This window comes from Sciurus vulgaris, assembly GCF_902686455.1.
Source record: "Sciurus vulgaris genome assembly, chromosome: 18".
Classification (NCBI taxonomy): Eukaryota; Metazoa; Chordata; class Mammalia; order Rodentia; family Sciuridae; genus Sciurus; species Sciurus vulgaris.
In genome coordinates, this window is record NC_136479.1 from 32,671,661 (window position 1) to 32,801,101 (window position 129,441).

At 47.6% G+C, this 129,441-nt stretch overlaps 10 protein-coding genes across 28 annotated transcripts; 5 read left to right on the forward strand and 5 right to left on the reverse strand.

Annotated features, from left to right (window-relative positions):
• The first annotated feature begins 453 nt into the window (after window positions 1-453).
• On the forward strand, window positions 454-3,764 carry LAMTOR4 (late endosomal/lysosomal adaptor, MAPK and MTOR activator 4). The gene is made up of 4 exons (XM_079121764.1): window positions 454-548; window positions 1,026-1,106; window positions 3,018-3,135; window positions 3,432-3,764. Exons 1-4 carry the CDS (start codon window positions 546-548, stop codon window positions 3,527-3,529), a joined length of 300 nt encoding a protein of 99 aa, XP_078977890.1. The 5' UTR covers window positions 454-545; the 3' UTR covers window positions 3,530-3,764.
• A 136-nt stretch (window positions 3,765-3,900) lies between these two features.
• On the reverse strand, window positions 3,901-8,603 carry TRAPPC14 (trafficking protein particle complex subunit 14). Its single transcript, XM_079121762.1, has 11 exons — window positions 7,872-8,603; window positions 7,565-7,660; window positions 7,332-7,461; window positions 7,075-7,161; window positions 6,809-6,929; window positions 6,557-6,704; window positions 6,350-6,432; window positions 6,099-6,262; window positions 5,223-5,377; window positions 4,845-5,038; window positions 3,901-4,738 (listed from the first exon to the last, which is right to left on the reverse strand). Exons 1-11 carry the CDS (start codon window positions 8,280-8,282, stop codon window positions 4,585-4,587), a joined length of 1,743 nt encoding a protein of 580 aa, XP_078977888.1. The 5' UTR covers window positions 8,283-8,603; the 3' UTR covers window positions 3,901-4,584.
• Window positions 8,604-8,745: 142 nt separating this feature from the next.
• On the reverse strand, window positions 8,746-14,669 carry GAL3ST4 (galactose-3-O-sulfotransferase 4). Its single transcript, XM_079121763.1, has 4 exons — window positions 14,559-14,669; window positions 13,069-13,381; window positions 12,580-12,883; window positions 8,746-10,134 (listed from the first exon to the last, which is right to left on the reverse strand). Exons 2-4 carry the CDS (start codon window positions 13,191-13,193, stop codon window positions 9,112-9,114), a joined length of 1,452 nt encoding a protein of 483 aa, XP_078977889.1. The 5' UTR covers window positions 13,194-13,381; window positions 14,559-14,669; the 3' UTR covers window positions 8,746-9,111.
• Window positions 14,670-15,318: 649 nt separating this feature from the next.
• GPC2 (glypican 2) lies at window positions 15,319-21,405 on the reverse strand. Its single transcript, XM_079121968.1, has 10 exons — window positions 21,083-21,405; window positions 20,287-20,445; window positions 19,647-19,969; window positions 18,868-18,948; window positions 18,004-18,166; window positions 17,638-17,768; window positions 17,353-17,505; window positions 17,131-17,270; window positions 16,867-17,042; window positions 15,319-16,213 (listed from the first exon to the last, which is right to left on the reverse strand). Exons 1-10 carry the CDS (start codon window positions 21,246-21,248, stop codon window positions 15,954-15,956), a joined length of 1,752 nt encoding a protein of 583 aa, XP_078978094.1. The 5' UTR covers window positions 21,249-21,405; the 3' UTR covers window positions 15,319-15,953.
• Window positions 21,406-22,332: 927 nt separating this feature from the next.
• Window positions 22,333-49,158, forward strand: STAG3 (STAG3 cohesin complex component). Its single transcript, XM_079121967.1, has 34 exons — window positions 22,333-22,441; window positions 22,932-23,108; window positions 24,094-24,196; window positions 24,760-24,876; window positions 27,929-28,025; window positions 28,731-28,807; window positions 29,121-29,325; window positions 29,939-30,090; window positions 33,388-33,461; window positions 34,465-34,588; window positions 35,088-35,186; window positions 35,397-35,476; window positions 35,980-36,087; window positions 36,331-36,445; window positions 36,597-36,702; window positions 36,867-36,970; window positions 37,234-37,326; window positions 37,443-37,532; window positions 37,742-37,942; window positions 38,062-38,132; window positions 38,232-38,319; window positions 38,793-38,873; window positions 38,950-39,042; window positions 39,180-39,348; window positions 39,458-39,594; window positions 40,360-40,461; window positions 40,970-41,118; window positions 41,338-41,466; window positions 41,564-41,721; window positions 46,062-46,242; window positions 46,618-46,719; window positions 47,025-47,106; window positions 48,514-48,585; window positions 48,795-49,158. Exons 1-34 carry the CDS (start codon window positions 22,356-22,358, stop codon window positions 48,801-48,803), a joined length of 3,831 nt encoding a protein of 1,276 aa, XP_078978093.1. The 5' UTR covers window positions 22,333-22,355; the 3' UTR covers window positions 48,804-49,158.
• A 6,364-nt stretch (window positions 49,159-55,522) lies between these two features.
• Window positions 55,523-57,442, forward strand: PVRIG (PVR related immunoglobulin domain containing). 3 transcript variants are annotated; one of them, XM_079120188.1, is made up of 6 exons: window positions 55,529-55,764; window positions 55,850-55,953; window positions 56,047-56,182; window positions 56,262-56,385; window positions 56,463-56,520; window positions 56,595-57,195. In XM_079120188.1, exons 1-6 carry the CDS (start codon window positions 55,704-55,706, stop codon window positions 56,907-56,909), a joined length of 798 nt encoding a protein of 265 aa, XP_078976314.1. In that variant the 5' UTR covers window positions 55,529-55,703; the 3' UTR covers window positions 56,910-57,195. The 3 variants fall into 3 exon arrangements, with proteins under 3 accessions (XP_078976313.1, XP_078976314.1, XP_078976312.1); XM_079120187.1 differs by having other exon boundaries at window positions 55,523-55,764; window positions 55,850-56,182; window positions 57,006-57,442; XM_079120186.1 differs by having other exon boundaries at window positions 55,530-55,764; window positions 55,850-56,182.
• Window positions 57,443-63,017: 5,575 nt separating this feature from the next.
• On the forward strand, window positions 63,018-77,602 carry LOC306649323 (paired immunoglobulin-like type 2 receptor alpha). Of its 2 annotated transcripts, none has more exons than XM_079120184.1 (7): window positions 63,018-63,312; window positions 63,639-64,028; window positions 73,757-73,957; window positions 75,789-75,819; window positions 76,726-76,775; window positions 76,998-77,059; window positions 77,200-77,602. In XM_079120184.1, the coding sequence occupies exons 1-7, from the start codon at window positions 63,153-63,155 to the stop codon at window positions 77,320-77,322; spliced, it is 1,017 nt and encodes a 338-aa protein (XP_078976310.1). In that variant the 5' UTR covers window positions 63,018-63,152; the 3' UTR covers window positions 77,323-77,602. The 2 variants fall into 2 exon arrangements, with proteins under 2 accessions (XP_078976310.1, XP_078976311.1); XM_079120185.1 differs by having other exon boundaries at window positions 76,998-77,029.
• A 448-nt stretch (window positions 77,603-78,050) lies between these two features.
• Window positions 78,051-99,441, reverse strand: ZCWPW1 (zinc finger CW-type and PWWP domain containing 1). Of its 13 annotated transcripts, none has more exons than XM_079120180.1 (17): window positions 99,231-99,441; window positions 94,395-94,451; window positions 93,444-93,694; window positions 92,919-92,997; window positions 91,407-91,494; window positions 90,758-90,915; window positions 90,436-90,558; window positions 84,760-84,876; window positions 83,937-84,057; window positions 83,035-83,110; window positions 82,531-82,635; window positions 81,459-81,542; window positions 80,823-80,889; window positions 80,389-80,480; window positions 79,651-79,711; window positions 79,045-79,179; window positions 78,051-78,497 (listed from the first exon to the last, which is right to left on the reverse strand). In XM_079120180.1, the coding sequence occupies exons 2-17, from the start codon at window positions 94,417-94,419 to the stop codon at window positions 78,199-78,201; spliced, it is 1,881 nt and encodes a 626-aa protein (XP_078976306.1). In that variant the 5' UTR covers window positions 94,420-94,451; window positions 99,231-99,441; the 3' UTR covers window positions 78,051-78,198. The 13 variants fall into 13 exon arrangements, with proteins under 13 accessions (XP_078976306.1, XP_078976304.1, XP_078976305.1 ...); XM_079120178.1 differs by having other exon boundaries at window positions 91,407-91,521; XM_079120179.1 differs by having other exon boundaries at window positions 92,907-92,997.
• Window positions 99,442-100,520: 1,079 nt separating this feature from the next.
• Window positions 100,521-104,888, forward strand: MEPCE (methylphosphate capping enzyme). Its single transcript, XM_079122037.1, has 4 exons — window positions 100,521-102,290; window positions 103,668-103,886; window positions 104,053-104,179; window positions 104,296-104,888. Exons 1-4 carry the CDS (start codon window positions 100,647-100,649, stop codon window positions 104,346-104,348), a joined length of 2,043 nt encoding a protein of 680 aa, XP_078978163.1. The 5' UTR covers window positions 100,521-100,646; the 3' UTR covers window positions 104,349-104,888.
• An 848-nt stretch (window positions 104,889-105,736) lies between these two features.
• On the reverse strand, window positions 105,737-119,603 carry PPP1R35 (protein phosphatase 1 regulatory subunit 35). Of its 4 annotated transcripts, XM_079122053.1 has the most exons (7): window positions 119,492-119,603; window positions 114,794-114,877; window positions 111,272-111,659; window positions 107,389-107,826; window positions 106,382-106,634; window positions 106,164-106,300; window positions 105,737-106,065 (listed from the first exon to the last, which is right to left on the reverse strand). In XM_079122053.1, exons 4-7 carry the CDS (start codon window positions 107,479-107,481, stop codon window positions 105,892-105,894), a joined length of 657 nt encoding a protein of 218 aa, XP_078978179.1. In that variant the 5' UTR covers window positions 107,482-107,826; window positions 111,272-111,659; window positions 114,794-114,877; window positions 119,492-119,603; the 3' UTR covers window positions 105,737-105,891. The 4 variants fall into 4 exon arrangements, with proteins under 4 accessions (XP_078978179.1, XP_078978178.1, XP_078978176.1 ...); XM_079122052.1 differs by lacking the exons at window positions 111,272-111,659; window positions 114,794-114,877; window positions 119,492-119,603 and having other exon boundaries at window positions 107,389-107,510; window positions 107,650-108,060; XM_079122050.1 differs by lacking the exons at window positions 107,389-107,826; window positions 111,272-111,659; window positions 114,794-114,877; window positions 119,492-119,603 and adding an exon at window positions 106,714-107,042 and having other exon boundaries at window positions 105,745-106,065.
• Window positions 119,604-129,441: the final 9,838 nt, after the last annotated feature.

The following is a 129,441-nucleotide window of genomic DNA, read 5'->3' on the forward strand; positions in this document are numbered from 1 at the left end:
ATACGTTCCTCATTAAATCTAGGGACAAAATTACTTTGGGAACAAATTGCTGTTTTAAACACAGAGCAGCCTGGGTTAAGCATAAGAATAGACTTTGAAGAGCTTTCTACATGCACCTCACATTATTTCACTTCAAGCTCTCGCTTTTAGGGTGTGGAAGTCAAATCCAGGAAATAACCCTGGTCACTACTGATGTTACACTAGCGGGCAACCTAATTCAGTTGACACCCGGGGCAGGACTGCTGGAGCAGGCGCACATACACAGCCCCGCCCACCGACGCCCTCCCCCTCTGTCGACACCCACACCCTGACGCCGAGAGGACGGGAATATTCCACCAATCCGCGCGTGTTTCTGAGATGGAGCGCTCTGATTGGCTGATTAAATCTGATGACTTAGAAGTGCTCCAATCCACACGTTAGAGGCGTGGCTAAAGCCCAGCGGCGTAGGACTGAAGGAGGAGACCGCGGAATGGAAAACACGTGACCCGAGCCTGGCGCCGGAAGCTACCTATCTGGTAGGGAGCTCCTCCAGTACCTAAGCTGCGATGGTGAGTGAGGACGCATGCGCGGCAGTACGCGCCTCGGGTTCCGTGTCCCTCTTCTACAATCTTTGGTTGCCCCCTCCTGGGCCAGCATTCCACCCTGGCCTCCAGTCTGCCCTGGGACAGAGAGAGAATGGAGATGGGAGGAGCAGCGACGGAGAGGGCTGAGGAGGAACCTGTGGGAGGGTGTGCGGGGGCTGGGAGTAGTCTGCGGGTTAGGGGCGGGACACCTGCGACTGGAGAGAGGGGCGGCGCGGAGGGGCGGGTGGAGCTGTAAAGGCCTTCCGGGGCAGCCTAGCCGGGGATTGGAAGGCCAGGGGATCTTGGGGGCAGAGAGAGGGCAGATGAAGACTGAGGAATATTAGCAGAGAAGGTCACAGGGGGAAGAGAGGTCTGGAAGGGGCCATCGTCAAGAGAAAGACTTGTGTTTGCAGCTGAAGAGTATCCTACATGCTCCTCACTGCTCGCATCTTTACCCACTAGACTTCTGCACTGACCCAGGGACTGGAGCGAATCCCAGACCAGCTCGGCTACCTGGTGCTGAGTGAAGGTGCAGTGCTGGCGGTGCGTTCTGGGAAAGGGAGGTGGTCCCCCTACTGCACATGGCTGGGTAACCCTTTTTAATATTGCCCAGTTTCACCTAATTTGTCTTTGTTTTTGTCCTTTGACCTGGTAGCCCCCCTGGCATATAGTAAGCTTTCATTAATTAATCTCTGGAATCTTAGTCTCCTCTACCAACGTTACTAAAGTCATACAGCTCGTTAAAGGTTTGTTGATAAAAATCGACAATGCCTAGATGTTTTCTCCAGTGCATCTTTATTCGGTATTTCTTGAAGACACTTTTGTGTTTTGTTCTGTAGTATTATGTAGTGTAGCTCTCTACAAGTTTTTGCTCTTTCTGGAGAGACAAGGCTTAAAGTTAAAGGTTGAAAGCAGTTGGAGTGGTAAAGTTTGCTGAAGGAGTCACAAAATGAAAGATTCAGCCCATGGCGTTATAAATTGTGTTATGGCAGGACTTTCTTGGATGCAGAAATTCAGCTCAGCTTAGAGGATGAATGATTGTGAATGGATGGAAAAAAAGGAAAGTACTCAGGGCTGGGAGCTGGACATATTTGCAGGAGTATGACATGCCTATCTGAACTGATTGTGTATTTATGTTGAAAAGATTTGGGGGAAGGAAAGGATCTAACTGAGGAGGAATTCCAAGGCCAGGTTGACACATTTGGAGTTAATCTTGAGGGTAACAGAAACTTTGAAGGTTTTTTGAACAGAAACACGACCCAATGAAATGGGTGAGCAAGACTATTACTAGTATGGAGATGGACTAGAAGGGAAGTGATCTAGGTATGAGACTAGACCGAAGGCAGTACAGTGTAAGGAGAGAATTTTTTGGAGAAATCAATATGTCCTGGTAATGACTTGATATAGGTACTTCTGTGGGAACTACTTCTCTAATCACTAAGACTTTGCACCAAGAAGCCGAGAAGAATGACAGGGTACCTTAACAAAAGAAATCAAGAAAGGAAGTTGACTAGGGCGGGAGGTGGATAAGGGAAATTTTTGATGGTTCAATTGTAGACAGTTTAATTCAAGGCAGAATAATAGCAGTTAGTAAATACTGCAAGGGATTGTTCTAAGGATCTCCCCAGTGTTGTGTCTTGTAACCCTTACAAGTCCACAAGATAGGTACTGTTTTCCCTAATGTACAGATGAAGGAACTGAGGTACAGAATGTCTGAAACCAAAGGGAACTAAACTAAATGTAGGGTACAAGTCCATATCAGAGGTAAGAGAGGAAGCTGAGACAGTCATCAGAAAAGAAGTTCAAACTACTGTCACTGTCACTTATCCAAGAGTAAATAGAGGGAGAAGTTTAAGAACAAAGAGGATGTTTACAATTCAGATTCTACAGACAAGGCAACAGTGGGAAGACAAAGATGAAGCCTTTGACAAGTCACTGATGGGCAGGCACCAAGCTTAGAGAATGTGATTTTACCACATAGGTGGGGACAAGGAAGGGCATCCAGTTTCAAGGAGTTATAAGATAGTCAGGCCAGGTGCCCTTGTGCATGCCTGCAATCCCAGTGGCTTGGGAGGTTGCGGGGCAGGAGGATTGCATCTTCAAAACCAGGCTCAGCAAACTAGTGAGACCCTGTGTCAAAATAAAATATAAGAAAGTGCTGGGAGATGTGGCTCAGTGGTTAAGCACCCTTGTGTTCAATACTGGGTACAACGGAAATAAAAAGTATTGGATGCTTGGGCCTGCTGCTCAATGGAGGAAGCGTGGTATCGTAAGGATGAGGAACAGAATGGCATAGGGAGGAGACTCATAAGGTTTTAAGTCAAGTTTTCCAAACTGGATGACCCCAGGGTATTGGAAAGCAGAGAGATGTGAGAGCCAGTCGGCCTGTGCTTAGGAGTCCTTCCCAATTCTGTAACTTCATTTCTGCACCCTCCCCTCCCGATTCACTTGCAGTCATCTGGGGATCTTGAGAATGATGAGCAGGCAGCCAGCGCCATCTCTGAGCTCGTCAGTACAGCCTGTGGCTTCCGGCTGCACCATGGCATGAATATCCCCTTCAAGCGTCTGTCAGGTGAGCCTCAGCCTGCGGGGGTGGGAGGTACTTCCAGATATTTTAGGGAAATGACACCTGTCTTCTTCCCACTACCTTCCACTAATTCCTGGGTCTGTGGTTCAGCCACTTCTCTCTGGGATTCCCTAGTGTCAGGACTAAGAAAGAGGAAGATCTCAGCAGCTTCTCTTCCAGTCTCTCCACCTTGAACTGTAGAATTGCTTTGCCTTTCAATCCCAGCCAACTTGAGGTTGTTGTACCCACTAATTCTGTGCTCCCTTCCCTCTCCTGGGTGGGGGAAGGTGTTTCCCCTCCAGTGGTCTTTGGAGAACACACGCTGCTGGTGACTGTGTCAGGACAGAGGGTGTTTGTGGTGAAGAGGCAGAACCGAGGCCGGGAGCCCATTGATGTCTGAGTTTGCCAGAGGGCCAGGGTCGGAGAAATGGACTGGATCCTTGGTCCTCTGTGATGAGGAGACACATTGACGTCCACCTCTTGCTTGGCATGCTGCTGGAACTAGGGTCTTCTGTTTACTCCCCTCCCCACCCCCACCTGAAGAACAGAGGTTTGGGTACTTTATGTGCTGTATTAAGGAGAACTTGGGCAAGGGTTCCCTTCTTTTCCTTCCTAATAAACATGAGTCTGATGTTCCTAGGCTCAGGATGTGTGTATGGGGGAAGGGCTGTATTCAGGTGATTTATACCTTGTGTCTTCCACCTCCTGGACAGTTGTGTACCTCAGCCCAGGGCTGGGACAGGGCCAGTGCTGGGCATTCTAAAACTGGGGATTGGAAAAAGGAGGACAGGAAGGGAGCTCAGAGGAGCTACTTGTGTGCATGCTGGTCTGCTCTTTCCACCAACACACAAACAACAGTCATTCTTCTCCCTCCTGAATGGGCATTTAATAGTCTTATTTCAGTTGGAAGCTGTAGTTCGAGAATAAGTTACAGGAACAGACAAAAAAAAAAAAAAAAAAAAGATACAACTTAAAGTGCTTCAGGCTGCCAACGTAAACATGAGGGGCAGAGGAGGCCACTAGTATCTCCCCAACCCTTGAGACAGGAGGGTCATCGTCGGAGTCCCTGTACCATCACCACCTTCTAATCTCAGCCCTGCGGGTGGGTGGGAGGGAATGTCGGAGGCAGAAAGGACATAATAGGAATGAGGAAAATACTCTGTAAACTTGGAACAAGGATGAAGGGCAGGGGAAGGGAGCTCTCGGAGCCCTGCCCTGCCTGGGGTGGGGCCAGCCCCCCCACAGGAACTCAGGGAAACACTGTTGGCCTAGCGTTGCAGCCACACCATCCACTTCACAGCTTCTGCCCTCATCCATCAGCAGTCAAGACAGGTGGCCTTGCTGGGCTTCTTCACCCATGGTGGGAGGTGTCCCAGGGGAGGCACAGTCTGGGAGCGAGGAGCCCTCCAGGGGCTTCGGGTTTCTGTAGTATGGGGGGAGCAGAGCCACATGGTGCTACTTGACGGGCTCCACCACCAGGACTTTGCACTCGCGCTTGGCAATCTTGTCCAGAGAGAGCACAGCCTTGTCCGGGGGCAGGTAGAGAGGGCGGCCGACAGGGGAAGCCACAGGGGGTGTGATGGCCCTGCGCTCCATCACACTTCCTGACCTGGGAGAAGGCAGGGGCTGTGGGCTCTGCTCAGACTTGGCACTGCTCCCTGCTCCCTAGTTCCAGCCTCTACCCAGGCAAGTGCCACAACTGCCCCGGTTCCTACCTCATGAGGTGGCTTCGGGAAGGCTGTTGGTGGGAGAAAGACTGAGAGCGGCCCAGGCTCGCCTGGTGCCTCTCCACCAAGTCCCGGACAGCAGGGCTGCTGGGGCTGCTCTTGCGAGAGAGGGGCCGGGCCTCAGGAGGAGGGTGGGACACACTGGCAGTGAACTGCAGCTTCAGTTTCATGTGCTGGCTCAGCTGGGTAGGGAGAGACACCTCAGCATTCCAGCTGGCTTTGGGTCCAGACCTTCCCACTCAACAGAGCCAGGTCAGATCTCAGTTCTACTTTCCCCCTGCCCAGCCTTCCAGTGCCACCCTTTATCCTCCATAGACGCTAGGGGCTGTGACTGTTCCACCCCAATGTCCTGTAGCACTGTCCCACCTCAAAGAGCCCGGTCCTCAGAGCTTGGAAGGCCACACTGAAGGTGAGCGCACTGCCTTTCCGGGAAAAGCCAAGATTGTTGAGGGGGGTGTGGCAGACGATGGAGTCCAGGGCTGCTTGCATGGCCCGGCGCTCCTCCTCACAGAGCTGCTTTCCTGAGGGCAGAAACAGGCACCAGTGAACACTGGACAGTGTTCCTCAGTTCCCAGAGACCTTCCTCAGCATGGTCACATTTGATCTGCAAAGCATTCTGTGGAACAAACTGAGGAAATGTTATCTTTTGCTAGGGGTTAAGGGTAACAGTAGCTATCCAGTGTGCTGGGGTCTCCTCCAGTTAACTCACTGATCTGCATAACAACCCCAAACATTAGGGCTGGGTGTGGAGGTGCATGCCTATAATCCCAGTGACTTGGGAGGCTGAGGTAGGAGGATGGCAAGTTCAAGGCCACTCAGCAATTTAGCAAGAACCTGTCTCAAAACAACAAAAAAAAGGATGAGGGAGTGTAGCTGTGGTAGAGCGCCCCTGGGTTCAATCCCCAGTGCCAAAATATAAAATAAAATAAATATAAGACCAAGGTCCAGAGAGTTAGATAACAGACCCAAGGTCACACTGCTAGTCAATGAGAGAGGTAGCACTCATACCATAGGACGTAGCCCCATTGTCCATGCCCTTCAAATAAATGTCCCACTGCCTCTCAAAACTCTCCATCTGTGATCCTGAGGAAACCACCAGGTACACAGCAAGAGCCACTCACAAGTCACATATTGTGGTGGGACTGGCACCAGATTTGAGCTGTTCTCACTGATCTACCTCCTTGACTTCTTCCTTTTCCTGCCCCTCCCATGGGACAAGTCCCAGTCAGGGAGCTGACCCACCAGCCTGTGCGTGCTCCGGGGTCCATACAAGCCTCACAGCAAGGAAGTCTTGGAGATTGTTGAGCAGTGTGTAGGTGACAGTGAAACGCTCATAGGTCCGAACAGGGGACTCACAAGAAGCAGTCATCACAAAGCACGGGCGGTCTAGGCGGACACTGGGCAGGCTAGGAGCAGTGAGAGAGGGAAGCTAGATGTGGGTCAGGTAGCAGAGGTGAGCAGGATAGTGCCTGGTAGGGGCCCCACACACTGACCGGTAGTGGGTGTAGATGCTTTGGGTGAAGGGCAGCTTTGGGGTAGACCACTGAACCACAGCAATCAAGGGAACTTCGAGGCCCTGCAAGTGAAACAGACCACTTGTACCAAGAGTGCCCCTCCAGTCTAGACAAGCCCCCCAGCCTTTGCCTCCCAATGCCTTTTCTTATCCTTTTTCCTTGAATGCACCAGCTCTTTATGCTTACCTCCTTGGCTCCTGGAGGGGGCTGCTCACCCCCTCTCAGCTGAAACAGGAAGTTGTGTTCCTCCAGGGCACTAAGAGGACAGGGAAAGCAGCCAGAGGTACCAGGGAGCCGGCAGAAGGAGCCCATGGAGACTTCCCCAGACTGATGACTAGTTGAGAAGAGAGGACAAGACATGAACAACTCCCCATGCAAGAGCTCAGTTCCTGCTCCCACCCCTGCCACCTCACAGCCCTGCCCTCCTCAGGACCTCACCAGACATTGTCCACCAGCAGCACAGAGCCATCAGGCATGACAGGTAGATAACTGGCATTGAAGTTGGGAAGGATTCGGATATCCCAGATGGAGATTTCCTCCTGGGAGGAGCTGTTCAGCACTGTTGGAGGTAACCAGCCAACCTCAGCATAGTCAGATTCCTCAGGCCCCACCTTTATCCCATCCCAGTCAGCCTGCCCTGAGTGACTACCATCTAATCAATTCTCTTGCTATTACCCAAGACTTGAGCCAGCACATTTGCTCACCCTTGAGCACGGTCAAGTGTTTTCCAGCCACAGTGAACTGCCGGCATTTCAGAACTGGAGGGGGCAGAAGTGTCAGCAGGGTGCTCACTGCAGGAGAGGGAGAGGCAAGAAATGAGGGACTGGGCCCAGACCTTCCCTCCAACTCACAGTTCTCCCCTTCCTCTTCTACCCAGTCAGGCACTTTCCAATATCATCCCTCCACTCTGCACCCCCAAATACCACACTCTAGTCTTTCCCCTCCTGTAGTCTCCTCCCACCTTGGGCCTTGAAAGCACTCTGCTCGCCCCGGAATGTCTCCCCAGGAGATCGAGTCTGCAGCAAGCGCAAGTAGCCTTGATCTCTGACTTCTGGTGCCTCAACCTCCCGTTTCCACACGGTCACTACAATCTGGGTACAGGAGACATTGGACCATAGTCAAGAGGAGAGACATGGCAGGGCTTTGAAAGGGTGTCTTGAATTAGGACAACAGCTCCACCCTGGCTCAACCTACCTTGGCCTTAGGTGTCCCTGGGGGCAGTCTATCCAGTGAAACAGTGAGTGGGAAGATGACCTCATCTGTGGACACGATGGGTTCCTCCACAGGCAGCTGGGGTTGTGAAAGGAGTGAAGAGGTCAGGAGTCAGAGGCGGCCTGCAGCCATTTCCTTTTTCCTTTAATGTCCGCAGTAACGGTCCTTCAGGTCGTCCCCTCTTGTCATCTGCCTTCTGCCTTACGTACCCAGCATCCACCTCCCAAACTGCCTTTGACACCCAGCAAACCGCCCTCAGCCCTGTGCCATGTCACCCCAAGTTCCTCACCGTGGTCGCTCCCCCTGAGGTAGCAGGGCCCGGGCCGTGGGTGAGAAGAGGGCTGCAGCCTCGGAACACGCCCCCACCGCCAGGGTCCCCTCCCCCTGGGGGTTCTGGGTCCTGGTCGCTGGCGCCACTGGCCCCTGGTAGCCCGCCTCCGGCGCTGACCGAAGCCAGTGCGGCCAGGGCAGTTGCCAGTTCTGCCCAGGCCCCTCGGGAGCTTAAGCCCGGGCCGCCCCCCGCACCGGACCCCGCGCCGCCCCGGCAGCGCAGCACCAGCAGGAAGCGGACAGTCTCCCCGAGGTACAGATGGTTACGCCGGGGCAGCGCCCGGTACCGGCCCGGGTCCCCCGCCAGCTCCGCGCGCGGTGGCAGCGGCACGGCCGGGAAGTACATCGAGTAGTCGCACTGGGACTCCATGGGGCGGCGAAGACGGCGCGGACCGGGGCCGGCCGGGGACCGAGGGGCCGGGACCCAGACCAGCCCCGGGGGGGAGCGAGGTGGCCCGCGGGGCTGGGTCCGGCGAGTCCCGACGCCCGAGTGGTGCTGCGCGCGGCCGGCCGGCCCCAGACGCCAGCCCGGCCCGGAAACCCGGGCAACGAACCCCGGAACCCAGACCCCGCGGCGCCGCAATCGTGGTGGGGGCTGAATGACTGGTGAGAAACCGGAAGCGGAAGAGGAGGGGCGTGGCCTCGGAGGCCCCAAGATCTGTGTGCGCTGCGACCTTGGAGAAGGGGGCGTGGTCGGGGTGCGGTTAGGTTGCTGTGAGACTGATGGGAGAAGGCAGGCAGGCTTCGTCCGGGAAAAAAATATTTGAAAATCTCCTCCGACCCCGCTTCTCACGGAACGATTCTCCGTACTGCCCTTTTCCGTCCTACATATATCAGTTGGAAGTTTCGTATCATTTATTCATTGAACAAATATTTCATAATGAAGTGAACATAACCCAATAACATTATGTAGAGAAACGGACATATTCCAACTCATCATTCCAACTCACTTTCTATGGCTCGCTCCATCTTTTACTCCTCCAGGGGACTTTGGAGAGTGCTCCGTAGAGCTGTCTTGGGACTGAAAAGGGGAAGGGACTGAAAAGTGGAGAGGGGAGGGAGGCACTGCTGGGTTTCCCAGGCATAGGTCAGGAAACGTGGGGTCTGCGTCAAGGCGAAGTTCCATCCTTTCTGAGGGATGCAGAGATGGCTTCTGGCAGCCCCACTCTCATCAAGTGTCCTAATCTGTAGCCTGATGCCTAGGGGGAGAGTAGCCTTGAAGTCTTCATGGACATTGAGACTGTAGGGGGAAACTGCTTGGCATCCAGCTTGTCCTTGTACTGTAGCTCAGGGGTAGCCAAGCGTTCACACTCCTCCCGATCTTGGGGGCTCAGACTATTCCGAAGTACATAGCCCAAAACTTTAGCTGAGCCATACTGGAAGGGGCGGAACTGACTGTTGGTGATGTATTTGGGGTCTACAGCCTTACCCCCCAGTAGGCAGTGTTTAGCCATAGCCTCTCTGCGAGCCCGAAGCTCAGCCACTGCCTGCTTCAGTCGTCTCTGGCCATATTGTTCTATCCGTGCCCAGAGGCTGCGGTTGAAGTGAACATAGAGAGCCCAGTCCAGGTTGTTCCATGCTCGGGCCCGTGCTGTCAACTGCTGCTCCTCAGCAGTCAGTCCACCATTGCTGACTGTCCTGAGGCCCTGCTCACCTCCAGCCTGGGCATTGTGCATGAAACCCACCACATCATCCAGACCCCAGCACAAGGCATCTGCCAGCAGAACCAATGACTCATCAAAGTACTCAGCCACCATGACCAGATCAAAAACAGAGTCCAACCAGGCCAGACCCCACTGAATGAAGGATGAGGACCCCAGATTGAAAGAGGTAGGGCTGGCTGCCTGGCTATGACCATCTGCAACAGTGGAAATAGGCTGCAAGAGAGCATTGGGATCTAGGATTTGGGCTTGAGGGCCAGTGCCAGAAGGCAGAACATGCAGCTGGCGAGAGTTGGGGTCTTTGGGATTCCCTCTCTTTGTCCTCTTCTCTGGAGGGAAGGGTAGGCCAAAGTCAAACCATAGTAAATTGCGAGCATAGTAGTCTCCACGACCCCCAGGCCGGTAGAAGGCTCGAGGATTGGCCAGGAAGGCAGCCAAAGATGGTGCCTTGCGGAAGGCTGATGAGGTGGATTTATAATAGGAGAAGGCAGAGCGGGCCAGAGCTGCTGGGTCTCGAACAATGGAAAAGAAGAAGCTATCAGAAGGCATTACCTGAAGTACCTGTAGAGGAGAGAAGACACACATAGGGGAAGAACTGAGCCTGGTGAAAATAAGCACCAGCCAAAGCCCCACTGATCCCCCAGCCTCCCCACAGCTCTGCTGGGGACCAGCAGCTTCCCTCACTAGCTGCATGACCTTTAACAAGTTACTTCACATCTCTAAGTCTCAATTTGCTCATCTGCAGAATGGGGATAATCATAGGTTCCCAGGTGATTATAGAGGATACAGGATATAAAAGATATGAAGAAACCTGGAGCCAGGCGGGCATCACACACCTGTAATCCCAGCCACTTGGGAGGTTAAGGCAGAGGATCACAAGTTCCAGGTCAACTCAGCAACTTAGTGAAACCCTAAATAAACTTTTTAAAAATTTAAAGAGCTGGGAATGTAGCTCAATAGTAAAGTGCCCTTGGGTTCAACACTCAGTACCACAAAGAAAGAGAGAGAGAGAGAGAGAGAGAGAGAGAGAGAGAGAGAGAGAGAGAGAGAGAGAGAGCAAGCGAGAGAGAGAACAAGAAAAAACTAGAGTATGCAAAGCTCATGGAACATTAATTTCCTCAGGGCTTTCCTTTCAGGCCCTGGTCAGTAAAGCCTCTAGGAAACAAACTTTGTGCTCACTTCTCCAACAAAAATCTATTGAGTGCCTCTTCTAGGACTCTAGGTCAAGGCTCCAAGGAAGGAAGTGGTCATAGGCCTCCCCAGGAGGGAGGTGGGAGGTGTCTGACAGCAGGGAGTGAGAAGGGGCAACAGAGATGCTGCTGTAGGGTAGCTACACTTCACGGGCTCCTGGACATCTTGGAGAGCAAAACACAGACCTGGACTAGGGCACTGGGGAGCCCTGGCTACTTAATTGGGTGTTGCCCTGAGAGCCAGAACACATGATTCCACGTCTCGACAAGGACAGTGGGAATCAGGCTGAATCATACCCTTACATAGCTCTTCAGGCTGATCCACATCAGAATCTAGCTCCTCGACCCTCTGAGGATTTTCTGTCTCTGAAAAGGACTTTTCATCCTTGTCACGATGTTCTCTGACCTGCTCCAGAGGCATGCCTTAAGGGCAGAGCCTTTGAACTGTCTCTTTGAAGGTAGAATGGAACAGTGAAGAGAACACTCTGGCATCAGATGGACCTGGAATAAAATCCCAGTTCTGCTGTTTACTAATTGTATGACTTTGGGGTAGATGAATGAGCTTCTCAACAGCCTGTATTTCTCCACCTATAAATCTGGGCTAAACAACTGCCTGGGTGGATGTGGATATGCCTGTAACACGGCAGGTTTTGGATGAATGGTGGTGACAAGGAAGGTCACCACCCTAACCACTGAAGAAACTTACCTCAGAGTTCACTGTCCTTGCTTCACACCCAACAGTGGCCCCTCACTGCCTACCAGATCACCCTCACACTCCTCAGCTGCGTCCAGCTCCAGCTTCAGCAAGGGGACTTTGTAATCCCCACTGAAGTTCTCCCAGCCACACACACTCCACTCCCCTCTGGCACAGCTGGGCACCTGTAGGCACATCAACTGCCATGTGTTTGCTCCAAGAGTGCTGGATGCCCTGGCTCTTGCCTCAAAGCCACATCCACTCCATCCTTTAATCCCACTTCTCTAACAAGCCCCACCCCTTTGATGAACAGTCTCCCCACAATTCCAAATACAAAAGCACATACACATGTCACAGAAAGAGTCTTGACTTCAGAGTAAAAAGTCCTGAGTTCAAATTCTAGTTCTTCCAATTTCTGTTAATGGAGGTCACTTAACCTCCTGAGACTCCACCTCCATTTCTGTATAATAGAGACTCTTTGTACTGCCTTCATGGCAAGGCGATGGTAAGGTCAATATCCCACACTCAGTAAGTATTCTCTAAGGGTTAGTTCCTTCCCTGTAAGCTTTCATTTGCATGTTGACTGTCTTTCTATAAGAGTTCTTGGATGCTCGTGTGTGTCCATTCGTGTTGAGCATGAGAGTCCATGTACTGGTCTCCCCCATAAGGACTGAAGTCCCAAGGGTCAGCACTGAGCACTTGTCCAACTATTCTGCCATGCTCAGCCAAGAGCTTGACATAGAGCTGACATAAAAATCTCAAAATATGGTGGCCATTGTGAGAGGAGTGAAAGAAAGATGAGTCAGAAGGCCCTAGTGGCAGAGCAGGGACCCTGGTGATAACAGCCTGGAGGGAGAGTTTGGGTGCATCCAAGTTGACACTGACACCAGGGAACTAAGTTGGTCAAAGAAGGAGACTGGAGAGGGGAAAACTGTTACCCAGAAAACTGCAGGGGAAATGACACCTGCAGAGAACAACAGGAAATTCCACCTTTATGGCCTCCATGTCCACTTGTGGGCAAGGTGATGCCTGGGGACCTCCAGACCCTCCCATGGAGATCTTGGCCACAATCCTAAATCCATCTCCTCAGCCCCATTCCCCACACCCCCCTGCACCCCTCACCTCTTTCAGGTTGAATCTCATGTGGTGACAGAGGATATGGAAGGAGGGCTGGGTGCCCCCACCCTGGGGATGGTAGCCTTTGACCTGAGAGGCCCGGAAAAGCCTTGGGTAGCCGAACTGGTAGCGGGCGGGGAGGGCGAAGCGCAGCCCATGCCGGTCCCCGTAGCGATGAAGCAGGCTCAGCACAGAGCTGCTCCCGGATTTATGTGTCTTCAGGAACACAAGTCGCTGGCGGGGTAGGCAGGATGGAACCGCTGGTCCCAGGGAGGTGGCCCAGGACTGTCTGAGCTGCAGCCTGGGTAACCTGGGAAGAGATGGGTGGGGAAGTGTCCTGTCCTTCAGCAACAGATGAAGCAACTCTCTTCTTGTGAAGAAAAAGCGGAGGGCATGGAGGCTCCCCTAAGTCCCCAGGAGTCACAGCCCCAGGTTAGAGGAGGAAGAGCAAGTAGGAGGGCATCTACTGGGAGATGGGACAAGATGGGGACTCACCTCCTCTGGAAGGCCCCCCCCCAGAGCTGGAGGCCAAATCCGATGGTCATGAAGACTCCCAGAGCCACCCCCAGGCTCCGAGGCCCCCAAAGTCGCATGGTCCTGGCAGGAGACGGAGGACCCATGTGGCACAGGGAAAGGGGACGCTAGACAGGGACAAAGCCAGGGCCAGGAGCAGAAGCAGAGACAGCTTGAGATAGCCGTGCAGCCGCGGAAGGTGCCGTTTGGAGATCGGGGGGTCATTCCCCAGGCCTGCTCCCAGCCCTGGTTGAGTCTGCCCCCTGAGTTAGCAGATTTTTGCCTCTGTCAGCGTCTAGAAGGGAAATGAGGGGGAAGGAGGGGAGTCTAAGAAGATGGCTAAAAACTTCTCTCCTGCTGCTGCTACTGAGACCTGGTTTAGGAAGGGGGAGCAGTAGGGGTACTCTATACACCAGACCCTTATAGGTGGCCCCTCAAATATACCTCCTGATACCAGCCCGTTGCTTGTCTCCAGTCCCCCCAAACCCCCACACTCATTCTCCCTGAACCTCAGGGATTTCAAACCGAAAGAGAAAGGCAGAGCCCTTATCATGAATGAAGCAGTCAGTGAGAGAGATCAGATCAATCTGCTCATTGTGACAGGTCAGGGCATTGCCAGGTCCCTGACTTCCTCCTGAGTCCCTCTGTTGGTCAAAAATGGGGATCAAGAGCTCCTTTCAGTGGCTAGGAGGGGAAGCCATAAGCAGGGATGGAGGAAGGGAGCCTGGACTTCAGGAGTGACTGTGTAACTAGGATGGGCCATTGTTTCCTAAAAGCAAGCAACTCTTCCCCCTGCTCCCAGCACAAGGCAGACCCCTGTGTAGGACAGGGGCTGGGGAAGACGTGGCATTATGCATGAAGCCCACAAGCCCCCTGGGCACACACTCCCATCCCACTTTCCAACCATGATGGTGTACCGGAGAGGGCACTGAGAGGGTGGAGCTAGAGAGAGACAGAGAGACACAGGGACAGACAGACTCTGACTCTAGGAAACAGAGAGATGGAGAAAGACAGACTGAGCTGCTGCCGTCCTTCCCAGGCCCAGTGTCCTAATTAACTGGGAGCCTGGCTCCACCCAATTCAGATTACAACTGATAATCACAGCCCCTCTAACAAGCCTAGACAGCCCCCTTCCCAGAGGGGACAGGGGTGACCCCAGGCAGAGAGAACCCACACTTGCTACCCAGAGGCCCACCCCCTCTGGCATCACTCCCAACTCCCTGCTCCGGCACAGCCCCGAAGATCCAGCTTTGACTCCCCTATCCCGAGTTCTCCACTTCCATCCATCAGTATCTCTTCCCTTTACCCTTGATCCCAGCCGTCCTTTCCCTCCAGCTTTGGAGACTGCTTGGTCCGAGACCAGCCCTTTGTTGGTGTTCTCTGAGGTTGTCTCTGTGAACTCCTCCAGGGCTGTCCCATAAATTCAAGGGTCCCTCTACTGGCCCCAGCCTCAGTTTCATTCGCCCACTCACCAAGGCCCGAAGGGGAGCTGCAGGGAAACCGGGTCTGGCCCTCCCGCCTGCCCCAGCCACCGCCCGGCTCCTCACTCCGCTCAACTTTCCTCACAAACTTTCTCAGTGCCCAGGCTCCTCCCCTCCCCTCCCTTTGTCCCGCCAGTCCAAGCAGCTGCTCCAGCTTTGATCGCTGATCGCGTCTCTGGCCTCTCCCTCCCGGCACATTTCCCTCTAGTTAGGGCACCCAGACTGCCCTTGGAAGAGATTTTAACCCTCCTTTCATTTATATCAATTATATCTTTATCTCTCAGCTTTCTACAGAACAAAAGATTCATTCAGGTGAAAGAAAGAAAAGAAGGATGAAAGAAAGGGAGAAGAATTGAAAGCAAACATTGTCAAGGATGTGACAAGGTAGCCAGAGGCTGACACCCAGAGAACAAGGGTCCCCACCCTGAAGGCAGTGGCCAGTGGTGTAATGATATTAATAATGCCCGGTGTTCAGTGAGAATTGCACAGGTGACAAGGTGTTTGTTTCCTTCAAGTGCTTTGATCTCCACAATTCTCCCAGTTTTACAGAGGAAGATGCTCTGACTTACAGCACTGGTAACCTGGAAATGGGGGGGTCATTCCCCAAGCCTGCTCCCAGGAGACAGATTCCAAGAGGGGTAAGGAACAGGCAGAAACTGAGCCAGTCATGATGCCCTGGGGCCTTTGCTTGGAGCCAGGGCTCTGGGAGGAATGCTCAAGGCCCAGAAAGGCACACAAAGGGTCCAGTAAATTACCATTTATTTGCAGATAAAACAGAGCCAAACACTGAAACGTGAAATGGGATCTTGTGAAGGATGTGGATGGTAGAGATCAAGCAATGAGCACCCCCCCACCACCTTTTTGTATTTTACTTTTAAAAAATTACCTTTAAAAAGCTCAACAGAACTCAGGCCCGTTAAGCCCCATAGCCTACTCACACACACTCCCCCCCAGCCCTATGTCCCATCAGCACCCAGCTTTGTCCATGTCTGAGACCAGGTGTTCCCACCCTCTTAGAATTCCACCCCTCCCCACTTTCAACTTCCTCCAACTCCACCCTCCAATGGCAACTCTAAAACTCCCCCCTTTCACCCTTGTCATCCTGTTGCAGGGGAGAAGGACAGCTGATCACCAGCCCCAGCCTTAGACGGAGGAGACCACACTTCCTTCCTAAATAAATACCCCCATTACCAAATGAAAAAATAAATATTGTGAACAACTACCCGCCCCCAACCCACCAATGGGAATCTCCTGGATTTGGGGCCCCAGCCATTCACCTGCAAAGTTCCTTTTCTACCTTCTCAATAGCCCCCTTCAACTCCTCCCCAGGCCCAGCTGAGGGGAAAGGGCCATGAACCCTCCTGATGCTAGGGCACCCCTCCCCTGTTATCGAGGTCCAAGCATGGCCAGGACTGAGGGGAAGAGAATGAGGACGGGTGGGGTGTGAAGACCAGCAGACATCCCTCCATTCCTGCTCCTGTCCTGGTTGTAGCGGGCACCACCACCTCTTCCTCTGCCCCCAGGGCTGTCCCTTCGAGGAGGGTGATGTGGCCTTGGAGGCCAGGCAGCAGGGGCCACAGGTGCAGCTCCAGCCTTCCAGTCATCTGCATACTGGTGTCCCCCTCCAGAGCCGCTGGCATCCTCTTCTGCAAGGAGTGTGAGGGACAGAGACAGATGGGGCAGGAAAAAGAGGCGGGGGAGATAGAGAGAGATCAAGATCAAGGAGGAAGAGAAATCAAGATTAGAACAGTGACACGGGGAAAACAGTGAGTGATAGGAAGGCAGGAGGAGAAAAAGCAGGATCAGCAGACATGGGGATGAGAGAAGATAATGGAAGACGGGAAGAGACAATGCAACAGAGACAGAAAAAAGCGACAGATGGGGAGAGAGGATAAACAGGAAAGAGAAAATAGCAGTACACAAAAGCAGGGAGCAGACGGGAAGAGGGGTGGGGAGGAGCAACAGAGACAGGAGAGAAATAAAAATGATTGTCTGTGCCTTGCTTCTACATCCGGAGAATTCCAACTGGAGGTGCCCACCCACTGTCACCTCCACTCCGCTTCCTTTCCCCACGTTCTCCAGCAACCCTTTGCCCTTTACTAAAAGCATCCCCACTATTCTGTTTCTGGGTCTCCCACTGCACCATGAACTCAAGGATGAAGACCCACTCACTCACTGGACTTTTGCCCCTCCCTATCTTTAATGTGAGCGCCCAATAAAGAAATGAATGAGAACTAAGAGAAGCGCTGCGGACAGCGGGCAGTGGGCGGAGCTCGCGGACCGAGGCGCCGGGCCTCACCGGCGTCTTGCATGTCCAGGTCCTGTCCGAGCGCCGCCGCCCTCATCCTGGCGGTGGCAGAGCGCAGCAGCAGCCGCCGACGCCGCGTCGGGACATCGGGGCCAGAGGTATCCATCCCCAGCTCTGGGTTGTGGGTCTGCTCGGTCCGGGAGCCCACCACCACCGGCAACTGGTACCTGAGAGCACAGCAGCCGAGAAGGCTCCCTCGCGTCCATCTGCAGCCCCCAGCCCGCAGCCCACCCGACGCCGTCACCCGGTTCTCACCGGCCTCGCCCAGTCCCGGTCCAGCAGGGCGCCGCCTCCTGCGAGATGTCCGCGGCCATGCGCGAGTCCCCGCACACCGTCAGGGGCAGCCCGACCCAGAAGCCCCGCACCCGGCTCAGCCGCTCTCGGAGCTCCCACACCTGCGCGAGCGAGAGGCCGCGTGCCAAGCTACAGCGCGCCCCAGGGGCCGCCCCGGCCGCCCCCACCGCGGTCGCCACTCACCAGCCGGTGCAGGTTGGTGCCCGCCGCCGTCGTGGGCCGCTCCTCCTCGGGTGCCGCTCTCCACGGCCACTGTCGACCAGTCTCTTCCAGGGGCGCAGGCGCTCGGCGGTTGCGGGCTGACACTAGGTGGGGGGTCCCGCATTCCTTAAACACCTGCGCACAAGAGAGCTCTACACAGTCATCCCGATGTGAACCCACACCGTCGCCATTCCAACCCAAAGCCTCCCCAGATGCCCTATAATCTGTCCCCAACCGAGGCCTCACTTTCACCCTTCCCTCCCCTACCTTGGCTGACACCCTCACGCTGTTTTCCTGCAGATACATCAAACCCTCTGAGATCTTCACCCCAATGGACTCCGCAGCCAGCTCAAAAGAAAAGGGCCCCTGGAGCTTATCAGCCAGGAACAGGAGACCATCTTGAAGGAAGGGGAGAAAGAGAAAGAGGGGGAGCGAGGGGGTGTGTAGTGAACTAGGTTAGGATGTTCCCACAAATCATTATGGGAGCCTTAGAGGGAAGCAGAAAAGTGTGGGGGCACTCACATGAGAAGAGCCCCCTCACTTTCCTTCCTCAGTAGGGCTTCAGTTCTCCCTCCCGTTCCTCCCACCCACCCTGACCCAGCCTCCAGCCCAGGCTTTCTTGAAACCCCTCACCCAGATAGCTGCCCCAGTCTGGCTCCAGTCCCCTGTTGCTGAGACAGCCATTGGCCACGTTGAGGCAGAAGCCCCGGCAGGGCATGAGTGAGGGGACTCCCCGACAAAGGGGGCAGCCGAGTAGACGCATCAGAGCTTTCCTGCAGTCTCCAGACACCTGCACCTTGGGGCAGAGAACGGGCTGGGTCACCCACAAACACCCTGGCTGCTCTCAGTCAAATCTGGCACTGGGCACAAAGAAGCCAATACTTTGCCCCACCTCCCCAAGTTCGTGTAAGTTGCTGCATGTGAGGGTACAGGGCTGTTGACCCCCTGTGGTAACGGTCAACAAAAAGATTGCCAAGCTGGGGAGGGAGATTCCTAGGGGCCAGCTCACAGATCCTCCTCCATGGGAGGGGTGTTACCATTGGGTGGGTGGGTGGGGTCTGAGGAAAGACTCAAGGACTGGAGTAAGTCCATGGAGCTGGGGCCAGGGGAGGGAAGAGGCAGCAGGTAAGGTTGGGAGGTCCGGAGAGGATGGGTGGTGGAGAGAGGGCTTCAGCAGGGAAAGGGGAGTCAGTGTGGAGGAGCCCTGGGAGACCCAGTGGGGCAGTACTCCAATCTTTGACTGCTAATGAGATGAACAGACAAGCGGGTGGCAGGTTTGAGTCGTATGAGTCATCTGGGGGCAGGAAAGAGTCAGAGGTCAGGACCCAGTGACCATCTGACTCCCTCTTTCTTCCTGATTTACCCAGGGATGTCTGGAGGCTGATATGGGAAGGCCTCAGGCCTCTACTGCCAGTTGATGCCTGTCTTCCTCACGGGGTCTCTCCCACTTCTGCCTCCCCCTCCCTAGGCTCTGCCCACACCTGAACCCCTTCTAACCTTAAGTGCTTCATCAACCACGTTTTTTCCAGTCTCCAGGCCCTGGACAAAGGCCCGGGCAGCCACCAGGGCTCGGGTTATCTGAGGGAAGGGAAAGGTGAGAAAAACCCACAAAGTTGTCACAAGTCAGTTGAGATTGGGGCAAGGAGAGGGGTGGGTAGGGTGTCAGGTGGTACCAAGAGGCAGGTTCAAGAGACCCAAAGGAATTATAGTCTAAAGGGATCAAGGGAAGTGGATCTAGCTGTTGCACAGACTGTGTATCACAACACTGAACTTGAAGCCAGAAGACCAGGATGTGAGACACAGTTCCACCACTTACTACAACTGGCTGTGAGACCTGAACCCCAGTTTTCTCACTTGTAAAACAGGGTATATACTATTTTGTATATCAAAGAATTAATTAAATGAAACACTATAATGTGAAAATGCTTCTTAATTATTGGGTGCCTTGTACAGCTTTAGTTGAACCAGAGGAAATCAGAAGGAATCAGAGGTAATAGTTGGCAGAAAGGTGGCTGGAGGCTGAGGACAGATGAGTGTAACAAAACCAGGGTAAAGGATGGGAGTGGGGATCCAATTAAAGGAGACTCAGGAGCACTGAATCAGGCACATCAGGTGACTGAGGCCTGAAGGTCAGAGCTGACTGAGACACAAAATGGGGAATCATGAAGTCAGGGGTCACCTCTTTTGAGAGGATCCTTTGTTTGGAGGTGAGTGGCACACTGTTCAGAGGTCACTAGGTCAGTGGTGGCTGAAGGTCGGGCCTCCAGACCCCTCACCTGTAGGCGGAGGCGGCGGGGTGAGTCCCCAAAGGGCTGCAGAGAGCTATCAGTAGTCGAGGTGAGGCGCGTGAGGCAGAGCAGGAAGTCAGGGGGGAAGCTGTACTGTGGGTGCAGCAGAGGGAATGCTCTCTCCAGAAGCTGTGCCCAGAAATCCGCCAAGGTGTCATCTAACCCCTCACCGGACTTCTCATAGTAGTCCCACAGGCGAGAGAACAGGCTGTTGAAGATGAGGGCGTGCTGGGAATACAGGCGGCCATAGGAGTGCGAGAAGAACTGGGCCAAGGATTGGTGGGACACAGAGAGCATCTCCCGAAAAAACTCTGGCAAAGGCAGGGAGCAAGGGCAGGGTGTGGGGCCAGAGGAAGGAAGAACAGTGAAAGGGCAAAGGTAGGACAGGAGCGGGGTGGGGAGAGAAGAGAAAAGTGAATTAGAAACTGAGCAACTCTCAGAGACCTGGGTAGACTGGGGATGAGGGAAAGCAGGTCCTGGAAAGAGTCTGGGATGGGAACTGGGGATAAGCAGGGCTGGGCTGGGGTGGAATGTCTTAGTGTTGAAGTAGAGAGGGGACAGGAAGTTTGCTGGGGTCACAAGTATAAAGGGGATGTGTGAAGTGCATTTGGGGACCCCACATCCTCACCATTAAACTTTCTATGCCGGGCAGCCAGTGTGTGAACCAGGAAGGAGCCACTATCTTCCACTAGGCCTTGGAAGGTGGCCTCGGTATCACTGATGAGCTTCTGCTCTGTCTCACTGGAACAGCAGGTGTACTCCTGGGGACAGATCTGGAGGTGCTCACCTAGACAGAGGAAACAGGGAGGAATAGCAAGGGATACTATGAAATTCCTTCCATCTCTCACCTAACTCTGGTGCTATCCTTTCTCTCCCACCTGTCTGGTCTCTATTGTCTGCCTACTCGTCCCCACCTGACCCCTCTTTATTGTCCCAGCACCCATTCCAAATCCACTCACATTAGCAAGGGGTCTTTTCTTTGCTGACTCAGGACTTGATTAGTGATCAGTGTCCTTAGGTGACCCTCCCCAACAGGCACACCCAGACCTCAAGAGACTTGCAGGGTAGCTTCCATGAGATGAAGAATGGGATGTGCAAGGGTGTTGTTACTTGGTAAGCAAAGGAGTCTCATCACAGAAAGGGCTTAAAGAAATAGCGAGGGGAACCTCACTGCGAAGAAAGACACTTGGGGAGGGGTGCTAATTATTAGAGAGGGATTCCTGTGGTGGGGGTGGAGTAAGAGCTATTATGTGAGCAGGAGGGTATTGTGATCGTGGAAAGGAACTTATAGGACTTAAAGAGATTATATGGGATGAAAAGATCATTATAAAGGTCACTCTGAAAAGGGGGAGTTATTGTTGAGATGGGGAGTGTCCGCCCCCGCCCCTCACCCCCAGTTTTCTGGTCTTCCTCTTTCTCCTCACCTGAGATCATGGAGGGAGGGATTAGGTTTAAGCTATATCCCCGAGCCCCCAGCACCTGCCGGGTCTCTGCACAACTCCGGGCGACCTTTGCCTCGCTCCCGGGTCCTGGTCCCGGACCGGGACACAGAGGCAGCAGCAGAAGCAGGAGAGGTCGCAGCACGGACATAGCCGTAGCCTCCCTGGGATGTCAAAGGTGGTCCTAAGAAGGAAAGAAGAGCCGCCCCAACTCCAGAATCCAGTTCTCGGCTGCAGGACCGCTCCGCCAGCCAGAGAAAGAGCGCGACCCCACAAAACTGAAAACCGGGCACGATAGCTGGACCAGGCAGCATCTGCCGAGACAATGGGAGCCCGGAGCCGGACAGGGGGCGGGGCCCTAGGCGGGGCCCCGCCAATGATAATAAGAAGCTGGCCTCGGGGGCGGGGTCAAGGGATAAATTAAACCAATGTAGTAGGGAAGCTCGGCAGGGGGCGGGACGCGGCCACGCGAAGGATGTCGGCGAGGTGGGGGCGTGGTTCCCCTTGGGGGTGTGGCGATTCGGTTCGGAAGGCGGGGTCTGGGTGGAACCCAGCGTTTTGCACTCCAGAAGCCGGATGGAAGGGGTTGCTTCGTCAACCACGTTCGGACTAATAACATAGTCCCGAAACTCGACCAATGAAGGGGAAAACTGGGCGCAGAGGGGGCGGGGCCAGGGTGGAGCCCAGTTAAAGCGGGCGGCTAGAGCGCGGGAGTCCACGTGACAGAACAGCAGGCCAGGCGGCCGCACGAGGTCCCTACAGCGGCTTGACTGAAACGTGGTGAGCACGAGCTCCAAACTCTCGCGACAATTCTTAGCCCACGGCGGGGGAGGGTGGCGAGCGTTGATCTCGCGCCTGCGCACAGTATACCTCGTGCCTTCCCGCGTTTTTCTAGAGTCTTCGGCCTCTGGAAGCGGAGACGGCGGTCCTCTGTGGTGGCGGCGGAGTGACACACAGAGACCCGAAGGAGCCCAGGCGGTGACCTTTCTTCAGTCGTACTCTGCCAGAAGTCACTTGCCGAATCAGTGAGGTTCCCCTTTGACCCAGGAATAGCCCGCCCCCACCCTCCGGCCCTGAGAAGACGGGCCCCCTCCCGGTCCGTGCCTCAGTGGCGTCCGCCGAGAATCCCATCCCCAGCCCCCAAGAGGGTGGGCTCCTAAGAAGTTCGAAGGCTCCTCAGCCCGAATGAGCCCAAATAAACACGGGTCCGACGCAGACACCGCCTTGCTGCCTCCTGGAGCGTTTCCGTCTGGTTCTAATGGCGCTTCCACCCCACGACGTTAAGAGCAGCCCTTCCCGTCCCATGTGGAATCAAGAAACGAATTCCAGAAATCAGAGTCCAGGGTGCTTTATTTAGTTATTGTTTTTTTTTTTTTTTTTCGTCTTTCCTTTCCCTTGTTCGTTTTTATTTTATTTTTTAACGTGTGAGTCTCATTCTCCTACACCAACCGATTTATACTTCCAAAGTCCCTAAGAAGGGCGAGTCCCTGAAGTGCGTTGTGCCTTGCCAGGTGCTTGGGGAGCAACTCCCACTTCCTCTGGCCAGTTTCTGGGGTGGTGGGGCACTTTTTTTTTTTTTTTTTTCCCCCAGACCCAGGGCATTGCACATGCTAAGCTAGCTGACTTGCAGCCACTGAGCTACACCCCCAGCCGGTGGGGTGATCATGCCCTTAATCCGTTGATACACTTAGGTCATTCCTTGTCTTTCTTTTGGTGGGTCCCATCCCTACCCCAAGTTCCAAAGCAGTTTCCTTGGAAAGAAAGGGACCGGCCAGGACTGGGGATGGAGAAGTGGCAGGATTGGAGCCCTTTGCCTGTCTTTTTTTCCCCTCAGGCAGATCACCATGCCTACCCTGCGGTCATCCTCCCGTCTTCATAGCTCTTCCTCACCAAGCAGTGTGTCCTCCCCACTGCAAAGAGCTGTAGGAAGTGCACAGAGGGCCTTGTCTACTTCTTCTAGTTCCTCTATCCATCTGCCCTGTGATGACAGGGACTCGGACCCTTCAGAGGGGTGAGTGGTGTGGGTGAGAAGCTGTTGCATTTTGCTGCTGCCTCCTGTGTTTTCGGTAGCTTTCCTTACTATTATTTTCTTGCACTGGTTGTAATACATGTGGGAATGTGTGAAAACATCAGAAATGCTATATGGGTTCAGAACAGTGATCCCCTTAAGCTCCGCTAGCTGTTTCTTGGCCACTCTCAACCATGTAAATACCAAGAAGAACACATTTTTAATCTGTCACTCAATTTGCAGTCTAGACTTCTCTGGAACACATTTTTGTGTTCAGCCAGTATAAATGCTGATGGGGCCTGTGGAGTGAAAATTTTTACAAATAAAGAGTGCTTTATTTGTTTTCTGACAATTTTTTTTTATGAATTTTTTTAGTTGGTGTCCTATAGTTCTCATATTTGGAACTTTTTAAACAGGTCCATCAGTCCTCATCTGTTATGGTTTATGAGTTTAAATTCTGTTATAGTAGTATAAGTTATAGTAGACTAGTTTTTCATCTTTATAGGAAAAGAAACTTTATCCCCTAATTATTTTAATTAGTCTTCTCTCAATCATTTGTTTCTGTTAGTGCTACTGTTGGGGACCAGATTATATCAATGTTTTATACTTTTAACTCCAGGTACATATTATTCTTCTACTTACATTTGAATGATACATAACTTATGAGCTATACTGATTTCTCTCTACACACAGCAATAGTTCCTCTGCCTGTGAATATCATTTGATGCTTTATTTGTAGAGAATATTAGGAAGGGATTGTCTTTCACCCTTCTCAGTTGCTCATTCTTCAGCTTTATTGCTTTCAAGTGAAAATTTTCCTTTAAGACTTTGTCCCTATTTACTTGTAACACTAAGCCATCTCTTACAATCTGACTCTCTTTTAATTATGAAGGTAGAATATAGTTAGAGACCAAGAAAATTTATAATTAACCCTTAATATAGGGGAAATGGAATGGTTTTATTTAAGGAGAACCATACTTCCTTGTAGAGATAGTCCCTCTCCATCAGCTGATGAAGGCAGTGACTTTGAAGATAACCTGAGACGCAGTGTGAAGAAGAGATCAGCAAAACGACCACTCAGAACAACACCAGTGAGTCTTTTATTTTGGAGCCTGTTTGGGAAGCAGCAAAAGAAAACCTAGAAGAGGCTCAGGTGATATGGTTAATGAAGGACACAATTTAAAAGAATCTTAAAGGACAGAAGTAGGAAGAAAAACTTTGAAGAGAAAAGAATAAAAGAGTATTAGGATATAGAGGTACAGGAATGGTGCTCACAGACTTTAAAAGGAAAAAAGCTTAGGAATAATAAAGCATAGTGTAAAAAAATGAGTTATTTCAGATCTGAGACAGTAAATGCATACTCAGCTGTGAAATTGGCAACTTAAGCCTACTTCCCACCCCCACCACTGGGGATTGAACCCAGGGACACTTTACCACTGGGTTGTGTCTCTAGCCTGTTTTACTTTTTATTTTGAGATAGTGTCTCAATAAGTTGCCCGTACTGGCCTTGAACTTGGCAGTCCTGCCTCAGCCTCCCAAGTAGCTGGGATTAAAGGCACCTAGCTGGCTTAAGCCTACTTATGTGATAATGATGAGACCAAGTGCTAATAACACTCTCACTTCTTAGTATGCCTGTTATTTTTTCACTTTCTAGGTGGCAAAACATCCAAAGAAGGGGTCCCAAATGGTAGAAGGTAAAATCCAGAAAAAGTTAGAATCACCAACCAACAATCTCTTTGATGCTGTGAAAGCTGCCAAAAGTGACATGCAGGTAAAGTAGAGAATCTATTTCTTGATACCACCTCAGTATTTGTAAGGTGGGAAGATAAGGACAGGTATCTGTAGATTTGATTTGATAAGGACTTTTTAGCGAGCATACCTGTATCAAGAAAGATAATACCATGAAGTGAATTCTTGGAGTGATACGAGAGATCTTAGATGAGAGAGCATGTTCTTTTTGGAAAGGTTTCACAGAACAGGAGGCGAGGAGAAGCACTCGATGAACTAGGAGGGAACCCTGGATATGGATAGGATAGCAGATTATTCACCCTTGTTAATTTTTTACCTCCACCTTGACAATTATATCTAGTTACTTTCCCTTCGCACGTTCCTTTTATCTATGGCATCTCTATTATGTAAAAGTGAGTAAGGCATATATGTGGATTAAAAACAGGATGATCACCCAGGTCTTTAGCACCCAGCTCAAAAAAAAAGAAACATTAATAGATCTGTAGAAGCCCATTGCATATCTTCTCTCCATCCGACCCTTCAGTCCTCTTACCAACCAGAGACAACCCTATACTGAATTTTGTATTAATCTCATATCTTTCATTATAGTGTTAACCACTAGTGAATGTGTTCCTTAATTTATATAAATGAATCATTTTAGCCTTCTGTGACTTGTTTCAGTTAACATTTTTTTAAAAAATTCATTCATATGGATGTATAATATAGGTTTTTGTCATTTCTAGGAAAGTATTTTAAATATTCAAATAGTTACTAGTTAGTTTTTGTTACTTGATTTCTAACTTTATTGCATTGCAATCAGAGAATGTGGTCTTTGAAATTTTTGGAGACTTAGCCCTGTGATCTAACATTTAACTCCCAAAACTCTTGTACAGGTTCTTGAAGAGGATGAGTGTTCTTCGGTTGTTGGGTACACTGTTCTCTTGAGTGACATTGGAAGTGTTAAATGTGCTACTGTTTTGATATTTCTATTGTTTCCTTTTGGGTTTAGTTCTGTTCTGGGTTTTTTTGAGGTTTCTGTGATAAGTCAGTTACAGGGAGAAGTGCTTTAAAATCAGTGAAGGTAACTTTTTCAGTTGCTCCTTTTGTATTTATCCCTGTGTTTGCATTAAATATTTTGATGCTTTATTTGCATACAGCTTTAGAATTGTTATAGCTTTCCAATAAGTCAAATCTTCTGTTGTTACATACTGACACTCTTTGAAAAAATGTTTTAATATTAATATATCTTAACACGCCTTTATTTTTGGTGTTTGTCTAGTATCTTTTTCTATCCTTTCACTTTTAATTTTCCTGTGTGTATTTGGGATCTTTTACATACAGCATCCATTTGAATTTTGTTCTTTGTCCATTTTGCTAATCTGTACTTTAACCTAAGAATTTAGTCCACTAATGTTTATTGTTTTTGTTGATATGTTTAAATTTATTTCTACCAGTTTGTTGACCTCCTCTTTATCTTACCTTTTTGGGTTTTTGTTGTTGTTGTTTGGTTTGGTTTGGTTTTTGTTGTTTTTCATTTTGCTGGCTTTATTTTGGATGTCTGTCTTTTACCAGGACCTGGATACATTTTAACTCTAATTGTCCCTTCTAGTTTATATGCTATTGTATATTCACAACAGTGTTGTGCTTTTCAAATATTACCTCTTCCTCACTTCATCATTTTCAGGAACTCGGTTAGACATCTTTAGAGTTTCTGTGTTTCCTAACATCTCTTTTACTATTTTCACCTTAAAGCGCTCTGATTTGCATTTTGGGTACTTTATTTAACTCAGTCTTCATTCACTCATCTTCTGTTCTGCTGTGACCAGTCCACTTTTACTTCATCTGATGAAGATTTATTTTTTTCCAGGATTGGGAGTTGGAACCAGGGCCTCAATGTGTGCTCGGCAAGCACTCTTCTACCGAGCTAAATCCCAGCCCTTTTTATTTATTTTTTTTATTTTGAGATAGGCTCTCACTAAGCTGCCCAGGCTGATCTTGAACTTGCAATCCTCTTGCCTCAGCCCCCTAAGTAGCTGGGATTACAGGAATGTGTTTTGAAGTGCTAAATGTAATATTTTTCACTTATACCAAGTTTGTTTGGATAATTTTCAAATTCTATCTTTCCTTCTACTTTCAGGCTTTTTAAAATTTTTCAAATCATAGTAATCATAATCTGTGGTAACTTCAGTTTCTAAAGTCTTTGTTAATATAATCTCATGTCTGTTTTTTCCTAATTCCTTCTTTCAGTTTCTTTATATGTTTTACTAGGTTTTGTGAAAATGAACCACTCATTTCCCTGGAGCTTTATGTGTTGGAATTCTTTGGGGCGTGGGTCAAAGGTGGGTTTTTAAGGGAGGAACTTGCATTTGCCTCTGGTAGTTGCCTGGAGACACTCCAGTATCGCTTTCTTTTTAAAAAACATTTTTAAATTGTAGATGGACATGATACTTTTATTTTATTTATTTATTTTTATGTGGTGCTGAGGATCGAACCCAGTGCCTCACACATGCTAGGCAAGTGCTCTATCACTGAGCCCATAACCCCAGTCCCTAGTATCATTTTCAATTAAGTTTTCTGATTGATATTTTTCTGATCATATAGGTAGAGTACATCTGGACTGCAAATCCAGATATGAATTCTTAAAAGAAAGTTCATTTTTTATCTCCACACCACACCAAGTTCATAACAAGCTAGTTTTCTTAGTGTCCCTGTCTGACCTGTAGATTTATTTTCATTTATTTTCATTTTTGCTTTTGTGAGGCTCTGACTGCAAGACACAAGCCTTCTCTTGTACCACTCTTAGAAAGACATTAGGCTCTGTTCCCTGTGCTATGTACTCTATGTAGCCATCTGAACACAAAGTCAGGGTCCCTAGGGTTTAATGAAACCCTCAAGACAAAAGTCAGCTTGCTTGCTTCCTTGGATTGCTTACCTTCACCTCTTTGGAGCCTATATTGTTCCAGTTCAGCAATACATTTTAAAAGATGTTTATAGTATTTTTAATCAGAAATTTAGTTGCTTCATTTGGAAAGATCAAAGAGGATTTCTGTTCTGTTATACTGTTAGAAATAGAAATCATCCACTTTTCCCCCCAGTCTTTGGTGGATGAGTGGCTGGAGAGCTACAAGCAAGATGAGGAGGCAGGATTCCTGGAGCTCATTAACTTTTTCATCCGATCTTGTGGGTGTAAAGGTGAGGAAACTCCTACCCCTTTCTGATCCCATTCTTCTGCTCCCATGTTATGAAACTCTTCAGACAAGTAGCATTAGACATTTCCTAAATAAAGGAAGAAAGTAAAGCATATGGAGAGTTTCACTTAGTTAACTATGTCATTGATGAGTAAATAAGGAAAATGATCCAGTATGGAACTATGTTGGTTTTGAGGCAAAAATAATCATTATTTTGGGGGAAAAATAATCATCTTTATGTGATGCTAATGATATTCACAAATTGCAAAGTGGACTATCAAATGTCTTTTAGTCTTTGTAGATAAGATAATCTCTTATTTTCTTTCTTTGCCATTTTATGTGTATTTATTTTTTTCCTGAAGCTATGGAGACCTCAGATCTCCACATACCACGGCTTAGTTATATCAGGGCATATGGATTGATCAGATTGTATTATGAGTTCAGCATCTGGCCTGGATTGTTTCTTTGATTTTTATTCATCTGTGGTCTTTTTTTTAAACCATAATTTTCCACTACTTGATTCCTTTGGGGTTTTTAGAGAAATCCTACGTAACAGATAAATGGTTGAATGATGTAAATTTTAACTTTCCTTATTTCTTACCTAAGCGTTTTTCTGTATGTTCCCTAGCTCATCTTCAGATAGTATCTCTGAATGATCACAGTGTCCTATTATTTTCTTCTTAAGTAACTCATCTTTTCCATTCTTCAGGCACTGTGACTCCTGAGATGTTCAAGAAGATGTCCAACTCAGAGATCATCCGGCACCTAACAGAACAGTTTAATGAGGTAGAGGAAGATATCCAGGATCCTTTTTCCCCTCTGATTTCAAAACACAAGCCCATTCACCCCTTTCTTTCTGATTCTGGGAAGTAGTGTTGCTTTTAGAAGGAAAACTCAACCTCTTGAGGCTAAAAGAGATCCATATGTGTATTATCTAGTAAGCCTCTGGAGCTGGGAAGGATATCAGGAAATGAAGTATGTGGGAGATTGCACTGTTACACTGTTGGGTTTTACATCTGAGTTCCCATGGCTTCATGGGAATTAAAAAAAAAAAAAAAAAAAAAAAAACTTTTCCATGCTTTTCATAATCCTTCTCTAGGACTCAGGAGACTATCCCCTGACAGCTCAAGGTCCATCCTGGAAGAAGTTCCAGGGCAGTTTCTGTGAATTTGTGAGAACATTGGTCTATCAGTGCCAGTACAGCCTCCTCTATGATGGCTTTCCTATGGACAACCTCATCTCCCTGCTCACTGGCCTCTCAGACTCCCAAGTTCGTGCCTTTCGCCACACTAGCACCCTGGCTGGTGAGCACTTTTTATTCTTATGTATTCTCCCAGGATTTGGTAGGACCACTTCTCTCTTCTCTGGTTCTAGATCTTTTTTCCCACCTGTGTTTTAGTTTTTTGTGTTTTTTGTTCTGTAGTACTGGGTTTGAACCTAGGGGTGCTCTAACACTGAGCTGTGTCCCCAGTCCTTTTTATTTTGTTTTTTATTTTGAGACAGGGTTTCACTGAGTTTCAGAGGCTCATCTCAAATGCAGTCCTCCTACTGCATCCTCTCGGGTTGCTGGGATTGCAGGAGTGGGCCTATGCACCCTGCACCCTGCTTGTGACATAGCTCTACTCAGTGCAGCGCAGCTTTTATCCCAGGCCTCCATCCAGTGGATATGTTAAAGGGGTAGATCACAGTTAACAGTTTCCAGCCTTAATAACGTTCTCAAAAGCTTACCCTCCAGGAATATGCTGAGGGTTGAAGTCCAAAAGAGATAGGAAATGTCCACTCCATGGCACGGTAGTCTTAGACCTGTGGGGTCACTCTGCTTCTCGTTTTCTCTGAACTTTTTTCCTTCTCTTTTAAATTCCTGCTCCCTCCTTTGACTTAGGTGATGATTTCTTTGTTGTTTTTCCTGACTCAAAGCCATGAAGCTCATGACCTCCCTGGTAAGAGTTGCCCTCCAACTGAGTCTGCACAAAGACAACAACCAGCGTCAGTATGAGGCCGAAAGAAACAAGGGACCAGGGCAGAGAGCACCTGAGCGACTGGAGAGCCTGCTGGAGAAACGCAAAGAGGTGAGGAGCACTCCCTGCCGCTTCCCTCCCTCTCTTCCAGCTTCTGTCTACTGCTGCTGCAGACCAGTTTATCAGACCATGGCACTTCTCTCCGGAAGCACAGGCCCTGAGCCGCCTTTCAGATAGGGAATAACAGAGTCTGGCAACAGCTATACTAGACTCATCCCATCAGAGGTCATTGTGTGCTCGCTCTTCTTGTTTCTGGGTGTGGGCTCAAAAATCATGACTAGTGAATTTAGAGTTCTCTATATATTTTTGTTCAGTTTTTATTTGTCTTCATCATCTGAAGTGTTTAAATGCTCTATCTGCATGTTATGCAAGGAGTTAAGTTTTCACTATTATGTTAAGTGTGCAGGTCACCACACTAGTAGCAAGCCAGCCAAGGACAAAGGAAGCCAAGTGTTCAAGGAATGGAAATATAACATTCCTTCTGGTCACCACCACCAGGTGTGAATTCTCTTCCAGTTAGGTACTAGCTCCATGGCTTAATGTGACCTCTCAGGCTTCAGTTTTCTTTTCTTTAAAAAGGGTAAAATTCTATCTTTTTGTGACTTAAGTGAGATGATGAGTAGATTGCCTAACCTGGCACATGGTGGGTATTTGCTTTGTTTCCCTTTAAACTTAAAGAAGACCACTGAAGAATACAAGCCCTAGCAATATCTTTTACACCGATTAAACTTCAAACATCTCTTCTGTCTGTGATGAGGTGAATGCTCATTCCTCTCTACTCTCCATTAATATCTGAGACACCCCCACACTGAGGTTAGCAGGACACATCATGTCTAACTGTACCAACTGATTTTCTCTAGCCTTCATAAAAGATGACTTTTGTGAAACTTTCTTTTTCCTCATTTTCCTTTGCTGTTTTGCACTGTCAAGATGATCTCAAGGGCTTATGTGTATTAATAGGGCTGTCCAGAATCTTAAATTATATACAGTGTTTCACTCTTATCTTTGGTTTTGCTTTCAGTTACCCACAGTCAGCCAAAGTCCAAAAAATATATAGTACAATTAGATATTTTGAGAGAGAAACCACATTCACATAAGTATATCATTATAAGTGTTCTGTTTTATTAATTGTTGTTAATCCCTTACTGTGCCTAATTTATAAATTACACTTTATCATAGCCATGTATGTAGAGAAAAAAATCAGGTTAAGCATCTTTAATCCAGAAATCTGAATTCTATAGTACTTCAGATTCCAAAACTTTTTTGTCAATATGATATTCAAAAAATTTAGAATTTTGGAATATTTCAGATTTTAGATTTTTGGATCATGTTTGCTCAACCAGTAAAGTCTATGCATATATTCCAAAATCTAGAAAACTATAAAATTAAAAACATTTTTGGTTCCAAGCACACCAGATAAGGGGTATTCAATCTGTATGTATAGGGTTTTGGTACTCTCTGCAGTTTCAGGCATCTGCTGGGCCTCTTGGAACATATCCCTTGTGGTTAGACTACTGTACACTACTACAAATCTTTATGTTTCTGTCTTTGGGTTCTTGCTTCATCAACTATTATTCCTCCTTTTTGTCTTTACTCTTTCCCCTCATTTTTTTAATTTATAAATGTCGATAGGCTCTTGCATCTGTCCCTTGAAGAACTCTGCTTCTTTGTGATATATTCTATTTCTATCCTCCTTTTTTTTTAGGGTAGTATTTCCTTGTTTTCTTAATATCCATTTGACTGAATCCTTTTTGCTACTTAGCTCCTATCCACATTTCTTTGCAAATTTTCTCTCCAAACCTGTGACTTCCTGAATTGTATCACCAGTTCCTTTCCTCAATGTCTCTTACCTAGACTTGTATAAAATCTGATACTCACCTACCTTCTTTCTTTCAAGGACTTACTTCCTTTTCCTTCAAATGTGAAATTTTTCAGACATTCCAAAAGATCAGAGACACTGGTATACTGAATACCATAAGTGCGTTATCTAGTTTATTTCACAGTATTTTCTTCATCTGTTGTTTTGCTCTTTTACAGTAAATCATAAATATATTGATCCCTCAACCCTAAATACTTAGTATGTCCTCTAAAAAGTAATGTGTTCTTAATGTAATCCAGTACCATTTTCATATCTAAAAAATTAATGATTTCCTAATATTTTTAATTCCATTTCGTACTTTTTAAATATATATATATATATATTTTTTTTTTTTTTTTGGTTGTAGGTGGACATAGTACATTTATTTTTATCGGTGCTAAGGATTGAACCCAGGGCCTCACGTGTGCTAGGCAAGCACTCTCCCACTGAGCCACAACCCCAGACCCTCCAATTCATACTTAAGTTTCCTTCACTTGTCCCCCAAATGCCTTTTACATCTGGTTAATTCGAGCCAGGATCTAAGTGAGAAATCCACATTGCATTTGGTTACTTGTATTTCTTTTTTTAAAAAAAAAAATGTTTTTTAGATGTTGATAGACTGTTTTGTTCATTTATTTATGTGGGGTGCTGAGAATCGAACCCAGTATCTCACACATACTAGGCAAGCACTCTACCACTAAGCCACAACCCCAGCTCCAGACTTGTGTTTCTTAGATCTTTTTTTTACTCTACATGGAACATCAGCCTCCCTCTATTTTCCCCCAGTATGTTTATTTATTGAAGAGGTAGGATCAGTTGTTTTTAAGTTCCTGTCTTATAATTCTGCTTTCTTGATATCTATCATTTACCTAACCCAAATCCAATTGACATTGGGGTGGCATTTGCAGGATGTTTAGGAGCATCTCTATCCTTTATCCCACCCCAAGCATTGCTAAATGTCCTCTGAGGAAGAAAATTGCCTGGTTGAGAACCACTGATCTAATCTGGTTTTTGCTAGTTCTGTTTCTTCTATCAAACCACATCTAGTAAAGATGAATTTTTTAAATTATTATTAGTCAGAAACATTCATAACAGTCTGGGGTTGTGGCTCGGTATAGAGCACTTGCCTAGCATGTGTGAGGCACTGGGTTCAATTCTCAGCACCACATATAAATAAATGAATAAAACAAAGGTCTATCAACATCTAAAAATTGTTTTTTAAAAAACATAACAACCCGTTTGGTCATCTGAGTAGCAAAAATAACCATACACAGATGAGATAGTGTTTTATCAGACACAAAGAAACCTCTGAGGCATTGGTCGATTATACTGCTTCTAGAATTAGATCTAAAAGGAAACTTAGGATAACAACGGTTTACACTGTGTTCTGTGATAAATAGGAAGTAGGTAGAAGTTATACTTTTTATATCTTTGTGGTCTTAGACTTTTGGGGTACAAGAGAGATTGATCTGTTCCTCCCTGTCCTCCAGCTCCAAGAGCATCAAGAAGAGATTGAGGGGATGATGAATGCCATCTTCAGGGGTGTCTTTGTTCATCGGTACAGGTGAGTTAATGGGCTCCTCCCACTGAACCAGCTGCTCCTTGGTTGTGGAGTCTGTAAAGGTGACAAGCCTCTCTATTCCCATATTATTTGGATAGTCCCAGAAATAAGGCAGCTGGAGTAAAAGCTCTTAACAATGCATGTCTTAAATTAGTAAGTTTCAGTTTATCCCACACACAAGGGATCTTGTAAGCTATTCTGGGAGAGAAAATAAAAGGGTAAGGCATTACTGAGTATTCTGCTCCAACTTCACCCGAGGCCTGGGTCTGTCCCTGCCTGTTATCTTTTTGGGTTGGAGACTTGACAGGACAAGAGCAGAGAACCAGAGGCAACTTTCCTGAGGCATCTGTGTAGCTCAGCAAGCCTTTTCCTAGCTCAGCCTATTGTTTGTGCTGAGGGAGGGAGGGGAGTCTTCTACTGTTTGATGAACTGGTAGAATTAAGTTTAAAAATATCTGTAGTACTCAAAAGTTTCTCACTTATCTAGATTTTACCTTCTGCTTTTCTAGAACCCTTTCCCCTGATTTAGTCTTTTCTTGAAGTAGAATGAAAATATACACAGGTTTGGGGCCAGGGTTGTAGCTCAGTGGAGCACTTGCCTAGCATGCGTGAAGCACTGGGTTTGATCCTCAGCACTACATGTAAATAAATGAATAAAATAAAGGTATTGTGCCCATCTACAACTAAAAAGTATATTTTAAAAATATATACAGGTTAACTAACAAATGTAATTTACAGAAAGAAATTTACTTCCATTTATATTATGTGTATATGGGAAGGAAAATGAAAGACATGGTACCAGGCATTCATCAAGAAAACAAATTCTTTAGTTACACTGTATACATGTATGGAAATATTCCAGTGAATTCCATTAATATGTATAATTAATACATGTTAATAAAAATAAAACAGTAAAACAAAATTTTTTTGTGAGAGAGGGTCTTCTGATAGGATGGAAAGTGAGTTTGTAGAGAAGACTACAGAAGTCAGTTTATCTCTCCATCTAGGGACATCCTTCCTGAGATCCGGGCTATCTGCATGGAGGAGATTGGGTGTTGGATGCAAAGCTACAGTACCTCTTTCCTCACTGACAGCTATTTAAAATACATTGGCTGGACCCTGCATGATAAGGTGGGAGTCAAGGCAGTCTCTTTTCCACTGTTCCCCTTATCATCTTCCCTGCCCCAGGACAGTTCAGCTTTTCTTGATCTGCCACTTGGACATTTTACCTAGTGAGTGATAATCAGCCCATCAAGGCACTGAACCTTGAAACTTACCTGGTACTAGAGAGGGTAGGATAAGGTAAAAGAGAAAAAGACATATCCAGGAGATGCAGTGCCTTCAAACCTGAGGTGTCACAGGGAGAGAGACTAAGAAAAAGCAAGAAAGTTTTTGATAGACTTGTAACTCAGATGTGAGGGTGGTAACTGTAGGGTCTGTTGCTCAGTTCTCTGATCTTTCTGTGTTTTGAGTAAGAAGACAGCTATTCACTTCCTCTTACATCTCAGAATCCTCAGGTGTAAGGCCACCCAGGTCCAGAATGAGGAATCTGCAATTCCTCATGTGGTGATTCAGCAGGGGTGAGTGATCAGTCATGTTTCCCTCCCTTTTGTTTGTCCTTCCTCGACAGCACCGGGAAGTTCGTCTGAAGTGCCTGAAGGCTTTGAAAGGGCTGTACAGCAACCAAGAGCTGACATCGCGCCTGGAGCTCTTCACCAGCCGCTTCAAGGTGAGATGGGGGCAGTGCTTCTGTGCTGGACTCTTTGCAGTGTTTGCTGCTTTCCCACCTGGTGTCTTTCTGCATCTGTTGCTCTGATATTTTGTTAGCTATTCCTGCATCTGCTTCAGCACCCTTTCTTTAGGACTCTTTCAAATTCTAGGAGATGTGATGTTTGGATTGGGTGCAGTGAAATACTGAGTGATCTTCTTTTTCTGACAGGACCGGATGGTTTCCATGGTCATGGACAGAGAGTATGATGTGGCCGTGGAGGCCGTCAGGTTGCTAACCCTTATTCTGAAGTGAGTCCTGCAAATCTGTGAGGCAGCATGTCCCAGACACCATTGAGCATCACGCAGGCCCCTCTAGAGTCCTCGACCCACCTGTCACAAGTTAATGCTTTCTTATGTGCAACTCGGTTGAAAAACAAGTCATTCCTGAGTTGGGATACCTCGAGGGGGAAACTCCATATTCCTCTGTCTTCCACTTTTCATTTAAAAGTTCTCTGAGCTGGGCATGATGGTGCACGCCTGTAATCCCAGTGATTTGGGAGACTGAGGCAAGAGGATCACAAGTTCAAAACCAGCCTCAGCAAGTTAGTGAGTCCCTAAGCAACTTAGACCCTGTCTCAAAATAAAAAATGAAAAGGACTGGGGTGTGGCTCAGTGGTAGAGCACCTCTGGGTTCAATCCCTGGTACAAAAAAAGAAAAAGTTCTCTGAGAGTCAGCTTCTCGTTATTTCTATGTTAGCCCCAATTTTGCTGGAAGACAACATCCACACTCACACGCCCTTTCCTCTTGGCAGGAACATGGAAGGAGTGCTGACCACTGCAGACTGTGAGAGCATCTACCCAGTCGTGTATGCCTCCAATCGCTCCCTGGCCTCTGCTGCAGGGGAATTTCTGTACTGGAAGTGAGTGAGATTGCCTTTATTTCACACCATCCTTTGTCATTGTTTCTCCTTTTGCCTCAGAACTCCCCACAGACAGAGAGAGATAGGCCTCTCTCCATATCCCTTTCCTCTCAACCCTGTGGGCTCCATAGCTCTGCACTTCTTTTCCCTGTGTCCTCTCCTTGGGCTGTTTCTTTCTTCTGGTGATAGCCATGTGCCTGCCTTCCTCCCGTGCTGTGCCCTTCCTTGTGCCCACCCCTGCAGGCTCTTCTATCCTGAGTGCGAGACCAAAGCAGGGGTTGGAAGAGAGCGACGCCGAAGTCCACGTGCTCAGAGAACTTTCTTCCACCTTTTGCTGTCCTTCTTTGTGGAGAGTGAGGTGACACGTGGAGGGAGTGACAGGGTGTTGTGCAGAGACCTACGTAGAGGACAGGGGTGGCCACTGTGGGAAGGAGGGTGATGCTTATCCATAGCCACTTTCTGGCGCAGTTTTACATCTCATCGGTAACTCGCCCTTGCCTTCCTCACAGCTCCATGACCATGCTGCTTACTTGGTAGACAGCCTGTGGGACTGTGCAGGACCTCAGCTGAAGGACTGGGAGAGTATGACAAGTCTGCTGCTGCAGAAGGACCAGAGTACGTGCTACCTGCTGACGGGATAGGGACCTTGTACCTCCAAGTGAAACCAGGAGAGATTTCTTGCTTGCCTTTAAAAAGCAGCAGAATGCATGGGGTGGGAGTAGAATTTTAGACAGTGAGTGTCTAATCTGTCATTCTTTTTGCTCCTTCTGCCAACCCAGACCTGGGCGATGTGCAGGAGAACACGCTGATAGAAATCCTTGTGTCCAGTGCCCGGCAAGCTGCGGAGGGTCACCCTCCTGTGGGACGGGTCACTGGGAGAAAGGTATGGCGTGGGGGCAGGTCCACTAGTCAGCAGTATTGAACTCAGATATGTATTCTCTCTCCTTAATCTTAGGTCCTGGTTAGGGCACTCCATCTGCCCCAAAATGATTTTTTTCTCCAGCAAAAAGAAATCTGAAGGGAGCTGCAAAATTCTTTTTTCCTTTGCGGGCAGAAAATATCATGGGGAGGAGGGATGCACAGACATATCCACTGCACCTAGTGTTTCTCCACACACCTCCCACCCCAAAATGACTCTCATTCCAGGGCCTTACTGCTAAAGAACGCAAACTTCAAGCTGATGACAAGGTGAAACTGACTGAGCACCTCATCCCCCTGCTGCCCCAGCTCCTGGCCAAGGTAGAGCCCTATTCAGCACCAGGCATGAGCCAGTGAAAGGAATCAGCTTGGAGGAGGGATGGGAGAAAGTTAGCAGCCCATGAGCTAATGAGTAGGCACCCTCTTGACCACCACAGTTCTCAGCTGATGCAGAGAAGGTCGCTCCCCTGCTCCAGCTCCTCAACTACTTTGACCTCAGCATCTACTGCACTCGGCGTTTGGAGAAGGTGAGGAAGTGGAAAGATCTGTTTCCACACCTCACTGCTCTCCTGCTAGGGCTGGAGGGTTCTTCTGTCAACATCTTTACAGGAACTTGGGGTCCAGAAAAATCCAACAAGCCCTTCCTTTCTTAGGCATCTTTTCGTTGAAGTTTACTGCTTTCAGCCTTGTTTGCATTTCCCTCCACACTGTCTTCTCCTGCCTTTCTCCCTCTCAGCATCTGGAGCTACTTTTGCAGCAACTCCAGGAGGTGGTGGTGAAGCATGCAGAGCCCGCAGTGCTCGAGGCTGGAGCGCATGCCCTGTATCTGCTCTGTAAGCCCGAGTTCACTTTCTTCAGCCGGGTGGACTTTGCCCGCAGCCAACTAGTGGATCTGCTGACTGACCGCTTCCAGCAAGAGCTTGATGAGCTGCTGCAGGTAGGAGTTGGGACTGAATGGCGGTACACTCCAAATGAGGGGGAGAGGGCCCCAGGATTGGGAGCATGGATGGAGGAGTTCTTGGGAGAACCCTGCTGTGGCCCTTGTCTCTTCCTTAGTCATCGTTCCTGGATGAGGATGAGGTGTACAGTCTAGCAGCCACTCTGAAGCGCCTCTCTGCCTTCTACAAGTGAGCAGCTCCCTTCCTGCTCCCTCCTGTCTCTTCTGGGGTCTATGGAATCAATTCCCTTCATTCTGCTCCAGCACGTTTCCCTCTCTCCCCACAAAGTGCTCATGACCTGACTCGCTGGGAGCTCTACGAGCCATGCTACGGACTCCTCCGGAAGGCTGTGGACACTGGAGAGGTTCCTCACCAGGCATGTGGACAGGTTGGAGATGTGGAAGCTAGAGAGGCGTTTTTTAAGGACCTGTTGTGGGTTGCCATCACTCCCAGGCAGGCCCAGTCACAGGGTAAAATGTGGGCACACAGGAAGATCAGGTGGCACCACTTCCTCCATTCCTTTCTTGAAAAGTGGACCAGGCTCCCATGCCTGCAAACAGCCATCTTCTCTAGTTTCCTGGAAGTCAAGAATATTGACTTCCTTCACTCGGAGACCCTGAGTGAATTAGGGTGACTTGACATGTCTGCATAGAATAGATACTGCTGAAGACTGTTCAAAATATCAGTTCTTCTCCACCATAAAAGGAATTAGGTTTTCTTGGTTTCCCTTTCTCTTCACACTGGGTGTGAGCCCATCAGCCTGTCCATCTCTCCCTCCTCAACAGCCTTACCCTCACCACCATCCTTCATTCTACAAAACCTCATTTGTCTGACATTTCATGGTTGCAGGTGGTCCTGCCAGCCTTGACTCTTGTCTATTTTTCCATTCTCTGGACACTGACCCACATTTCAGGGCCAGATGCTTCCCAGGTGAGTATGGTCCAATGGGGGACTGGGATGGAGAAGCCATGTCTTCATTGCTCCTTGTAAGCCACTGTCTCTGCAGAAACAAGTGCTGGGTCTCAGGAGCAGAATGGTGGCCTTCTGTGAACTCTGCCAGAGCTGCCTCTCAGATGTGGATCCCGAGATCCAGGAGCAGGTGAGTGTTACTCCAGAGGGAGAAGGAGGCAAGTGTTGGTCTGGGTGTGAGGAGGCCCCATTCCACGGGGAAGCTAGCTGTGTGATTCTAATCTTGATAACAATTCTGTTTTTCAATCATCCTTTTTTTCCCAATAGGCTTTCATCTTATTAAGCGATATGCTTCTCATCTTCAGCCCTCAGATGATTTTAGGGGGGCGGGATTTCCTGAGGCCCCTCATCTTTTTTCCAGAAGCTTCTCTCCAGTCTGAGCTAGCAAGCTTCCTCATGGACCATGTCTTCCTCCAGCCTGGAGACCTGGGTAGTGGTACAGGGACTCTGTGTTTGGGGGTCAGGAGGGTTTGGGGCTAGGCCTGGCTCAGTAGTTTAGGGTGGGAAACCTAAGCATGTGATTGCATTCTGCCTTTGATGGGCAGGACATTCCCAGGATGACCATGTACAGATCGAGCAGCTGCACCAGCGGCGCCGACTCCTGGCCGGGTTCTGCAAGCTGTTGCTCTATGGGGTTCTAGAGCTGGATGCAGCCTCAGATGTTTTCAAACACTACAACAAGGTATAGTGAGCCCCCACAGCCACAAAGAAGAGGGGCCTCGTTGGGCAAAGCCATGACTTCAGACACTATGGCATCTTAGAAACAAAAGGATAGATCTGATGGGATCAGGTTTAAAAGGGGGAAGTACGAGGGAATGGTGGTAGGAGTTTAGAATAAAGGTACAAGGAAAAGTGACTTAGTAGTAAATAATTATGGAGAAAAGCTGTAAAGCCATTGAGTGGAAGGGAAATAGCTTGTTCTTCCCGTCCAGAAATCTCTCTTCTCCAACCCAGTCCACTGAATGGGGTAATACCAAAAGGAAAAAACGAATGGAGGAAGAGTGAGTCCTCCCCACATACCTAGATGTGCCTCAGCCCACCTTTGCCTTGGCTTCTGTTATTGAGCACCTCTTGTGTGCCTGCCATTCCAAGCACTGAGGACACAGCAGTGAACAAAAAGACAGAAGTTCCCATGCCCCGGAGCTTCCTGTCTAGTGGGAAGACATGCATAGGCTTCAGAGCTGAGCGAGAATGGCATTGGCAGACTTACTCCTCCTCTTCACCAAGAATTTGGCTCCAACAGTTTATCCATAAATTTTTTTTTTAACCCAAACTGATTTCTTTGGGGCTGTGTACCTGTTGGTTAGAGATGAAGTCTAGTCTGAGTTCTTTTATGCTTAGATTCCTATTTCTCCTGGAAAGGAGGCAAGATTAGGGATGTGAAGGTAGAAACAAAACAGTCTTTTCCCGTGGTCAACTATTCTGTTCTTCATTTCTTCTCACACAGTTCTACAATGACTATGGTGACATCATCAAGGAAACATTAACTAGAGCAAGGCAGATTGACCGAAGTCATTGTTCCCGAATCCTACTGCTGAGCCTGAAGCAGGTGTTCCCTTCTGTCCAGGGGGCCTCACACCTCTGGCAGGCCTCCCTGTGGTCCCCACCTCTTTGTTCACCCTCAGCCTCAGAGAAAGCAAGACCTTAAGAAAAGGACCTTTCTTATCTTGACTCTTATACATGACAGGCTCCTTGACACCTAGTAGATCTGTAGAAAATGTGTTTTTAACTGACCTGGAACTTTCCATCTCAACCCCAGAGAAATCACTATCAGGACCTAGAGCACCAAAGATGAAATGACAGGGATTCCCTAATTATTTTTTCAGTCTGTTCTCTAGCATCCTTCTTCAGTTACTGTAGATGGCTTTGTTTATTGTTAAGGTGAAGGCACTGTCTGCTGTGGAGGCTCAGGTATCAGGGCAGTGTCCTGGGAGGAAGAAGAGTAAAAGAAGTAGATGGCATTCGAAGCCTCTTGGCATTTCTGAGAAGGAAATGTTTTACTTTTCTAATGCCACCCTGTTGCTCTCTCCCAAACACACCATGTCTCTTGGACACAGCTATACACAGAACTGCTGCAAGAGCAGGGACCCCAGGGCCTGAGTGAGCTGCCAGCCTTCATTGAGATGAGGGACCTGGCCCGGAGATTTGCCTTGAGCTTTGGACCCCAGCAGCTGCAGAACCGAGACCTCGTGGTCACGCTGCACAAGTGAGGAAGTGCTGGGTTGGAGGCTGGGTACAGAGGGCTGGGGATGTGGCCCTGGAGGGGAGGGGAGGCCGTGGAGGAGGAGCAGTCAGGTTGGCAGGTTGGTGGTGGGCATGGTCTCAGACTGAGTGGGGGTGGAAGGGCACACTTGGTCAGGATGTCTCAGCCCTGGGAGGGAAGTGGGAAGGTCCTATCTTGCTAAAATAGTTTTGCCCAACCAAGGGAAGGCATCAAGTTCTCCTTGTCTGAACTTCCTCCACCGGGTTCCTCTGGTGAGCCCCCAAATCTGGCATTCCTGGAGCTCCTTTCAGAGTTCTCCCCCCGCCTCTTCCATCAGGACAAGCAGCTGCTGTAAGTTAGAGGGTGGGTGGATAGAGATGGGGATGACAGAAAGGCCTGGGGAAGGGCTGGGACCCACCTCAGACTTTCCACCTCACCCCTACCTCAGATTGTCCTACCTGGAAAAGTGTCTGCAGCGAGTTTCCCAGGCACCTGGCCATCTGTGGGGTCCAGTCACCACCTACTGCCACTCCCTCAGCCCTGTAGAGAACATAACAGAGACCAGCCCTCAGGGTCATCCACGCTCCAAGAAAAGGCGCATTGAAGGTAGAGTGCTGAGATTCTGGTTGCTGCTGCTTAGATAAGCAGGAAAGGTGGCTGTGGTCTCCTTCAGACCTTTATTTTGTCAAGCATCTTTGTCACAATTTGACTTGCTAGTAGTGTTGTTTTCTAGCATGCATTTTAAAATGTGACCTTTTTAAATGCTACAACTTTATTGAGATATAATTCATATACCATAATATTTACCCTTTTAAATTGTACACATCAATGGTTTTTAGTACAAGCTATGAGCCATCACCACTATTTAATTTTAGGATATTTTCATCATTGTAGAAGAAACTGTGACCTCTTAGCAGGCACTCACTCTTCTCCCCATCCTCTCAGTCTTAGGCAATGTTACTAATCTACTTCCTGTCTCTGAATTTGCCTGTTCTGGGCACCTTTCTAAATGGAATCAGTGTGTGACCTTTGGTGTTAGGTGAAAACAGCGTGTTTTCATGGTTCATCTGTGCTTAATCATGTGTCAGTACCTTGTTTTTTATGACAGAACAAGAGTTTATTTTATCCATTTCCTAATGACTGAAGTGGTACCTCATAGTTTAAATTGGCGTTTCTCTAATGACTGCTGATATTGAGCTTCTTTTTATTCACTTATTAACGATTGATCTTCTATGGAGAAATGTCTGTTCAGATCCTTTAGGGTCTTTGTTTGTTTTTTGAGGTGCTAGGGAGCAAGACCAGGGTCTTAAACACACCCTCTATCATTGAGCCATTTCTCCAGCTCCTTTTGCTCATTTTTAGAGTGAGTTGTTTTGTTATTGTTGAGTTGTAAGAGTTTTTATATTTCCAGATATGAGATCTTTGTCAGTATATGATGTGAAATAATGTTCTTGAATTCCATGAGTGTTTTCTCCACATTGTTGATAGTATCCTTGGAAATACGAAAGTTCTTAATTTTGATGAAATTTACCTTTTTTTTTTCTTTTTTTTTTTTTGTGAGAATTGAACCCAGGCCTTGTGCTGGACAGGCAAGCACTGTATGAACTGAGCTGATCCCCAACCCCCTATTTTTTCTTTCTTGCTTGTACTTTTGGTATTGTATCTTAAGGAATCATGCCTAATCAAAATATTTACTTCTATTTTTTTTCTTCCTAAAGTTCTGTATTTTCACCTCTTAGATTTAAGTCTGTGCTCCATTTTTTAAAATACTTTTTTAGTTGTCGATGGACCTTTTATTTATTCATATGCAGTGCTGAGAATCGAACCCAGTGCCTCATGCATGCTAGGCAAGCGCTCCTCCACTGATCCACAACCCCAGCCCCTGTACTCCATTTTGAGTTAATTTTTGTATGTGGTGAGAGTTAGGGTGTGATTTCTTTTTAATGTCTTCTTCTTTTTGTTCTTTTTAGGGGGAGTGGGTAGGAGTTTTTTGCAGTGGGATCTTGTGTTACTCAGCCTTCCACTCGCCTCCCAAGTGGTGGGGACTGTAGGCGTGCACCACTGTGCCCCACTCTTAGTGTCTTCTGCATACCACCTAAAATTATATCTTACACCACTAGGATACTCTGCTTTCATCAGTTAACTAAAAAATGTTAAGGACCTGCTACTTAAAAGACATGGTTGAGTGTTTTAGAGGTCATGAAAAACAGCTTACCATCTATTCAGAAGGAGGAAACACATTTAGGAAAAAATCTGAATTATGAATACACACCAATAAATAAATACCTGAGGATTTGCACAAATGAATGCTATAGATTTCAGAGAATGAAGGTATCTCTTTGTTTAGTTGTTCTGTAAAGGATTTACCAAAAAGGTGAAATTTAAGCTGGAGCTTTAAAACTGAGTAAGAGTCAGATGAGACAGGAAGAGTGATCATCAAGGCTAGCAGAACAGCACGTGCACAGACAGCATAGAAGTATGCGTGTTAGCCAAAGCATAGGTGTTTCAAGAGTTTGTAAAGGTGAGATAAAATTGAAAAGGCTGGTTCTGCTGTTCAGTCGATGGATTCTGAGCACCGTGTGGTGGGAATACAGCAGTAAACAAAGACAAAATCACCTTCCTTTAGTGATAGGGAGTGATAAATACTGTGACCAGAAAGCAGGGAGGAAGGGGAGGGAATGCGGGGGGCAGGGGGTGCCCAGGAAGGAGAAGGCCTCACAGAGCCCTTGAGTGTTGGGCAAAAAACCCAGGGGAGGTGTTGAAGGATGAACTTAAGTGCATTAAATTTGTTACAAGTTGTTGAGCAGTCAGCAATTTGTGATTGGACAACGCCAAACAGTCAGGGCCTCCCCTGAGGGGCACAAAGGTGTTTGCAGAAACAAGACAAAGGAAGATAGGGGACTGGGTAGGATGGAAAGTGGAAAGTCCAGTGAGAGGTTAGTTGGTGGTTTCTTACTGGTTGACCTTAAGTTTTGAGCTCCTAAATTATTGAGAGTGAATAACTCATTCACTCTGAATTGGGTTCTGAATTGGGTTCTGATTTGCTTACATGGAAATCCAAGGCACTGGAGCTGTGTCCGTCTGAATACTTAATGTTTTATTTTCAACAAAGTTGAAGGATTGTAGTGTTCCTAAAGTATATCAAAATAACAGGGAGCAGCCAGTCCAAAGGCCACGAATGGGAATGCTCTGGCATGTGCAAGGAATAGCAGAGAAGACCACTATGGCTAGAATGCAGAGTATGCCTACATATCCTATTTGCAACAGTGTAAAGCTTGTAGGCCTGTCCCAGAACAACTTACTACACAGCTTAGTAAACAATTGGAAAGATATCCATTTCACAGATAAACAGTTAACGTGTCAAGGTGAAGGTGGGAGAGGAATGGGTTTGCCAAGATTGAGAGGCCCGAGGTAAGCAATGAAGTATCCTACAAATCCTATTTGCAACCAGAGGTCACAGGAGCCCAGAGGGTGTATGGCAGACTCTGGCCTTTACTCTGAGTGCATCAGGAAACCACTGGAAGAACACAGGGTCTGTGCGAGCAGGGACCCTAACTGATTGTAGAGGGGCAAGCACAGAAGAAAGGAGGCTGTTGGCAAAGTTGCCCCACATGAGGAGAGTGCCCAGGCCAGGAGAGTGGTGGAGGTGGCAAGGAGTGATGGGTTCTGGATGCTTCACTAAGGAATATCTGACCAAATTCCCTGACAAATTAGATGTTGGATGTAAAATAAAGAGGAGAGTTGGGGATGACTCCCAGGATTGGGAAGGATGGAATTGATGCTGTCTGAGCAGGAGAGCACTGAGTGGGGAAACATCAGGGCTTTGGTGCATCCAGGTGCAAATGTGTGATAGACAGTTGGAGATCAGAAGCTGGAGTTCAAGGGAGGGCCAGCAGCTGGGGTCAGCTGGAAGTCGGCAGAGTCCAGGTGGTATTTACAGGCATGAACCTGAAGGGCTAAGGAAACCATGAAATGGAGAAGATGAGAATCCTCTTACACCATAAGTAGGTTGGGGAGCTTAGGAAGATCTGCAGCAAGGCCCAAGGTTGCTCTCTGAGTACAAGTTCATGGATGTGGCTCTGCTTTCTACAGGCCTTCACATGAACCAGTGGCAACTCACTTTGGGTTGTTGGTTTCAGTCTACAAGATTGACAAATACTAATGTCCATTGACAGATGTCTTAAAGTAGCATCATGGGGTGTTCTCAGGCAATGGGAACCTCGGGTAAGAACCTTCGGTCATCTACAGTCTTCACAGGAGAGACCCTCCACTCAGCCTTCGCCTCAGAGCTACACTGATATTGTAGCCGTCTCTCCCTCCCCCTCCCTCCCTCCTTCCCTTCCACACTCGCTCTCTCCTCTCTCCCTCTCTTTTTAACTTTCAGAAAATCTTGTCTCCCATGTTCCTACTCCTGCCTGTCCCTCATGCATCCACTCTGGCCTCTGCTCCCAAACTCTGGCCATTTTGAGCTCTTTCTGACCCCAGAAATCTGGACCGAATAGGATCTCAGGTGATCTTCATTGCTTACCTCGGGCGTCTCAATCTTGGCGAACCCATTCCTCTCCCACCTTCATCTTGACACGTTAACTGTTTATCTGTGAAATGGATATCTTTCCAATTGTTTACTAAGCTGTGTAGTAAGTTGTTCTGGGACAGGCCTACACACAACCCTACAAGCTTTACACTGTTGCACAAAGGGTTCTGGGTCTCTGTTCGTTTTCTTAAAATATTTTTTAGTTGTACATAAATAAAAGTAAAATATCTTTATTTTTGTGTGGCGCTGAGGATCAAACCCAGTGCCTCACCAGTGCAAGGCAAGTGCTGTACCACTGAGCCACAACCCCAGCCCCCAGCCCCCAACTCTGTTCATTTTTGAGATGAAACAGAATGAGTCATAATAGGTTTTCTATTCTCTTCTTCACTTGCCCTTATCAAATCCCGGGCAGGTCTTGAGCAAGTGAAACAGCCTCACAGAGAGGACGTCTCCTCATCCCAGGAAGAAAGCCTGCAGCTGCCTAGCCTCCTGCACACACCCATCCTCACCTCCACCGCTGTGAAGGGCCGGCCTCTGCTGGGGGAGCTGGAAGAGATGGCAGAAGGCAGCTCAGCACCGGACCTCACCCACGAGTGAGCCAGGGGAGCATCGGGCTGCCTGCTGTTTGGAGCTGCTGTGTTCCCCCACAGGGTGCCCTCCATCTTGGCTGCTCTCTAAGGCTTTTTTTTTTTTTTTTTTGGAGGGGGGGTTTAGTTGTAGATGGACACAATACCTTTATTTTATGTATTTATGAGGTGCTGAGGATGGAACCCAGTGCCTCACACATGCAAGGCAAGCACTCTTACACTGAGCTACAACCCCAGCGCCCCCCACCCCGCCGTCCTTTTTTAACTTTAAAATGTCTCTTCCCATACTCAGAGCTTTTCTCCCCTTTGATGCTGGCCCCCTTCTTCCTTATTTTGCCCTTTACTTTTATTTTGTCACTGATCCTGCTTCATTCTTGACAGCCGGCCTCTCTCAGGTCCCCAGAGGTCAAGGTTCTTGGGTGCCCAGTATTTCCCGACTCCACACAATCCTTCAGGCCCTGGTGGAGGCAACCAGCTAACTCGGTGAGCTTTAATCTAGCTAACTCGATTCCATCTTTGCTTCTTATCTGTCATCCGCTCTGGGGATTCTCTTGGTCAGTGCTTCTCTGCTAATGCTTTTTGAACTTCCCTTCACCCCTCAATACTTCCTTCCAGCATAGCATGAAACCCCAGAATGTAAAGAACTGCTTCCACCGAAGCAGGGGTGAGAACCCAGAGCCCCACTTCCTGCTCCACATACGACTTGCTCCTCTTCCTGGGTACCTTTGAGAAATTCTCAGACCTTTAAAGAACAGTTTGAAACTCCTGCTCTCTGTCACTATTGTCAGACTCAGCCTTATGGAGGAAGATGAGGAAGAAGAGCTAGAAATTCTGGATGAATCAAGTGAAGAATGGCAGGATATAGACATGGTGAGTGAGCCCAGTCTTCCCTTCTCCCTCCAGAACTGCGGGCCAGTCAGCAGGAGGGGCGCAGGGATTCTCTTCTTGGTCCTGTTGACAGCCTTTGTCTCTGATGCTGCTTAGGGCTTTCTGAAAGAAACACTGAGGAAAGGAAGAACAGGTTGTTACTATAGACTTTGCTTTTATTAAAGAAATAAGCAGCCAGGCACAGTGGTGCAAAGCCTGTAATATCATCTACTCTGGAGGCTGAGGCAGTAGGATTGCAAGTTCAAGGCCAGCCTCAGCAACTTAGCAAAACTGTCTCAAAAGTTTTTAAAAAACTGTAGCCCTATAACAGAGTGCCCCCTGGGTTAAAAATGACAAAAAGCATTGGAATAGCACTTCCCTTCCTGTCCCCAATTAAGTATTGTTGCCTCTAAACCTCCTAAGAATTGGAAGGAGCCCTAGATTCCAGGGTGGGAGGTCATCAGCCCGTTTAGTAAGTCTCCTCAACACAACCCCACCCCCTCCTCCCTCCTATGCTGAGAGGTCCGTCCCATCCCTGTCCCTCCACACTCCCTTCTCTGCCCTGGCTGCCCACTTCCCCAGGAGGATGCTCCAGTATAGTGTGAAAGACCTGGGAGCTCGGAGACCTGAGCAGCACCCTCAGTTCCATGTCAAGTTAGTGTGTTGCCCTTCTGACCCTCCATTTCCTCAGTAACAAAAGGACAAGCACCTTGTAGACAACAGAGGGCTATGTCTTAGTTCAGGCTGTCATGACAGAGCACCATAGACAACATTTATTTCTCAGCTCTGGCAGCTGGAAGTCAAACCTCAGGTCAAACACGGTGGGTTCTGGTGAGGACTCCGCCAGTTGCAGTTGCAGACTGCCAGGGTCTCGTAGTGTCCTGACTGGGAGGAAGGAGCAAGCTAGCTCTCTGGCCTCTTCTCGTAATAAAGGCACTTGTCACATTCACAAGGGCTCTGATGCTGTGGCCTGAATGCCTCCCAAAGGCCCCACCTCTTCATACCTAGTCTAGGGGTTATGGATCTGAGGGGGACAAATAATCATGTGGGTCTTCTGCTGTTAGTCTCTTGGTCTCTCCTCTGGGGAAGGGAAAGAAGAGCAGGGAAAGGAGACTGTTCATGCTCAGAGGAAAATCCAGACAGTGACACTGCCATAACCAAAGCCCAGCAAGCAAGGTCTCTGTTCAGATAGTCTGTCCTGAAACACTGAGGACAATCCCGTTCTCTGGTTCCAAAGCTGAAGGCTCTTAAGGGGCTCAGTAGCAGGCCAGGAGAGGAGGCACTTTTGTCATGACTGATGTGTGGTCCTTTGTACTTGTCCTTAATGAAACTGAAAAAGGAACTGTGTTTCTATTGGGAAGGGTAGGAATGGGGAAGGTGCTTTCTGACTTTTGATCCCATTTCTTCCAGCAACCTGGGAACCACTCTTCCTCCAGTGAGCATGGGCTCGACCTTTTAGATACTACAGAGCTGAACATCGAGGTAGGTATGCCCAGAGCAGAGATTGTGTGTCCTTGGAAATGCTGGCAGGCAATCCATGTACTTGTCAAATATGCCAGAGCCCTTGGCAGCACTTTGGTGGCCTCTGGAGATTTAGAGAAGTTAGGATTTTCAGCTGCAGACGCAGTCTTCTATTGGCCCTTCAGTCTATTGCTGTGACTTCATGTCTCCTTTCATCCTTTTTCTTACAGGATTTCTGACAGGACTCTGGACCTCTCCCCATCTCCATCTCCCACCTGAAGGACACGACCACTTAGAGAAGGAGAAAGAAGCAAAGTGAAGTCTCTCCGGCCCCAGTCCTGACCTTGCCTTTCTCACCTACCTTTCTCTGATGGTGATGGGTCGAGAAGCCACGAACCCCTGTCTCCCTGATGCACCCTGGCTCTGTCCCTCTGCCTGTGTTCTGTTTGGAGTGGGTGGGAGGTGTCACCTCTGCAGTGGAGAGGTACATGCCTCCATGCGTTTAACGAGCCCCTGGTTTCTCTGTTTGGGACTCCTTCCACAGACTCCTCTACGCCCTGGTGATGAACTCAGTAAAAGTGTTTGAATCAGCCAGTTCTAGATGTGACTTGAGATTGTAACCTGATGAAGGTCAGATTCTGTGGATGCCTGGTGCCACAGCCTGTGTGTCGCCCCTTCCCAGGTGCTTCGTCTGGGCTCTCGGGGGTGTATTGCTGAGACAGTGGGCAGAGCCATTAGAGAGCGAGCAGTTGAGCTGGTCGTGACAGTTTCATCCAAGGTGAAGACATGGAGTCACTAAGAAACCAGGAGGGGAGATTCCTGAGGAATTTAAATATCGACCAAGCTTAGGCGCTTCAAAGATCAAAAGAGAAACTGGGAGGCTTTGTAAAAAATGGACAGCCACGTGCAACCAGGTAGCCCAGGGTGGTGGACTGAGCCCCAGCCTCAGAATCTGCCCAAGTTTCATACAGTGCTCCCCAAATTCTCTGATGCTTTTCTTTGGTCAGATCTTGGTCCTCCCCTTGAATATGGACTCTGTTGGTTGCTAAGCTAACAATAAGGTGGGATTGATGCTGTGCCAGTTTGTGGATTTAAATTTTAAAGAAACTGGTAGTTTCTATTTCCTGTTTTGTGGGATGGTAGTCTTCAAGCTAGTCACATGCTGTGAAAAGCCAAGTGGCCATGTGAGGAGGACTGTACTCCCACCAACAGCCCTTGCTGTGGTTCTCCCCAACATCCATCATCAGCTGCCAGGCGTGAATCACGATTCTAGATGCAGCATTTTAAGTTTCCCCAGCTAAGCTAAGCCATCTTTCCTGTGTCCTTTCCAAGCTTCTGAGCACAGAATCCATGAGCATAGTAAGAAGGTGATTGTTTACACCACTGAGTCTAATGGGTTTGTTGTGTTGCCATGGAAATGGGAACAGAACCTGAGTTCTGTGACTCCAAAAGTTTAGGAATCTTTATTACAAATTTTACCTAAATGAACATTTGCTCCTTATTTTGTACATTGTAATACGCATTTAAAATACATTGGGTAAGTTACTGAAATAAGTGTTTCTAAAATAGTTAATAGTACAAAATATATTTTTGCTCTAAAAAAACCAAGGTGTTTTACTGAGAGCAAAGTGAGAACCTTTTTTTTTTTTTCCCCTGCGGTATTGGGGATTGAACTCAGGGCCTTGTGGCCTTGTGCTTTCGAGGCAAGCACTCTACCAGCTGAGCTATCCCCCCAGCTGTGAGGAATGTCTTTAGATCATGATTTACCCTTTTTTTGAAAGCTGCAGAATGTCTCTCAAAACAAATCCAAATGGAATAGGTGCCTCTTTGCATTTACTGCTTCAGTAGAGAAGTTCAAAACCCACTAACATCCTTCATTTGGGAAACTCACAAACAGGTTAGAAAAGTGATTTCCAAGGGCAAATAGCAGCATTCTCATTGGGGAAATGAATCTGGAATCTCGAAGCCAGTACATCTGTGACACGGAAACCACAGTTGGTAACAGGCTGTGGTCTTGCCTCTCTTCCCTTAGGATTTTGATCATACTAGAGATGAACCATGACCCTTGGATAACAGTGAGGGCACCAGTGACACTGAATAGTTATCAAACTTAACTTCGTTGTATTTTCTTAAGTTAGAAATGAGCATTTCCCATGCACAGCAGTGGGGGGTCCTGCGTACCACCTGGAGTCTCAGCCCAACTCCCCAAGCTCAGCTTTGCTCCCTGCTGGCTAAGACAGTCAGACCCAGGCCACACTGGATGCCCCCAGCCCAGAAGGCTGGCTCAGGAGGTGATGCAGAGGCCTCTGCATGGCATAATGAGGGACGCCAAGCAATGCTTTCCCAGGGGCTGGCCCTGCTGCACATTCACATTTTGTTAGCCCAATATTGAATACTGATCCTCCTCAACCTGTGTCATGGCCGTGAGCTTTCCCAGAGGAGAGTTTTTGGTATCACCTGAATTACAACATGGAGAGATGTTTTTCTGGATGGCTGAGAAAGTCTTCAGCTACTGGGTAAATGCATCCCCTCTTTGAACCCCAGGATCCCTGGCCCAGAGGTTATAGGATGAAAGGAGAATTTGCGCCTTGATGATGTGAGGAGAGACATAGCCAGAAGGGAAAGGTTTCTTTTCACACATAAACATTTTGAAGTCTCCCTTGATGAGCTCTTTAGATCCTGCCCTGGAGATAAGATGAAATGACCTCGTCCCAGAAGGATTCACAAAACCAGTCCCACTAGTGCAGGCTCACTGATGACCCTTTAGTGTTGCCAAACTGGGACAGCATGGACAAACAGCCCAGCCCAGAGGGAACAGAGAGCTCAGGAGAAGAGTGGAAAACTTGGCAAAGATAAGCGCGGGAGAGGAGAGCAAACCTCGAGCATGCAGCGAGCCCAGACTCCAGGGAAGCTGGAAGCGAGTACATTCAATTCGCCTCAGCAGATTAGACCAGTGAGGGAATCAAACGATGTGTGCAGACGCCACAGAACTGTCCTTGTGACTGCAGTACCGGCTCTCGAGTCACCTCATAGCCTAGGAAGGTGGCCTGACCTGGTGACGGGGAGGCACAGTTCATGTCCCAGCTTCGCTCCCGCAGCACAGGCCTGCTGTTTATCGGCACAACCTTGTAGATCCGTTTTTATTTTTTAACTATGTGGGACAAGCGGCTCAGCAGAGTGGTTCATGTTGTGGGGTCTGGAGCTAAAGATTTTGTCAGTAGTTTTTTGGCACTGGGCAAGCCATTCCCTCATAGTTTGTTAAAGCGTGAATCGCTCAGAAGAGACTTAAGCATGTAAAACTCACTCAGCTATCACCTCTTATTTGTATTACTTTAATAAAAGATAAAATGCTATTACAAACAAGACGGAAAAAGTGGTCGTTTTCACATGTAAAACAGGCAAAAATGAATGTAGCAGTTATAAGTCTCACGCTACAAGCTCAGATGAGCAGAAACAAAACGTTTTCCTCTATAATTTCAAGCAGTTCTCCTGCCCAGATGGTGGAAAACTCCTGATTCTTCCAGCTTCCATCCTTTTTCCTAAGGCGGTGACAAGTGCCAAGGCATGTGGGGGAGGGAGGCGGCCCCTGGACCTCTGCCCACAGCCTGAGCCCTTGCTGCTCCTGTGCCAGATGTGTCCACAAGAATCTGCCCAGCCTCCCCCACAGCAGCCCTGCCTCCCTAGAGTCCTTAATGCCTCCCAGACTGTCCCCCTGTACTTGGAGCCCCAGGTCACGGCTTCCTCACCTGCTCTCTCTTCCCGGTCTTCTTGAAGATTCCAGAGCCCAGCCAACACCCTCTGCTTCTCTCCTAACCAGTCACATCTCTGCCGAAGCCAACGTGTCTTCCTCAGAGTCAGCTGTTTGAAAGGAAGGTAAGGAAGAAGAAATACTAGGAAAAGCACAGTTGAGTATAACTTCAGAAACATCCTGGTTCAAAAATTTTAAAAAGAAAGGGACCAGACATGGCGACCCACTCCTGTATCCTGAGCAACTTGAGAGGCTGAAGCAGGAGAATCAAAAGTTCAAGGCCAGCCTCAGCAACTTAGCAAGACCCTGTGTCAAAAAGTAGAAAGCACTATGGATGTAGCTCAGTGGTAAAGCACCCCACATAAAAGAATCCTGGATTTGATCTGCTGGGAAGGTGTCATAATGATGTCCTGATGTCTTCCACACAAGCCACAAGGAAAACCCACCCCAATAGCTTGGAGAGAATGGGCCAATCTCAAGTTATGTCTTATACAAAAGCCTTCCCTGAGGGCTGAGCCAGGCTGGGCAGGGTCCACTGACAGTGACCTACTCAGTCCTCTCAACCACACTGTGAAGCAGACAGCACCCCACCTGCTGAAATCGTGAGTCTTTGTGAGGTTAAGGTGCTTTGTCCGAGGATGTGGAGCTGTGAGGAGTTGTGGCTATTTCTAATGTTCACGGCCTAACGCTACAGGCTGAGCCCAAGCCTGTTTCACTGCAGCTGGCCTCAGGCTGTGGCTGCAGGGAATCACCAAGAAATGTCTGGGCAAGGGGTGGTCAGCATCATCTTGCCTGTACTGCAGGTCAGGGGTGGGGCGGGGGCCGGGATGCCAGCTTCTTGACACAGGGCTTGCTTTCATTGCTTGGCTTAGGACTTTTTGTGTCTCTAGAATTAAAATTCTGGAGAATGTTCAGGAATAGACAAGAAGTTCTGAGAAAGAACATGAGCCCTCACAAACAGCAAAACATGGAAGTATTCTGGTTAGGACCATGTGGTATTGAAACAGGAATAAGCAAGTCAAAGGCGAGATAAAGAAAGAAAAGCCAGAAATAGATCTATTTATAAGACTTCATTTTCTGATCAAGGTGGCATGTTGAAACGATAAGGAAAGAGTCTGGTTAAAAAATGATTTGTGGTAAACAACTATTTAAGGGGGGTAAAAATGACTTGCTGGCATCTGGCACTCCACCTAACATGATCTGCAGCTGTTTCATGCCACCCCCAAATAAGGATACTTAAAAAGCTCTCCACAGAGCATATGGAGAGTTTATTAAAACTCTCATTCATAAACATAAAAAGAAAACTATACAAATGTGTTTATAACCTCAGTCTTCCTAAACAATACACAAAACCCAGAAATGATAGTGTTAGCCTCCAGAAACTCCTATTTCTACTATTTCTATCTTGTTTGAATCTTGCACAGCAAAAACATACTGAGGGAACAACATGGCTTCCAAGATTGAAATTAAAAAACTGAGAATGTTGGCAAGTCATTGGCTTCGTGCCGTGACTTTAAAATCCATCAGTAAGCTCTGAGCCCTTCTTCTGGACTTTGTGCAGGTGTTGATCAAAAGAGAATCTTCCTCCAGGTCTTAGAGTCAACGGGTGAAGACCCCCAGGGCTGCGGAGAGCCTGGCTCCGCCTGGGTGCCCTCCTGTGACGGGCTTGGAGAAGGGAGCACTCAGGCTGAAACAGCTTCCTGGAGACGGGCCTTGCAAAGTAGGCTGGATCGCAGTAGGTGGGAGAGAGTCTCCAGAAGGGAGGTTGAGGTCAGCAGCCCACACACGTCCCAGATGCCCCACATCCACACGGCCAGGACACACTGAGGGGTCATCTCTGCCCAGGTCTCAACCCTGCCATCTGGGCTCAGTAGTGCAAGAAGTGGTGAAAGCAGGTCTGAACCAGGTGAGTACTTGTGGCACAACCAGTCCAGAACAGTGGGCAACTGGTCTGGAGGCACCTGTGAAGTCCAGTTAGTGGACTGCAGGGAAGGATGAGGGCAGTTTGCCCAAGGGCCAGGTTGGTTTCTGGCCATCACCACAGGATTAAGCATACTCAGTCCAGGACACACAGGCCACGCTTCAAAGAGGGGACCCAGGACAGGGCTGTCTCTTTCATCCTCACCACACCTGGACAAAGCAGTCCTCAGGCCAGCTGTAGGCCAGTCTCAGATTCAGGCTCACAGTGCACAAAGCTTTCTGATCCCTGGGAAGGGTCACGTGTCACTGCGTAGGCAGCAGAGTCCTGGTCAAGGTGCATTCTGTCAATGAACACTCGCACGTCGGAGATTTGGAGCAATACCTGGCAGGAAGAGGAAACAGAAGTGGAGGCCAGAAGGGGTCTCTCATTGCATCCCCATCCACACTTGTGGCCAAGGGCCAGCAGGTTCATGTCACCTCCAGATTCAACAAATAGTATGCTGGTGAGGTGGGAGGGGAAGCGAGGCCGGGGAACGCAGAGCTAGATCATGGAGGCCTTTGAGGCTTTGGCTCTGGGTGAGATAGGGTCTGAGCTAGGAAGGGCAGAGGCCTGGTGACATGGGCTCCCAAGGGTCACACTGGCTGCGGCATGGAGAGCTTGCTTAGGGCGGCCGCGGGAGATGCAGGGAGACCGGCTAATTCTGCATTGCCTGTGCAGAGGGTTTGAATTAGGCATTTGGTCAGGGTGGGAAGGTGAGTGCCCGGGCAGGTTGGAGACAGGAGAAGAGCCACAGGTGACTATGCTTTGGGTCCGAGTAGCTAGAAGCCAGGGGCCCTCTATGGTGAAGGAGGCAGCTGAGAAGGCGCAGCTCCAGCGGGACGCCCTTGGGCGTCCAGGAACTGTGACTAAGGAGCTCGGGAGGGTGATCAGGGCAGCAGTTAGACATGGGATGGTTGGCAAGCCGTGTGTCGAGAGGCCACCTCAGGTGTGAACTGGGTCGCACCGGGCCTGGCTCCTAGGTGGGCTCCCCACTGACTTTCCTGCTTAGAGTCCTCCACGTTCCCTACCCCTTATCTGGGCTGGTCTGAGCCTTGTTCCTCATGAACAACCAGGTGTCCCCTGTCCCCATGAAAGAGCTGCTGTTCAGCATCTCCTGCAGCTCCTCTTCTGTCCTCTCCCCGAGGGTCTGGTACAGCCAGCACCTGTGCTGTGACAGAACCTGAGCCACCCCACCCCTCTGGTAGAAGCACAGCTCTTAGGGACAGAGGAAGCTGTCACTGTCCCTTGACGGGGGGAACCCATTACCCAGTGTTAACCACTTCTGGAGGAAGGCACAGGAGAAGGAAGTGGGGCTGGGCTGTGGGGAGCCCCTTTCGCCCAGGCTGCTGACAACATGAAAACGTCCTTCAAGGAGAACCAGAACACCTGGGTCGTCCCTGCAGCCCCCAGAGCCTGGGCGGCGAGGGACCCATGGCCAGGCCCAGGCCTCTGCTCCTGCTGTGGGCACTGCTGATCCTCTGCATTTCTGCACGTGAGTGGGGAAGACAGAGAGTTACAGAGGTCACAGGGTGGGGACCCTGGGGCCAGTTCGCTGATCTTCCTTCCCTGCTCCTCAGGGACCCCCAAGGTGTGGGTGCAAGTCCAGATGGAGGCCACGGAGCTCCCGACCTTCACTGTCCGCTGTGGATTCCTGGGGTCTGGCTCCATCTCCCTGGTGACCGTGAGCTTGGGGGGGCCTGAAGGTGCTGGAGGGACCAGCCTGGCTGTGTTGCACCCAGAATTCGGAACCCAGCAGTGGGGCCCTGTCCTCCAGGCACACTGGGAGACCAAAAGCAGCATCTCCCTCACCCTGGAAGGGTCCACGGCTGGAAGCCCTTGGGCCAACACCACCATCTGCTGCAAGTTCATTTCCTTCCCCAATGGCTCCCAGGAAGCCTGTGGAGACAAAGGTGGGACTGGGGAGAGGGCCTGTGGCACAGCTGGGCCTGGGCACTGGCCGCTCATCTGACACCCTGCCCATCTGCCCAGGGCTCCCTGCACCCTCTCCAGCTCCCATTCTGCAGGCAGACCTGGCGGGGATCTTTGGGGCCTCCGGGGTCCTCCTGTGTGGCTGCATCTTCCTCCTACACCTCGTACGTCGGCAGAGGCATCGGTGAGAGCCAGTCCTCGTGTCCCTGCACCACTGGGCTAGTGACACTCTGCCTCTGACCCCTCCACTCTCTCTCCCAGGTCTGTCGCTCAGTTTCAGCCGCCCCTCCCCAGCTCCCGGGCACAGAGGAGAGCTCAGGTGAGAGACCTGGGAGGAGGGCTGGAGCCAGGCCTGGAGATGGAAGCCTACCAGCCCTCCTCCCTCCTCCACAGGCCACCAGCCAAGTCGCCCTGGAGGACCCCCACCTTCCCTATACCCCTGCCACCTTCCACCTGGCAGCTCCGGACATGGGGCACCCCCACCAGCGACTGTCTCGGTGGGCACCGCCCCCCATCCACACTGCATGCCCACCCCAGGTGCCTGCCACCCAGGTGTCCCTGCTGGCCACTCCACGCAGCAGTTTCATCTCTGTTGAGAATGGACTCTATGCTGGGGCAGGAGCGAGGCCTCCCTGCACTGGCCCCAACCTCAGTCCTTCCCCTGACTCTCTGGGGCCCAGGGTCATGGGGCGGCACTTGGGAGTTTGATGTGAGAGTTTCCAGGCCCCCTCGGCCTCCAGGATCCTTCTGTTGAGTGGCTGTGTCCCAGGCACCTGCTCTTTCTACATCTTGTTTTATTCTCAGCCCTACAACAAGTGTCTCACGAACCCTGGCCAGGGCCCCCTTGCTGCGGATGTGGTCAGTGTGTGTGCCTGTGTGGGCACAGGTGTGAGTACATGTAGTGACAAAGTCCCATTCCAGGTCACTTCCTGTTTTGTACATGTCCCCATCCTCCAGGTGATGTCAGTAACTGTCAATAAAGTGGTTCCTCTGACTTGGTCTTGGCTGGGCCTTCTCTTATTTGGGGGTTAAGGGGTTAGAGTGCTTTCTACCCCTGGGAGCTAGGAGCCGGGATGGAACCAGAGGGGGACGGGGCTCAGCATGGAGGCTGGAGGCAGGCTCCTGGCCTGCGGGCCTTGCTGACGTGAAGGATATGAGGGACTGGGAGGATGGAATTGAGGGTTTGGTGACCCCCAGTGGATGGTCCAACTCAAGCCCCCACACACTGGCTGCTCTTCTAGGCAGAAGCAGGCACTCCTGGGGCTTCAGCCTGAAGCAGGTCTCTATGGTCTCTAGGACTGTCTCCTGGTGGGCCTGGGGTGGGGCCTGGCTCCCTCTTCCACGGAGTTGGCCTTCAGAGGCAGAGGAGGGGGATGTTAGGGGAGACCCCACAGGCACGTCCACCAGCTCCTCCCCTGTTACCAGGGCCCCAGACACTCCTCCCAGGGCAGACAGAGAGGCCCTCACAGATGCAGAGACTGAACACAGCTCACCTACCCTTGAACTATCCCACCCAGGGGCCAGGAGCCAACCCTCCTCCATGAGCAGGTGCAGCTGCCAGGGCCTCTGGGGCCTTCACAGCAGACAATGTGGGTGAGAGAGCCCCACAGTCTCCCAGGAGCATGGCGGTTTCCCTGCAGCAAGGGGCAGTGTGGCCCTGAACCCTAAGCCAGGGTGAATGCTGGTGGGGGGCACCTGACGGCACCCCTTCTTTGGAGCTGATTGGGGGGTCCCAGGCAGCACCAGCTGCTGGCCTCTCTGCTCAGGGAGGCCTTCCCGGAGGCTCAGTCCAACCACAGGCTCTTCCAGTAGCTTCCTGCTCAGACGGGGACCTCCCTGGTGACCTCCCTGGACCTAGCCCCACCTAGCTCCCAGACCCGCACTGTGCTGGGTTCAAGGACGAGAGGAAAGGGCTGCAGAAGAGATCCCTAAGGAGGATGCGGGAGGGAGGTGTCCGGGAGGGGGGAGGGTGTCCGTCAGGGCCCAGCACCCCAGAAACTTGTCCAAACCTGGGGCTATTAATGGGGCTTGTGGGGTCTCACAAGGAGCTTGGGAGTTCTCTAGGATGGGGAGGAGAAGGAACTCTGAGGGCCTCCCCAGACCATGGAGTGGGGGAGAAGCCCCTGCCTGAGGATGACTTCCCCTGATCCCTGTGGCGCTCAGAGCTGAACACCTGGGGACCCAGGAAGTCTTCTTCCCAAAGCCAGTGGCTCCCCACTGCCAGAGCCAGCAGTAGACAGAAGGGTCCCGAGAGCTGAGTTGGGTATGCATGGTACACTGGGCAAGCTGGAGCACAGACCCAGGGTCAGCTGTCTGCGGGCCCCTTTTGCTGAGCTCTGTCCATTCAGTATATGAGGCCTAAAAGGTAACCCACTCAAGGGGACAGAACTGAAGCCAAGACCTCTGCCTTCCTGCCTCTAGCTCCCCAGGTGTGCAGGAAAACACCTGCCCTCCTGCCATGCCCATAAAGTTTCGGCCTGACAGACCTGGGTTTGGATCCGCTGGTCACTCCTACTCTGTGACCTGAGTGGCTCAGCTAACCTCAGGAGACTCTCTTTGCTCTTGAAGTACATCAAAAGGGTTGAGGAGGCCTAAGGGTGTGGAGGTTGCCAACCAGCCAGCTCTGTACTGGACACTCTGCCTGGACTGGCGTAGCCACTTAAGGAGTAGGTATTCTCAGAACATCCATTGAACAAATGGGAGCCTGAGGTCCAGAGCAGTTCAGGACCCTGCACAGGGTCACAGAGCAGAGGCTGAAGGGCTTTTAGGGAAGAACACTCCAGTGGACGCAGCTCCCAGGTAGGCAGAGGCCCTGCGCCGGCTGCTTGAGCCTCCAGAGGCAGTAACAAGGACCACAGGTGGAGCTTGATTTTGGCTGCAAGTGTCTACCAGGTGGCAAATGGCACAGCTGCAGATGGGCCAAACAGTCCCCAGAGGGCCAGAGAGCTAGGGCCCAAGACACCAGGCCCCAGCCAGGTTCCAGCCTTGGATACCTTGATGCTAGCGGGGCTGGCAGGGACAGCATGACTGCCCTGCATCCCTGACCTGACTCCACAGGCTCACCCTCCCCCTGCCACCAGGCTGGCCTAGCAGCCCACTCCAGAGGCCAGGGCCAAGCTCCCGCCCCCCAGCCACCCCAAGCCACTGCAGGGACTGCTCCCTGCCCTCCAGCTGTCCCTTCTGCCAGTGCAGGCCAAGGCCTGGTTCCACAGGACCTGCTCACCTGACCACCTACCTGACATCCCTTCAATCCAGCCCTGCCACTCTCAGGCTCTCCTTGCTGTCCCCACACTCCCATCAACCCTGCTCCGGAAATGTCATCAGCTTACTGACGGGTGGAGTCCCCCTCCCCACTCTGGTCCCTCTGCCTGTCCTCTGTAGTCCAGACGCAGCCCAGCCTGCAATTCCCCCTATCCTCTCCCTCCCCACCACTCTGATGGAGTCCCTGGCCCTCCCAGGGGCCACAGCCCAGCAGCCCAGCTTGTGCCTTCCGAGTAGCCCCCTGCCCAACCCCACTTGGCTCCAGGACTTCAGCTGCCACCAGCTTGGACTACCCCCAAGTCCTCCCTCCCCCACTAGCAGGCTCCTCCAGGGGACCATCCTGCAAGAGCTGCAGGACCAGGGGCCACAATCATGGGCCGAACCTGTGACATTGGCCAACAGTCAGCCCTGAGGGTGTCTGCTCTTGCTGTGCGCTGTCCTCAGGGCCTCTGTTCCAGCCCTGTGGAAGTAGCCCACTCACAAAGTAGCCAGGAGATCTCAACAGTGAGCGGCCAGGGTCAGACCAGGAAGCACATCTGACCGGGCAAGAGCAGGGTCTCAGCCAGCAGGTGGGGGTGGGGAGGACACCCCACAGGGGCGGAGGGCAGAGGCCAGGACGGAGGTGAGGAGCCTCCCTGGAGAGGAACCCCAGGCTGTGCCCCCAGCCCCCAGACACAGACAAAGGCTCAGGACATTAGGTCTGTTGGCACAACCACGGGGTGGGGAGGGGCCAGAGGTCCAGACCACAGGTTCCAGCCAACCCCTGCAGGAAGCCGGCCAGTGACACGTGGAATTTCCATAGAAATCTGCTTCCAAACCGCTTCACTTCAGCATCTGCAAAATGTGGAAAGTGGGGCTGCCTGGGGGAGAGGCCAGGGTCTGTTACTCGCTAAGCCACCAACCGTCTGGAAGGGCTGGGGGCAGGGATGGAGGCCGCAGTGGCCTTGCCCTCGGAACAAAAGTCACATTAACTACACTAGAAATAACGGGTGGGAGAGAACTGTATGAGCCTGGCCTTCCCCAGGCTGCCCACGCCCCTCACCACAGGCTGCCACCCCGACTCCCCAGAGAGCAAAACTCACATTCGAGACAGTGCTGTCCAGCTGTGGCTCCAAACAACAGGAGAGGGCATCTGCCACAGCCAGAGTGCCAGCCAAGGGGGAGGAGGCAGGGGTGGGGGGCAGAAAGAGGCTACCAATCATCCCATGGCCTCAGAGGACTGGCCAGAAAGGCACCTTGCAGGGGGCTCACAGAGAGAAGGAGCAAGGCCCCTCCATGCTGTCCTGGGGCCCGGCCAGACCCCTCTCCACTTCCTCCCCATTTCCATTCTTTCATTTCCTCATTTCATTCCCGCAGAAATGACTACCACCTCCAAGGCACCGGGCACAGTGCCAGGGGCCCGGGTGTCAGAGGAAGCAAGCCGTGTATCCTGTATTCCATGCCCCAAGGGGGAATGTCAAGGAGCAAACGGCCTTGGAAATGTCGAAAGGAAAAGGCCAAGATGCACTGGGGAGGAATGACGGGTGCCTTGGAGCAGGTGGGACTGCAAAGGCTCAGGGTCCCAGGAAGCCAGCGTGCGCGAAAGGCGAGTAAAGGAGGGAGCAGGAAGCCCAGGGGAAGCCCTGGCAGCCCAGGGAGGGGATCTGGGGTCTCCTACAGGCACAGCGTCACCTCAACAAGGTTTTTAAGCAGAGCAGCAGCATATTCAGATTAACATGACAAAAGGACAAAAAGACACATGGGGTGTGTGTGTGTGTGTGTGTGTGTGTGTGTGTGTTGGGGGCGGGGTGAGGGGCTAGCAGACTCGAGAACCGAGAACCGTCAGGAAGCTCTGCCATACTCCAGGTGGGAGACGGGGTGTGCCAGCCTCGGATGGGAGAATGTGGAAGCAAAGAAGTGGACGGACTCGAGTGGGAGGCAGAGTTGTCCTGGCTGTGGGGAGAGAGGACGGCTGTGGAGGCAGGTCCCTTCCCTAAGAGGGAAGACGGAGGCAGGAGCACGTTGCCGGGAAGGGGTGCCCATCAGGTTGACAGCTTCCCTTCAGGTTTCTGAGCCTCAAATGAGGGTCCAGAGGGCCGATGCCTCTTCAGCACCCAGGAGGTAACCGAAGTGGGGGCAAGGCCTGCCTGGTCACCAGCGTTAACGTCCGAGACACCAGAGCTAGGCAGCCCTCAGTGCTGGTTTATACACCGCACGCAATTACACGCTTTGCTTGATCTAACTCTGGTCTCACACCCCACATCCCAGTGCTCACCATGTGACGTGTCTTAAGGCTTCACTGGGAGTTGATGGGACCCCATTCACCGCAGGGAGAAGCGGAGGCTGGCAGGGTCTCATCCTGTCCTGGGCTCAGCCTGCCCCGATCTCAGCTCTCTGGTGACCTCTGGCGTCCTCAGCTCTCCACCGTCCCGTCTCCTGCTCTCTGGCTGGTCTTACAGTTCTTCTTGTGTCTGTCGTGGCTCGACAGGGTGGATGGGGGTCTCTCACTGGTTACACCTTTTAGGGTTACGTCATCGGGATTTTGCACATCACATATAGCACTGCAATATTCATATAATATTCCATATAGTAAAGTTCCATGTAGTAAAATATAGCAAAGCAAAGTAAGGTATGTACTCCTAACAGACTCAGAGTTGGAAATTGAGGCAGACACCGGTGGCAGCATTCAAGGCTCTGTGTGGAGTGGCCGGGTCCCCCAGTGGGATCCACAGGTGTCACGCATTCTTAGTCATAACACCAGCAGGCTCCCTGGTAGAAGCTGAAGACTGATTTTTAGCTGCGGGCCCTCCCCTCCCCAAGCCCCCTCTGTGGGCTGCGAGCCTTGTTGTTCCTGCTGGGGGAAGACAGGAGGAGAGGCCCCGGGGATTGCACTGGTCCAGGGTGCTAGGGTGACACTGTGACGGGGTCTAAGCAGACCACGCGGTAACAGCAGCAGGGCCTGAGCACTGGAAGCAGCATGGGTCCCACGAAGTTGCCCAGAAGCTGTTCTGGGAAAGTTCTGTGCCACCAGCAGCAGCTCCCCGGCACCCCTGGTTGGGGTCCAGGCCTTGCTTGGGAGACACAGCCATTAAGTGACCATCACAGCCAGTGGGGCGAGTCCAAAACAGAACCCCCAGGTCAGCTTGGGTAGGGCAGGCCCCTCTCGCCAGCGGGGCCTCTCCTCTGCCCATCTGGGATCCATTCAGCCCACAGCTTCTTTCCCCAGTGTCCCTGTGGGTATACTGGAGATAGCAGTGAAGCTGGGAATGAGGCAATGGGTGTAGAGAGCCCCATCAGGTGGGGGGTCCATGATCAGGTGCAGCCTCTGAGGAGGCCGGGGAAAGCAGAAGCAGAGTGGCCCCGGGGAAGCATGGTAGAGGCCACTGGGATGAGGGAAGAGGCTGAGGAGAGAAGGGAAGTTGCTCTGAGCTCTCCAAGTCAAGGAGGCTGATGCCACTTCCTTTGGTGCAGTGGTGTCTTCCTGTCCCCACAGTCCCTTCAGCAAGCCCAGGCCACCTCATCCTGGTCTGTGGCTCAAGGACAGGGCTGCCTTGCCATTGACCTCAAGGAAGGCCCTTCTGCAATAGAGAAAAAGAAGAAGCTAGATTGATAAAGGAAGTGTTAGTCATCCAGGGAGGTGGGAAGGCCTCCAACTTCCTACGGTCCCCTACAGGAGCTGGCTCTGGCTCTCCAGCTGCTCTACCGGGGACCATGCCGTTCACGCGAGTCCCCCAGGGGCTCCTCCACAGGGCCTCCTCTCCTGCCCTCACAGCCCTGCTTGTCTCATCCCCTGGAGGACAGCAGACCATGGATTGGGTCCTACTGCTGCTGCTGCTGCTGCTACCGCCACCAACAACATCCCTGCACACCTGTGAGTGGCCAGGACCCCCTGGCAGGGCTCTACCTAAGCCACAGAAGGGGCCAGAGGGCTGGTGGCAATGGCTGGGCATATGGAGAGGGGTCAGTTGGAAGGCCAGCCAGCCTGCCACCACCAACAGGAGGTGGACATCCCATGGGGGGGAGGGGTCCGTCTCAACCCTTCACGCTCTGTCCTCCTCCAAGACTAGAGATGGGGACCCCAGAGGGACAGCCTGTCATGTGTCCCCTGACCCCCTGTGGAGGAAGGTGCTAGGAGGTCTGGGGAAATCCTCTCTGTCGCTTACAGTGGCTTCAAATTCTCTCCCCTCCCTCCTCAAGGTCACACAGCAGGATCCAGAGAAGCCTACAGCTATTGGGTCACCCAACCAAAGAACATCTCTGCCCCCAAGGGTGGCTCCATTAGTATCACCTTCAGCTTCTGTTACCCCTGGGAAATAGCCAAGAATCCCAATGTGAAAATATCCTGGAGACGGGAAGAATTCCACGGGCCATTTTTCTACATCCAGACCCCAGCTTTCACCCATGAGGATTTCAAGGACCGGCTGTCTCTGGACTGGAAGGAGGGTCAGAATTTTGGCTCCCTCACTATCCGGAACCTGCGGGAGGAGGACAGGTCCACGTACTTCTGCCGAGTCCAGCTGAATACGAAGAACGAAGGCTTAAAGCAGTGGCAGTCCATCGAGGGGACCGCACTCACCATCACCCCCGGTGAGCCCCGCTGCTGAGGCCGCGGCGTCCCTGGAATCCCCATCCCCCAGTCTCCTCTCCCTCTCCCCGGCCCCTGCCCACACCTCTGCCAGCTTCACCTTTGCTCTTCCCTGTAATCACCCCCAAACTGGAGCTGCTTCTCCTGACTTTGCCCCTCCAGCCCCGCCCAGCTCCCAGGCCTAGGCACCCACCAGACTCACCAGTTACCCTTCCTTCCTGCTCCAGACGGGCCCTTCTGCCCTCGGCCCGTGACCTCTAGGTGGACTTGACTTCTCCAAGACTTGACTTGCCTTCATGTGGCGTGTCTGGGCCCCAGCCACCCCCAGGGTGGGCATGTACCTTGTGAGTCCCCACGGCCCTCAGCTCAGCCCAGAAGACACAGCACGTGCCCCCAGTGGATGGCTTGGTGCCTCTGGGCCCTGGAAAACCCCGCATTTCCTAATCTCCCGGTTCTCTCTCTTGCTCTGCCTCCCAGAATGCATCCCTCATCTCGCTTCCCTGGGCTCTTCTCTGCCCTTCCTGCTTCCTTCTTCTCCTTCCTCACCCCTCGCCCTCAGCCAGGCTCCTCCTCTCCCATACACCCCTGAGCTCTTCCAGTCACAATGTCCCCATCCTGCACTATGTCTTTCTCCCCTGTCCTGGTCACTAAATGCACCTCCTCAATGGCAGTACTGGCAGCTCCCACTTGCACACTGCACCATGGCCCCGCCAGAGAGCTGGACATTTTCTGAGTTAACCTTCACCACAACCCTACCATGACAGTAGGTGATCTCATCTTATACCCTATCTTATTTTAAAGATAGGGAACCCGAGGCCAGCAGAATCTACACATCTGCCCAAAGTCACGCTAGTGGTGTGCATGGGACGTGAAGGGACCATTAAACTGCAGAACCCTGGTCTCCTGACCATTGGCCACAGGTCTTGCCCATCGAGTTGGTCCTATTACTTCTCTGGACCTACTTTTTAACCTAATAATGAGGAGCATTCACACACTCCAATAGCAGTCTGTAGGGGTGTTGGAATTGGGACCTATGTTTGTCCACAGAGAAGTGTGTATGGGGGGCTCCCAGGAGGCGGTAATAAGGCAGTACATTACCTCTAGAAAATTTTTCAGGAATCTAATAATCTACTAAGTGGGTTTGCTTTTCATAATGACCTGCGCTAGCAATCTCAACGTCAGTGATAATGACTCCTCCCTACCAGAGCAGACTCTGCTCCCACTGTGACCCACTGCCCCATCCTAACCACTGTGCTGGTTTTACAGTAGATAGAAGCGCTACAACCTGAATTTAGCAAGATAGCCTGAATTTATATTTCCGGTTCTTCCTACCTACTTCCTTAAATGACCTTTTCTGAGAGATTTTGGTTTTCTCAGGCCCCTCTTCCTCCTTCCCTAATTCCTCTTGGCTTTTCTCCTTTCTTTGATTTAGTCAGACTCACTATGAGGTTTTGGTTTGGTTTGGGTTGGGTTTGGGTTTGGGTCTTGTGGTGCTAAGGATCAAACCCAAGACTCTGTAAGTTAGGCAAGTTCAAAACCATTGAGCTACGCCCTCATTCCAACAGTGAGTTTTTTATCAAGCCAAAATAAAATGATAAAAAGAAATGGTTGCTGGACCTGGTGGTATGCTTATGATCCCAGGGGCCGGAGGCTGAGGCAGGAGAATCAGGAGTTCAAAGCCAGCCCGAGCAACTTATTGGTTCATCTCGCGGGCGCCAGGGACTTGAACCCAGGTCCGTGCACACGCTGGGCGAGCACTCTACTGGATGAGTTATTTGACCACTCTGAGCAACTTATTGAGACCCTGTCTCTAAATAAAATACAAAGAAGCTCTGGGGATGTGGATCAGTGGTTAAGTGACTCTGGGTTCAATCCCCAGTACCAAAAAAATAAATAAATAAATAAAAGTCAGTTTTGATCCAATGGAAGTAGCGGCATGCTAAGATATCACAAACTGAAGGACTATTTGCAGTAAGTATAACTGTTTGTGGTTGGCTTACTAATTTATTTTATATAACTTTACTTCTGTAACCAAATCTCATTTGTGTATTCTCATTTGTGAGAATTCTTTTCTATTTTAAACAAAAATTCCCATCTCCCACTAGAAATTGAAAATATTTACTTTAAAATTCTTCTTACTTTTTTTCTAATTTTTGAATGATTTCATTTCTTTTCACAAAACATCTTTAATGTACTGAGAATTTATTTTTATATATGGCATGAAGTACAAAACTAAATTTATTTTTTTTTAATTTTTTATTTGTTTTAATTAGTTATACATGACAGTAGAATGCATTTTGATACATCATATATAATGGAGTACAATTTATCATTCTTCTGGTTATACATGATGTAGAATCCCACCAGTTGTATAGTTATAGTTATATATGCACATAGGACAATAATGTCTGTTTCATTCTACTATCCTTCATATTCCCATCCCCTCCCCTCCCTTCACTTCCCTCTACCTAATCTAAAGTAATCCTCCTCTTCCCTAGGCCCCCTCCATTGTGAATTAGCATCTGCATATCAGAGAAAACATTGGCTTTTGGTTTTTTGGGGATTGACTTATTTTGTTTAGCATGATATTCTCCAGCTCCATCTATTTACTGGCAAATGTCATAATTTCATTCTGCTTTAAGGCTGAGTAATATTCATCATATATATGTGATATATATACATATATATCACATTTTTTTATCCATTCATCTGTTAAAGGGCACCTAGGTTGGTTCCATAGTTTAGCTATTATGAATTAAGTTGCTATAAACATTGATGTGGCTGCATCACTGTAATAGACTGATTTTTAAGTCCTTTGGGTATAAACTGAGAAGTGGGATAACTGGGTCCAATGTTGGTTCCATTCCAAGTTTTCTGAGGAATCTCCATACCACTTTCCATAATGGTTGCACCAGCAATGTACGAGTGGACCTTTTCCCCCACATCCTTGCCAACATTTATTGTTGCTTGTATTCCTGATCATTGCCATTCTGATTGGGGTGAGATAAAATCGTAGAGTAGTTGATTTGCATTTCTCTAATTGCTAAAGATGTTGAATGTTTTTTCATATATTTATTGATCAATTGTATTTCTTCTTCTGTGAAGTGTCTGTTCAGTTCCTTAGCCCATTTATTGACTGGGTTATCATGGTTTTTTGGTGTTAAGTTTTTTGAGTTCTTTATATATCCTAAATGGATTTTTATACAACGAAATTTTTAATCAACTAAGTTGATTTTTAAGCAACAAATTGATTATCCCAATTCTATTTAATGAATATATATTCTCTTCTTCTGAAACAGCGGGCCTGATTTTTTTGTTTTTATTTTGTGGTGCTGGAGATTGAACCTAGGCTTCATGCATGCGACAGTGCTCCACCTCTGAGCTGTCCCCCAATGTCCCCCACGCCCGCTCCACAGCAGCTCTGGTTTTCATATTCTTTTGCAAAATAGCCTTCTTTTCTGGTTACCTATTCTGTTCACTGATCTTTTTTCTTTTTTTTTTTTTTCGAATATAGAAACAATATGAATTTATTGCTCACAATTCCAGAGGCTGGGAAATCCAAGGTCAGGGTGCTAGATTTTTTTTTTGATGAGGGCTCCCTCTGCTTCACAAGTTTTTTTTTTTTTTTTTTTTTTTTTTTTTTGATACTTTCCATTGAATCCAGGGCATCATGCATCTAGACAAGCACTCTGCCACTGGGACACACCCCAAATGCATAATTTTATTCTTTATGGCTGAGTAATATTCCATTGTGTATATATACCACAGTTTCTTTATCCATTCATCAATTGAAGGGCATCTAGGTTGGTTCCACAGTCTAGCTATTGTGAATTCAACTGCTATGAACACTGATGTGGCTGCATCACTGTAGTATGCTGATTTTAAGTCCTTTGGGTATAAACTGAGGAGTGGGATAGCTGGGTCAAATGGTGGGTCCATTCCAAGTTTTCTGAGGAATCTCCATACTGCTTTCCAGAGTGGCTGCACCAATTTGCAACTCCACCAGCAATGTATGAGTGTGCCTTTATCCCCACATCCATGCCAACACTTATTATTGCTTGTGTTCCTGATAATAGCCATTCTAATTGGAGTTAGATTAAATCTTAGGGTGGCTTTAATTTGCATTTCTCTAATTACTAGGGATGATGAGCACTTTTGCATATATTTGTTGATCACCTGTATATCTTCTTCTGTGAAGTGTCTGCCCATTGGGTTCTTTGCATATTGTGTGTAAAGTTTAAGTTCTTTATAAACTTTGGAGATAAGTGCTCTGTCTGAAGTGTGTGTGTAAAAGATTTCTCCCACTCTGTAGGCTCTCTTCACATTATTGATTGTTTCCTGTGCTGAGAAAAATCTTTTTTGTTTGAATCTATCCCATTTATTGATTCTTGCTTTTATTTCTTGTGCTATGGGGGTCGTGTTAAGGAAGTCTGGTCCTAAGCCAACGTGATGGAGATTCAGGCCTACTTTTTCTTCTATTTGGTGAAGGGTCTCAGGTCTAATTTCTAGATCCTTGATCCATTCTGAGTTGAGTTTTGTACAGGATGAGAGATAGGGGTTTAATTTCATTTTATTGCATATGAATTTCCAGTTTTGCCAGCACCATTTGTTGAAGAGGTTATCTTTTCTCCATTGTAAGTTTTTGGCACCTTTGTCTAGTATGAGGTTACTGTACTTATGTGGGTATGTCTCTGTGTCTTCTATCCTGTACCATTGGTCTACCTGTTTATTTTGGTGCCAGTACCATGCTGTTTTGTTACTATTGCTCTATAGTAGAGTTTAAGGTCTGGTATTGTGATACCTCCTGCATCACTCTTCCTGCCCAGGATTGCTTTGGCTATTCTGGGTCTTTTGTTCTTCCAGATGAATTTCATGATTGCCTTTTCTGTTTCTATGAGAAATGTCATAGGGATTTTAATTGGAATTGAGTTAAATCTGTATAGCACCTTTGGAAGTATGGCCATTTTGATAATATTAATTCTGCCTATCCAAGAACATGGAGATCTTTCCATCTTCTAAGGTCTTCCTCAATTTCTTTCTTTAATGTTTTGTAGTTTTCATTGTAGAGATGTTTCACCTCTTTAGTTAGATTGATTTCCTAAGTATTTTTTTTAGGCTATTGTGAACAGAGTTGTTTTCCTCATTTCCCTTTCATATGTTTCATTGCTTATGTATAAAAATGCTTTAGATTTATGTGTGCTGATTTTATATCCTGCTATTTTGCTGAATTCATTTATGAGGTCTAGAAGTTTTTTGGTGGAGTTTTTTGGATCCTCTAAATAGAAAATCATGTCATCAGCAAATAGTGACAGCTATGATAGTGGGCAAATCTATTTGTTATACTGTAGATAATAATTAAACTCATTCTGTTTATTTTGACAATATTATTAACGTCCTCATAGGGGCTATTTGGGTTAGGGTTGCATATTGTCTGTACTGGGCACTGCTAACATTGATCTTCCCCTTAAAGAAAGATAAAGATAAACTTCTTTTGCTTTAATTCCCCTAGTTTGTAGTAACTTGTTATAACAGTCATAGGAAAGCAATATGGAAACACTAAGGAAAGATAAGACAATTAAAGTACCCAATCTGAATAAAGGGAGTTCCCATAATGGAAGAAAAAATAAAGGCCATGAGGAAGAGAATATCAGAGAAAAAAAAAGGCTAGGAAAAAGAGCCCACAAAAAAAAATGGACAGAAATAAAAGATCTGGGTGGTGTACACCTGTAATCCCAGTGACTCAGGAGGCTGAGGCAGGAGGATCACAAGTTTGAGACCAACCTCAGTAACTTAGAGAGGCCCTAAGGATTTAGCAAGACCCTGTGTCAAAATGAAAACAAAAAAGGGTGGGGATGTGACTCAGTAGTTAAGCAACCCTGAGTTTAATCCCAAGTACCAAAAAAAAAAAAAAAAAAAAAAAAAAAAGGAAGGAAGGAAGGAAGGAAAGAAAGAAAGAAAGAAATTAAAGACCCATATCAGGGCCCCAAACTATAAAATTTCAAAACACCAGGGATAAAAAGAAGATCCAATGATCTCCAGGGAGGAAAGAAACAGGTCCCATATGGAGATATGGGAATCAGAACAGCTGTCACCATCTCAACAGTGACAAAAAGTTGAAAAACCATGGTTGTATGTCTGGAATTCTCATGGGAAACCATTTCATTCATTCACTTAACAAGTATTGATTGAGTGCCTATCATGTCAAGTGCTAATCTGAGCACTGGAGAGAGTCATTAAAAACACCCAAAGATAGGACCTACTTTGGGGTGAGGGAAGAAAAAAATGAATAAATGAATTTTGTATGTGAGTCAGTTGGTGGTGAAAAGAGGGGAAAAGAAGCAGAACAAGTGAGATGGAGATTCTAAGGACATTTCTTCATACAGATTGATTGAACTGAGGATGCCTGTTGTACTTGGCAGAGTTCCAGCAGGAAATAGCCACTTAAAACAAGGTAACTGGGGAGTTTTCAGTGAGGCACAATTTGGGGAACCAATCAGGGACAGTGAAGCACCCTGGTATTAACAGTAGGCCAGAGGAGCAAAGAGGGAATGCAAGAGGTTTGGAATGTGTAAGGGGGTCCAGAGAGGAGCTGTGGCTACTGGAGAGGTACAACTATGCCCATCAGGAAGGCCCGGAAATGAGTTCCCTGACCTGCTCTCCTCGACCCCTCCATCTCCTGCTGGTAGCTCTGACTGGCTATTAAATGGAAAACCAGAGGGTGAGAGAGGTCCATTATGGAGTCCACCACAGTCAACCTCCAAAGGCACAAAACAGGGTGGAAAAGTGTTTGGGGGGCAGATCTAGGAAAACCAGCAGAAAGATCCAACCTAGCTGCAGATCTATAGGAAGTAAGCGAGAGATTGGGAGTAGAACATTCCAGTCTGGTAGGACAAGACAGGCAGAAGTAGAGTGAAGAGGCAGAGGGTGGCAGAGGAGAACAGGCAGTGGGGGCAGAACTTGTGTGGCTTAAAAGACAGGGAAAGACCTAAGTTTCCCTCTGAGTATCACAGGAGCTAATGAGAGCTTCCTGTACCAGTGTGCAGAGATGTGATGGACACATTCAGTGGCTCCCTCTGGCTGCTTTAGGGAGAATAAGACTTTGATGAATGAGAAGTGATGTATCTTGAAATAGGGCAATGGCAATGGAGGAGGTGAGAGGTAGTTGGAACTGGTAATATGTTAAAGACAGAGCAGGCAGGGTTTGCACATGGATTCTATGTGGGATGACTCCAAGGCCTCTGGCCTGAGCATCTTGAAGGACAGAATGGCCTCAATAGGGGAGGGAAAGGAAATGAGGAGGAACAGGTGTGGGAGGAAATTAAGAGTTGTGTTTTGAACACTTAAGTCTGAGTTGTTACTGGACATACAAGTGGCAGCATGAGTAGGCATTAAGACATGAATCAGCAGTGCAGGGAGAAAGTTCCCTGATAGATTTGGGAGTAATCAGGATACTGATGGGATTTAAATGTCATGGGACTGGATGAGATCATCTGGGAAATGAGCATAGATAGAGAGGAGATCCTGAGACTGAGCCCTGACATTTGAGACTGTGAAAATATAAACAGAATCAACAAAGAGAAGAAGCCAAGAGTGAGGAAGGGTGTGAGAGAGGGAGGGGCGGGGGAGGTGTCCCAGAAGCCAAATGAACTACACAGGTGAAGTATTGAATGCTGGGTGAGGGCTGAAGTGCACCTGCCGCACCAGCCATTCGGGAGGCTGAGGCAGGATTGCTTGAGCAGTTCAAAGGCAACCTGGCAACATAGAGAGATCCTGTCTCAAAAGAGAAAGAAGGGAAGGAAGGGAGGGAGGGCAAGAAAAAGAAAAAATGCTAACAGTTGAGTAAGATGAAGAAAATAAAAAGATGGGTGGCGAGATCTAAATTTCAATAATCTTGATTTCGATAATACTGTGTGTTGTCCTCCACTCAGATCAGTTAAAAAAAAAAAAAGAGAAGACAACCTCTTGTTTCAATCTGCATTTAAAAAATTATGAATGGATTTTAGCATCACAGTTATTTAATGAAATGAATTAGAATTGCAGTGTTTTTCATATTTCCCTATGTTCTGGAAACCTCTACCTGGAAATTATCCTTAAATTGTTATGTCCATAAAATCTCCTGAGCTTGGAGTCTTTATGAAAGGTACAGCATTCTCAATTTTTTCTTATTTATCTATAGACCAGTTAGTTATTCTTACATCAATTTTTAAAAATTTGTTTATCAAAAGGTCATCTATTTCAAAGATTTTCCCACGTATCTGCCTATAATGGAGCATACATTCTCTCACAAGTTCAACAGAACTTTACTGTTGTTAGGTCTGCTTGTATTTTATATCTTCCTCTCAGTAACCAGTTCCTGAATTTCTTTCTTCTATTGCTGCCCATTTCTCAGTCAATTGATTCCTACAAAGGTTTTCATTCCTTTCTGCCTCTGAGTTTCTTTGGTGTGACTCTTCTCTGTTTTGGTACTTCTTCTTTAGAAACTGAATATTTCATTCATTTAAAAAATGTCTTCCCATTTTAAACAATGAAAGCATTTAGTATTATGAATTTAGAGTACAGTTTTAGTTGTATTCCTGAGTTTTTATAAACATATGTAATCTATATTCTGGGTTTTATTTCATAAAATCATATAATTATATATTATTTCTTTAAGAATTAAAAATATTTAGTTCTCAGCTAAGAGAACTTAAACTTTTGTTGATCTTTTTATTTTAATTGACATATAGTTATACATAATTATGGTGTACAGTGTCATGTTTCAATACATGTAACTTTTATTAATTTCTAATAATGGAAAATAATTTAGTTCACACACACCTGAAATTTTTATTTTAGTTTGCTACCTTTTCTTGCAGTTGAATACTATGTTAATTTTTAATGATCATTAAACATCTACACAGAAGGTACAATCTGTTTGTAGTTCCCAAAAGTCAACGTTAATTTAACTTTAAAAACATTTCCAATATACACTAAGTGCTTTACAGGTGTTTCTTACAGATGTGAGTCACCTAATGAGGGGGTTACATTCTGAGAAATGCAATGTTGATTTCTTCCTCCTGTGAACGTAAGAATGTATTTACACAGATTAAGATGGCTATGATGTCACCAGATGAAACAATCTTATGGGACCATTGTTGCACATGATATTAATCATTGACTGCAACATTGTTAGCGACCCTGTAAAAATACACATACTGGTCAATTGTTCTCCTAAGAGGCCCCTAGAGTAGCCAAATTCATAGAGCTAGAAAGTCAAATGGTGGCTGCCAGGGGCTGGGGGAGGGGAGATGAGGAAGTTGATAGATGGGTACAGTTTCCATAAAGGAAGTTGAAAATGTTCTGGAGCTGGATGGTGGTGATGTTTGCACAGAAAATGAAGGTACTTAGTGCCACTGAACTGTATCCTTACATGTGGTTAAAACAATATCATGTATTTATAGGAATAAAAATAAAAATTTAAGCCTGTGATTTACTTAACCCTATTTGTAAGTGACAAAGTGAGGGTCTGAGGACACACCACCAGTAAGTGGTGTAGAGTCAGGTTTAAGCTGGGTCATCTGGATTTTCGGCACATAGCATTTTGCATTTTTTTACTCCCTCCTCATGTGAACTCCTGACAGCTGCTTCCCCACCCATATTTCCCAAACTAGTGAACAAGATGCAAAACTCTCACCCAGATGCCACCACTTCTCCAGTGGAGGATATCTGCTTATTTCTTATCTTTCCCCAGCCGTCAAGGCCATCACTCAGAGTCCCACCAGCAAAGCCTCCAAAACCACCACAACTGGCATCGAGGTCACAGAGAGCAAGAGGAGCCCAGGGTATCAGTCCCTGAGTCTGGGAGCTACAGTAGGGGTGGCACTGGCCACTGCTGTGCTTGTAACTGCAATTTGGGGACTGATGGTCCTCCTCAGATGGAAAAGAAGTAAAGGTAAGTGGTTCAGCATGGACCCTCTGCCCAAGCTTCCAAATTAGGTGATTCTTAGCACTCATCTGCATCAGAATCACTGAAGGTACTTCTTAAAAATGCAACTAGCTGTGGGGCTCCCCTCAAACCCCACAGGCTCTGAATCAAGTCAGGCTCTGAAGTCTGTGCTTGGAAATCTGCCTTTTAATAGACCCTACAAGTGGGATCAAGTTTTGAGAACCACCAGTCCTTGTCCACACAAGCAGATCATACACCAGTTCTTCTACCTTTAAACAGTCATCTCTCATCAATTCTCACCTTTTGGTTCATGGAGAAGGGAGAGCTTGCCCTGGGAAAAGTAAAGGAGAGAGCAGAAGGGACAGGAAGTTGACCCAACTCAGCAAGGACTGGTCCACTACCCACTTTCACAGCCTAGTTTGAAACTGGAGAAACAAAGCAGATAAAGCAGATTCTGCTTTTCAAGAAACTCAGAGGTAGCAGTGGTGGTAGTGGGAAAAGCAAGGTGGGGAAAGATCACGATTCCAGTTTTTACAGAATCAAAAAACAAAATCAAATACTTAGGAAAAAGCCTAATCCAGAAAGTAAAAAGTTGTATGCTGGAAACAAAGTACAAAACATTGTGAAAAGAAATTAAAGAAGGCATAAATAATTGGAAAGACATCTCATAATCATGAATTGAAAAAATTAATGTTAAGATGCCCATGTTGGGGCTGGGGCTGTAGCTCAGTGGTAGAGCGTTTGCCTAGCATGTGTGAAGCACTGACTTCAATTCTCAGCACCACATAAAAATAAATGAATAAAATAAAGGTCCATCAACAACTAAAAAAAATTTTTTAAGGAGATGCCCATATCACCCAAAGGTATCTACAGATTCAGTGCAATCCTATCAAAATCCCAATGACATTTCTTTCTGAAATGAAAATTTCATCCTAAAATTGGAATTTCAAAAGTCTCCAAATAAGTCGGGCATGGTGGCGCACTCCTATATGGCTCAGGAGGCTGAGGTCAGAGAATCACAAGTTCAAAGCCAGACTCAACAATTTAGCAAGATTCTGTCTCAAAAAAAAAAAAAAAAAAAAAAAAACTAAAAAGGGCTGGGGATGTGGCTCATTGGTTAAGCACCCCTGGGTTCAATCCCTGCTACCAAAAACCAAAAACACTCCAAATAGCCAAATATGGAGAACTCACTCTTCTGGATTTCAAAACATAATACAAAGCTACAGTATCAAAATAGCCTGGTACTGGCATAAAGGCAGATACTGGAACAATACAGAGAACCCAGAAAAAAACTCTTGAATATACAATCAATGATATTCAACAAGAACTCTTAAGAACAATAAATAGGGGAAAGGAAGAGGACCAGCTAAGAGTTAAGAGGAATGGCCCACAGTGTCAACAGAAGTCCTGAACACAATTCCAATCCTGAAGCTGACTCTCCAAGGGGCAGAAGCAGCCAGCACTAAGGAGAAAGTGCTAGAAGCTGTTTTTGTGAAGGGAGAGGAAGGAAAGAACAGTGGGGGTGACTGCAGAGGAGGTCAAGGAGGAAGGTAGGAGGAAGGAAGTTCAAGGGGGAAGAAGGAAGTAAAGTTTGGAGACAGGGCAGGAGTGAGGGGGCAACATACCCAGAAGAGCTTATCCTAGGATTTGCTATCCAGGACAGTAAGAGGTGAGGACTGGCTGCAGCATGCCAGCTGAGTCCCAGGCCCTTCCTTGTTGGAGCAGACCTTCTCTGCTGCCCTGGCCTCTTGAAAGATTGAGTGCAGGACACTGCTGAGAAGGTGAGATGGAGGATCATCATGGATATCACACTGATATTCTGTTGGTCCTTTCACAGGTCAGCCTACCAAAGTCCAAAGCTCAGTCAGGTAAGTGTTTGTCCTCCCAAGGGGCAGGCTGGGGGAGAGGGGCTGGTTTGGGAAGTCTTGGACAAACCACACAAGGTGCTTGTTGGAGCCACTCTCCTATCCCATCCACAACTCATCAGTCCCTGTCGCCTTTGTCCTCCACAGGCCAGGCTCTTTACCTAAGCAGACTTCACCTCCTGGTAAAGACCAGAGTGCACAGACTTTCAGAGACTCTCCTTCAGAACTGCTCCCTCCAGTCTTTTGCCTGGGTCCTCTTTCCTTCTCTCCTAAGCTGCAGCTGATGTTCATCTGGTTTCCTCTCAGCCTTGAACATGTCTTCCTAGACACAGCCAGCTCCCCAGATCTTCTTGTCCTTCTTGCTCTCTTTCCAGTATGTCCCTTTCCCTTGATGAATGCCCCATGAACCCCAGGCATCCTCTGCCTCCAGCTCACCATCTCTCTTGTCCTCCCATTTCCATACTTTCCCCGATCAAAGACTCCCTCTCTCTCCCTGCCCAACTGCTCTTCTTCCACATCTCCAGGTTCCTTCTCCTTCCAAAGACCCAGCCTGAGCCCCTGCCAGAGAACCTGACACTAACTCAAATCTGTTCTGTTCTCCCAGTTTTAGCCATGACAGTGCCAGCAAAGAGAACAGGGCTGACCCTCCCTATTTCTTGTTTCTACCTTCCCCCAATACAAGCAGCTTCCCTAGAAAAACCCACCTTCAGTTAGTGCTGAGACTACTGGGCAACTCCACCAAGGGACTCTGATTCCTCTTCCCTCCTTCTGGGGGGCCTAACACCATCACGTTCATCCTCAGTGTGACAGGGCAAGTTTTAGTGTCCCCCCAAAAGAGAACCAGCTCCCAACATGTCCTCTTTTATGCCCAGCCTCTAACCTACCTCTCAACCTTTTGTCCCCATGCAGTGAACTCTCCTCAAACACTGAGAAGCAATACGAGAATGTCGGGTATACAGGTAAGTCCTACCACCCCCATTCCCATGCCACCCCTTACCTCCACATGTACACCTGTGCTCGCCCCATTCTATTCCTCACTTCACTTCATCCCCCCGACATGGCCTGCCCCTGGCCTAGCCGATACCCTGACTGCTACAGCCTGTCATCTGTCCACCTGCCTGCCACACCACCTGCCCGCCACACCACCTGCCCTCAGCACTCCTTGATTTCTCCCTCCCTAGGACACAACATAGACTTGAAAGTGAACCCTGAGGTAAGCAGCTCGAACGTGGCCCTGAAGGAGGTAAGGGGGAGTTGGAGAAGGTGGCATACAAGGAATGGAGGGCCTGTGGTGTGGGCAGGACACTCAGGATGTAGGCCTCTGCTTTAGGAGAGAGACAGTTCCACTTCCACTAACATCCTCTTCTTCTGGTTCTCACCCAGGATGACAACATTGTCTATGCCTCCCTCTTCCTCCCCAACTCAACCTTGCCAGGAACAGCTCCCAGCCACAATCTTCACAGGGGGTCCCCAGAAGAGACCCTATATTCTGTCCTGAAGGTTTAAAGAGTGGGATTGAATGATGATCTTAGAATCAACTATGCTCTCAATGGGAACGATCACAGCTTCCAATAATACCCCAGGCCGGACACAGACAACTCAGAAATCAGGAAGTTTGAAGGACACCAGGAAACCGAAGCAGCCATCTACTCCAGTTCCCTCTTTTAACTTCCTAGCCCTTGCCCACAAAACCAAATGTACCCACAGAATTTGCCTAAATGCATATGGGGAGAAAACAATGTCACCTTCAACTTCTGTCTCACAAACAAAGAATGCTAAAAGACAACTCACGCCCAAGCCCCCTCTTCTAGAATTTTTTTCTCAGTGACTATCTCAGGTCAGGAATCATAAATCCCCAAACCCTGGTAGCCACCGCAAAACCCAAGTCTGCTTCTTCTAACCATCATCTCTCACCATAATCACTTGCATGCATTCTGAATGCTTTCCATCACCTCATGGAAACACCACTCCTACCTTAGACCACGTACCGATTTGAGTCACAAAAACAGATGGTTAAAAGTGCTCTCCCAAGGCCACAGGGCTAGCTAGCATCACTGAACCAGGATTTGAACCCAGACCTGCCCTTCTGGAGGTTTTCCCAGGACTTAGGTCTTACTGTCTTCCCCACGATCCTAAAACATGCAAGCCTCCCCTCAGAGGCACTAATGTGCCACAGTGACATGTGGAGGGAAAGAAGCCAAAATGAAGCACTGCTTAGAGACAAACCAAACCAATCACGTCAGTAACCTGCTTTATTAACACATAAGCTGCACAACTGAATTGAACCTTGTAGCCAATTAACAACCCCAACAATTATCGTCTGCTCAGGGACCCCCTGAGAGACTCCTCACTGCTAGAGATCAGCAGGGTAAGAGCACAGGACTACTCCTCAAAGAAGGCCGCGGGGAAGCCCTCTGTATCCTCTCCGTGCCGCGGCTCCCCTTGCTCCTTGGACTCTCCTCCAATATCTTCCATGACTTGCTCCAGGTCACTGGAGGCTTCATCTTCAGTGGGGATACTTTCAGCTTCTTTAGTTGGAGGCCCTTCTTTTCCCTCCAGGGGACAAGCCCCATGAGGAGCTGGTTGGGTTGGGCCCTTTGGCATCATTCTAACTTCTTTTTCCTGAGACAAGGTGGTTGCTAAGGCCTTGGTTTGGGGAACTTGGAATTTTTTCTTAGGGCCTAAATGGGGACAAAGTTCAGAGTTCTATTAGGCAAGACTATGCTGGCTTTTTACAAATAAACTCTAAATTCCTATTTAAAAAAAAAAAAAACCTCACAGAAAAGATCTCAGTATAAAAAATATAGGCTTTTGGGTCAGAAAGACTTCGATTCAAGCTGTGGATAGCCATGTGCTCAATGTGGGTCCTTGAACAAATTTTAAACTCTTTGAGTCTCAGCTGTCCTATATTTAAAATGTCAAATATCCAGTCATAAAGCTACTGAAAGAAATAGAAGGAACAAGCAGCAAAGTACCCATCTAGCAAGTCTACAGTAATATTTAACGAACATTCTCTTCTCCCGATATTCTTCCATCCCTAGAATCAAGTCAAAACCCATCATGTTTCCACAGTGTGTGCTGAGTGTAATGTGAGGCATGCACTTTCACTCTGATTTTCATTTCTTCTTTAATGCAATGAAAAGCTGTAGAATGTTCAGAAACGATCTAGGAGCGGATATACAGACACGGACCTCATTTCTCTGCAGTGTTTTATTCCTTGAGCCTTACCTGGCTGGTCCAGGTTTGAAGTCCTTTGCCTTTCTTTCCTTCCCATTATGGGTTCAGGAGGCACCATGGGTTCACTGCCCAGAGGTCTCTTCACTATCTTCTTTTTCACGGTCGCATCTTGTCCATTTGTCATGCCTGCATCACCCCCAGCCCCCAAAATATCAAGGACATTTTTTTCTCTCTCAGTGGCTGTTTGGAAAGAACAGATGGTCTTCCCACATCTAGTCTCTGCCTTGCTCCACATCTTCTGCTCATTCTCAATCTAGTGAGTTCTCTCAGTGGCTTCCAGGTCCCCATCCATCTTAAGTTTTTTTTAATGCCCCGCCCCCTGCATCTTCTCCTCTTCATTGTTCTTCTGAGTGTCTGCCTTCTCCAGGAAGCCATCTTAAGTGGCTAAGAATTTAAAACCTCCCATCTTTAACCTAACATTTTATAAAACACAGAAATGAGGAGGCTACTTTCCCGATACTATCAGCTAGTCCTGCCTGTGTTTTCAGATCTTGTAGTAGAGATAGCTGGATCCAGCTACCTGAAGACCCCTGACACTCTCAGCTTCTGCCCTGCCTTAACTGTGAGACACATCCCCTTTCCAGCTGGCTTGCTTACGTCTTGCCTTGGGCTTTTTTGAATGTGGTTTGGTTGGCTTGGGACCAGGCAAAGTTGGGTCCTGTGAATGGGACAGAAAATAAAAATAAAAAGATAAATTCAGTCATGTAACTGTTTTAATAGACAGGGATACTACAGAACAGTGGGTAGGTGGGTTTCAGGGAATCACACTATGTTCTTTGAGTCTAATACTGTTTAAATCTGTGGTAGCACAGAGAAAAATGTATGGTCACTTCCCCATTCTGTTTGATATTAGTCAATGCAAGGTTTTAATGCATAAAAGAAGGAAATAAAGCTAGGCCACAAGCATAATAAAAGTTGTTAAATTAAAAATAATTAAAAGAGAAAGTGAAAAATCTTTATTTCATATTCCTGAACAAGACACGCTAAGTAAATGAATGAATGAATATCCTAAGGGTTCACAGAGGAGAAAAGAGTACAGAAAAGCAACCTGATAGTCTTTCAAATTGCTCCAGAAAGGACCACAGAAATATGGTAGGAACTGAGATTATAATCAAGAAAACATGTTCTAGAGATGTGAGAAATTGAGAGGATGAGGAGGATAGAGGAGAGACTCCCTCTTGTGGAGTCCTCTAGGACATAAGACCAGCCAGCTGGGGCTTCTGTAAGGCAGAAATGGAATGGATCACAGCAAATGTAAACCCATCATAACCAGATCCTTACAGGACTCTTCTAAAAGGAGATCCTGATCTAATGAATATTTAAAGCTAATCTTACTCTTTTCTCTTCTTTCTCCTCCTCTATCTCTGATTCCTCCTCTTCTTTTTCCAAGCAGGACTCTGGGCTGTTAGCCCCAGAAAGCATTAAGTCTAGAACAGGAAAAGGAAATAAAGGCTAAATAATTTATCCACCCCAAAAGTTGATGAATTTTGGAGCTGATGTGGGGAATCCATCTTCTTCTACCTTCTGTGTCCAAGTGGTATTTTCTTCATAAAATTAGTTCCCAGATTACACGATTCCACCCTCCTCAAAGCCCATCACTATCCACCTACACCCTCTCTTTTCACCCTTTTTTTCCCATTCCTCCCTCCACCCAACTGTCCATCCATCATGAACACTGGATGAAATTCACAAGAGCCTCCTATTACAGAATCCAGAACTAAACTTGAGCTGCCAATTTCAAGGAAGAGTCCCTCCCCTTCCACTTCTACCTTTTCCATCCCCACTGCTGTCAGATCCACTGTAACGGCTCCAGAAACCAAACAAGTTGACCCTCTCCTGAGGGAAGAAGAAACAAAAGTATCATCCACTACCTTCCTGAGGGAGCCTTTATCCTGTCTTCTAAATTTTAGTTCTGACAAAATTTGTATTCATTTTCCATACCATTTCACTTGAAACATCACACTGCGTCTATCTGGACTTTTATGAAGATTAACTATAATCTATTTTCCCAGTTTATTCACAATTTGACAAGTAACAGGGAAAGAGAAATTCAGTTTGTCATCAACCCCACTCTCATCCCCACGGGCAGAATCTGTGAGTAAAAAGTCAGATCAAAACAGAGATTAGGGTACATGTATCTGAGACTTGAAGTTAAACAGGGAGGTAGGCTGACCCCTACCACAAACTATCTCTTTGGGCTGAGAGAAGATCCCACTTGTCCAAGGACATGGGAAGAAATGGATGACTTAAGGAGTCACAGGAATCTGGCCTCAGAAGAAAAGAGCAGTTCTAAGGTAACAACTATGGAATGGGAAGGACAGCCAGTTTTCTACAGTGGGGAGTATGGTTTTCTTTGTGTTCAAGTCCCAAATAAAAGCAAGTGTGTGATCTGAACACTCTCCGACCCCAATGCTGGTCTGTTCTGCCTTCTGAGCCATCATGATGGCTGCCACCAGTTTCTGGCTGTAGTCCTTATTCCTGCACTTTTTCTGAAATGAAAAAAGATTAAAGTCAATCATAAATACTGCTTAAAGATCATTCAATAATAAATATTAGAGAAGTGATCTCAACATGCTGCCACCCACCAGACATTATTTTAACTATATTTGTTTCCAAGTACTGATATAATACCACTCTATTCTCAATCTTCTGAGCTCAGATACAGCACTCCTTTCTCCTAATAAACCTCTTATCAATTCCTAGAAAATTTTTTAATCAACACTTTGGTATCCTCTCCAAAGCAAACCTAATGGGAATTAAAAAAAAAAAAAAAAAAAAAAAAGGAGTTCAGGTGACCTCACTTTTAAGCTTCTCACAAGTTCCTTTAGATAAAAGTGTTTGATTTAATTCTGTTTCCTTTTCTAAGGCCCCTGAGTTGCTGGGCTTCTGCTCATCTTATGGCTATTGAACCCAAAGTACCTACAGGGAGAAAATATGACATACCTAATCCATTCTTGTAAACCCAGGAAAGGCCTTGTGTCCTCCAGACATTTGGCAATGTCTGGAAACAATTTTTTACTTGCCAGGTTTTATTGTTCTAGAAGCAGGAGGCAGGGGTAGGGGCAGGGGTAGATGCCAGGAGAACCCAGGGGTGTTGTTAAACATTCTACAGTGCACAGGACAGCCCTCCACAACAAAGGATTATCTGGTCCAAAATGTCCACAGTGCTGAGAATGGTAAATCCTAAATTAATCTGGGCCCTCATGTCTGCCACTCATGATTTGGCTCAACTGTAGAATACCTTCATCTTCAGGATGGTCCCCTACCTGCAAGCAGGGAAGGAGACTGAAAAAAATCATTACCCCATTGCAACCTAGTAAAAAGAAGAGTGCCTCATAATAGCCTCACCCTTGGTAGGACTAATCAGACAAGAGACCATCCCCAGACAGTTTTCCCTGGGAGCAGATCACATTTAATGAAGGGAAGATTTTGTATTCTAGTTCCCTGCATCACAACAGACACCCAGGGTTTGCTCACCACTCCTGCTAGCTCCAGGGACAGCTCCTGGAAATTCTTTAGCATGTTGACTGGGATCCAAGCACGAGAAACTGTTTCTCCAAAAAATGTCACGTGGTACTTAGACTGCAATAAAAAATGGTCCTGTTTGGTTCCTGTCCTTCTCTCTGCTTTTCTCCTCTTGCCAGAAAAGGGGGAGAAGTTATGGGAACTCACAAAGAAGGTGCTGTGCCTCATATGCTCCCTGAAGCCTGACTCCCCTCTTCCACCTCTTCCCACTATTCTTCCATTCTGACCTCAGGAATCCTAGCCAAAGCATCTTTATCAAATCCATAAATGCGCTACTAGTGGGAAAAGATTTAAACAAACACAAGTTTATTTCTAGTGGTTAGTATTTACCTCCATATTTCTAACTCTAATTGTCTGTTTCCACTTATGTCTGCTAGCTATATCTGTTTCTATCTCTAAACATCTTTTAGGATGGATTTGCTTGTTCATTACTTTGGCTTGAACCAGGAAACTCACAGGCAGAGAATCAAGATGAGAAGCGAAGAGAAAATATTCCCCCAGATCAGGATCAGATTCTACCATGCCTGGCCACCTAGAGAAGAGAGACAGGCATAGGGGATACAAGAGAAGGTGTCAGGTGAACAGAACACAAGCTAATGAATATACATGTACAGAAAAGGGCAATACACGGAATTAGGGTTGTGGCTCAGTTGTGAAGCGTTTGCCTAGCATGTGTGAGGCACTGGGTTCAATCCTCAGCACCACATAAAAATAAACAAAATAGTTATTAAAAATATATTTTTTAAAAAAGAAAAGGGCAATACATTTAATAAACAAAGGATCCAAAGGATCCCTCATTAGTACCCTCCAGTGGTCACTTTCAAGTGACTGAAGTGACTTCTATCAATGTACAAAGATGATCAGATTCTTCCTAGTAGAGATGTCTTACTCTTCTGCACATTCCCATAACCTCAAGAATGAAATCTCTGAGGAAGAAAGGATCCTACTCTTCCTCATTCTCTTTATTTTGTCTGCTTTAACAATTCAATATTTTAAAAATGCCTTAGATCCCCCCTCCTTATTCCACCCAGAATAATAGCATTGCCAGATCTTTCTTCCATACAGATATAATCTAACCCTGAAACCTCAAGAAAACACACTCAAAATCTCTGAACTTGTTACTTTGTCTTCTCCCTCACCTAAAGATTTCCTGACCTATGATTGGTAAAACCAATGTACAGAGAATATAATTACTTGCTAAAGATCAGTCTAACTTAAGTTAGACCTTAGAAAGACCTTGCTCTTTCTAAGGCAAGTACTGTTTCCATTACAAATGTTCTCCATTTCTTTCCCTCCCTGCTTGAATCTACCACTCCCAAGTTCAGGATGGATGCTCTCACTTTATCATAGTGCCCTACCAGGGGTAACCATATTGCTTGGCCCAGATGATGGATCCTGGGACATAGGAGGCATAGGCCACATCACTCTCACGCCCTGTCCAGATCTCCTCAGGAATATCACAGCGATTATAATCCAAGTCTGCCAAAAGAGAGAAGGAATGAAGGGACAGGAAGACACTCATAAGGTAAAAATCTAGATGCAGGCTGTGAAGTAGTGTAGGAAGGAAGAAGTGTAGGAAGCAGGTGGAACAAAGTAGCACCTAGAAGAAAAGAATAAGAAGACCCATGGAGGAAATGCAGCCTGAGCCAGAAGTAGGAGTGCCACCTCCTGACACTCTAAGAGATTCCAAACTCCTGCTCACAAACCCTTGTGTGACTCTGCTCCTAGCTATTGAGACTATTTACTCATGTGTAAAATAACTGAGCTGGACAAGATCATCATTATTTCTTCAAAGTAGTTTCAAACATTCTAGAATTCTAAGATTACTGGTCTTTCTCACCTGCTTTACCCCATAAATCCCATATCCCTTGCTATCTACCAGACCAATACCAATATTCTAATCAGGGTTGACAGGATTAGACCAATACTGAAAAAAATGGAATTCACTCAATACATTCAGAATTCCAGGCCCCTTCTTCACATAACTCTGCAGGTGTCTTTCTCCTATTATTTATGCCCATATTCATCTTCATAGGATAGGAACTTCCTTTCCCCCAGTCACTACAACAACCCCTTCAGTGCATATTGAGCACCTATGTCATTTTTACTTTAAGGGATACATGTCAGGAAAGAAAAGGAAGAACAATAAAATCTGAAAAAAATATTTCTACTTTTTTCTACCTGTATTCTGCTCACAAGACCAATTATCTGGGAGAATTGAGGGGTCAATGTTCCCACGCAGCCGCCTCCATTTCTCACAGTTTGGAGAGGAACACTGGACCCAAACTAAACATTGACCTGTGACAGAAAAAAAAAAAAAAAAAAAAAAAACAACCTTTCATAATCTACTCAAAAATAGGTTATTCCTTCTTTTAGGGGGGCAGGGGTAACCGGGGATTGAACTCAGGGGCACTCATCCACTGAGCCATATCCCTGGCCCTATTTTGTATTTCATTTAGAGACAGGGTCTCACTGAGATGCTTAGCATCTCACCCTTGCTTGAACTGGCTTTGAACTTGTGATCCTCCTGTCTCAGCCTCCCAAGCTGCTGGGATTATAGGCATGCACCACCATACCCAAGAGGTTATTCCTTCTTCAATTCAACTAAAATCAATAATAACCTTCCCACTCCCCCAGAATCACATCTCCATATAAACCTTACATATCAACTAGTCCAATCCATGGCCTACAACTGGGAAAACCCACATTCAGAGAAGATAATTACTTGCTGAAGATCAATCTACCTTAAGTTAGACCTTAGAACTCAAGCAAGTAGAAGGATGGTTTCTGTATTGATTACTCTTAGCTAAAAAAATTGCCTTAGGAATGCGGGTATAGCTCAGTGGTAGAGTGCTGGCACGGCATGTGTTGGGCCCTGTGTCCAATTCGCAGCACTCCCCTCCCCCAAAAAGTTGGTATTTTTCCAGATAGTACTTCATTCTCTGTTCTCATGACACTACTGAAAAGTTCTTTTGAAGGGCTAACCAGCCTCTCTTGTGCTCAATATACAGTTCTTATCCAAATCTCAACTGATTTATCAGTTACCAAATCACCAAAATGAAACCTTTAAGACCAACAACCTTAGGTTCATCCTCCTCCCAAAGACACTGGTCTAAGTCTAGAATTTCTCTCCCATTTGCTTTGGGCCCCAAGGGCCATGCCTCCATTTATCCATTACCTTCCAAATTCCCATCTTGGCCTCTCTGTATTCCTACATCTTGATTTCATGTCCCACAAAACCTCTTCTCTCTCCCTCCCAAGCCCTACTACAGTGTCCATTGAAATTCTACAGGGCTGGGGAGATAGCTCAGCTGGTAGAGTGCTTGCCTTGCAAGCACAAGGCCTTGAGTCTGATCCCCAGTACCGCAAAACAAAAAAAAAAAAAAAAAAAAGAAATTCTACAGACTTGAGCAATAAGTATTCACATATTCTTAACCTCTGAAGCCTGAAACCCACTAATGACACTCTACCTGACCTCCAATCCAGCCCTCTAAGTGGATTCTGTCCCTTCTCACATGCCTCATGTCTCTTAGGACAGAACATGGGGCCAGCATCATCCTTACTCCCATTGCTACTATCCTCTCCCTCCTATAAACCCATTCTTCCTTTGAGATCCTACCATCCTTTCATTTCCACTGTAAATATGCTGGCATCTAGCTCAGTCTTCTTTTCTTCTGCCTCTGGCCTTCAGTCCAGATGACCACAGGAATACCTCAAAAAAACCCATTCTCTCAGTTCCTTAAATTTTTCCTCCATGTCACCTCAGTAATCCACACCCACTTCCACATGCCCCAACCAGTCAGCTGCAGGAACCATGAACCCTTTGATCCACTTATCCAAACATCTCTGACAAAAATGCCATGTCCTCCTACCTCACCTGTTCAAAGAGCCCTACAGCAACTTTCTGTTTATCTTGCTCTCCAATCCACTATCTCCTCCCATATTTTCTGCTTGGTAACAACCTCTGTTCTTCACTCTGCACCAATCAGCTTTGGTTCTCTAACATTTCCTTAGACTCTCCTGCAGATGTCTTCAACTACCTTTCCCTCTATCCTTCCTTCCATCCATGACAAAACACCACCTTGAATGAAGCCAGTTTCTACCTTTTCTGTGCTTACACTCCTGAAATTGAGAGTTTCTAGAAAAAACCCAGGCACATAGGTATCACTATATTTTCACAATTAATACCCTCAACCATTATGTCCCTCTGGTAATTTCACTCTCATGTGGAAGTGATGATTATTCATAAGAAAATGAGTAGAAATAAATCACCCTAATTACACAAAACTGGACATTTATGGCTTAGGATGAAATATTCAAAGACAGCAGTTTTTCAAAATTTCCTTTCAAACAACTTGAGTAAAATATAATGTGCTCTGGAAAACTGATGTTCACCATGTGTGGCTCTAGACTGATGTCACAGACACACATTAGGAGCATCTCAATTGGCCATTCATTCCTGAAACACTAGCATCCTGGGTTCTGTGTTACCTCATTCTCCCATCCCCTCCCCTCATCTTTCAGACAGCTTCCCCCTCAGTTTCCTTTGCTGGAGTCTCCTTGTTTTCCATCCCATCTTTAAATGTCATGGTTCCAAAGCCCAGTCATGGGCCTTCTTTCCCCACACTACACTTTTCCCTATGACAAGCTCACCCATTCCCATATCTTTGAAATCCATTTTCATATCTGAGTTACAGATTCCACTTTGCTCTTTGGCTTTTTTTTCCCTGTGGTGCTGGGAATTGAACTTGGTCTTGAAAAAACACAGTCTGCCACTAGACTACATTCCTAGCCCTGATATCTCTACTTGGGTGTCTCACAAAGACCTCAAGTTCAATATACCTGAACTTGAATCTTATCCCACAAATGTGTTCTTCCTCCACTCTTATCACTTTCTTTTACATAACTGCTTAAGCCAGAAACCAACCATCTTTGACAGAACTTCTCCTCTCTTCCTGCCCCCAATACAATTCATTACCAAGTTCTCACAATTTTATGTCTGAAACTTATCATAAAACCATCTACTTCTTTCTCTCCATTTTTATGATCCTAATCCCAGCCACCAAAATACCTAATGCTAGCACTAATTTAATAATGGTTGACTCCTGTCTTCTCCCCATATTACATCCTCTAATTTATCACCAAAGGATCATTTTAAAACATTAATTTGGCCACCTGTAATCCCTGCTACTCAGGAGGTTGAGCAAAGAGGATCACAAGTTCAAGACCAGCTTGAGCAACTTAATAAGACCTTGTCTCAAAGTAAGATTTTCAAAAAGCTCAAGGCCTAGCATGTGCAAGGGCCTGCATTCAATCCCCAGTGCAAAACACACAAAAATAATAATTTAAGAATGACACTCACCTGGCTAAAATCCACTAATGGTTCCCCACTGCGTTTAGGATAAAAACCTCTCTCTAGCACAGTCAAGGTCATTGATCTAGCCACTGTCTACCTTCCTTCCCTTTTTTCATAGGCATTTTCCTACCTTCCCTCCTCTTGCTCTCTGAACTCCAATCACACTGACCTTTTTTTTTTGGTGGGGGGGGGGGGTGTATTGGTAATATGACAAACTTACCTTACCTAAAACTTTCTCCTACTCTTCACTTGAATAACTTCTTTTTCTTCAATTTATATCTGAAATATGATTTCCTTAGAAATGCATTCCCTGACTAGCCCAATCTTACTTAGGTCTCCACCATTTCCTCTTGTGACACTCTTCTCTTTCTTCACAATATTTAATGCAAATTGTATTTATGGGATACAGCCCTTTCTACTTTCTTCTCCAGAAGACTCCTCTCCTTGACAATTGCAAGAAACAGAAGGAATGGTTCACTTACAGCAAGAGGCTGACATATTCACTACAATTATAATTCAACTCACAAGCGCCATCTAGGGAATGAACTCATCTCTGTCCATCTAAAATTCTGTCCTTGTCCAAACAAGAGGTACAGGAGATGTCGCCACACAAACCTAATAACAATGGCTTATTTAGAAGAACCAGAGATCAGGTCAACGGAGTCCAGAGTACAACAAAAAGAGTTCTTTTTTCTGGGCGGAGGGGAGTACCAGAGATTGAACTCAGGGGGACTGAGTCACTGAGCCATATCCCCAGCCCTATTTCATATTTTATTTAGAGACCAGGTCTCACTGAGTTGCTTAGTGCCTTGCTTTTGCTGAGGCTGGCTTTGAATTCACAATCCTCCCGTCTCAGTCACCTGAGTTTCTGAGATTATAGGCATGCACCACCATGCCCAGCCAAGAAGAGTTCTTAACAGGTACATCTAAGTTGTTTCTTTTTAAATATTATTTTTCGATGTTGACAGACCTTTATTTTATTCATTTATTTATATACAGTGCTGAGAATTGAACCCAGTGCCTCACCCATGCTAGGCAAGCGCTTTATCACTGAGCTACAACCCTAGCCCAGTACATCTAAGTTTACCTGTTCAAATAAAACCAAAAAAAAAAAAAAAACTTTTAGTTCTCTTTTTAAAAAACAAACCTATCTAGAACACTCCCTTGGGGTGATCTGAGTTTCAGATCACCTGACCATCCAATTAGATTATACTTCCAGCTCCTTACTGCTACCAAGTCATTGTAATAAGAGAAATGGTTTATTAGAGAAATGGACTATATTGTTGGTACCCACATAGTCTTCCTAGAGTTTTCTTCCAAGTCTATGAAAATTCTATTATGCTGTTACAATCAAAACTGTATACATATTCACATACGTATGAGGTACTACCTGTACTTTTTACTACACCATTCCTTATACTTTGGATTTTGTTTTTTAATTATTTTGGGGCTTTTTTGTGCAAACCTGTTTTTTCCCAAATTATTACCTATTTATGTCTAAATTTTTGAACTAATATATTGTATGATGTTTTATTTCTTGCCACAGATGTTCAAATGTTGCCTTGATAATTTCATATACTTTTTTATCATCTAACCCACTAAAACTGTAATTCTATGAATGAGAGCTATCAAATTTATTCATCACTGTATTTCTAGCACTTACAGGGCACAAAATTAAGGCACTAATAACTGTTTTTAAGAGAATAAATAAGATGGGGATACAGCCCAGTGGTAGAGTGCATACCTAGCATATTCAAGGACCTGGTTTCAATCTCCACCACAAAAAAAATTTTTTTCATAAAAATAAATTCATATTCATCATGACCCTGCCTTCAATCCATCTCAAAGATTAAGGTGTCCTTCCTGATGAAGAACAAATTCCCTGAATCTCTTTTCATTCCTATTTCTTCAATTACTCTCCCTCTTGAAATACATTTCCCTCAACATATAAATCTGCCCAAGTCTCTTTTTTAAAAGATATGCTAAGGACAGTAGCACATGCCTATAATCCCTCTTACTTTTCATGTCTATACAAATTAAAAAAGTATTTACTCTGCAACCAACTATAACTATCCATAAACCCTTACCAATTCATATGATAACTGTTATCAAACCCTAATGGCTTCCTAACTATGATATCCTTGAGCGTTTTCAAATCTTTACCATCTTTGGCTTCTCCATGGTAGCATTTGACATGACTGAGTATCCCTTCTTTCTTGAAATTCTCTCCTCCTTTGACATCTGTGACATCACTCTCCTAATTTTTCTTGGTTTTCTGCCTGGATACTATCTAGGTGCCTCGTACATAGGGATTATATGAATAAATGACTGACTGAATGGAACCTTTCTTTTCCTCAGCAGCATATTCTCTAACAAGTAGTTGTGAAAGATATAGTCTGTGAGTTTCCTCCAACATCCTAATTCTTGTCTCTCTCCTCCGTTTTGAATTTTCAGCCCAAGTAGGCTTGCCAAATCAAGTGATAAGCTTTGGATAAACTCACCAAAACCACTTTCTTCTCCTTTTTGCTGACCTTTGATCTGAGAATCACCCCGAATCATTTTCTCTGATTGGTCTTTCCCTCTGCACTCATGTCTACCTTGAACTTTCTCCATTTTTCCATCTTCTGGAAAGATAAAACAAAACATTATGAGGTGGGGAGATGAAGAAAAGAATCTTTGTAGATAGTAAAGGCCAGTGAAAGAAAAATCAAAGCCTAATAATTTCAAGACTTGGACTGAACATTCTCAGTCTGTTCACTGTCCCATTCTCTCAGTTCTGGAAGTATCTGAGTCAGGCATCAAAGTGTATTTGACTATACTTACGTGTTTCCTTCTTTCTTTTGCTTAAGGAAAGTCTATTAAATTTCTTCTCAGAGGGTGCAGGAACTGGCTGGCCTGATTTAGATATCCTTAGCTCTGGGGTAAGTTCATCTTCTATAGAGGCTGAAATCTCTGGACTATGAGGTACCATTTTCCTCTCTCTGAAAATGTTATTTTCAAATGAAAAAGTTAAAAGGAGCAACTTTATCATACTAATCTTTTGAAAGACCTCAAGGATGAAAGAAGGATAAAAGATTTCTAGGTTTGGGGGTAGGGGGATAGCTTGGTGGTATAGCACGTGTTTAGCATGAACAAGAAAAAAAAAATACTATGTCCACTAAAGCCTCATAAGGTCATTTTACTCATCTACTTGCCTATTTTTTGTCAGCTGAAAGGTTTCTCTCCTAAGCTGAGAGAAATAAGTAGAAGTAAAATTATATAATTTAAAATTGTATTTTAAAATATTTTTAAAGTGCATTTTAAAAATTTAAGTGAGATGGGCATGGTGGTATATGCCTGTAATCAGTAGAAACACAACAAATGACCATTTTATCCATATATATATATATATATATATATATATATATATATATCATCATTTCCCAATGTTAATTCCCCCTGTGTTCAACTTACCTCCCTGGGATAAACTTACCCATCAGCATTATCATGATCAGTAGCAGAAGCAATGCCTGGTTCTCTGTCTGACTCAGTATGTACTATGGTCTGGACACAGGAAGTTGCTGCAAAATTAAGACCAGATCCCATCCCTCCCAAAACAGAATACTATAAGCAGAGAAGCAATAAAAAAATCACTCCAATATTTCCTAGCCATAACATTTCATTAAAATGTCCCTTTCCTGTTGCCTGGAAGAGCTTACCTTTAGCCTCTTGTCGTATGATAAAAGTTAAATCTTTAAATTTTCAGAAAAAAATTAGAAGCTGGGCACAGTTGTGCACACCTGTAAACCCAGCTGCTCCAGAGGCTGAGGAAGGAGGATCCCTAGTTCAAAGCCAGCCTCAGCAAAACTGAGGTACTAAGCAATTCAGTGAGACCCTGTCTCTAAATAAAATACAAAATAGAGTTGGGGATGGGGCTCAGTGGTCAAGTGCCCAAGTTCAATCCCTGGTACCCAAAAAAAGAAAAAAAAATGGAAATCTCTATCTTCCTGCAAGCTGTCCAGACTGATCTACTGATCTAGTTCATTCCAGGACAGTCAGATAATTTTATTTTGTATATGTAACGTGTGTGTGTGTGTGTGTGTGTGTGTGTGTGTGTGTGTGTGTACGTACTACATTTTATATCACTTTTCCCCAAACTCCCTCTAGGAACAGAAGTATATCTGAGAATGACTGAAGTGTCAGACCAGTCTCCTTAGCCTCAAATCTTACAGAGAAGGTCCTGGGGCCTACACTACAGAGTTCTTTCTTCTAAAAATCAAAACCCTAAGATGTTAAAACATTAAAAACAGAAACGCACAAGGATAGGTGGAGACTAAATTCTTTAAATCTGGGAAAACAATTTTTCTTTTCTAAGTAGATTGTAACCATATAGATATAAAATAGGAGTTTAAAATATTATAAAAAGGGCATTTTAAAAATTTAGGTCAGGGCTGGGGAGATAGCTCAGTCGGCAGAGTGCTTGCCTTGCATGCACAAGGCCCTGGGTTCGATCCCCAGCAACGCAAAAAAAAAAAAAAAAAAAAAATGTAGGTCAGATGGACATGATGGTGCACACATGTAATCCCAGCTACTTGGGAGACTGGAACAGGAAGATCATAAATTTAAGGCCAGCCTCAGCAACTCAGCAAGACCTTGTCTCAAAATAAAATGGGCTACAGATGTAACTCAGTGGTAGAGGACCCTGTGTTCAATTTCCAGTACTGCCGGTCCCCCAATTTAATTTAATTTTTTTAGCTAAGACTATATTCTGAAATCAATATAATCCACTTTTCTAAAAGTCCATACCTTTTCTAAAAGTCTGTACCTTTTATCTTAGGCAGTTTAACCATGGTCCTATTGATAAGGAATGAAGTATTTCAAAGTCTTGTCTAATGTCTCCTTACTTAAGAGGATGAAAGAGAAGAAAAGCTGTCAAACTTACACTACTCCTCAGGTAAGTCACTTTGCCTAAATGAAACCCTTTTTCTCTTACCACAAGTCGTACCCAAGCATTCCTGAAGGGACTTCTGAAGCACAATCTGGACAATCTCTTCAAATTCTGCACTGGTAAGACTTGATTTTCCCTGCAGAGATGAGGGTAAGGAGGGAAAATTACTTATCTTTTCATAGTTCTCTCCTCTGGCCAGTCAGGGAAACCTCCTTTAGATCAGGCAGTTAAGTTCACGGGACTAAAGGCATGAAGTCAACATACCTAAGGAGTCTATACACTTTATCCCAGATGTCCTGGGAATCAAGGAGTCAAAGGAAAGTGTTTATAATATCTCTGTCTACTTCTACTCCCACCTCTAACCTACCTCACTTTATTGTTTCATCAAATGCTTTCCTCAAAATGTCTTTTTGCCTCTTAGGGAAGAAACAGAAGTTTAAAAAAAAATAAAATAAAACCCACGAATATAACAGGATGAAGTTCCCCATATGAAAAAATATTTGATTGTCCCTCCTCAGGGGTTGGGGGGTGGTGCAGGGTAGGAGGAACCCTCCTACCAGAGTTCATTAATGTGACTCATACCTTTTCTTTCTTCTCTGCTGGCTTGCTGTCTTGAGACTTTCCTTTTTTCTCCTGACCAACCCCTGGACCATTCTCTGTGGTTGCCTTCTCCTCCTCCTCTAACCTGGCTTTTGGTAGGCTTGGCTTGGCTTCTGCCATTGGAGAACTGATCCCCAGGGTCTCATCTCTGTGTGAGTTAGGGCCATGCAGTATCATGCTATGCAATTTTTGAGTAGGTGGGGCAAAGGTTTTCTTTGATCCCTTTCCACATTCTGAAATCGATCAAATAGAATTTATGAAACAGTCTAACAGACATTGCCAAACACTGTCCCTTGACTAGCCACATGAGAATTATATGGGGAGAATTTTTAATAAATTCAGATCCTAGGTCTGTCCCTGCCTACTCCATATCACCCCCTGAGATTGTGATGAAATAGACTGAAGTGAGGCCCAGAAATCTGTAATTTTAAAAGATTAGTTCATTGCAGTATACCCCCAAATCAGTTTGGGAACCAATTCAAAGGTGATAAATATAGGCATATGGGAAGCTGACATATTCAAGTGTAAAATTTTAAAAATTTGCTCATTTTAACTTTGAATAAAATTCTATGAGAATTTAGCTAAAAAAAAAAAAAAAACACTAACCAAAATCTACAAACTATTCAAGGCCCAATCTTATGCTACTTCCTCCATGATATTACACTGATCCTCCCAGGTAAGTAATCTCTCTTTCTTCTGAGCCTTTATAATACTTTGTACGTCTCAGGTGGCATTCATCACATTCAACTTTATGTTATGAATGTTTAAATGTCTTCTGTCTCCCTATGAGTTCATAAATCATATTTATCTTGCTCAAAGCATCTTGCAGAGTAGCAATTTGAACAAAGTGAAAAGAAAATATATGTAACTGAACTGCCCTTTGGTGGGCATGAGATAAATGTACAAAGTGAACCTCCCTCATTCTTGGCTCACCTTCTTTCTTCTGTAATGTTGTCATCACTCTGCTGAGAAACTACACTTTCTTTGCCTCTGTTAGGAAAAAGAAATGAACTATGACTCTGATTACATTTTCCTTTCCCTTTTTCTTGGGTTCAGGATCTGTTTGCCTGGGAATCCTGACTACACTTCTGCTTTTTTGACTATACTTCTCCCCCACTCAGCAGTGCCAGTTATATACTAAGGAATAATGAGAAATACTGTTTTAAAGATGAGTAACAATCCTTAGTGTTTTTAGTGCTTAGAACCATGTTTGATGTAAGAGGCACTCATATTAGGAGGCCATAAGAGTGGCAGTGATAGAAGCATTAGTAGAAGTAGTGGTTGTAGAGCATGGACAGTCTTGAGAGTTAGAGAGTAAACTCTTTTCTCATTTCCTGAAGTTCCCCTAAATACTTAGAACACAAATAATTTGGCAATCTCTGACTTAATTTAAAGGTTCTTATGCCATAGAGACTCCCCTTTTGACATCATTATAATATTTGCTTTCCATTTGCTTAGATCTTCAGGCTAGTGTTTCCCCAAATGCTAGAATCTATCAGTGTCAGAAATATTCCGTAACCAGCAGAGGTCTTCAGAGAACTTAGCACCTTCTATCTGATCCCTCTACTTAAAACCTAGCAATGACAACTTAGTACCTTCTTTGATAATCATAGTTATCCTTCAGCAATCTATTCAGAGACGTTCTACTCTGCATCAATAGTATCAATTATTAGTGATATTGCAACTAATGGTAATGGTGAACATATATTCAACACTATTTTCTTTACCCTTTATATATTATCTATTTAATTCTCACAACAAATATGAGATAGATACCATTTCAAATATGGGGCGATTGGAGCTTACAAAGATTTAGATATTGAGTAATTAATAAATAATAAAATCAGGATTGGAACATGTGGGATTCAATGTGCTGTTAACTGTGCTATGCTACAACCCAACAGTCTAATTCAATGTTTCACCATCATTTTAATACAACAAACAGAAAGCATACATAAGAATACATGTTAAAACACACAGCCTTAGAGCATATGCCCCAGGTTTGGTTTTCTTTCAGTTCTGGGGATTGAACCCATGGCTTCCAGCATGCTAGGCAAGCATTCTACCATTGAGTGACATCCCCAGCCTCCCTGATTTTGGTAATCATAACAAACACTATAGCTCTAGGAGGGCTTTAGAGGCATAAAGTTTCCCTCTTTTTACAGATGAAAAATACACAATGTGAGGCAAATGTTTTGCCCAAAAGTCTTAGTCTTAATACATATTAGAACCCAGAACACAGATATTTGCCTCTCAATCCTAAAAACACATCTATTGTACTTAGTGATCTTGTTTCTGGCTGTTGATTTTGAACTTTGAAGATCCTGGAACTGAAACTCAATTATTCTAACTCTACTATCTCCCACCACAGAGACATAAAGACAACATAAAATAGACTCTTTGGTTCCTATACACTCCTGGTTAAAGAATCTGAAGATTTTAAGATACTCAGGGATCAGGAAAAGGAGGGGAGGGGAAATATTGGGGAATAATATTGGCCAAAGTAAACTGTTACTTTGTGTACATGTACAAATATGTAAAAAACAATCCCATCATTGTGTACAACTATAATGCACCAATGAAAAATAAATAAGGGGCTGGAGTTGTGGCTCAGTAGTACAGTGCATGCCTGGCATGTGTGAGGCCCTGAGTTCCATACTCAGCACTGCATATAAATAAATAAAATAAAAGATCCATTGACAACTAAAAAATATACATATAAATAAATAATAATACATTTTCTCATTTTAAATTCTTTAAATGTAATAAAAAGAATACTTTGATCAATGTAAAAATACAAACTTTTCTAATATTAGGTCCAAATCCATATCTAAACCTCTACAGACCTAGATCAAAGTGTTTCTGAAATTCCAACCAACTGGACAGAATTGTGTATTATTATTAAATTAACAAGACAGCAAATCTATAAGTTGTGATGCTTAACAGTTCCCCTTAATCTAAGGAAGGAGTGTGATGAAGACCATTACTTTTAAACAAAAGTTCTAACTTGACCCATAGAGAAGAGAAAGCCAAGAAGTAATTTTTTGACAACTCAAGCTCATTTACTTTTTCTATAATAACATATATTGAAATGTGGTTCAGAGAGAGAAAAAAGAAAACATAGTTAATAAATACACAAAACATCACCAACTTTCTTCTGAAGAGACTAGAGGCTCTAGATTCAAGATTAGCATTTCTTTTTTCTTACCTTAGATGAAAAGGAGACAGGAAAGGAGAGATGGAGATAACAATAAAGACAATAAAGGTCCCAAAACCTTTACCAAAGGAAGTAAAAGAACCAGGTAATTCCATAAACTGGATCCCACTACTCAACATAAGAAAGGAACATAGGGGCTGGGGATTTACTTCAGTGGTAGAGCACTTGCCTAGGATGAGCAAGAGTTTAGTCCTCAGCACATGAGGGACAAAAAAGTGGAGAAGGGAAAAAGAACTAAAAGAACTTAGAACAAAATAATAAAAGAAAGTTGGGCTTGGTGGTGTGTGCCTGTAATCCCAGTGGCTTGGGAGGCTAAAGCAGGAGGATCAGGAGTTCAAAGCCAGCATCTCTAAATAAAATATTTTTAAAAGAGGTGGGGGGAGGGGACTAGGAATGTGGCTTAGTGGTTAAGTGCCTCTGGGTTCAATCGCAAAAAGAAAAAACACTAAAAATCATAATTAATACTGAGATGAAATTATCTAGCCCAGATATCCTCAGATGTGGTCCAAACCCCGATAGGAGTTCCTCCCTTTTCGAACTAATTATGTTAAGCTGCATTTTCTCATTTTTTTTTTCTCTTTTTTTTTTTTTTTTTGGTACTGGGGATTGAACTTTACCACCGGCCACATCCCCAGCCCTTTTTATCTTTTATTTTGAGACAGGATCTCACTAAGATGCTAAGGCTGGCTGTGAACTTGAGAGGCTCAGCCTCCCGAGCCACGCCTGGCTTATACCAATACAAGATACTACAACAGATTGAAACGGATGAGAATCCAACTGTTTTCCATTAAGCTGACATGAAATTTGCGAAAATGTAAAAACAATGCCACTGTTCACAGTAAAATGTCTTCTCTTTAGGAAAATGCGTTTTTCACAAAAACATTATGTAATGAGTGTATCAGTCATTTCTGAATAAATATTTTACATTTTTCACAATTTTAATTTCTAATATCTTAATATCAATAGATACGAACCACATAAAAACTTCTTTGAAGTCCTCCATAAATTTTAAGAGTATAAACGAATTCTCACATGAAAAAGTTAAAGACCTTACCTAGTAGAATGATTTAGCCTCGGCAATATTTTTCAAAAAACCATTAATTCCGCATTTAAGATTTCCCCTTCCTAACTATGCAAATCATTCCTTCTTTATATTCTTCCTCCAGTCATTAGACTAAGAAAAAGTAAATCTTTTTAGAACTGTACTTTACCAGGGACTCCGCGAGCCTCACAACTGACTTAAAAGCCATATTTTAAAACCTCGTAGTCTGATCTCCCTTTGACATCAATGTCTACTAGCACGTGGCTTCTAGCTCATTGTGTTGGAGGGCTCCCGCGCATGCGTGCTCCACAACCCTGAGTTAAAGTTTTGGGTTTTTTTGTAGTGGTTGTTGTTGTTTTTGGGGGGCGGCGCTGGGGATCGAACCCAGGGCCCTGCGCGTCCAAGGCAAAGCCACATCCCCAGCGCTGACTTAAGGCCTTTTGACAAGATGAAAAAGGGTTCCCAGGTACCCTTACTGCCCACGGCAAGACCACCTCGCAGCAGTAACTTCCCCAACTGAAATTTCCGCAGTGTATCAGCAAAGTCGTAAAAGAAAGCTGCTTAGTTCAGAGCGCAAAGCCCCGCGACGGCCGCCGCCCCCAGACCGGCCCTCGGGCTTGTTTCGCTCGAAGAGAAGAGGCGTGAAGAAGCGCGTCCGCCTGGCCTCCCAGGTGCCGCGCCACCTCCCTCACGAGGCTCCGCGGTCCAACCAGGAAGCCCACACCTCCATTTTCCCTCTCCTTCCCCGGTGCTTAGGGACAGCGACTGCCCTGAGGGTGGAACGGCCACCGTCTGACCCGACCTCTCCCCACCAAGATGCCCGCGGGGGCGTGTGTCCCCCGGGCGCCCCTCCCGCCGGAGCCCCAGCCCCGCTCTCCTGGCGCCGCCGGTGCCCGCCGCAGCGCTGGGTCATTTCTGCTTCTGGGGGTTGAGTTGGAGTTTAAGTGATCCTGAGGAGAAGGGACAGGAGGTGGTCACCGCCCTGGGGGGAAACCTCCTCCGCAGGCAACAGGTACCAGACTTGCAGCACCTAGCACCTTCATCTGCAACTGGAGAAGAGCAGGCTACCTTGGGGACGAGGAGGACCTGAAGGCGACGGGCACAGCGTGCTCCTGCCGTGACTCTGTCAGCCGCTTCAACCTCGACCTACTTTTTTCCCGCCAAGAGGAGAAGGCACGAGGACGTGCACAAGCCCCGCCCCCGAGGCGTGCGCCCAGGACCACGGCGCGTGCGCAGTTGGAAGCTGCAGCTGCCGCGGCGCGGCTGAGGTACTTCCACCATCTTCCCAAACTAGGCCCTGGTAAAACTACAAACCCCATAATCCTCGCCGGCTTCACTTTTTTAAATAGGCGGCAGCAACAGTGCCTGAACGTTCCTGAAGCACATCTTTCTTTTACTAACGCCTCTCTTTGCCACACTCTGCTTTTGCCGTCCGCCTTTCATGCCCTGATTCTTATTCTCCCTTCTAGCATCCTTTAATTTTGAGATTATCCTGGGCCTCCATTCCCACCTGTACCACCCTCTTCTCAAACTGTTGTCAAGGAGACTGGAACACCCATCACCCGGGGGAAACCGCGCCGAATCGCGACTTCCCAAAGGCTGGGGCAGGGGACCCACAGGCGGGCCGAATCCCCTTGCCCGCCCACGCTCGCTTTCATGCGAGGCGGCGCGAAGTCGCACTGTGCCTCCGCAGGGCCCGCGTGCGAGCGGTCGGCGGGCGCGGGGGCTCGTGCGCAGGCGCCGGGTGGTGGGCGGAGGCGTTGGGATCTGGACGTGGGTGCGGAGGCGGAGAGTAAGGCGTGGTGTCCCCTGGTGATCGCGATTGAGGAAAGGCGAATGAGCGGAAGAAGGACTCAGCTTTTTCGGGGAAAGTTGGGACAACCTTGGCTGCTTTCGTTTGTTTGTTTGTTTGTTTGGGAGAATATTTCCGAGGGGGGGGCAGTTAAAAATGACATATCGCATTTTGCTGAGAATAGCTCGTAGGAATACGGTCAGTACTTTCCACCCCTCCCCTACCTCTACTTCACGGTTCCCCCTCTGCTCCCTCGGAAGCCCTACTAAGTAGGTGGACCAGAGGGAGAGGTGTGCGATCCCCTCATGAATAATTCGTGAACACGCCCCTTTCGCCGGAAGGTCCACGCCCCTCTGATTCGTGCTGACGCACTCGCGTGTACCAAACCTGAGGAAGCTACGTAACAGTCTCCGCCCCTAGGGCCGAAGGCGGGGCATCATCTCCAGCACGTGCTGCAGCTACCCGCGCAAGCCCAAAAGGGTGTGCGCAGGCGCTACCCACTAGGGGGAGGAAGGAGGCGGGGTAGGGAGGTTGTTGGGTTTAGAGCCGGGCGGAGACCGCTGAGACTCATTCCTCAGGAACAAGGGTCGAGTGTCAAGGAGACCTTTTCACACCAGCTCCCCCGCCTACAGAGGGTGGGATCGCGCGGCAGAGACAAAGGATATCAGTAGGGCCGGACATAGCTGCGAAGGGAAGTAGAGTGCCCTTTTGGAGCGGTGGGCTTCTGGGGGGCTTGGGGGGACTATATTTAAACTCCCGGAGCCGTTAAGTTGGTTCGTACTCTGATGCGCGCGCAGCCAGGGCGGTGGCGAAGTGCGCATGCGTGGTTCCGGAGGGAGAGGAACGCGCGCTAGCCGTGCGCGCTCGCGGCCGAGTGGTAGTGTCGGTGGAGAAAGGGGTCGGCGCACGCGCGGTTGATTTCTCGGGTTGTCCGGGTCTCGCGGGCATCTTGTTTTGGTCTCGCGGGCGAGTGGGGAGCGCTTGGGGCGGGGGGAGGCGCCCGGGCGCGAGGCGAGCAAAGCAGAGCTGCGCGCGCACTCAGGAAAGGGGGGAAGGGAGCAGGGGCCAGGAAGGGGGGGTTAAGCCCCCTGATCCCCCTCGGTACCCTCGACTGGGACGGCATAAGGGGAGGAAATGATCGAGATGGCGGCGGAGAAGGAGCCGTTTCTGGTGCCGGCCCCGCCGCCGCCGCTCAAAGATGAGTCCGGCGGAGGGGGCGGCCCCGCGGTGCAGCCGCACCGAGAGGCCGCCTCCCGGGAGCTCCGCGGAGGGCCGGAACGCGGGCCTGGACGGAGCGCACACTCGGCAGGGGCCCCGGCTTCTGGGACCACGGCCAGCCCCCGGGGCGGCCAGGGGCAGCAGCACCGGGGGGGCGGCCCCCAGGCGCAGTCGCACGGGGAGGCCCCTTCGTCTGAGCCCCCAGGGCGAGCCGCTCCCCCGGACGTGGGGGAGGAGCGCCGGGGAGGGGGCGGGACGGAACTGGGCCCCCCTGCCCCTCCTCGGCCGCGCAATGGCTACCAGCCCCACCGGGCCCCTGGGGGGGGAGGGGGCAAGAGGAGAAATAGCTGTAATGTAGGGGGAGGCGGTGGAGGCTTTAAACATCCGGCCTTCAAGAGGCGCCGGCGGGTGAATTCGGACTGTGACTCTGTGTTACCCTCCAACTTCCTCCTGGGGGGCAATATCTTTGATCCCCTGAATCTGAATAGCCTCCTGGATGAGGAAGTGAGTCGCGCACTCAATGCTGAGACCCCTAAGTCATCCCCACTTCCAGCTAAGGGGCGAGATCCAGTGGAGATCCTCATCCCCAAAGATATCACTGACCCGCTCAGTCTCAATACTTGCACTGATGAGGCCCAAGTAGTTCTCGCTTCGCCACTCAAGACTGGTCGCAAGCGGCATAGGCACCGGGGACAGCACCACCAGCAGCAGCAGGCATCTGGAGGGAACGATAGCCATGCCGTACTGCCCACAGCCCCCCTCACCCCCTCACTCCACGGGGAGGGCACCACACAGCAGCAGCGGCACAGGGGCCAGAACCGGGATGCCCCCCAACCCTATGAACTCAACACAGCCATCAACTGCAGGGATGAGGTCGTGTCTCCCCTTCCATCTGTCCTGCAGGGCCCCTCAGGCTCCCTTTCAGCCCCTCCAACTGCCTCAGTTACCTCTGCACCCTCGTCTTCCTCCTCCCGACATCGCAAACGTCGCAGGACTTCCAGCAAGTCGGAGGCAGGGGCTAGGGGTGGAGGCCAGGGTTCCAAGGAAAAGGGGCGAGGGAGTGGGGTAGGCCGCCACCATCACCACCCACGACCTGCAGCAGGCTTCAAAAAGCAACAGCGAAAGTTCCAGTATGGGAATTATTGCAAGTACTATGGGTACCGCAATCCTTCCTGTGAGGATGGGCGCCTTCGGGTGTTGAAGCCTGAGTGGTTTCGCGGCCGGGACATCCTAGATTTGGGCTGCAATGTGGGCCATCTTACCCTGAGCATTGCCTGCAAGTGGGGCCCATCCCGCATGGTGGGGCTGGACATCGATGCCCGGCTCATCCACTCAGCCCGCCAAAATATCCGACACTACCTGTCTGAGGAACTGCGGCTCCAGCCCCAGACTTCTGAGGGGGACCCAGGGGCAGAGGGTGAGGAAGGGACTGCCATTGTTCGGAAAAGGAGCTGTTTCCCAGCCTCGCTGACAGCCAGCCGGGGTCCCATCGCTGCACCCCAAGTGCCCTTGGATGGAGCGGACACATCTGTCTTCCCCAACAATGTTGTCTTCGTCACGGTAAGAGGGTCCTAGGGCTCTTGGAATAGGGATGGGATATTTAGGTGAAATTAAATGGGAATGTAGGAGGGTAAGGTTATGATCCAGAGGTATTTTCCTAAGAACTAGCTCCTCAAGAGATGGGTCTGGATTGGCAAATGAGACTAATGCTAGGTGTCTCTCCCCTACTGTAACCCAGAAAGGTAGGGTTTCTACCTTGGGGCTTTAGCCCTGGGGGTCATTTCTCCTGACTGCTGGGATCTCTTCCCCAACGTTGGGGCTGACCCTTGTTGGGCTATTCCCAGACTAGGCTGTCAGGTCATTCCATCTTCCTTCTAGGGCAGCTGCTGCCACTTAAAGGATTCAGTCCAGATGGAACCTTGTTCTTAAACTTGCTGAGGGAGCATGAGGGTTGTTTTCCAACGGTGAATTTCTTGGAGGGACACTAGTAGTGACGGACTTATATTTGTAGTTTCTGCCCTTTGATAGGAATCTTGTTTGCATCAGCTTTTGTTTCCTTAGATACAGAGTTCGTTGACAAGTCAGTGGTTGAGAACCCGGTGATTTGACTTCAGATCTTCTCCACACTGACCCTAGGTGTAGTGGGTGGGGGAACAGGCAGAGACATCTTTGCAAGGCAGGGGAGAATACTGAGCCTGGCAGGGCATCTGCCTTCTGACTGCACGTAACTTCCCACAAAACAGTCCAGTTAGGCCATCTGCAGGAATGTTTGCCAACGTGCTGGGTTAGGCTACAGAAAGGACTTTCCAGTGGGTGGTGATGAGCTTATGTAGGTTTCCTAGGAGGTGTGGCTCTTGATTTCTCTCGAAATGAAGAACAGGCCTGACATTTTGCCAGCCTCAACCTAGAGAAAGACCCACGGGTCTCCTTTTGAAACCTAGGCTGTGTCCCCTTGCATGTTTGTAGGGGGGAATGCACAGAACAAGGTCTTGAGAGCACCCCAGTAGTCTTTCACTGCAGTTTGACCCCAGCTGTGAAGATCTCATGAATAATTTGCTCAGTTTAAAATTAACCAAGCTCCCTTTCGAGCTTGTTTTGATTTACCACCAGTAGCAAGCAGAGGCAGGAAAGTATAAAGAGAAAATGAGACTGAAAGAAGGGCACCATCGGAAGGTAGTGTAAGGAGTTTCAGAGATGAATGTGACCATAGTGTGAAGAAGAAACACTGGAGGGGTTTTTTTGTTTGGTTGGTTGGTTTTTTGTTTTTTGTGCTGGGGATTGAACCCAGGGCCTTGTGCATATGAGGCAACTGACTATATTCCACCAACTGAGCTATATTCCCAGCCCCAAGTCTACCTCAAGTCTGCAGAGCATTTTGTGAGGGCCAGTGGTGGTTCTTTTCCCTCTGTGGACTTCACCCCCAATTCTTGCCCTCAGGGTAACTATGTGCTGGATCGAGATGAGCTAGTGGAGGCCCAAAGACCTGAGTATGACGTGGTGCTCTGCCTCAGCCTCACCAAGTGGGTGCATCTGAACTGGGGAGATGAAGGACTGAAGCGCATGTTCCGCCGGATCTACCGGCATCTACGCCCTGGGGGCATCCTGGTTCTGGAGCCCCAACCATGGTCATCCTATGGCAAGAGAAAGACTCTTACGGTAAGTTGGGTTTCTGTGGAAATGAGAATGATCTTTTGGTTGAGGCAAGAAAGGTCTCAAGGAAGCAAAGTGAGTGAGTGAGGGGGAAAGACCCCTTGGGTGAGCACCATTCTTGGGTAGTGGAAGGAGGCAGCAAGCAGAAGTGATCTCCTGCCTTTCTTCCCAGGAAACGATCTATAAGAACTACTATCGAATCCAGCTGAAGCCAGAACAATTCAGCTCCTACCTGACATCCCCAGAGGTGGGCTTCTCCAGCTATGAGCTCGTTGCCACACCCCACAACACCTCCAAAGGTAAGGTTGGTTCTTGGAGTTGAGGAAAGCTGGTCCTGGTAGAAAAGGTGCAGCACAGGTGGAGAGTCCTAGGATCCTGTCACCCTACCTTCTGATTTTATACTCTTTCCCCTTAGGCTTCCAGCGACCTGTGTACCTGTTCCACAAGGCCCGTTCCCCCAGCCACTAAGTGGCCCCTGAACCGAAAGTGTGAAGAGGCTGCCCTTGCTGCTCCTAAGGACCTGGGGAAAGAGGAAAGCATCCCAGTCTTTCCTTTCTGACTCCAAAATAGTTTCCTTTCTTGGATCTGCAAAGAAGACTTCTTAAGTTGCTGCCCCAGCCTCCTCCCTATACCTCTGTCACCTGAGCAGCAAGCCCAGCTTCGGTGGAGTTACCATCATCTTCTCCCCCAGCCTGCTGGGCTGGATGGCATGGACTGTTTGCTGAACTCTGTTCTCCTAGGGCATGGGAAGTGGGGAATGTCAAACCTCTAACCCTTTCCTCCTGCTCTCCCAAGGAGATTCCTGTTTCTCCTCAGCCTTGTCCCTAGCTGCATTTCAGTGAACCATGGATAGATGGACTGAGGTTTAGAGGGGGGAAGTGTGGCAGGGAGGCACACAGGTACTGTGAAAATCCTTCCTTCTGCTGTCCCCCAGTGGGAGCGGGGGCTGGGTTTGGAATGTGAGAACAGCACAATAAACTTAATGTCTACGGCAGTGGCCCCCCACAACTGCATGTGACTCTTTCCACCTGGGGAAGGGATGGAGCCTCCCCAGTCAAACCCGTTTCTACCCTAGAGTCTCAAGAGTGAAATTTTTCAATGACTGGGAAGATTGCTGAGTGCTAATCACATCTACACTTGGGTTCACAGTACTCTGGTCAAGAAAAGACTGCGACACAAATTTTGATGTACAATTTGAATCTGACTTCCCTAAAAACCCTGTTGAAAAATATTTTTGTAGGATCCTTGGGCAGAAGGCTATCTTTGAAAGTCTTAACAGGCTGAAGTAGAGTTAGAAAAGGGCACTTTGGCCAAAGGCACTGGTGCCCCTCTAAAACCCACCTTTTTTTTTTCTGTGGAATCAAGACAGGCAGTTTGAAGCTCTTCAGGTTGTCAAGGGTTATTGGAGCCTTGAAAATTGATTCAACAAATACTGAGCACTTTTGGGTCAAGTGTAAATAAGATGGGCCAGGCCCTTAAAGGTGAAAGCAAGCAGCTGCCTTGCAGATACCTTGAGACAGATAATGAAGGCCTCCATAAACTGCAACAGGTGGAGACCCCCATGTGGGTACCTCATTTTAAAAAGTTTTTTTACGGATACATAAAAACAAAAATTGTGTCTACTAATGGGGTAAAGCCAAAGCCTTAAAAACTTTTGTGGGGGCTAGTGTTGAGGATTGAACCCAGAGCCCTATGAATGCTAAGCACACACCACCGATCGGTGCCTGCCCTAGTTTGCAATATTTTAAGGGTGCAAAGGTGGTGACCAACTGAAGAAAGGAGAGGTAGACGGGATGGGGATCTAATCACTGAAAAGGAAATTTTGCGCTTATTTTACAAGTTCCCAAAGAAGACCAAAAACTCTCAGCTTCCAACATGCTGCCTAAGTGGACAAACCCCTGGAGGTGTTTTAGTCCCATTCTGGCTCCCAAAGAGTCCCATTTGTTAGCAGAACCATTTTATTCTGAAAAAGTTTTTAACAGAAAAATATAAATCCAGGGATCTTTGGGGTCTAAGCTTCCCACCGCCGCAGTGTCCGATGCATGAGGAAGGTGTCCTCTGAAGGGCGGGGTCGGGCCTGAAGTCGTAGAGGAGGCAGTCCGTCCAGGGCCAGGTGCGGAGATTCATAAAATAGTGTGGCCGGGTCGCACAGGATGGTCATGTCTGGCCCGGGCCCTGGTGGCTCCTATTGAGTTGGGGACCAAAGCAAGGTTACACACTGGGAGGAAGGAGAGTCCGCGAGGGCAGGGGACACAAGGGAAGTCCAAGCCCTAGTCCCTTCACCTTCGGGGGCGGACCTCGGGCCTGCGGCGGCAGAAGCGCCAATTTCTCCCTCAGCGCGGCGTTGAGAACCTGTTCCTCCGGCACCTGCAGGCTCACCAGGTCCCGGAAGAGCCGCTTGGAGCGCGGCACGTTCAGCCCTGATAGCGCAGAGGGGGTAGGGGTGAGTGGCGCTCCTCACTCTTGACTCCCGCGCCCGGCCGGTCGCTCGCCCCGCTCACCCTCGGCCACACTGTCCTCCAAGGCGCAGCGGATCTGGAAAGACTTTCTCAGCTGCTCTTCCACGGCCTTCGTGGCATCAAACTGGCCCACGGATGCGGACCGCGCGGCCTGCAGCTCGAGGCTCAGGGCCAAGCTACTCTGCAGCGCGGGCGCCTCCAGCTCCTGCGGCGCCGCGGGCTTGTCGCTAGGTGCAGCGGCCGCGGGCAGCGATTCGGGACGGACCGGGGAGGACGGTGCCAGGTGGAAACGGACCTGGAGCAGAGAGCGGCACAGTGAAGAGACGCGCGCCAGGCCGTCGGCGGAACGGGGGCCAAACCTTCCCCCAGCTCACCTGCCGCCCCCTCCGAGCCCCGCCCCGCCGGTCCGCCCGCCCCTTCCGCCGCCCCGGACTGCAGTTCCGCGGCTCGGGGCTCTCGGGCCGCGGGCTCAGACTCAGATCCAGGCCGGGCTCAGGCATTGGAGCTCGGGGTTCCTGGACGCGTGGTTCCGGGGGTGGCCCCGGGGCCTCCACGGCCTCTTCCCCTTCTACGAACTTCAGCTCTGACTCCCCGCAGCCCCTCATCTTGGGGTTGCACCAGGATCGCCGCCTCCTCCTCCGCTCCCCCGCCCCTTACGGACGCCGCCGCAGGAAACCGTTAGCTCTTACCCACAGGGGCGGGGACAACACCCCCGCCCCGCCTATTGGCGCTCCTACAGTGTCAGTTCCCTTGCTCCGCCCCCAGTCTCGCGGCGGACTTCCGTCCGAGAACCTGGCCCCGCCTCCCAGAGCCGGTGGTGTTAGAGCCCCAGACCTGGAAGCCCGATGGGGTTCCCCGCGACCACTCGGGACAACGTGGGCTTGGCGATCCTAGCTCTCCGGATCTTCTCCTGGCTTGTGCTGTGGTCCCGAGCGTGTCCGTCCTCTCTCTGGGATGCCAGGAGGGGCAACCTTAACTTAAACCGCCCAGTGTCCACGCATCGAGACGTCCCCATTCGGGGCCTCCACCGCGTCCCGCGGTTCCGTCACCTCGGAACTCCGACCCACGCTTCCTGGGACCAGGCGAGGCTCTGGTGGACCCCAGCCCAGGCTCCCGCCAGGCGCTCGCGCATTCTGCAGCATGTCGTGGCTTGGCTTCCCTCGAGGGTTACCTGAAATATTGATTGGTATACACTAGATATCTGTATGCTCGGTACACTTTTTCCTTTTTTTAAATTTTCGTATTTAACCCGGCCCCAAACTCGTCCAGGCTGGGAAGACCGCTGCACTGCGGGAGGTTGGAGCGCCCACCTGCTCCGACGTTCCTTTGGTCAGATCCCCTCAATTCTGTGAGTCTCCGTTTATTCTTGTGTAAAGTGTATCAGGTTGGACACAGGACTCTTGAGGCTATCCCGGACAAGGCTGATTGATGATCTGTCAGTAGGCACGTTGAGTTTCACATCGTTTACTTTATCTTCCCAGGAAATGCTGTAGAAAATCGAATCGAAGGGATAGCATAGCCCACATTTTACAAAATAAAATATAGAAAAGATTTTTAAAGGAGGATCTCAATGGGGAAACTAAAGTCTTTCTTGTTGAAGTCAGGAATAAGGTTTACTCGATTGTTAAAGGGAATAGGACAGTCTAAATATAAGCGAACAGTGGAAGTATAAATTACTTAAATAGTGACCTGGGGATGGAAAGACCAGAATGAAGGGCGAAGAGCCTACATGTCTCTGAATATACTTTGTTTAATGTATTTGAATTTGGTAATAATATATTTTACATTATTCTTATTATTTGAAAAATAAGTCTCTAAAAATTGAAAGTTAAATGTCTATCTGGTTTGGTGATATAACTACTTAGATGGGAACTCTTTTGAAATGAGTTTTGTAAACAGTAATTTGGAGACTGAAAATATGGCTCAGTAACAGATTGTTCATGCAACCTGATTTTAATCGCTAGCATGACCAAAACAAAAAACAAACAAAAAACTAATTTGTACATCCACATCTACCTAGAGAACAAAAATAACTGACATTTTTTTAATTGCCATAAAATCTTAAATCAGTTTTAGTACTCTTGTTGGGAAGATGTGAAAATATGTAGGATAAAGCAATAGTGTCCATATTATTAAAACTGGAATTTTGGTGTAGGAGATGCAAAAATCAGTGAATGATATTACTCAAAATTTGTGTGGTCTTGAATTTGGATAAGAAGTATCTGTATGAATTCATGGTATATTTTACCTTAATTTTAAATCTATATCCCAATTCTGTCTATTTAAAAGCCCTTATAATGACAGATTCAGTGAGCACTCCTGGCCCCCAACATGTGGTCTGAATTTCATATACCTGGGCATTTGAAAATCTGTGCACAGATGTTCATAGTTTTATTCATAATAACCAGAAACTACCCAAATGTCCTTCAGAAAATAAAGGGTTAAACTGTGTTTCTGTTGTACATTCATACAATGGAAAAATAATCAGCAAAAATAGGGAACAAATTATTGACATGAAAATTGCCAATCACATAAGTGACTGTCTGATTCCATTCATACTGCATTTTAGAAATGATGAAAGTTTGGAAGTAGAAAATATTTAGTGGTTGCCAGATATTAGTGATTAAGTGGACGTGGTGCTGGCAGGAGGTAGTTGTGGTGGCAGGAGGGCAACACCAGGGATCACGTGGTGTGGGGATGTTCATTGTCTTTGGATGTGGAACATGGGTGGATAAAGTACAGACCTTCATATACAAATACACACAAATAAACTGGGAAATGTAAATAAGATTGGTGGATTGTATGGATGTCAGTGTTCTGATTGTGATTATGTAGTATTTCCAAGATTTTACCATTGGGTTTGGCAGTGGCAGAGCATTTGCCCAGCAACTGTGAAGCCCTGGGTTCAATCCCAAACACCAAAAAAATAAAAATAAAAAATAAACTACCATTAGGAAAAGTGGGGAAAGCATACAAGGAATCTTTATTATTTCTTAACAATTACACGTGAACCAACAATTTTTGTTAAAAATTAAGTTGGAGTTGAGAACAACAATGCTCGAAGATATATAAATAAAAACAGATTAGCCAAATGTTCATTGCTGAAGCTGGCTGATGGATACAAGGCATTTCTTTTGTGTGTTTTCGTTTGCAGGGATTATTTTGTTATATCAGGACTGAGGATTAAATCCCAGGCTTCCCACATGCTAAGCAAGTGCTCTACCACTAAGCTACATCCCCAGCCCTTTTTAAGATTTTATTTTTAGGGCTGGGGAGATAGCTCAGTCGGTAGAGTTCTTGCCTTGCATGCACAAGGCCCTGAGTTTGATCCCCAGCACTGCAAAAAAAAAAAAAAAAAAATTATTTTTAGACAGGGTCTCACTAGGTTGCTCAGGTTGGCCTCAAACTTGTGATTCTCTTGCCTTAACCTCCCAAATAGCTAGGATTACAGGTGTGTGCTACATGCCCGGCCAAAGGGTTTTATTATAATATTTTCTCTACTTTTGTGTATATTCTAACATTTCTATGACTAAAGAGTTTTTCTTTTGCTTTGCATTTTCAAAATGAGATTGGACCAGGAATAGAGCTTGGTGGTAGAGCATTTGTCTAGTATGCTCAAGGCCCTGGGTTCTATCCCTAGCACTGCATGAAGAAAATTTAAAATAAAAAATAATAAAATTTAAAAGGAGACTGAGGCAGCTGTGCCACACAGGAAGTGTTAGAGCTGAAATTGGAAACCATCCCTCAGGCCTGACTGTGTGAATGAATATTGTACCTTACAGGACCCCTCAGCCATGAACACAGTAACTCAATTCCTCAGCCCTAAAAATCTAGTCACTAACTGGGTATGGTGACTCATGCCTATAGTCCCAGAGACTAGGGAGGTAGGGCAAGAGGATCCAAGGTTTGAGACCAGCCGCAGCAACATGGCAAAATCCTAAGCAACTTAGCAAGGCCGTGTGTCAAAAAGGTGACTGGGGATGTAGTTCAGTCCCCAGTACCAAAACAATAAAAATCTCGTCACTACCTTGCCTCTTGACTCAGGCTCCGATACAGATGAAAACAAACTTTTCATCTTCTGAAGCTATGTATTGTAGGCTTCCAGGAGTGGGCAGTTTATTTTACTTTATTTATTTATCTTTTATTTTGAGACAGGGTCTTGCTAGATTGCTGTGGGTCATCCTAAATTACAGAGGCTGGCATCAAACTTGGGAATCCTCCTGCTTCAGCTTCCCACATTACAGGGATTACAGGCATGTGCCATCATATCCAGCTTCACACATGACTTTAAGGAACTAATATAAGCCAGGCAAGGTGGCACACATCTGTTAATCCCAGCAACTGGGAAGCCTGAGGCAGGAGGAACCCAAGTTCAAGGCCAGCCTTGGCAACTTAGTGAGACATTGTCTCAAAATAAAAATTTAAAAACTATATAGCTCAGAGGTGGAGCAAGCCTGGGTTTGACCTCCGGTACAACAACAAAAGCAAACAAACAGAAAACTTTAAGAGGATACTGAGAGGTGATAAAGAAGTCCTCCATCCCTAAGTTCAGAGTTTCCTTATGGTGTCATTATAGAGCTGCACCCTCTTCTGAAAGATGGAGTCCAGTTACATCCAAATTGAACCAAGTCCTGACTGAAGGTATAAAAGGGAGGAACCAGAGAGGGTGAGGAGAGGTTGGGAAAGAGTGGATTGACAGAGAAATTTAATTTAGTTGATTTATTATAGCTCAATGGGTAGAGCACTTGCCCAGCATATAGGAGGCCTTGCGTTCAATCCCCAGCACCCAGAAAAAGAAAAGAAAAAAGAATGAGAGAGAGAAAATGATAAATATATCCCAGGTGTCCCAGGAACTGTTACACACACACAGTGAAAAAGAAGAGAAAAAAGTTTCTCTGACCCCAAGAGAAGTAGCCCTGCCCAAGCTCTCACCAAAAAACCCTTCTCTACTCTACAGTCTGAGGAGATTCCACCATCCAGGAGCTGGTAGGGAGAGGTAAGAGGGAAAGAGAGGATTCCTCAGAAGGAAGTCCTACTTAAGACTTTTAGGTTATCTTGGGTTAAAGTTCACCAGATAGAGATGTTCCCTTAGGTCACCCGAGATTGCTGGAAGACAATCCCAAAACTGGATGCAGGTTTGGAGAAGGTGAGTCTGGGTGCTAGCAGGGGTAATTCGGGGTCATCCTGGGCTTCCTGCTGGACCAGACATTGGGTGGGCTAGATGGAACAGGAGACAGGGTCAGAGGCCCTGCCCTGGATGTGGAGGCCTCCAGCATGCAGTGATCATGGGGGGGCTGATGCAAAGGGCAGATGAGAAGACCTGTGGGGTGGGGGAGGGGTGGGAAGAACAAGGATTCAGGAAGGTGCCCCCAGTAGGGCCAAGACAGGTCAAAGACACCCTTTGCCAACTCCTGTGGGCGGTGCTCATCTCCTGTTTCCCACTCAAACTGGCTCCTGGCTCTGGGGAGAGCCAAGGCAGAGACACTTCCATAGGGAAGTGTGTCCCCATCACATTGTGAGTGGCCCACCCCTAAACACACATCCAGCCCCAGGGTGCCTGTTCCCATCCTACCCAATCACAGGTGCCTCAGCTGAAGCCATCACACACCCCTACATCTACTCCTTCCTCCCAACCCAGAAGAACAGACAGGAACCTAGGGAGTGGGGTGCAGCTGCAGGGCAGGCCAGCACACTGCAGCTCAACCCAGCCCCTCTCACTGCAAGACAAGGAAGAGGAGGGCCAAAGGTGAGGCCAGTTAGGTGTGAGTCTCCAGGGACACAGCTTGAGGGAGGGAGAGTTGAAAGGAGGGGGCAGGGTCTCATTTGGAAGAAGTTGTCTACAGTCTGGTTGAGTGGAGAAAAAGGAAAATAAGGAAACTGGATAAAGCCAGAAAAGAAAAGAGAAAACAGGTTTTGAGGATGGGGCGCAGGTGGAAGAATACAATGGAGCAGGACTCAGAAAGGCCTAGAGCACTGGAGGGTGGCCTGAGCTTACATTGGGAATAGGTTGACCTATGCCAGTTTTTGTTTTGTGGGGTTTTTTTTTGGGCCAGGGGCGGGGTGGGGGGGCATCGGGGATTGAACCCAGAGACTCTCTACCACGGACTCACATCCCCAGCCCTACTTATATTTTATTTTGAAGCAGGTTCTCACTAAATTGCTGAGGGCCTCAGCAACTAAGTTGCTATGACTGTCCTCAAACCTTCAATCCTCCTTCCTCAGCCTCCCGAGTTGCTGGGATTACAGGCATGTGCCACTGTGCCAGGCAATTGACACCTATTGGTTGGAGCCTAAAAGAGCCCAAGGAAAGACTGGTCAAAGACCACTGGAGCTATAATAAAGCAGGCAGAGGCCACGTGAAAGGTGGCAGGGTCAAAGGCATAAAAGGTGAGCCCATAGTCCAAGAAATGGGGCACTGGGGTGAAGGCTCTTGAGACCATCCCTAGGGAGTCAGCTGGTCATGGTCTTTGTGAAGAGGCCTTATATTTAGTCTGTGAAGCATTTTAACCCTTAGAACTCACCAAATGAGCCAGATGCAGTGGTTTAACTATAGTGGTACAACTATAATCCCAGCTACTCAGGAGGCTGAGGCAGGAGGATTGCAAATTTGAAGCCAACCTGGGCAACTTAGTGAGACCCTGTCTCAAAATGAAAAAAGCCCGAAACTCAGTAATAGAGCACATGCCTAGCATGTGTGAGGTCCTGGGTTTCATCTCCAGTAACATACACACACACACACACACACACATATACAGACATGCACACACACATACACATATACAGACATGCACACACACACACATGCATACATTCACACACACACACACATATACACACATGCGCACACACACACTCACCACATCTCATGAAAAAAGTTTTTATTATCTCCTTATTGTACAGATGAAGAAAATGAGGTTTAGAGAAATTATCTGACTCCCTACCCAAGGATGCACTATAAGGAAGGGGACACAGGATGTATAACCAGACCAAAGGTCCTAAGCCCAATTCTCTCCATTCAACAATACTGCCTCTCCCAGAAAGTTCAAGAAGCCCTACACTTCAATCCCCCAGGGCCCATTCGGCACTCATGGCTGTGAGCATCCACATCACGGTTCTCAGAGCCTGTCCCCTACTGGCCCGCTCTTTGGGTTCAGCCTAATGACAGGAACAACCCCAGAAGCTTACGGGGAGTTGGGGGAGCAAAATGACCCTCAGAGGAGAGCTACAATTGGGGACTTAATGGAGGAGGCGTGTTGAGGAGGCGTGTTGCAAGCCTGCAATAGTGACAGCAGCCCCAGCTGCATGAAATGTCATTCCTGGAGGACGCTTTCTCCCAGATTATCTTTTAGATCTTAGAAAGAGCACCGGAGCATGAGGCTTGTTTCCTAGACCTACTCACTGTATCAGTTTGAGCAAATTACTTGACCTCTTCATGCCTCTGTTTCCTCATCTGCAAAATGGGAATGATAATACCTTAGAGGAATTTGTTTCAAGCAGATGCCTTACATTCAGTAGGTTCCGAAAGATGCAAAGTCTTTTCTTTAATCCTGTCAGCACTCCTGTGATGTCAGTGTCACATTCTTTTTTTTTTTTTTTTTTTTTTTTTGGTGCCAGGGATTGAACTCAGGGGCCCTTAACCACTGAACCACATCCCCAGCCCTTTTTTATATTTTATTTTGAGACAGAGTCTCGCTGAATTGCTTAGGGCCTGGCTAAATTGCTGAGACTGACTTCGAAGTACAGATTTTCCTGCCTTAGCCTCCTGAACGACTGGGATTACAGGCATGTGCCACCAAACCCGGCTAATATTCACTTTTAAGTATAAAAGGAGAAAACCATGCTAGAAACTTAAGGCAAGATTAGTTACTGCAATGTGGCCCACACTTTAGCCTTGAGCTGCCTGGCAGTCAGGGCAGAAGATGAAACTGGAGGGCTAGATAATTTACATAACAAAATGAGACCCTCCAGCTCCTCTGAAGAGCCCTGGGCAGGAGTATCAGGCAGTCCGTCTCCATCTGCCCTCTCTCCTACTCCAGCTGCCAGCTACTGGGCAGGCTGGCCTGTGGCAAGAGGGTTGACTCTGCAGAGGCTTCCTAGGCACCCAGGGGTGGGGGGCGGCGGGGTGGCAGGAGCAGATGCAGCAATGACGTTCTGCACCTGGGGATGGGCTCAGTGTGGAAATGGGCAGGGCCAAGACACTTGCATCCCTGCTTCTCCCAGTCCTGGGCCAGACTCCTTGTGCAGGGGCGTGGCATGGATTTCAATCCCAGCTCCAGGGCCTACCAACCACATGACCTGGGGATCCTCACTCTCCCCCAGAAGCCCTCCCTTTCTCCTCGGAAAAATGGGGAGAAAGATTTGCTTCAAGTGGTAACCAGGGCCCAGTTGAAGCCCTCACAATGTCAGATCTTTGCTTTTCAGGAGCCGATGGGGCCCACAGGCATGTGCTTTTACCTCCCACCTTGGACACTCTCTCTGGCTTTCCTTTCCTCCAGCAGGTCCTCTGGGACATCCTGTCTGGTCTCCATTTCATTGTTTCTGCAGTAGATGAGTGGGATGTAATAAATAGATGCTGGAGGACAAATTGCTCAATACTCCCAGTCTCTCCAATGGGGGGCTCCAACGCGGGAGCTTCCCACCTTGGGATTCTGCTTTCTTGGGTCCAGCACACACCCCTTTCCAACCCCCGCCCCAGACCCCAACCCTGTACAGTAGAGAAAGCAAGTTAGGCAGGAAATGTGGCCCCTGTTAAGGAACTCAGAGCCCCATGGGGCAGATGACATGTTTGCCCCTGGCTTACTGACACCTGCTATTTGCCAGGGCCTGGGAGAAGAGTGGGTGGCTTGGAGGGGGGCCACGTCTGCCCTCCCAGAGCTGAGCATGAGCTATAATATCCAGGCCAGAAAGGGGCCCACAGGAAAAACGAGGCAAAGTCCAAGCAGCATGTAGGGAATGAATGCCCCCAGAGGGATGGATCAGCTCGGCCTGGAGCTGGGAAGTCTTCCTGAAGGAAACCCTGAAAGGAATTAGGAGACTGAAGAAGAGAAGTTCACTGTTCTCCCCTCTGGGACTCAAAGGGAGACTGCCCTGTCCCTGCCCCTGCCCATCTTGGCTTCGGGTCTGAGCAGGGTGGCTGCCTCCAGACCCTCCTGCCTTCCTCTGGATCTACCCCACTGATGAGGCCCCCAGCCCTGACCTTGACTCACCATGACTTTCTCCTGTTTCCTGGCAACATTCGTCCCGACCGACCAGCATCCATCCCCAAGTTAGAATTCAGCAGGCTCCATGGAGTATTGAGCAATTTGTTACAATAGTCACTGGAAACTGAGACAACTGGGGGAAGGCCCGGGCGCATCTCAGGCTCACAACACCCTGGGTCTCCTTCAGCGTCACCTTGGCAACGCCCCTGCCTCTGAGGGGCACGAATCAGGGCCCTGAGCTCCACAGAGGGAAGAATTTGGCTTGAAGGGTTACCTCCTCCTGAGAGGGTCTCTTCAGTCTCCAGAGAGTTGCTAAGGGAAATTGGCAGGGGCAGGAGAAGAAAGGGTGGGCCCCTTGAAACAGGTGTTGTGTTGGAGGCCCCGAAGAAGAAACCTGGCACAAGGATCATGGAGGAGTGACTGTGCAGGGTCCCTCTAATGTGGGGAAGTGGGATGGGGGGGCCATGCCCCACGGAGGTCAGGGGTGGTTAGGGGAGGTACCAAGGAGTGGAGAAATTGACAGGGAAGGTCTATGTTCAGCCATGCCAGTGGCCTCAAACATCTCGAGACATAGGGGGTAGCCACACAGCTGGTCACCAGTCATGATTGGCAAGTGTTGGGTTACCATGGCAACCAGAAAGTGGGCTCAAGAAACCGAGGCCTTAGATACCAAGTTTGGAAAGACAAACCTCCCAGATTACTAGCAGATCCCGAGGAATCAGAACCCAGGCCCCTCCCACAAAAGCGCCTTGTCAGTCCATTGACCTGGGAAAACCCCCAAAATGCTACCCTCTGTATATTTTCTGCGAGCGCCACAGGCCGAGGAAAGGCTAGCGGGAAGCAGGGAAGGATCTGTTATCCTGAAAACAAAGGGCTAAGCAAGGAGTTGAGGGGAGGTTGGTTCTGGAGGGCTGTCACAGTAGGAACTGTGGGGAAAATGCCTCCTCACTGAAGTAGATGAGGTGGGACTGAAGCACTACACTGCTTGTTTGTACAAGCAGTCTCAGATCAGAGTCTGCTCCCTGGGACAGAGAGAAGTAGGAGCGACTTGCATCCAACAGAGGACTGGGTCTGGGGCAGAAGTCAAAGGCCTTGATTCCACGCCATTGACACCATCTCTCTCCTCTGTGAGCTTCGGTCCCCTCTTCTGGATGAGGGCAGGGAAGCTGCACTAGTATCCGAGTGGCTTCTGTCCCAGAGAGTTTAGAGAACCAACCCCCCCACCACACACATACCAGTCCTTTGCCACCACCCAGGAGCTGCTCCCCACCACCCCCACATCTCCTGCCTCCACCAGTCCCCCTTTTTCTGTCCTGCCTGGACTCCAGCATCCTCTCTCCCAATGGCCAAGGTGGCTTCTCTTCCTGCCCACACCAGCATCTTCCCAAACAGAGCAGATCAGGATGAATAGGTAGAGGACACCCACAGCCAGGTTGAACAGGCACTGCAGGAGGCAGCAGGCTTTCCGATGCAGATTAAAAGTAGCAGGTTTAGCTGAGCGAGGTGGCATACACCAGTAATCCCAGTGGCTTGGGAGGCTGAGGCAGGAGGATCTTGAGTTCAAAGCCAGCCTCAGCAAAAGCAAGGCATTAAGCAACTCAGTGAGACCCTGCCTCTAAATAAAATACAAAATAAGGCTGGGGATGTGGCTCAGTGGTCAAGTGCCTCTGAGTTTAATCCCCAGTACCCTCTGCCCCTAACAGCAGGTTTGAGGATCTAGGATGCTGGAAATCAGCTGCTCGATGGCAGTACAAAACAATCCTAAAAGCAGAAAGATCCGCACAGGAAGTGCTGAAGGGACAGGGCAGACGGAGCCCCTTCCAGAAGTTCTGTGCTTTGGGAGCATCCTGTGAGAGGGGCTGAGGCTGGACAGGCAAGACAGGACACATGGAGACACAGAAGAAGCCAGGGAGCCCCAGAATTCCAGAGAGCTCTGTCATGGCTGGAGATAAGCTGGGGCATTGGGCACAAAGGCTAGGGCTCCCCAAGGGCATCAACTTCTCTTCTTTCTCCACCCTCAGACCAGGGATCCCAGCCCAGGTACTCCTCCTCCCCTGCTTCACTTCCAGGAGACCAGTTCTCTATCCTCCTCCTCTCCTGAACCCAGGCCAGCTTCTACCACCCCACTGCCAGTATCACCTCGGCCCTAGTTCATGCTGGAACCATCCACAAGTGAGCCTTGTGCTCAGAGACCAGATTCATCTTTTCCAGATCCACTTTCCTCCCCCAAACCTGCAAGATACCCCTTGTAGTTCTGCAACCGAGAGGGTGTCTCCCCTCAGCCCTTGTAGTATCAGCCTGGAGGACCAATGTGTCACCATTTCCTGTGTGGTCTGGCCATATTGGTTCCTGTGCCTTCCTGTGCACCCCAAGAATCCCACCAGGAAATTGTTCATTCTGTCCACCTGCACAAGGATAGAGATGGGGTGGTTGTGCATGGCAGACAACGGTGTACACACATACAGGTAACATATGCTCATTGACAGGTACAGGCTCCACGGAAGTGTGTCACAAGGTATCACAGGGCCATCACCTCTCCAGAGGAAATCAGAGCCCCTGAGCCAGACTTCATGAAGATCTCCTTGATCCCTGTAAGAAGTCAGGTACTTGTAGAATCAGGACCCCAGACTACCAGGGAGAGGAGGAAGAAGGGTGGGAGGATGGCTGCATGGACAGTGGGGTGACCCAAAAGAAAATGTGCTCCTTCTTCAAAACCTTTGACTGTCATCTGATGGAAAATTGCCCTAATGGCACTACATCTTGAAGTTGTACCCGCACAATCTGCACAGTGATAAGGGGCAGGCCTGAAGGAGTAGGGGTCTGTGAGACAGAGAAAAGGACGGAGAGACCCACAGGGAGGTGGGGAAAGCAGGGGTCAGTGATAAGCATTTGGGGCCTAGCAGACCTGTGTTCGGTCTGATATCACTGTTCAGCTTTGGGAAAGTTACTGAACCTCTCTGAGCCACAGAGGACAAATCTGGAACATGAGAGTAATGGAAATGCAACCCTGATGACCTGCCCTTAGGTCTAAATGAGATGGTGTATGTCCCCTAATGATGATGATCATAGGAGGGAGGGAAAGAGACAGAGGACAACTGCGCCCACCCAGGGGACAAGGTTCCACTAGCTAGTGAAGAAGTTGTTTTAACCAGAAATTAACTGTTCCGTAGAGCCAGGGTTACTAATGGCCCATTTTCCTGCTCAGAAGACCTTATATGCTTAAGGGTCCAGGGCAGGGGCTCCTCCATCGACTAGTGTCTCTGGGCTGCGAGGAGGAGCTGCAGGATCCGTGATCAGAGGACTCGGAGGGCCCACACAGGGCTGCCTCCCTATTCCCAGACAAGGTCCCCTTCTTGCACTTTTCTCTGTCGCTCTGAAACCAACTTCCCCAGCCAGGGACCGAGGGCGGTGGGGCAGAAGGGAAGCGGCGTTCAGCGCCGTGCCACTCGGCGCTCAGGACTGCGAGGTGACCTGTCGTCTAGGCGCCCTCGCTGGGGCCTGCGGGCGCTCCTGCCGGCTGCTCGGCCCACGGGTCCCGCAGGGCGGGACGCTCCCTGGCCGGGCCCCTTCACCTTCACCCGCAGGCTCCCAGAGTGGTCGAACTAGACCGAGGGCGGAGTCTCTCCTCCTCAGAGACTCCGCCCCAGCGGCCTCGCCCCTTCTGACTGCGTGTACAGGCCCACCTAGGGGGTGACGTCAGGGGCTTGGGCAGGTGTCCAAGTCGTGTGCGAGCCCCGTTCATTTTGTACCCCATCTTCCCTCTGCCTCCCTGACTTTGGGATGAGTCCAGGGGCGTCAGAGGACCCGCCTCTCCTTTCTCCAGCTTTATATCCGCTCCTGCAAGGGGCGCCCTCAAGTCCCCAAACCCTAGCCTTCAAGGTCCAAGGTGTCTTCCACGACTATCCCCCAGGGCAGCTTCTGCGGCAGCCCCTTTCTCCCCTATCAAACTCACCTCTGGTTAAAATGTAGATTTCCACGCCCCATCTGGTTTTTAGGCCAGGAATCCATATTTTTAATACGCTCCTGTGGGGCTGAGATTTGTCCTGGGCTTCAGAATCCTGACAGTCCACATTCCCATTCAATGTGGCAGTGGTTTGCAAACGTCAGAGGGCTTGTTAAAACAGATTGCACGGCCTCGCCCCAGAGGTTCAATTCAGTAGATCAGGGGTGCAGGGCCTGAGACTTGGCAGTTCCACTGGTCTCCAGGGAATGCTGCTGCTGCTGGACCACAGTTTAAGATCCACTTTAATAATACATTTAGGAGAAAACCTGTTCCTTCGTGGGCCAGTTCATACTGGTACCAACTTCTGAGCAAAGCACTTGTCATTTCACACAATGGCATGAAACAAATTCTCTATTTCCCATGTAAGGAAGCCAGATTCAGACACGTTAGTTCACTCATTCAAGGTTGCACAGTCAGGAAGAGCAAAATTGAACTCAGGTCTTTCTGAGCCCAGAGGTTGGTTTGGCTCCAGTTCCTGTGACTGCTAGTTTTCATGTCTCTAGAAGTCAGCTACGCATTCTGTAAGGCCTGGTGGTGCAGGACAGGATTTTGAAGCCCACTCCTACACTGCCATAGGTTCACAAGGATCTGCTAGATCCTATGTTCTCTGCCCAGAGAGCTCATGAAGAAGGGACAGCGAAGCCAATATCTCAAGTGGTCCTGACTCTTTCTACTTGCTCCCCCTCCTCCCCTTAAGGAACGCGTGTTGAAGGAACGGTCCCCTGACTTCTCTGATTGGCTCCAGTAGGAGTTTCCAGGATAGAGAACCAGAACCCAGGAGAAAGAGGTACACTCACTGCAGGCAAGCTACCCACCAGGTCCTGGAGGAGAGAAAGGGAAGGCATTCAGCACAGAATCCTCAAGCACCTGTCTGCTGCCCAGACAGGCCTTAGGGTGGCAGTCCAAACTTGGGAACAAGGACAAACAGATGAGGCCACACTGTGGGTGGGGTGGAGAGCTGGGCAGTAAACAAATGGGGTGAGGAAAATAACCAACTCTACCTAGACAGGGCTGAGGTGGGAGGTGACCAGGTCCTCCTTCTATCCACCTCTGCCTACCCCAACCTGGGCTTTTCCTTTGTCACCCCCCACCTGCCACCTCTGTGCTATGAGCTTGAGGCAGGGGGTCAGCAGCCCTTCTGGAAAGCACTGTTCTCTACCTTTCCTCACAGCTCTGAGCTTTCACATCACCCTGCTGGCTCTTGGGTCTCAAAAGTTCTTTGGAGGAAGGGGACACCCAGGATCGGGGTGGGGTCTCAAAGGGAGGGGATCTGAGTCCAGAAGTCCATACTGAACTCACTGGGTGGAAAGAGCTGGATCAAGTATTCAATACCCATTGAAATGTTCCATGTTCCAAACATTTATTGAGCACTTACTGCATGCCAGGCTCTGTACTGAGGTAAGTATGTGCTGCAGTAAACAAAGCTCAAGGGATTGGGGGCTGAGAGGGAACTCAAGGGTGCTCTTTCCACCCAATAGTTAGGAAGATATGAAGGAGGGTGAGAGAAACCAGGTGAAGAATCTGCAGGAACAACTTTCAAAATGGAAGAATCAGGGACTGGGGATGTGGCTCAGTGGCTCAGTGGCAGACTACATGCTTAGCATAAGTAAGACTCCGATTTCAATCCCTGGGACAAGGAGGGGTGCCCAGAGAAGTCAACATTTGCAAAGGGCTAGGAGAAAGAAGAAACTAAGTGACATAAGCCAAGCCCAGAAGTGAGGGCATTGGAAAGGATGAGGCTGGGCAGGTAGGCCGAGCCAGCTGCCAGGAGCTGAGGTGAGGAATTTGGATTTCATCCTAAATGCTACAGGATGCACTGAGAAGCTCTTAAACAGAGAGATGATATGCTCCCAGTTACACCACAAAGATCTCTGTAATCTCATAATAATTTAAAAAATATATCTTCTTGGCAAATAAATAAAAAATAACATCAAATAACAACCAAAGCTGTGTTTGAAAAGAAGAATGAAGTAGGAGAAACCATTCTACACCATGTTGAGGCTTAGTATCATAATCAAGCTGGTGTGGCACTGGCAAAGGATAGCTACACAGATCAAGGGAACAGATTAGGGAAGCCAGAAATAGTCCCTCACAAACATGCCCAACTGATTTTTTTTTTCTTTTTTTGTACCAGGGATTGAACGCAGGGGTGCTTAACCACTGAAACACATGCCCGGTCTTTTTCTATATTTATTTTGAGGCAGGGCCTCACTAAGTTTCTGAGACTGACTTTGAACTTGTAATCCTCCTCCCTCAGCCTCCTGAGCCACTGGGATTACAGATGTGCACCATGATGCCAGGCCCAGCTGAATTTTGACAAAGGTGCAAAAACAATTCAATGGAGAAATAGTGCCCTTTTGCCAAGTGGTACTGTAGCAATCAGACATCCATAACTAAAAAGAAAAAGAAGGAGAACCTTGTTCTAAACTCACACCATATATAAAAATTAACTCAAAATGGATCACAAACTCAAATGTAAAACATAGAAATATAAAACCTAGACAAGCCAGGCATGGTGGTGCACGCCTGTACCAGCAGCTTGGGAGGCTAAGGTAGGAGGATCATGAGTTCAAAACCAGCCTCAGCAACTTAGCCAGCACTAAGCAACTTAGCAAGATTCTGTCTCTACATAAAATATAAAAAGGGCTGGGAATGTGGCTCAGTGGTTAAGCACCTTTGGGTTCAACCCCCAGTACAAAAAAACAAATAAATAAATAACAAAAATAACAACAACAACAACAACAAACTCTAAAGCAAAAACAGGAGAACATCATCAGGACCTAGGGATGGGGAAGAGTTCTTGATACCAAAGGCACAATCCATAAAAAGACAATTTGATTGGGCTGGGGATATAGCTCAGTTGGTAGAGTGCTTGCCTAGCATGCACAAGGCCCTGGGTTCAATCCCCAGCACCAAAAAAAAAAAAAAAAAAAGAAAAAGAAAAGAAAGAAAAAGAAAAGAAAAATTGATTAATTGGACCTCATCAAAATTAAAAATGTGTGCTCTATATAAGACTCTGCTAAAAGAATGAAGAGATAGCTCCTAATTGGGAAAATATGTACAAAAGATATATCCTACAAAGTGTGCCTCTAGAATATAGTTTTTAAACTGTCAAAACTTAAAAGTTTAAAAAAGGCAATCCAATTAGAAATTGGTTAACATGTAAACAGGCGTTGCATCAAAAAAGATATAAAGATGACAATCATTTGGACATACATGAAAAGTTGCCTAATAGCATTAGCCACAAGGAAAGTGCAAATTAAAGCTAGATCCAGGCACACTTAAAAGAACGACTAAAATAAGAAATAGTGATAACACCTAATGATGGCAAGGATGCGGAGTAACTGCATTACTGATACATGCTGCTCTCATTGTGAAGGGTGCAGCCACTCTGGAAAAGAGTAGGCCATTTCTTATGAAACCAAACATGCATTTACTGTACAATCTAGCAATTTCTCTCTTGTGCATGAAATGGAAACTTATATTCACGCAAAAATCTGTATACAAATGTTTGTAGAAACTTTATTTGTAAGAACCCCCAAAGTGGAACAAACCCAAATGTCCTTTAACAGGTGAATGGTTAAGCGAAGTGATCTGTCGACATCCTGGAATACTACTCGTCAATAAAAAGAAACAAACTATTGACAGATGTAAAGACTTGGATGAATCTCAAGGGAATTATGTGATGGGAAAGAAAGTCAGTTCCTGCAGGTGCAGGGGGCACAGGCTTGTAGTCCCAGTGACTTGGGAGAGAATGAGGCAGGAGGAGAGCAAGCTCAAGGCCAGACTCAGTGACTTAGCAGAGACTCTTCCTCAAAACAAAAAATGAAAAGGGCCGGGATGTAAAGTGCCCCTAGATAAAATCCCTCGTACCTGCTCCCGAAAAAAAAAAAAAAAAAAAAAAAAAAGAAAGAAAGGGAGGAAAGACAACAGGCAGGCAAGCAGGCAGTCCCAAAAGGCTACATACTGTATGATTCCATGTATATAACATCCTTGAAATGACAAAACTGTCATTGCCAGATGTTAGGGAGTCGGGAGGAGGGCAAGTGAATATGGCTATAGAAGGGTAGCAGGAAATATCCTTGCTGTGGAACTTTTCTGTATCTTGACTGCTGTTCGTACAGGAATCTACATATGACATAAAATTTCATGTAACTACATAGACAAACATATAAATAAATACAATCAAAACTGATGAACTCTGAGTAAGGTCCATGGATTGTACCCAAGTCTACTTCTTGGTGGCGATAGTGTGCTAAAGTTACATGAGACCTTACTGTTGGGGAAAACTGGGTGATGGGAATATAGGATTTCTGACAATTGAATGCAAATTCACATTATTTAAAAAAAAATTAGGGCTGGGGGTATAGCTTAGTGGTAGAACATTTACTTAGCATGTATGAGGATGTGGGTTCAATCCTCAGCACCACCAAAAAGTCAAAAACCAAATAGAACTATTAAAAATATTTGCAACTTGAGTCTGGAGGTGTAGCTCAGTGGTAGAACATGCAATTAGTGTGCTCAAGGCCCTGAGTTTGATCCCCAGCACCAAAAAATGTATGTTTCTGGGTTGGGGATATAGCTCAGTCGGTAGAGTGCCTGCCTCGCAAGCACAAGGCCCTGGGTTTGATCCCCAGCACCACACACACACACACACACACACACACACACACACACACACAGAAAGTATGTTTCTGATATACATGTATATATTTTTACAAATACATGATAAATATTTCCTTTATCTCAAAAATATAAAATATCTATATCATGTATAACCATATACCATACACACATATGTATACATAGATGATCTCCATATATGTATGATAATGCAATATATAATTTTTTGCGGTACTGGGAATTGAACCCAGGGGTGCTCTATCACTGAGCCACATCCCAGCCTTTTTTATTTTTTATTTTGAGACAGGGTCTCACAGGCTGGCCTCAAATTTGTGATCCTTTCTCCTCAGCATCCTGAGTCACTGGGATTATAGGTGTGTGCCTCACCACCTGACTTAAGTACATAATATTATGAGATATTGTATTATCTGTAGTTCATATATATGATATGAACTATATCATATATGAAATATGTATTCATGGAATATGTATTTGACATAATTCTCTATATAAAGATAAATAAATACAGTTCAAATACATTTATTTACAGCTCATATAAAAAATAATGTTGCTGATGTAGAAAAAACTTCTAGTCATCAATACAAATAAGAGTAAAATTAAACATAAATACAGCACACACGTGGCAGGCACTGTTTTAAGTTTCCCATACGTTAGCTCATTAAAGCTTCACCAGAAACCTTGATCATCTTCATTTTCCAGGTAAGCAACTGAGGCACAAGAGGTTAACTACCATGCCCAAGGCCGTATTGCTAGTAAGTGTTCAAACTAAACCCCAGCAGTTTGGCAGAAGGCTGTGTTGAATTCTTTCTGTGGATCTCTAGAAAAGACCCACAACAATAGAAAAATAGCACATTGAAACAATAAAGGCAAAACAACTGCCTTTTAAGCTTGAGGAGAGAGACTGCCTGTCCCACAGTGGGTAAGTCAGCTGCTGCCACACCCCGGCTCGGCCAGCGCAGCCTCCTCCTTCCATGCAGAAGACCAAGCTCCGCCTTCCCCAATCTGCCTCTGCAGCTGCTGGCACTGTGCAGAAAAGGAAGCAGTCAGAAGTTCATGCCTGGGCTTTAGCAGGGAGAGAGACATAAACATGCCAGGCGAGGGGGCAGACAGGTGTGGGACAGAAGGCACAGCTCCTGAAACTAAAAGGGAAGAGGAGATCCCTGGCCTTAGTGCACCACCCCTTGGAGGTCCTCCTCCAGACTGGACAAGAGTCAGGTAGCACCAGGAAGTCCAGATCCAGTGCCTAGAACCCGACCTGGGCCAGCAGAAACACCTGCTCCCAGGCATGCAGGCCCTCTGGAAAGCTCCAGCTCCCTGAGCTACCCAATGCCCATACCCACAGTTCCTTGTAGACATGGGCATATCTGGTGGAGGGAGCCATACAGAAGGAGGAAACTAACCCAGCTTCCTGGGTTCCCCACCACAGTCCTACAGACTAACAGCTCATGGGACAGGAAACTTCTTACAGATGTCTACTGGGTAGAGAATACCAGCTCTGCCATACTATTATCTAATTAATTTCAGTCCTAATATTCCTGAAAGGAAAATAGGAAGCGGTTAAAATATAGAAAATATAATAATAAAACACAAAATATAGATACAGATGTCCACAAATACAGAGGCACATGCGTCTGTGAACAGCCAACTATGAGCATGTCCTGTCTGGGTGTTTGAGAGTAATGCCTGGGTCAAGGGCTTTGCCTGGGTGTTCACCCAGGCAAATGGAGAGTCCCCTCCTGAGCCCAGCCCATGGTGGGGCTCAGTCAGGGCTGTGTCTCCCCACCCAGGGCTCAAGTATTAAACTGGAGGAGATTGAAAGGGAGGAAGAGATATGAATAAAAAGATCTGGTGTCCTGGGCTGGCACTTGGTCTCTGGGTGGGGGAACAGGAACTACACAAAGGTTTAAAAAGAGAATGTTTTACTCAGGTCAAGATGTGACTCACTGTTGCCGGGCACAGTGGTGTACACCTGTAATCCCAGCAGCTCAGGAGGATGAGGCAGGAGGATCAGGAGCTCAAAGCCAGCCTCACAAATGGCAAGGCACTAAGCAACTCAGTGAGACCCTGTGTCTAAGTGAAATACAAAATAGGGCTGGGGATGTGGCTCAGTGGTCAAGTGTCCCTGAGTTTAATCCCCAGTGCCAAAAAAATTAAAAAATAAAAAGATTTGACTCACTTTGGACTGAGGAATGGGGTGGAGGGGACTTGGAAAGAACACCTGTCTCCAAATTCTGAGGCATATACAATAGAAAAGAGAGCACAAGACTGGAACTGGCACCTTGGAACCTGTAGGGAGCACAGCCATTCATTGATTCAACCCACAACTCTCTTTGAAGGGCCTTAACCCCTCAGAAGGACAGCAACTCTCATCATGCAACAAACAGTGGCAATATTGAGACCAAGACCAAGACCAATACCAAAGCCTCTCACCTCTCTGATAAGTGTTCTTCCTACTGCTTCCTGCACTTGACATTCTTGATCTCTTCCGTCCACACACAGATGAAGACTTACTTTCTGGGAAGGTTCATTCAGCCCTGTCTTAGGCCTTGGGGATGGTTGTCATTGACCACATATGAAAACCATTATCCTAACAGCAGCAGCTAACATTTAGTGAGCCCTTGGGGGAGATCTCCTCTGATCCTCATGATAATCTATGACACAGGTATTGGTACTATCCCTATTTTACAGATGAGGAAACTGAGGCTAAGAAAAGCTAACTAATTCACCAAAAGTTACAAATCCAGGAAGTGTTACTTTAAACCACTTCCTGTGCTCTCTACGACTGTTTCACTACCATCTCCCAAGGATATTTGTTGTCAGCCTAAATTTAAAACAGAGAGAGATTCTCCAAAGAATGCTGATATTTATTTGGAAATAGCAGAGCACTGTAATGGGAATATGCATGGCATAGTAAACTGTAGATACAGTCAAAGGGGTTAAGGGAAGGGGAAGTTTTTAAAGACAAAAATGAAGAGGATTGCATCAGATATTTTGAAACAGTAGTGCTTGGCCACAATGATTAATAGCAAGTGGTGTCCATCTGAGGTTAAACAGTTTCTGGGCAGATGTCCTTGTAGAAGTAATTTTTTTTTTTTTTTTTTTTTTTTTTTTTTTTTGTACTGGGGATTGAACCCAGGGGCACTCAACCACTGAACCAGATCCCTAACTTTGTTTTCTATTTTATTTAGAGAATGGGTCTTGCTGAGTCGTTTGAGTGCCTCACTAAGTTGCTGAGGCTGGCTTTGAACTCGTGATCATCCTGCCTCAGCCTCCCAAGCCACTGGGATTACAGGTTACGCCACCGCACTTGGCATAGAAGTACCTTTTAATAAGGTCTCAGTGGCCTCTGTGCAAGACTGTGGTTCTGGTAGGGTCTTTTGCCATATTTGTTCTCTGGCAATCGTGTGTAGGAATCCTTCTGTCACCTGCCAGTTCTGCCTTCTTTCGTGAAGGCTGACACAAGGGACTCCATTTTGGAGCTCACAACTTGCACGCTTCTTTCACATGGTAAACAAATCAACATGATCTTTTCGGATACTGTTAACTACCAGGAAAGAATAAAGCATGCGAGGTGTAGGGAGTGACCTCAGAGGTGGATCTCTCCTCATCTCTAGGTCATGTGATCTGGGACGAATCTCTGAAGAAGGAACAGCATCTTCACAGAATCCAGATGACCCCGGAGCCCACTGTGCCAAAGATCTGAGAGCGTTGGGGCGTTTTAAACAACGAGAACCTTTCGGTGTTTTTTTTTTGGTTGGTTGGTTTTGTTTTTTCCCCACGGATACAGGAAGCCACTGGAAGGTGGCTGTGTGGTCAGTGGGTGGTAGGGAATCCCCGTGAAGAAGCAGGAGAGAAGATTTGAAATTTCTGGGGAATTTGATGATGGCGGGGGAGGAGGGGAAGATGCGACGGGACTGAGAAGAGAGCAAGGTGGCCTCCAGGACTCACACTCCCCTTTGGCTCTCACACCCACCAGGCACCCTCTCTAGTAGTATGGATGGTCTTTGAAAACAAAGGAGGACCGCTGATCCCAACCTGACCCACCTGTACCTTTACCACTCCTGCCTCATGGTGTCAAGCAATCCTGGGGGAGAGGAAGTGATGGGGTCTGAGGGAGGGGAATGTGTCTAAGGTGGAAGTTGTGTTCAATTGTCATCAAGAGGGAGCTTTCCGCTGCCCCAGGGGTCACTGGGCAGCGTGAGTAAGCATCCCTTCCTTCCCTAGAGCTCTACCCCGGGAGATCTCACCTGCTTTCCTCTCAGTTGGGAAGTCCCTCGTCTGGTCCTACCACAGTCCTTCTCCAGGGCTCTAGGCTAGATTACTTGGGAGGTGTCAGGAAGGAGGCCAGGTAGGTGAACAGAGAAAAAACAAGTTCCGTGGACCTTTTCCTTCCACCCCAACACTTTCCCTCCCACCAATCTCCCTGTCCTCCTTGACCAAGCCCTAAAAGGATTCCATGTCTAGGGAAGGGGAGGAGTGAGGTGTGCAGACAGCTCCTGTGGCTGCTGAAGGAACTCACCTTCCTTTTTTACCTCCCTCTCCCATGACACAGAAAAAGTCAAGGAAAAACGAGAGCAGTGTTCCTTTCCACAAGCCCCACAGCCTCAGGTCCCATGGGCTCCCGGTCCTGTAGCACCTGCAAGGCCCTCAGGGATCCAACCTGGCCCTACCTACCCTCCTCTCCCTGAAACCTTAGGTCTCCAGTGAAGAAGAGCCCCTCTCTAAGACTTGGAGGCTGATCCTGGATCTCGGACGGTGGGGTCCCACTCAGAAGTCCTGGGACCCATTAAATCTCCAGGCTTCCCAGGACATAGACCTGTCACCAACACTATCAGGCTCCAAACGGTACCTGAGGAGACATGATAAAAAGTTGGTGCTTGAAAACTCACTGTATATCAGTCTGCTCTGAAGCCCCACCTGGAAACAAGCTTTGACTTTTGGCGGCACTGATCTCAGAGAAGCCAGTTCACACCTGTATCACACCTGTGACGTACCACAACCAGAAGAACTGGGCTCATCTGGCTGCTGAAAGAATAAACACTGCAGAGCCTTAAACGTGGCCCTTTTATCCCTGAGTGTCACCTCTGAAAAATGGAATTCACAGGGCTGGAGATGGAGCTCAGTGGGAGAGCACTTGCCTAGCATGCCCCGGGCCCTGGGGTCTACCCCTAGGACTGCAAACAAAAAACAAAACCAAAAACCTTCATGAAAGTGGTGAGAACTACTTAGAACAAGATGGATAAAGATAGTCACGG

Excerpts from the sequence above, each read along its gene's own strand:
- LAMTOR4 (XM_079121764.1), top strand. Across the intron at positions 1,107-3,017 it reads GTGAAGGTGCAGTGCTGGCG|TCATCTGGGGATCTTGAGAA; the intron begins GTGCGTTCTGGG and ends ATTCACTTGCAG. Across the intron at positions 3,136-3,431 it reads CCCCTTCAAGCGTCTGTCAG|TGGTCTTTGGAGAACACACG; the intron begins GTGAGCCTCAGC and ends TTTCCCCTCCAG.
- TRAPPC14 (XM_079121762.1), bottom strand. The coding sequence starts at position 8,282 with ATGGAGTCCCAGTGCGACTACTCGATGTACTTCCCGGCCGTGCCGCTG. Across the intron at positions 7,462-7,564 it reads CAGGGACACCTAAGGCCAAG|ATTGTAGTGACCGTGTGGAA; the intron begins GTAGGTTGAGCC and ends TCCTGTACCCAG. Across the intron at positions 7,162-7,331 it reads GAGTGCTTTCAAGGCCCAAG|TGAGCACCCTGCTGACACTT; the intron begins GTGGGAGGAGAC and ends CCTCTCCTGCAG.
- GAL3ST4 (XM_079121763.1), bottom strand. The coding sequence starts at position 13,193 with ATGGGTCCTCCGTCTCCTGCCAGGACCATGCGACTTTGGGGGCCTCGG. Across the intron at positions 12,884-13,068 it reads GGGGGGGCCTTCCAGAGGAG|GTTACCCAGGCTGCAGCTCA; the intron begins GTGAGTCCCCAT and ends ATCTCTTCCCAG. Across the intron at positions 10,135-12,579 it reads TGAGATTCAACCTGAAAGAG|GTACTTCAGGTAATGCCTTC; the intron begins GTGAGGGGTGCA and ends TCTCCTCTACAG.
- GPC2 (XM_079121968.1), bottom strand. The coding sequence starts at position 21,248 with ATGTCCGTGCTGCGACCTCTCCTGCTTCTGCTGCTGCCTCTGTGTCCC. Across the intron at positions 17,271-17,352 it reads GCACCAACCTGCACCGGCTG|GTGTGGGAGCTCCGAGAGCG; the intron begins GTGAGTGGCGAC and ends TCGCTCGCGCAG. Across the intron at positions 17,043-17,130 it reads ACCGGGACTGGGCGAGGCCG|GTACCAGTTGCCGGTGGTGG; the intron begins GTGAGAACCGGG and ends CTGTGCTCTCAG.
- STAG3 (XM_079121967.1), top strand. The coding sequence starts at position 22,356 with ATGGCGCTTCCACCCCACGACGTTAAGAGCAGCCCTTCCCGTCCCATG. Across the intron at positions 36,088-36,330 it reads GGGGAATTTCTGTACTGGAA|GCTCTTCTATCCTGAGTGCG; the intron begins GTGAGTGAGATT and ends CCACCCCTGCAG. Across the intron at positions 41,722-46,061 it reads CAAGAAAAGGCGCATTGAAG|GTCTTGAGCAAGTGAAACAG; the intron begins GTAGAGTGCTGA and ends AATCCCGGGCAG.
- PVRIG (XM_079120186.1), top strand. The coding sequence starts at position 55,704 with ATGGCCAGGCCCAGGCCTCTGCTCCTGCTGTGGGCACTGCTGATCCTC. Across the intron at positions 56,386-56,462 it reads GTACGTCGGCAGAGGCATCG|GTCTGTCGCTCAGTTTCAGC; the intron begins GTGAGAGCCAGT and ends TCTCTCTCCCAG. Across the intron at positions 56,521-56,594 it reads GGGCACAGAGGAGAGCTCAG|GCCACCAGCCAAGTCGCCCT; the intron begins GTGAGAGACCTG and ends CCTCCTCCACAG.
- LOC306649323 (XM_079120184.1), top strand. The coding sequence starts at position 63,153 with ATGCCGTTCACGCGAGTCCCCCAGGGGCTCCTCCACAGGGCCTCCTCT. Across the intron at positions 64,029-73,756 it reads CGCACTCACCATCACCCCCG|CCGTCAAGGCCATCACTCAG; the intron begins GTGAGCCCCGCT and ends ATCTTTCCCCAG. Across the intron at positions 75,820-76,725 it reads AAAGTCCAAAGCTCAGTCAG|TGAACTCTCCTCAAACACTG; the intron begins GTAAGTGTTTGT and ends GTCCCCATGCAG.
- ZCWPW1 (XM_079120171.1), bottom strand. The coding sequence starts at position 94,419 with ATGACAACATTACAGAAGAAAGAAG. Across the intron at positions 80,890-81,458 it reads CAGAACAGACCAGCATTGGG|GAGAGGGTCAACTTGTTTGG; the intron begins GTCGGAGAGTGT and ends TTCTTCCCTCAG. Across the intron at positions 79,712-80,388 it reads AGGAGAAAGAAGAGAAAAGA|GACCCAACTTTGCCTGGTCC; the intron begins GTAAGATTAGCT and ends TCCCATTCACAG.
- MEPCE (XM_079122037.1), top strand. The coding sequence starts at position 100,647 with ATGATCGAGATGGCGGCGGAGAAGGAGCCGTTTCTGGTGCCGGCCCCG. Across the intron at positions 102,291-103,667 it reads ACAATGTTGTCTTCGTCACG|GGTAACTATGTGCTGGATCG; the intron begins GTAAGAGGGTCC and ends TCTTGCCCTCAG. Across the intron at positions 103,887-104,052 it reads GCAAGAGAAAGACTCTTACG|GAAACGATCTATAAGAACTA; the intron begins GTAAGTTGGGTT and ends CTTTCTTCCCAG.
- PPP1R35 (XM_079122050.1), bottom strand. The coding sequence starts at position 106,944 with ATGAGGGGCTGCGGGGAGTCAGAGCTGAAGTTCGTAGAAGGGGAAGAG. Across the intron at positions 106,635-106,713 it reads GGGCTCGGAGGGGGCGGCAG|GTCCGTTTCCACCTGGCACC; the intron begins GTGAGCTGGGGG and ends TCTCTGCTCCAG. Across the intron at positions 106,066-106,163 it reads CCCGAGGTCCGCCCCCGAAG|GAGCCACCAGGGCCCGGGCC; the intron begins GTGAAGGGACTA and ends CCAACTCAATAG.